At 39.3% G+C, this 113216-nt stretch overlaps 2 protein-coding genes and 1 pseudogene across 18 annotated transcripts; 2 read left to right on the top strand and 1 right to left on the bottom strand.

Annotated features, from left to right (window-relative positions):
- Positions 1-4658: 4658 nt before the first annotated feature.
- NPHS2 (NPHS2 stomatin family member, podocin) lies at positions 4659-23739 on the bottom strand. 2 transcript variants are annotated; one of them, XM_086343586.1, is made up of 8 exons: positions 23411-23739; positions 19460-19563; positions 15457-15529; positions 14498-14580; positions 11450-11653; positions 8408-8463; positions 6928-7006; positions 4659-5598 (listed from the first exon to the last, which is right to left on the bottom strand). In XM_086343586.1, exons 1-8 carry the CDS (start codon positions 23682-23684, stop codon positions 5320-5322), a joined length of 1152 nt encoding a protein of 383 aa, XP_086199712.1. In that variant the 5' UTR covers positions 23685-23739; the 3' UTR covers positions 4659-5319. The 2 variants fall into 2 exon arrangements, with proteins under 2 accessions (XP_086199712.1, XP_086199713.1); XM_086343587.1 differs by lacking the exon at positions 11450-11653.
- A 3389-nt stretch (positions 23740-27128) lies between these two features.
- Positions 27129-112354, top strand: TDRD5 (tudor domain containing 5). Of its 16 annotated transcripts, none has more exons than XM_086343572.1 (18): positions 27129-27448; positions 32687-32923; positions 33539-33946; positions 35839-36032; positions 57921-58004; positions 62082-62138; positions 77827-77980; positions 78992-79200; positions 82451-82671; positions 87246-87458; positions 88164-88230; positions 94581-94781; positions 95276-95434; positions 99583-99747; positions 102572-102754; positions 103571-103714; positions 107304-107484; positions 111754-112354. In XM_086343572.1, the coding sequence occupies exons 2-18, from the start codon at positions 32692-32694 to the stop codon at positions 111999-112001; spliced, it is 3120 nt and encodes a 1039-aa protein (XP_086199698.1). In that variant the 5' UTR covers positions 27129-27448; positions 32687-32691; the 3' UTR covers positions 112002-112354. The 16 variants fall into 16 exon arrangements, with proteins under 16 accessions (XP_086199698.1, XP_086199703.1, XP_086199707.1 ...); XM_086343577.1 differs by having other exon boundaries at positions 27315-27448; positions 33539-33715; XM_086343569.1 differs by lacking the exon at positions 27129-27448 and adding an exon at positions 27664-28069 and having other exon boundaries at positions 33539-33715.
- LOC147356290 (serine-threonine kinase receptor-associated protein pseudogene) lies at positions 75640-76356 on the top strand (annotated as a pseudogene).
- Positions 112355-113216: the final 862 nt, after the last annotated feature.

The following is a 113216-nucleotide window of genomic DNA, read 5'->3' as shown; positions in this document are numbered from 1 at the left end:
AGGAAGTTTGGTGAGCAAGTCCCCAGTCTACCAGGCCTGGCTCTTCACCACACACCCAGACCTACTTCACACACGTGGGTACCGTACAACTCTCTCCCAAGAGTTCTGGTTCTACACTAAGGTTCTACCCACTTGACCGTGTTCAAGTCACTTGTCGGTACTTTCTGGCACATGTTGGCTAGTCTTTCCTCTTGTGTTTGGCCTTTTCCAGCCGGAGATCAATGACTCAGATGTTGCCTGGGTAACCTACATTTTGCATTTCACTTTCAAAGACTGCTGAGAATTCTGCTTGAGGGCCCCAAATCTAGAGCACCTTGTGCCCACTTCTGGAATTCCAAATAAGCCTGCCACCTATGAGCAAGCATTCTCCCACAGGAAGCAGAGGAGCTGCTCTGAAATTAGGAGCATAACTGTTGTAGTCTTGTGGCCTAGAGCCTGCTTACTTCCAAAACTGGGGTGCTTGCTCTCTGAGCCTGAGGCTGTGTCTGGAGTTCATCAAAACTTCTACTCTGGATAACAGACAGTTCATTCCAGCCAAGTCTGCCTATTTCATTCAAGACAGTCTCCTATTCAGGACTGTTGAGCAAGCCCGCTAATCCCCCAGCCTCAAAAATGAGCTCTGCCATGCACAGGTTTTCAAGAAGCAGGACTTCGTGGATGGTGCAACTTGTCTAAGATGGGGTGTCTAAGAGCAAGACCAACGAAGGCAGCCTTCCAGAGGTTCCTAAACAATCCAGTACACAGCGGTGCCATCGGCCTGGGCAGTGTTCCTGTGGTTCTGGAATGGCTGATGAAAGGGTTCCTGCACATCTTTTAGGTTTGCAGTGGCTTTTGTATGGAGAGCATCCTCCTGTACTTGCAGGGGTTGGGTCCCATGAGCCCCTGATCTTAGGCTACCTCTAGGCCAGCTGTGAGAAAACTTCTGAGAGTCTAAAGGTAAGAGGAACAGTTCCCATCATCTTTCACCAAGGCAAAGTACTTTTGGGCAGACTGTATATTTCCATCTCAGATGTCCAGCAGATCCTAGAGTTTATAAGATACAGCTATTAACCCATCTCCCATTTTCCACTCTGGTCACCCAAATAATCAAACCAAGGTAAGAGGAGCATATGTGATTTATGGCTGGAACTATTGCTGATCAAGAGGAGAACCTCCTCTCTTCTGTCTAGCTTTTGTGTTACTTTCATAAAGAAGAGCTCTACACCTTTGAAACAAATGCTTGAAATATTGCAGGGTGGGAGGATTCTAATACAGGAGACCTCATGCGCAGATTCTTAAGCTGGTTCTATCCAAGAACAACCTCTGTGGGGACATAAGTTCCTGGCCATTGGGGGATAACTTTGAAGCACGGGGACAATCTGTATTAGGGGCCAGGCTCCTATTTAGATGGACCCAATTACTGTCATTGAGATCTACTGGGCTAAAATCAGAAAAATAATAATAGTCATGATTTATTGAGTACTTACCTGGTTTATAAGCGCTGGGCTAAGCATTGCATACAAATTACTTTGTTTAGTCACAACAACTTTGTGAGGTGGTTTCTACTGTTATCCCCATTCATGTCAGGATAAGTTGTATGTCCAAGGTTAAACATCTAATAAGTTATAGAGTCGGGATCAAATCTGGTATATCTGACAGCAGAGTCCAAGCTGTTAGTTAACAGTGCTACTTTCCCTCCGAGCTCAGAAAAAAACTAGAAGTGCTGTTGATGAACCCTCTTCAAAAGGATTTGACTTCTACATTCTCTACATACTGTTCAGCTCAAATACTGAGTAAATGCACTGACACACAAATTAAAATTCTAGAGGACATCAGAACCTTCACAGTCCTGATAGACTCTGCCAAAGAGTATTGCAGCAACCAGGAGCAATCTAATGAGGAGGAACATATTTATTCTATCATCCAGAAATGGTCCCCAAGGATATAGAATGCAGAAACATTGGCGAAATGACCTACCATGCTCCCAGATACAGGGGAGTCCAAATTGCAGAGTTCTAGGCTTGCCCTGATAATGGTGATGTGGGGCTTGCCCTTGAAGTTCCAAGGAAGTCCTGCTAAGCCCCATTAGGATGACCTGTGTTTTGGATATTGACTTGTATAAACTGTTATCTCCATCTTGTGCTTCCCAGACTCCAGAACTGTAAGAAATAAACTCCTGTGGTTTATAAGCCACCATCTATGGTATTCTGTTGTAACAGCCTGAACTAAGACACTGCTACTCTGTTAATATTAAAGTAAATTTCCAGAGAAAAACTGTTCCCTAGTATGTATCCTAGTTTTGGATTCTACTGTCCAGCTTGTCCTCTACTCTCATTTCAAGATTAGTAACAGTTGGAACGTAGCACCTGGGCCTCAAGAGAAAAACTTCTCCTGCTGAGACCTTGTGGGCAGCACTATCAGCTCACTAAGCAGTCCCTGAAGAACCTGCCTTTGATTACTCACTATGCCCTCTCACCAAGAACAGTTTCGTAGCAGCTTATCCCCATTATTCCTTCCCATCAAGCCCTCCTACCCTAACTAAAAGTTGGTTAATACCTAAAGGTGCCATAGATCATTCAAGACGACCTGGAAGGTACTCTCTGCAAGGCAGTGAACAATTTAAATGTTGACTCGAGACAGACATCAGAGGAGACCAACCAATGGGTGATACCGTAGGCATCCCCCAGATATATAGACAGATCTGCCATTGACAAAAAGAACCATGCTCTAAGGAATTATTAAGAGTCCTAAAAGTCATCATTGCATTATTACCCTGGCATTCACTTATTGTTCTATTCCTGCCTCTGGTTATGCCTGAACTAGCATGATCTCCCATCCAAGTACTAACAAGGCCCGACCCTGCTTAGCTTCCGATATCAGACAAGATCGGGCACGTTCAGGGTGGTATGGCTGTAGACAAGAACCAGCATGATCTTACCACCTCTGTCATTGCTCATGCCAACATTTGCCACTCTGAAATTAGGAACCATCTGTATGGGGCAAAAAGTGACCAACTATTCTTGATGCCACCTTAACTCCAGTAACCAGTACACTTGGATGGGTATGGGCATTGGTCATGAGAAATACTTCCCGCTTCAAGGAGGCTCTAATTGCCACTGGGCCTTTAAATGCGAGGTGGACCATCTATGACCATGCCCTAGCTGGTCCACAAAAGCAAACTGCAAGCCCTAATATATTAGCTATTCTAGGAAATCACCCAGGAGCTTCCCCCCCGACCCTGCTCCAACTCTCATCCGATCACTGCCTCATCAGTGATTGGTTTCCTCTCTGGCATCATATTCCTGGTTCTGGCAATTTTTGTTAGCTGCCTTTGGCTTACTTGGATTTGACAGCCATTTGGATTCCACATTTTGTATTTTGGCACTTCTGCATGGTTTAGAACTTTTCTTGCTCCTTTGGCTTCAAAATCCTGCATTTCCTCCAGCAGAGGTGACTCAATCCATGACTTTCAGCCCTGCCACTCCTCCATGAACTAGTTTGATCTTTGGGAGGAAGGACTGGAAAGACTTTTAATAAGAAGATATGAAACATTTTTCAGAATTGGATGAAACAGTCTTTTGAAACAAAATTGAAAGTTATAGTCTCGATAATTAGCAAACATAAGCAGATTGTTATATCAATAAGTTAATTTGGCATGGTGTAGGAATACGTGGGTTTTGAAGTCATCTAATACATCCAGTGTAACCTTGGGAAGATGGATTGCTTGGCTGAAATTCTAAGTTAGTAAGATTGGGTAAGAATGTGTAGTTTTCCCATCTGTGAATGGAGATGAGGAGGCAGCTTACAGATGTATGACAGTGATGACCCTAAGGTTGGCATCATTTTGTCCAGCTTTATTATAATGTGCTGTTAGGAAGTTTTTAAAATTGAGGCAGCATTAGTATATAACATTATATAAGTTTTGTGTGTACAACATTAAGTTTGACTTCTGTATATATTATAGCATATTCACCATCAAAAGTTTAGTTTCCATCTGTCACCACATAGCTGATCCCCTTTACTCAATATAAAATAATAACATCAAATAACATGGGGAATAAAGAGGCAGATTGAAGGACAAAGAAATCACCAAATAGTGAGCCACTGAAGAGAGCTACCACCATTTCCCTCTGTACAAACAGCATGGAAATTGCCATTATATGTAGCATTTTACTAACATGATTTGTTATAGTTTGGCAAATTAGTAATGTTCTATGTTATTACTTTTTTTAAGTTTTTAGAGAATTTCCTATAAACCTCACTATGCTTTATTTACTTGGCTAATTTTTTTCTGTAGCTACTGCTGCTGCTGCTAGGGCACTTCAGTCGTGTCCAACTCTGTGAGACCCCCATCAGGCTCCTATACTTCTAATTATATAGAACAAGTTAATGGAAAGTAAGACTTAAATTAGGGCATGTGTAGATCACATAATGTTACTAGTATTTAAAGAATAAATATTGGGTTGGCAAACTAGTTCATTTGGGTTTTTCCATAATATGTTACAGAAAAACCAAAACAAATTTTTTGGCTAAGCCAAAAACTGGTAAATTCTATTCTGAAAGTACATCAGCCCTATATTTATCACAATGCTTCCTTAGATTATAAGCAACATGTACCACATAAGTGTTTTTATCCTTTTATTTCTCTATTTTAAAAAAAAGAGTCTCTATAAAAATAATTCATTTGAAAGTCTTTAATTAGGTATACATTTTATATCCAGTTCAAGTACTGGAATATGTACTCACAAGTATCTCTCTTTCACTCAGAAATACAGAAGCATCACTGTGGTGCAGCTATCAGAGTCAGGTGCAAAAACCTTGGGTGGAGCATACAAGCTAGAGTGTGGAATGACAGGGAATTATTAAGACGTGCTTTTGAGGAGTTCATAGTAGGAGAGAAGCCTGAATCATAAGTATGAAATTACAACACAGTGTGAAAAGCAAAATGGTAGGGGCATGTAGAAAGGGCTATGGGAGCAAAAGAACCCTTCCCAAAGGGGCTAGAGGGCATCTAGGGAAAAGGACATTTGAACTACATGTTCAGAAGTAAAAATTCAGCCATATGTAGACTCAAAATTCTTTCCGAAGTAGAATGATGGCTAAAGCTCTTTCCCATAATTCCTCTGATCGATGATCCACCTAAACATGTTATATGGCTTCTCTGTCACTACATGATTTCACTGTCTTCCTGTGTGTGTCGCTGCATTGGGGCTTCATGCACTCCAAGGGCATTTCACATGGCAACAAAAGAAAGAGCGGCAACTGAGGACCAAGGGCCTTGCTCGGGGATGTAGCTGTTATACGGAGCCCTCTTTGCAGTCACATGATCCTTGTTTCTTCCTATAACATGGGAGAGTCTTTCTTTTTAGGATTCAGCGGCTCAACAGGTTTGGAAGGATTTGGTAAGGGGATGCCTCCTTGAGTTCTATTGCTTGGAGAAGACAGGAAATTAAGCAAGTCAAATGGCAAAGGTAAAACCACTGTGGAAGGTTTCTCTGTGGACAAGGATTGAAGGGTGTGCAGGTACCGAAGCTGAGCAGCGGCTGGAGTGCCTGATAGAATCTCCGCTGCCATCCTCAGGGACTCGGAGGCGGCCTTCTCCCCTTCTGCAGCAATCATCTAGACAAGGGATGCGAGGAAAAACAATGTGTGATTTTTCTTCTTTGCTCCATGAAGGTTTTAATCCTACTTAGGGTGATTCAACAAACAAGCACTAGCATCTACTGTGGGACAGGTGCTGCTAAGCACAGGGGAGCAGACTGCCTTTTTTCTTAAGATCTTGATCTAGGGAGAGAGAGACACTGTTGATTGTAATGGGCTTTCCAGGTGGCACTAGTGGTAAAGGATCCACCTGGAAGTGCAGAAGATGCAAGAGGCTCAGGTTCAAATCCCCTAGACGAGGAATGGTAACCAACTCCAGTATTTTTGCCTGAAAAATTCCATGGGCAGAGGAGCCTGGTGGACTACCATCCATGGGGTCACAAAGAATTCATTGTAACTTGGTGCAGAATTTGTTAAGAGCTATGACAAGTAGAGATGAAGTGTTAGGGGAATTACTATGTCTGGTGGGCCTTGGAAGAGTAGTAGGGTTTTGCCATTTTAGAGGAAAGGTTGGCCAGCATTCCAGGCAAAGACATGCAATCCTGAAAGAATGACTCCCAACTCAGGTTAGCATTTCAGAAGAAAAAGCACGAAAAAGGTCACCACCCAAATGTCCCCTTAAAGTGAGCAAAGGGCACTAGACTCAGAGATCTAGAAGCTGCTCTGCCCAGAGGACTGCCTTCCTCCCCATCTTTGTCCACCAATGCTCCAAAGTTATCCACCCTCTTGGTAGATGGATACCATCCTTACCTGCTTTCTGTTCTTTAAGGGGAAATCTGCCTCCCCTCCAGCCCTCATTTTCCTCTTCCTGACTCCCTTCCCACCCACACCCAATCCTCTGGTAGCCACATCTTCTCACTGGCACGCCTGAGTAGAGGCCATGCATAGCTCAGCCTCCCCTGGGCTCTAGAGATGAGGGAAGTGTGCTCTGACATGGTTGCACAGAGCTAAGGATACAGGCCTGGGTGTCATTAACCTAGAGGGGACCGGTGACGGATGAGAGATGCCATGCTAGAGAAGAGGAATGGAGTTTGGGGAGATACCTTGGAAAGAGAGTGAAGGCAAGACTCAGGGAGGAGGAGGTCACTGTTACCAATAGCATTAGAGAGAGGGTGTAACAGGGAAAGAGATGTTGCACTGGTCAGTTAGAAGGCTGTGAGCATGCCCAAGGAGAACAATTTTAATAGTGTGGTATGTGCACAAGCCAGATTCCCCCCAGTGCCTGGATGGATAGGTGAGGAGTAAAGGGGAAATGTTCTCCATGAGGAGGCTTTATTTTGCATTTTCTGGAGCTCCTCTGATGCTCCTCCACTGTGCGGGAGGATGGCATGCTCAGGGCTGGCTCACCCGCACTTTGGCTTGTCTTTGGGCTTCAGCTTCCACTGCCAATGAGTGTTGCAGCCCGGCCGGCAGGCGCACATCCTTACTGAAAGAGAAAGCGGATGGGTAGGTGAGTGTGCAGGGCAGCTTTAGCAGCCGGAGCTTTCCGACAAACCTACCACCTTCTCTACGCTCGGTTCACGATATACAGTGGATTCTGATTAAGCAGAGTGCGCCGCCCTAGACCTCTGCACAGACAGTGGGCAGAGAAGAGGGGCTTAAGCATCAGTGCCTCCAATGCGGATTTTTATTATCACTGATGCTGTAGTAGAGCTGTGGTTTTCTCTTTACAAGTAAAGCAAATTTTGTGTTGCTGTATTGGGTTGGCCCAGAAGTTCATTCGGGTTTTTCCATAGCATCTTACAGAAAATGTAAATGAACTTTTTGGCCCACACAACACTATGATAATTTTCCCACTTAAAGTTTAATCTGAATTCTAGCTATTAAATCTAAATAATGACAACAGCCTTGAAGAGCCATGCTATTAATAACGAGGGAAGTCATCTAAGTTGACAAAAGAGGACTGAATCAAAAAGGGTAGAACTGACCAAGTACTTAATCTACTGCATAAAACATACAAAATTGGATTTTTTTCCCCTGATGGTAACTATAAAAAGTACATAGAAAACAACTTAGCAGTTCCTCAGAAAGTTAAATATAGAGTTACCAGATGATCCAGTAATTTCACACCTACATATATACCCAAGAAAAGTGAAAACATGTTCACATATCAACTTGCACATGAATGTTCATTGCGGCCTGATTCATAATGCCCCAAAGTGGAAGCAACCCAAATGTCCATCAACTGAGAGTAGATCAACAAAGCGTGGCATAGCCAGTCACACAATGGCATATTATTCAACTGTAAAAAGGAATGAAACACTGATTCATGCTATACCATGGAGGGACACGGAAAACATTATGGTGAGTGAAGGAAGCCAGACACAAAAGGCCACAGATTGTGTGATTATGTTTATATTAAATTTTTAGAATAGCCAAATCTAGAGAGACAGAGAGGAGTCAGTGGTTGTCAGGGGCTGGGGGTTGAGGCAGAAATGAAGAGTTCCTGCTTAATGGACACAGGTTTTCTTTTGGAGATGATAAAAATCTTCTGGAATTATATGGTAGTGGTGGTTTGTGTCTGTGAATATACTAAAAACCACTGAGTTTCAATTTTAAATGGTTAAAAATGATGAGTTTTATGTTATGTGAATTTTACCTTAGAAAATGTTTAAATCCATAGAAAATACGACAGTTATTTACCCAGATGTTCATAGTGGTTGTGTTATAGTTATAATATGCAAATTTTTCTTTCTTCCAAATTTATGCTAATATAGACGTCTACAGTACTCATTCAATGAAAATAATTTTTCAAATAGAAGTTTTTAAATAAAATCAAAATATTTCCCTTCATCGTATTGTTCTTCCTGGTTAATTTCCTACCCACATTTCTGTTCTCTCCACTTTGATTCCCCAAATACAGGTCACTGCATCCAAGGCAACCTGTGGAAGGAAGAGTTGAGACGTCAGTGGGAACCTCTGGTTGCACGGATGGCCACTGCACTGAGAAAGCACATTTCTTCTGAAAGGACATTATGTCCTTCCCTTTTTCATTTTAACATTATGAGGCCTTGCAAAACACTGTTTAGTTTGCACAGTGCCACTCAACAAGTCAGAGAAGGCAATGGCACCCCACTCCAGTACTCTTGCCTGGAAAATCCCATGGAAGGAGGAGCCTGGTAGGCTGCAGTCCATGGGGTCGCTAGGAGTTGGACACGACTGAGCAACTTCACTTTCACTTTTCACTTTCATGCATTGGAGAAGGAAATGGCAACCCACTCCAGTGTTCTTGCCTGGAGAATCCCAGGGACAGGGGAGCCTGGTGGGCTGCTGTCTCTGGGGTCGCACAGAGTTGGACACGACTGAAGTGACTTATCAGCAGCAGCAACTCAACAAGTACTTGTGGAATTAAAGATGGTGTGGTAGGCTGACTAATGGGTCCTAAAGACATCTCTGGAACCTGTGAATGTCACCCTAAAAGAAACTCTGCAGATGCAATATAAGTTCAAGGTTCTTAAAATGAAGGCCTTATCCTGGATCTTCCCAGTGGGCCCAAAAAGCAACTGCAAGGGTCCTCATAAGAGGGAAGCCTGGTTGGGGTGGGGGACATCTGGCTACAGAGGAGGAGAAAGTGATGTGATGGTGCAAACAGAGGCTGGAGTGCTGTGATTTGAAGACAGAGGAAGGGGCCATGATCTAAAGAATGCAGGCGGCCACCCAACGCTGAAAAGGGCAAGGAAATGGATTCTCCTCTCCAAACCTCCAGAAGGAACCAGCCCCTGCTGACACCTTGACTCTGGCCCAGTGAGATGTGTTTTGGACTTCTGGCCTTGAAACCATAAGATAAAACTGGTGGTGATTTATGGTATTTTGTTACAAAAGCTATAAGAAATAATAGAGATGGTATGTTTGTTAAATTTGCTCTAAAATACATTTATTACTGGGGCTTCCCAGGTGGTGCTAGTGGTAAAGAACTCGCCTGTCAATGTGGAGACGTGAGAGATGTAGGTTCGATCCCTGGGTCAGGAAGATCCCCTGGAGAAGGGCATGGCAACCCACTCTAGTATTTTTGCCTGGAGAATCCCATGGACAGAGGAGTCTGGCGGGCTATAGTCTGTAGGGTCGCAAAGAGTTGGACACAACTGAAGCAACTTAGCACACAGCACATTTGTTAAATTTGTTCTAAAATGCAGTTAGAGAACCAATATTTTTAGTCTCTCTCTCATAGGATATTCTCTCCCATATAATATTCATTTATGGGAGCTTTCACTTCCTGTTGGTGGCACCCGTCTCCCCTACCTCCCCATCCCAGGAGTGGGAAGAGAGGGGCAGGCATGGAGGAATAGGTGGGCCATACTCTTTTTCCTTTTTAACTTATTTCTGATGATTTCTTGGGGACTAGATAGTTAGCTTAGTACACTGGGAACCCTGAGAAGACTAATTTGAGGGGTTGATGAGAGGAAGAAATGTTGAAAAAGACTTCACAGAGGAGGTGGCATCTTAAAGAACAATACAATTTTGCCGGTGGGGAAAAGGGAAGTATTTGGTGCAGTGCTGTGCTGTGCTTAGTCGCTCAGCCATGTCCAACTCTGCAGGAACAACCCAAGAGGAGGCATGGAAGCATAGTCACTGAATGCTGGAGAAACACTCGCCTAGAATATCAGACACACCAGAGGAAAGACGGCAAAGCTGAGGCTACAACAGTTGGGTCATTTATTCACTCATCCAAAAACCCAGGATCTGGCTACTGTGTAAGAGCCCAGGACCAAGTACTGAGGGCAAAAAGATGAATAAAATATGACCACTGACAGAATGGAGTTCAAGGTCTAGGGAAACAAATGTGTAAATACATAAATTATAATTCAGCATAACAAGGGCAAGCTGGAATGTCAAGCATCTGGACCTTATCCATTATCCCTTGAGGAGGGATAAACAGAAAGAGAGGGATGAAAGGAGGATAGAGGGAAGCACACAAGAGTGGTTTTTAAATTCCAGAGCAGCAACTTCTGCGTGTCTTCTTGTTCTAACTTTCTCTCTTTGCAGCTTTTCTTATTTCCTGAATTCTTCCATTTTCACTAGGATGCTAATCCCAGTTTTATCAGTGATGAATTGGATAAGCCACAAATATTCGGACACCTCATTGTCTGAGCTGTGTCTGCCTCATCAAGAATAATTATTATCAGTGCCTTCAATCCTTTGCTGCTTCTGTAGGAGGTCTTCCTTTATCTAGACTTGATCGTAACCTCCTAACTCAGTTCAGGGCCTGGGCGCCTCTTGGCCTCAATGACAGCCTCCATCGCTGATGGTAATTACCACTTGACTGGCCGGCTACCTAGAATGCTGCTCTCTTCTCATCTCTCTTCTGAACACCTCTGCCAACTTGTCTTGGTAAGAATCGTAGACACCCACCCTGGTTGTGAGCGAAGTTGCTGAGCTTGCTCTCTGCGGGGCTAGATGCTGCTGCTTGTGAGGCAGTTCTTGTTTTTCTCTCTTTTCGCCCCAACTCAATCAAATCTGGATCATTGATTGGGTAATTAACCACTTAAAGGTCTGTGATATTTTGCCTCTTTTAACCTGATAAAGTTTTTCAGTCTTTATCATTATTTAACTTTGCTTGTTTCCCCAACTAGACTGTAAGGTCCCCAGATTCATTCCTTATCATCTTTTTATCCCACCAACCCCTCCTTCCAGCCACTGAGTGAGAAGGGTGAGAAGAAAAAGTGTGGCAATGACTGACTAATCGCACAGATGGGTGACTAGGACCGGTTCAGGGACTGATTGGCAACCTCTTAACTGTCAGCTCCTTTCGGGACTGTACCTTTAACAGTGAATGCATGGCACGTGGAAGATTCAGTAAATGGTCAACGAAGAAAGGAATAAAAGGCAAAGCAATATTTCAACATACTTGGTGTTAAACTCATCTAAGTACCTTTACATCTTGAGCAATGTTCTTCCTCTCAAGAAGAATTTCTGTGAGGGATCGATGTGCTAGGAGACGCTTCATGGTGGTTTGCACAAGGAATTGGACAGCTTTGGACACATGAGCAAGACTGTTTAGGAGAAGAGAGGCATTTTCCATGCGATAGTAGCAGATGGCATCTATCTCCATCACAAACATGTCTTTGGTTACAATCTAAGCAGAAAAAAAAATTTTGGATTACAGGCCTGATTCTTGGGCTTCTTTCCCACATAAGGATAGAGGGGTTAAATATGTCCAAAGGGTATTTTCTCAGAGAAAGATAATAGTAAGAAAAAAAAAAAAGAGTAGTTGGCTCAGTCTTTAATCAAATAGACATTGAAAAAAAATATGGAGTTTGTATTAAATATACTAAACAACTCAATTTAAAGGAATCCTGTTACAAATCCTTTTGTAGAAAAATCAGGAATAATTCTCTTATATGAAAACATCCAGTTGATTGTATATCAGGTCTTTTAAAACTGATGCCAAAAAAACCTGCTAAAAGAGCAACACATTCTGGGAAACCAGTACTCACGTGTATTGAGTGTATATTTAGAGGGCAGTTTGTGATACGTATCAAAAGCCCTAAGAGATGTATGTGTACAACATTTCCTTTTTTAGACAAAAGGATATATTTTCAGGATTTAACTGTAAAGATGTGATTCACAGTATTGCTTATTGTAAGAAAAAATGAGAAATAGAGAATTCCCTGGCAGTCCAGTGGTTAGGACTTGGCGCTTTCATTGCTGGAGGTCTGGATTCAATTCCTGGTCTGAGAACTGAGATCCCATATCCCATGCAGTGCCTGTGTGCTTAGTCATGTCCGACTCTTTGCGACCCTTTGGACTGTAGCCCTCCAGGCTCCTGTGTCCATGGGGTTTTCCAGGCAAGAATACTGGAGCGGGTTGCCATTTCCTTCTCCAGGGGATCTTTCTGATCCAGGGATTGAACCCACATCTTCTGTGTCTCCTGCATTGCAGGTGGATTCTTTACCCACTGAGCCATCAGGGAAGCCCATGCCATGCACTGCAGCAGCCAAAAAAGTTTAGAAATAATATCAACAATGGGGAATTAGTTGAGTAAATTCCAGTTATTAAACTCAATCAGTTAAGTAAATTAATTGAGTAAAATCCACATAATGAAATGCTGTGTGTCTATTTAAAACAGAGGTAGAAACATAGCTAATATGGTAACAGTATATTTTTGAGTGAAAAAGGATAGGTGACCAAATAGTATGTATGGTATGATTGATATATATGATGTATATATGATATGTATGTATATATATATATATATACACACACACTTGTCTGAAAGTATAACCACATATATAGAAAAGTTTGAAGGATACATTCCAAAATATCAACTCTGTGGGTAACAGGATTAGGTGTATGTTTTATTCCTTTTTTACATTTTGTTATCTAAAATAAGCCTTTTAAACAAATATTATTTTTATTCACATTTCTGTTTGCCAGAAGAAAGAATGAGAAAGAACCTCAAACTGAAAGTAGGAGACCTTTTAGGAAAGGCTTATAAATCAGAATCAGTAACAGGAAAGTCTAGATGTAAACTCAACATTTAACTTTTAATTGTGGTAAAATGAACAGAACATCAAATTCACCATCTTAACCATTTTGACATGCACAATTCAGTAGGATTAAGTACATTCACACTGTTGAGCAACAAGCATCCAGAACCCTTTTCATCCTGCAACACTGAAACCCACTGAACACCTGTCAGTTCTCTCCTCCCCCAGTCCCCACAACCATCCTTCACTTTCTGTTGCTTTTTTTTCACTCCTCGAGGTTCCTCATACAGAAGGAATCACACAGTATTTGTCTTTTTGTGACTGGCTGATTTCACTTAGCATAATTTTCCCAAGGTTCATCCATGTTGTAGTGTGTGCCAGAATTTCATTCCTTTTTAAGGCTGATTATTATTCCATTGCCAGTATATGCCACATTTTGTTTATTCAGCCATTGATGGGCACATGGATTGCTGCCACCTTTGTGGCTATTGTGAAAAACTGATGCTATGCACCCAGGTATATAAGCATCTTTTCAATTAGCCTGCTTTCAATTCTTTGGAGTCTATATACCCAAAAGTAGAATTGGTAGATTATATGGTAATTCTATTTTTAATTTTTGAGTAACTGTTTTCTACAGTAGCTGCACCATTTTACATTCCCACCAACAGTATACAAGCGTTCCAATTTCTCTACATCTTTGCCAACACATTATTTTGTTTTTTTCTTAATAATTGCCATCCTAATAGATGTGAGGTGGTATCTCATTGTGTTTTTTATTTGCATTTCTCTAATGATTTTAGTGATGCAGAGCATCTTTTCACATGTTTATTGGCTATTTAAATATCATCTTTGGAGAAATATGTCCATTCAAGTCAAAGTATATACAATATATCATATATCGAGGGCAATCTTCTTTACTCAGTCATTCAATTTGAATATTAATCTTATCTAGAGAATATCATAACAGCAACATCCAGATGTATTTGACCAAATTATTGGGTACCATGCCTTAGTCAGGTTGACACATAAAATTAACTATCACTAAGGCCTTTGTCCTGGAGAAGGAAATGGCAACCCACTCCAGTGTTCTTGCCTGGAGAATTCCAGGGACAGAGGAGCCTGGTGGGCTGCTGTCTATGGGGTTGCACAGAGTTAGACACGACTGAAGTGACTTAACAACAACAAGGACTTTGTCCATTTTACTTGGATTGTTTGCTTACTTGTTGAGTTAAGGTTTAATATATTTTGGATATTAACCTCTTATAAGAGATATTTGCAATTTTTCCCCATTCTATAAGTTGCCTTTTCATTCTGCTGATTGTGTCCTTTGATGTATCAGAGTTTTAAATTTTGATGTAGTCTCTCTCTCTCTCTCTCTCTCTTTTTCCCTGCTTTTGAGCAAGGATAGTCATTTTCTTCTAGGCCAGAATTGGTAGAGTGCTTAGCCAGGAAAAATGTAGACAGAAAGCAAAATCCCCCACTTGACTTACCTCATGAAAGGGTATCTCCAAGGTTTGGAGACGAAGGTCAACCTTGTGGTAGGTATCCAGGCAGGGCAAAAAGAAGAAAAGGCCTAGAAGGGGGTGGGGAGGGGATAAGGGAAGTGACAGGTGAATAGCTGGCATGGAGGCTGTTTGGGGTTCACTTTTTTGGTGTCAGGTTGATGCTGCATCACTTTTCTTAGCCTCCATGGTCTATGCATGGACCATCGGGCCATCACACCTCCATCCTGTGTTGTGTTTTTTGTTGCTAAGTTTACCAAATAATTTGTTGTTCCATGGGGGACATGTTTAAGGGTAAAAGGAAAGGACTACACCAGGACAACAGGCATAATCAGGGATTATACCCAGTAAAATGGGCTGTATGGTCAGCTTGGTCATGGTGCTGACCTGTGCAGATCTTGGGTTACACATCTGTCTCCTTCACCAGATTTAAACTCTCTAACACGAGTGTCTTATGCATTATTGTTAGCGTTAGTACCGAACTAATGGTGCTCTGTACAAAACTAGTTTTTCAATCCATGTGTGTACCAAGGTGACAAACTTTAGAGCCAGCAACCTCCATGTGGTATTTCTTATACTGGGAGTCCCAGAGGTAATCAGAACAACAGCATAGCGATACCAGCCTCTGGTTGGCTAGTTAGTCCTCACCCACCCAGTATAATGTGTAGGGTGCCTGACCATAGGTCCTAACCTACTTCCTACTCCAGCCAATCTGGCCCTGGCCTATGGCTCTCTGCATCCACTCTCTTTTGGTCGCTAGTGACCTGGTAGTAATGCTCTCTGAAGAATTTCTTAATAACCGGTGTTACAAATAACAGACTGAAAAATGAAGATATCATGAGTCAAGTTACTTCATGTAGTCTGAGGGCCATATTGCAAATAAACATGAATTGATGAAATTGGCAAGTCTCTTGTGGGGGGTGGTGTGTAAAGAAGATTGTTCTTACCAGGGCCTTTGGCTCGTCCAGGAAGCAGATGTCCCAGTCGGAATATAATTACTCTCTCATACTCCTGTACAACCTAAAGGGAAATGTAATACTTTTGAATTACTCTAAGAGAAAAAAATGAAGTCTTCAAAAGACCTTGGCATGACAGTGATTATAAGTATCAGAAATTTCCTTTAAAAAAATTTCCCTTAAAACTTACATTTTCAAAATACATAGGAACCAATGAAAAAGTATAGTGGCCATGTTAATTTTTGAGCTTGTGGACAGAATTTTGATTAAGGACTCATGATTGTCTAAAAAATAATTGCTTCCACCAAATCAAAGGAATCACAGCATATTTAATCTTATATTTTTGCTGTGACTGATGCATTAATAGCTTTTACATGAATCTCTTATTAGCTACATACAAACTTTATGGCAGACATGCAGGTGCTCAGATCACCCTTCAAGAAGAGCCTGCTATATGTTGTCTGTAGGTGACACACTTTCTAGTCAAAAACACAAACAGGTTGAAAGTAAAAGGATAGAAAAAACTACACCACACAGAGTAACCAAAAAATAGCAGGAATGACCACACTGATATCTGACAAAATGGAGTTTAAAACCAACACACCAAAATGTTACTAGTGATAAAGAGGGACATTGTGCAATGGTAAAAGTGTCAATGCATTAGGAAAGTATAACAACAGTAAACATGTATGTACCTAAAAATAGAGCTCCAGAATATATAAGGCAAAAACCAAAAGAAGATAAAAATAGATAATTCAACAGTAATTGTTAGAGACTTTACTATCCCACTTTCAATTGTGGGTAAAAGAACTAGACGCAAGGTCAACAAAGAAAGAAAAGATTTCAACAACACCATAAGTGAACTAGACCTGACAGATATCTATGCATAATTCCACTCAACAATAGACGAGTACATATTCTTTTCGTGAAAACATGGAACATCTCCAGGATAGACCATGTGGTAGGCCATTTAAGAAAACCTCAATAAATTTAGAAGGATTGAAACCATACAAAGTATATTCTCCTCTAACAATGAAATGAAATTAGAAATCAATAACAAAAGGATATTTGGGAAATTAAATCACACACTCTAACCAACAGGTCAAAGAATTTATCACAAAAGGAACTGAAAAACACTTTGAGATGAATGAAAACAAAACCTCAAGATACCAAAATGAATGGGATGAAACTAAAGCAATGCTTAGAGGAAAATTTATAGCTGTAAATATCTATAATAAATGAGAAGAAATATCTCAAAATAATACACTAATTTTTTGATGCTAGAAACAGAAACACAAACTAAACCCAAAGTAAGCAAAAAGAAAAAAGATTATAGTGGAAATAAATGCAATAGAAAATAGAAAAACGTTAGAGAATATTAATTGAAACCATAGTTGGACCCAAAGAACCATAGTTGGTTCTTTGAAAAGTTCAACAAAATTGACAAATATTTAGCTAGAATGACCAAGAAAAAAGAGAAGATTAAAATGTTGAAATCAGGAGCCAAAGAGGAATGACAGAGACATCACTACTATCCTTATAGAAATAAAAAAGATTATAGATGAAAATACTATGAACAACTATACACCAATAAATTAGATAACAAGTAAAATAAACAAATTCCTAAAGAGTCATAAACTACCAAAACTGATTCAAGAAGGAAAAATAAAAGTGAAAAAGACCCAGAATTAAAAGATTGAATTAGTAGTTTAAAAATTTCCAACAAAGAAAAGTCCAGGGCCAGATGACCTCACTGGTAAATTCTGCCCAACATTTAAAGAGGAATTATTAGCAGTTCTTCACAAATTCTCCCACCTCATTCTCTGAGGCCAGGATTACCCTGATACCAAAACAAGACAGAGACATCACAAGAAAGGAAAACTATAGACCAATATCTCTCATGAATATAAATGTAAAACTCCTTAACAAGAATAACAAGCAACCTGACTCCAATAACATATTAAAAGGTTTATACACTCTAACCAAATGGGACTTATCCTAGGAATATATAGTTGATTTAACACCCAAAATTCAATGAATACAATATACCACATTAGGAGAATAAAGAGCAAATATCATGTCATCGTCTCAATGGGTGAAGAAAAGGCATTTGACAAAATCCAACACTCTTATGAAGATGCAGGAGAAGAACAGGGGGAAGGAGAGCTTGCGTGAAATTGGCAACAGCCTCAGCAGCATCTGCAGCCTTCCCGCCAAACACACGCTCTTCTTGGCCACTCTGGCCAGTGACTAAGAATGGCAGGGACACAAGGGCCTGGCCATTTCTGTCCATTGTGAGACTCATCTCCGAGGCAAACTTCGCTCAGGAGTTCCCTTTCAGTAGGTCCAAGACTTTCTTGAAGGTGTCCCCCAGTCTGAGGCTCCTTCTGTCCAATCCTTCCTTCCCCTTCTCAGATCACAAGTGTTAGATCTGCCTCATTCGCGGAAGGCTTTCCCTTCCCTACTTCTCTCTCAATCTTTCTTACAATGTCTCCCCACAAATCCGTTGCACTTCTAATTCCATCTTGGTACGTTCTTCCTGAACTGACACAAGTCTTCATTTACTTCAGGGACAGCTTCAGACACATGTAAAACCACCTGTGTGTGCATGCCAAGTTGCTTCAGTCGTGTCTCGTGATCCTATGGACTGTTGCCTGCCAGGCTCCACTGTCCATGGGATTCTATAGGCAAGAATACTGGAGTGGGTTGCCATGCCCTCCTCCAGGGGACCTTCTGGCCTCAGGGATGGAACCTTCACCTCTTACCTCTCCTGGTGCCTGGTATTGGTAGGCAGGAGGAGAAGGCAATGGCACCCCACTCCAGTACTTTTGCCTGGAAAATCCCATGGACGGAGGAGCCCGGTAGGCTGCAGTCCATGGGGTCGCTAGAGTCGGACAGGACTGAGCGACTTCACTTTCACTTTTCCCTTTCATGCATTGGAGAAGGAAATGGCAGCCCACTCCAGTGTTCTTGCCTGGAGAATCCCAGGGACGGGGAAGCCTGGCGGGCTGCCGTCTCTGGGGTCACACAGAGTCGGACACGACTGAAGCGACTCAGCAGCAGCAGCAGGTTCTTTACCACTAGTGCCACCTATGGGCCCAAGATGTTTGTCATTCGTGATCTCTTGAAGCTGCCTGAGGTTTCCTGGATGTGTTAATAATAGGCATCCTGACCTATTCTGGGCTGGCCTTTGTGTTAGCATAGAGTGTAGATCAACTGGATATAGGTCCTGTCTTGAAGGGGCTCTCAGTCTAATGGCAGAGATTGAAGTGAGTGAAAGTCGCTCAGTCCTGTCCGATTCTTTTCAAAGAAGAAAGAAAGTCAAGTCGCTCAGTCGTGTCCGACTCTTTGCAACCCCATGGACTGTAGCCTACCAGGCTCCTCCGTCCATGGGATTTTCCAGGCAAGAATACAGGAGTGGGTTGCCATTTCCTTCTCCAGGGCATCTTCCCCACCCAGGGACTGAAACCGGGTCTCCCGCATTGTAGGCAAACGCTTTACTGTCTGAGCCACCAGGGAAGTCCAACTCTGCAACCCCATGGCCTATACAGTCCGTGGAATTCTCTAGGCCAGAATACTGGAATGGGTAGCTGTTCCCTTCTCCAAGGGATCTTCCCAACACAGGGATCAAACCCAGGTCTCCCTCATTGCAGGTGGATTCTTAACCAGCTGAGCCACCAGGGAAGCCCAAGAATACTGATGTGGACTGGGTATCCACAAACATTATACTTGTGGTAATTGCTAGAATGGATGAGAAAGGTGGGGGAGATGTGAGCACAAGGAAGGGAATGACAGTCTAGAGGAGTCAGGGAAAGCTTCTCGATTCTCTTTGAGCAGGTATAAACGAGTAACAGCTTTTCTGCAAAGTGAGTGGGAGTGACCGCATTCCTTGCAGAGCAGACAGCAAGTATCAAAACACAGAAATGAGAGTGGACATGGGGTGGCGAGTGAGAGACATCAGGGAATTACTTGTTAGGTCCTCATGGAATCTCACCTTTATGCAGAACCAGATAGAAAAAGGGAAGGTCACGATGATGAAGAGCAGGGATGTGAGGACAAGAAGCCACTCACAGGCCCCTAAACTGGAAGACTTGGTACCTTGAAAAAAGAAAAAGAAAAATTATATTGGAACTTCACCACATTTACTGACTAGCACCTCTAGCTCAGTCCTTGATATTAGGGTCGGATCAGTTTGTAGACTTTGCTGGACAGTTTGTAGAATGAGCTGAACATCAGTGTGGTCATTTCCCAGAGCCTGTCTGTGCGACGGGCTTTGGGGGCCGACGGAAGGTGGAATAGGCTCCTGGGAAGGCAGCGGTGGGCACCCTGCAACAAGCACAGCATCTGGACGTGTGGTCTGGGCTCCAGTTCTGGTGCCACCATTTTCTGTTCAGATGGCCTTAGCAAGGCACACAACCTCTCAGTTTCCTCATCTATTCAAGGAAATACTTTCATCACCTGACTATTTCATAATAACTGTCTCATGGGATATTTCATATCTGGCATAAGGATGAAATGACATATACACACACAAGCACTAAACTGTTTTTTTGTGTGTGTGTATGTGTGTGTGGTGTTGTTATTTGAAGTGATTCAAAACACATGTGTCCAGAGGTTTATCTTCCCTGAAATTACAACCCCATCTATCACTTGCCCCAATAACTGAAATTTCTGCATGAGAGCCCCTTCTTGTTTTCTTTTTAAGTTGCTTTTTGTTTTGTTTTTTTTGGCTGCAACCCACAGCTTGTGGGATCTTAGATCCCCCTGACCAGGGACAGAACCAGGGACCCCACAGGGCAAGTTCCAACTCGTAACCACTAGAGTGCCAGAGAATTCCTGGGAGCCCCTTCTTTGGGTAAAGGTGTGGATCTTTAGACAATCTCTGAAAATCACCTTTGTGGGGTAATATTAGCCCATCTGTGCCTATAAAAAGGTGATAAGGAACTGGAGTACAGACCATCCAGGTTGCTTGAGTGATAAATGAAATGGTATTTATATCAGGGAAAGTTCATCTCAAAAACACAAGCTTCTTAGGGCCTTGTCTTATTTACACTGTGTCCCAGGACTAGAGTAGTGCCTGAAACATACATTCAGCAAATAATTCTTGAATGTAGAAAGGAAGGCGAAATGGATAGTGAAAATGATTTAAATGCAATAGTTACAGAAATCTCAAGAATTTTAATCTTTAGGTACTAGAATATTGGCCAAAGGGACACTATTTGTCAGTTTAAAAAAATCTCATAGAGAACTAGAAGGTGACTAAAGATTACAAATGGTAAGAAGCCTATTTTTAAGAGAAGGGATAGAAACGGATAACTAATTAGTGGGCCTGAAAATTTTATTTCCATGCTGGGAAAGTAACTGGAAAGGTCATCACCAAACTGATGTGCAGATTAATTGAAGAGGGCAGATAAACAAGATGCATCAGCACAAAACTAAGCTCAGTGCTAAATGCCAATCTGTGGTGGTTCCCAAATGGTGTCCCACAGAACACTAATCCCACAGGGTGCCCCACAGATCAAGAGTTCCCAGAATAAATGAGTTTAGAAAATACTGTGTAGTGTTCCCCTCCTGGAGCTCCCAACAGTCATGGGCATGCTGAAGCTAGGAGAATCCCTTCAGCAAAGAAGCCTTCTTAACTTTGTTTAACCTAGTATTTCCCAAAATTTGACCAGGTGATATTTTCTCCAAACGAATTCATGTTCCATAGAATTTATTTCTCATGCAACCTGTTTGGGGAGAGATGACTCTATCAGCATCACATTGGTTTTTACAATATTCTTTCCTGAGAGCAATAGTAGTGTTCTTGCCATGTTTAAAATAATATTTCATTTGCCAGTGATAAGCATGGTAAGTAAAAATAAATAAATGCACATACAGACAAAATTTACATTTTGTAAGTGAAGAAAGCCCTCAAAATTCCTTCATATAATAGGTAGAAAACTAATATCTATACCCAAATATAACTTAGAAGTTTTACTAACAAAGTATTTTTCTCTTAAAATGAGTTCCTTGAACATCCAGTTTGTTAGGTTTAAATGAAACATCACATGTTAAAGTCAAAAGAGCCTTTAGATATGCCTTAGTGCGAGAATCCCCAACATTTCAATGAAGTGAAGCTTCTTTTTGTTTCTCCCAGTCTTAGGTAGCCTGGTAGAAATGTGGTGCTACATGAGGAGGAGAGGGGGTATTGCTGTGTCTGCTCCCCTTTCCTCTGGGAACCACAGAAAGCTCCCAGTCAAGGACTCAGCAAGTGAGTCTCATCCTTAAGGTGACTCATCCCCTACTTGGGGGGCCTCGAGCTCTAGTGACTTTATAGCTGAACAGACGGAATGAGGCCCACAGTGTGAAGCTACTGGCCCAAGGCCACCGCTAGCTGGTGGCAGTGCTGGAACCATGACCAGAAATCAGGCAGAGCACGCTGCAAGGATGGGCTTTTCAATAAGACTTATTCTGAGATTCTGGCTTCTCTAGTTTCCACCTGTAGGTCTTGGGCAATAACAATTTCTCAGCATTTTTTCTTATCTGTGCCATAGGAATGATACTACTCAGTAAAGCACCTAGCTTGTGCCTGGCACAAAGTAAGGGGTCCAAAAAATGGAGCTCCCTTCTTTTCCTACCCCACCCATATGATCTGAAGCACAAGACTTACCAGATCTCTAACCTCAGCATTAATGTAGCAGTGAATCCAATAACCCTTTAATAATCAGAAATTTCTGATCCATGAAAAGGCATCAGGTAGGAAAAACAGCCTTAACATGGTCAACATAAACCACAGCCCAACTGCTGGAATCTTTCTCAAGTCATAGCTTTCAATGCTACAGCATATGGGGCAGTGCCGCTGGCTGGGAAATGTTAAAATTTCGTAGTCAGCAGAATGTAGTATAACACTATTCCTTATTTACCTTCCTTTAGAGTTAAACCTCCTTCATCCTATAATTAAGATAGTGAGTTTTTGCTTCATTCATTATAAGATGGATTGAAGTCAGGGACTTCCCTGGTGGTCCAGTAGTTAAGATTCCACCTTCCACTTCAGGAGGCATGAGGTCAGCTCCTGGTCAGGGAACTAAGGTTCCACACGCCACAGGGTGTGGCCAAAAATTAAATTAAAAAAAAAAAAAAAAAAAAGGATTGGAAGCAGATAAATTTGTTCCTAACAGTTGTTTCACCTGCAGAAGCCAAAGAGACGCTTTTCCCTGTGATTCTCTCCCTTTGGTCTAACTTGCCTCTTTTAGCTTGCAAAGATTCTGCTCTGAGCATTTATATTATATGTATATTCTTTCCAGGCTTTGTGTAAGATACGCACTTTGAGTGTTTATCTTAGCTCATTTTAATGTTTATGTTAGCTCATTTTATCCTCACAATTACCCTCTGTGGTGGGTACTGTTGGTATCCCCATTTGATAGATGGGTAAGGCTCTGCCTATGATCAAATGGTTAGTTGAGATCTGGCTTTTCTGTACTTGGCTGTCTCTACTTTTTAGAAAGACCGATCAGCACAAAGAAAGTGTAAAATGCTTTTAGGTTAAGTCTGATGAAGAGCCGAGAATAAGCTACAAACTACCCTGAATCATCAGCTCCTGCATTTCTTTAACTAGGAGCCCACATACTCTTCCAGACACAGGAGCAGCTGCGAGGTTCCTTTGGCATGTTGGTCCCCAACCTGGACCACACTCCCTCCCACCTCCCAGCCGTGGCTGACCCCTGCCATCAATGGTATTTGGTGGATGTTATTTGTATTTCTTCTGATGCATTTTGGTCTTCACCACTGGTGGGTCAGCGGGTCCTAACTCGCTTTCATTTCCTGGGAATCTGAGCAGGTCCAGCCGGCTGCTCTTACCTCTGTAGCTCTCAGGGAGGTGACTCGTTGCACCCTAACTGACATTTCTTGGGTACCACTTGGAAAGACCGCACCCTCTCCCGGGGCCTCAGCCTGCCCGCTGTACCTTCCTCGGGCCGCTCGCTCTCCAGCAGCGCCACCACTTCGGTGCCCTCTTCGCCAGAGCCCCGGACTTCATCCACGTCCACCACAGTGGCTGCCGGCGCTCGGGGCTCGCCCGGGCTCCCTGCCCGCCCGAGGGCCGGCTGCTCCGGCTCGGCATCCCGGCGCCCGCGGCCTCGGCCGCCCCTGTCTGTCTTCGCCCTTTTGCTCTCCTTGTGCGAGGAGCCGCTGCCTCTCCTGTGGGCGTCTCTGGAGGAGCTGCGAGCCCTCTTCTCCATCCTCAGAGCGACCCGGCCCGGGAGTGCGGTTCCTGCGGCGTCTCTTGGCAGTGATGCAGGCGCATCCCTGGGGGAGAATATAATGACCGTGAGCGGGGGCGGGACACCAGAGGTGTGCGGGCGGGGCCCTGCTCAAGGTGAAACCCGACAGCTGTTTCTCAGAGGAACCGGGGTCCGGGCGCGCCGCCCTTGAGACTCGGTGCCACCTTCAGCATTGAGTTTGTGTGAGAGCCCGTGTGCCAGGTTAAAACGTTTTAAAATGTGTTTCTAGAGACGAACATTTGAACTGAAATATCACGCAGGCCCGCAAACTGCTGAAGGTGTGATGGCACTTTGCTTTACGATTTGTTAATATTGTATGAATTAGAATATGTGGTCCCCGCGTAAGGCTAGAGAGATTAAGGGACAGAAAAGGTTGTCCAATGAGGGTAACTTTAAGGTAAAATTAGAAACTTCTCTGCAAGCACCACCCCTCCCCCCACCTCTCCCTTAAGATCTTCTCAAGGCTATCTTTCCTCTCCTAATTTACTTTATGTCCTGGCCCTACTCTTTCTGCCGAAATTCACAGGTAAAGGTGTTGGCTGACTACTCCTGGGAAGATTCACATTTTAAAAGGGGCGAAGTGGGTGGGAGTGGGTGGGGGTGAGGAAAATTCTCCCAGACCTCTACTTACACTCACACATGCTCTCTTATTTATATTTCTTTTTTACTAATTTATTATTTTACTAATGCTTAAGCCTGCTGATGTTGCTTCTTGAAGAATCAGAGGAGCAGGGATCTGATTTAACTTTTTTAGGGAAAGGGCTACTTTTGTTTTTGGCTAAACCCTGTTCCCATTCTTCCTTCATGAAGGCAAGAGTTTTGCTTTTTTAAGCCTTACTGGCCATCTCCACTCAGCAGTACCCTGGCAGTACCCTGGGGTAGCTGCCCCACCTGCATCTGAGGAATTTGAAACATTGAATGGATCTATTTCTTTTTTATTCTCTATTAATAATTTCTCACTGAATAGGAGGTTGTTCTGGATAACCAAACTCAAGATTTATGATTCTACTCAAATAGTTCATTACAGTACGGTACAGATAATGATCACTTAGTTTTAATTTTCCAATATTTATTGAGTTCACATAGTGATAGCTTTTTTTCTTTCTCAAAAACTTTATTAAAGAATGAGGACTGGGAGACTTTCCTGGTAAGTGGGTAAGACTCCATGTTTCCAAAGCAAGGACTGCAGTTTCTGAAGTAACTTAAATTGACTCTGGAAAAACCATTCCATTATTTTCTTCCATATATTCTGAGTTAGGTCACTGGGAATATAATAATTAAAAGATTTGTAAAAAAGTCAAATAGATTTATTTTTTACTGTCTAAACCTGAATATTGTGTGGACTACATAGGGAGAGTAAATGTTTCTTTTCAAGTGCCTGACTCAGTATTTTTTCCCCATAACAGTATACTGAAAAAATTTTTGAAGTTGCATTTGGCCCAAAGGGGGAAAAATATGATTATTTAGTATTCATTACAAATTAATAGTTGCTATTAAACATAGCTAGTTTATCATCTTTAAAGATTTTCCTATTTGCAAAAGCATGAAACTGTAGCATTTATTAATTTTTTCTCATCTTTTGTTTCTGTTATGTATTAATTTGACCTAGAGTCCTAGCTGTAGACTCTTAAACTAAAATTGTACCTCAATTTTTGAACCAAGAATTGGTGGGATATCTGGCCAAATTACATTCTCAAAGCTGTACCTTCTCCCCCAATAAGATTTCTTGTAGGAGAAAAATTGATGAGAAAAAGCCATATTTGTTGCAGCCCATGTTGGGTACTTGTTCTCAGTCTCCTCTGCTGTTATATAATCACTACTTCATTTTCTGTATCCATTTATAACACTAACACAAGCATCTGCTTATATCACAAGGCTCTTTGGATTATGAATGACAATGACAATATCTGAGAAAGGGGGTAACATTCCATGTTAAAAAAGTCAACAGCTGAGTGCTGAGGTAGCAGCACTAGTCTCTAGCTGGCTGGCCTCATCTCTTCTTAAAATGATGATGCTGTTTTCTTTTAGATTCCTTTTTAATTGAAAGTGTGTCAGTCATCCCTTTGCTGAAAATATATGTGCACAGCTTTATCTCTTAATACATTAGCCCTTGTTTGGGTTTGTTATGAGCCTGACCTCTGTGGGAATGGAGTTATCAGGAGAGGGAGAGGACCAATTAAACTTGCTGGCTTTGAGTTTGTTTCTAAGACAAAGGTCATGAAAGATTTCAAGGCTTTCTAAGTTAATATACTTATTCTCATTTAGCAGCTTGAAATTTTATATCTATAATTAAGAGTGAATATTTATACATCTTATTTAATGGAAAAGTTGGAATTCATTATCACTAGATAAAATTGCAAATACTTTAAAGCTGGAAGAAACTACAGGGACTTAAATTTAACTTTGTCAATTTGTAGGTGGCAGAGAAACCAACCAGGAGGGCACAGTAGTGGTCTAGGAAAGCGATGCTGATGAGAGCTGGCTTTGGCAGTGGGGATGGCTTAGATTTATTTCTGAGGTAGAGAAATAGCAGAATTTAGTGACTGCATGGAGTTATGAAGGGGGTAGTGGGGGTGAGGGGATAGAAGACTCGAGAGATTTTTACCTTTATAGGTTGAGCAGTTGGTAAATAACTGCAGGCATCTCTGTTAGACCCACTTCCTCTCATTACTCTGCTCTCAAGTGTTTCAAGTTCTGGCCGCCTTTGCCTGGAGAGGCAGTTGTCTACTTGTTAGGTGTAGGTAAGACTGCCTGGACTTTTCTCTCATGAATTCACTTCACAGATACATAGTCAACGCTTACCGTATTGCTCACCTCTGAGAATGTAAAGCTAAGCCATGTTCTTGAGAAACAGAGTCTAACAGGGAGAAACATATGTAAACATACAGGTGTGATAAAGTGTGTATGTTACGACAGAAGGATCTACAGCAGGGTTTCTCGGCCTCAGCGCTGTTGACCTTTTGGACCAGATAACTGTTGCAGGGGACTTTCCTATGCAAGATCTTTAGCAGCATCTCTGGCCTCTACCCACCACAAGATGCCAGTAGTACCAATCCTGAGACATTGTCAAGTGTCCCAAAGGGACAAAATTGCTCCCGGTGGGAACCACAGATATCTATATGTTACCATGGGGACCCAAAGGAGGGGACAAGTAATCCTGAGTAAAGTCAGAGAAAACCTAGATTAAGCCATATTAAGAGGCGGGCAGGTGATTCTCAGAGGGCTTCAAGAACTGGGCCTTCCAGCAGATCAAACGACTACATGAAATTCCTAATCAAGGGTTTTTGATAAGCTTTAAATATTTTTTACCATGGATGAGAAATGTGTTCACTCAATTTTTAAAAAAGATTTATTTTATTTATGGCTGTGCTGGATCTTGGTGGCTGCCCACAGGCTTTCTCTAGTTGCAGCGATCCCTGGCTACTTTCCAGTTGCAGTGGGCAGGCTCATTGTAATGGTTTCTCTTCTTTCGGAGTATGGTACAAGTGGATTTCAAATTCAACCAAACTTTTTCCAAACCAGTATTTCAAAATAAAGATAAAACTTCAGGCATGGAATTGGCCGCAAGGGCTGACGCCCGCTGCGCAGGAACCCCCACCTCGCTCCCGGCCCTTCGTGGGCCTAGTTTTAAGCTGCGCAGCCTCCTTGCGAACCGGAAGCGCTTCGTCTGGCGCTCCTGAACTCAGAAAACTGGCGGCACCCAGCTTCTTGCAGCAGATTCAGTGAGTGTCTGGCTCTTACCTTCCTTCCTGGAGGCCTGTGAGCATGCCAGCTGACCCCACTTGGTCGCCTTCTGAAAAGTCTGGGTGGAGTCTTTTGACCGGAGGGGTCCCCAGCATCTCCTTCCCCTCTAACCCTCAAGCTACCCTTACGGGCTGAGAAAATCAATCCGATAGACCGCACACCAGTAATCTATTCAGGACAATGAATCGGGGTGGGGGTAGGGTAGGAACTGCAGTTCTCACTGCGGCCATCAGAATCACTTCGGGGCTTCCCTGGTAGCTCAGCTGGTAAAGAATCTACTTGTAATACAGGAGACCCCTGTCCCATAACCTGGGTCGGGAACATCCCCTGGAGAGAGGATAGGCTACACACTCCAATGTTCTTGGGCTTCCCTGATGACTCAGACGGTAAAAAATCCGCCTGCAATGCGGGAGACCTAGGTTTCTGGGAACCCATTCCTGGGTTGGGAAGATCCCCTGGAGGAGGGCATGGCAACCCACTCCAGTATTCTTGCCTGAAGAATCCCCATGGCAGAAGGAGCCTGGTCGGCTCTAATTCATGGGGTCACAAAAAGTCGGACACAACTGAGCGTCTAAGCGCAGCACAGAATCACCTGGAGGGTAATTAAACTGCGTTGTCGGGCTCTTCCTGCCCCTTCCCCAGGTTCTAGTTGAGCAAGTCGGGGGTTGGGTCTGATGATTTGTAACAAGTTTCTAGATTGTTTTGATGCTCTGGAACTACAAGTCGGGAATCCCTAGCTTAGAGGTTAAACAAAGTGTTTTCTAAATACTCTGTTTAAAGCAGCCCCTTCTCACTCCGGCTTACCCTGGTTTATTTTTCTTAAGTTATCGTTACTTGACGTTTTATATATTTATCTGCTTTTTGTTTGTCCTTAGTTAGGTCCAGGAGAACAGAACTTTGTCTTGCTCTTGTAGTTTCATATTTTAGTAGTGCCTGGCACATGGTAGGAACTAGAAAATCTGTGTTATTTGAATGAACATGCGTTTTGGAAGGCATGAGTCAAAGCTGAACGTGTGAGAGTGAAAAAGGTCACTCAGGAAGAGGGGGAAGACTGAAAAGGAGAAGCCAAGGACAGACCCTGGTAGGTGTGGACATTTAATGGAAAAACAGAAATAGGAAATAAGGGCAGAAACCTAGGTGCCAAGCTCAAAGAAGCAGCATTATAGACACCCAGAGAGGAGAGATTTTCAGAAAGGGAGGGGACACAGAGAGGAAGCAGTCACCTACCATGGAAAGATTGAAAAGTTCTTAGGATTTGTCAGATTTGTCATTGGTGGTTTTGATAAAACTAAGATGTTCAGAGTAGCAGGCTGAGTGCTTTGGATTGAGTAGGGAATGGTGGATGAAAAAGTGGGGAAAAGTGAGCGTGGACTGTTTATTCAAGGATTTGGCCAAGAAGGAATGGCTGGAGGATGTCCGAAAGAAAGTGTTTCTTTCTCTGTCTCTCCCTCTCTCTGTGTGTGTCTTTGGGAGTCAGAGCCAAGTCATTTTCTAGTGGTGAGGCAGGAATATGTAAAAAAGTTTAATAGGGATGGCAAAGGTTTAGCATAATTGCTGTGAGGAATAGAATTGAACAGACATCAAATGGCCCCAAGTTGGGCATAATGTTAAACTTTGGGAGGTTGGAATGCTGCCCAAGTTCTATCATGAGCTTCTAACTCACCTCCTCCTTCACGGACAGTGTTTTCAAAAGATTCTCTCATACTTGTCATGGGGCATATATTAAAGCTTCAGAAGCTTAAAACACACATACACACACCACCACACAAAACTCGTTATTGGCTGTTTTTTAAGGTAGGAATGCTGGTAGGAGCAGCTGCAATGGAAATATACTCCCAGATACAGGCAGGGGATGGGAGGAGACCAGGTGGAGACAGTTAATTAATAGAAGAAAAGTGCGCTCTGGTCATCATAATGGGCAGGATGGAAAACACATTGGTCTGACTCACAGAGTTGTCTGGTTGTGGTAATTAATTGTAGGGTCCCAGGGATGAAATCAACAAACAACTCACTAAGTCTTTTTGATTTGTGTAATTACAAAAGCAAACAAACCAACAAAACACAGTTCTAGGTCTGGGGAACAGAGGACTCTGAATGAGAAACATGACTTGTCAGTTCTGTTCCAAGAACTAAATCAGATTCCAGGAGTGTAGCCTAAATATTCTTAAAGAAGGATGCTGCTGAAACACTGTACCTAAGTACTGCAAACCTTTTCTCTAGCCTTTCCCCAAAGGCCTTGGAACCCCTTATGGATAAATGTTCTGGCAAACAGGAGGAACTCAAACTTCTTAGTACCTGTCACTAATTTCAAAAGAACACAAATATCACTGTGTGCTATCAACATTCTGAGAATATAGGGGTTAGGTGATAAATGAATTAAATTCTGGTCCAAGTTCACCTTTGGGCAGGGCTAGTAGGACTGTGAATTCATCCTGTGGTTAGTACCCTACTCGCCAAGTGAATAGCTGGAGTAGGTAATCTTAGCAACTGACAGAATTCTTACATGGGCACCTTCACTCATTGAGTAAGGGCTATTCTGGTAGAAAATGCCAAGTCAAGTGCCAAAATAGAACATCAAAAGCATTACTACATACCTGCAGAGTGTCTCCATCAAAGGCAAGAAAGATGCTAAGGTGATGGTTCCCACCTCATTCCAGTTTAGCCACTACATAAGTCTGACAGTTTTCAGAGAATGACAGTCCATTATAAACCCAAGCAAGTGATGACTTCAAGTGTAGCTTAACTCTTCCAAATGGGGTCCCCTTATTGAAGCAACTCAGCCCCTGACACTCAGGTTGCAGTTATTGATCTGAGATTTAGCTCCAGAATATCTTGGTAAAAATCTCTTATTTTCACATTATGCACCAATAACTTTCTAGATTCGATCAAGAGTTTTGTTTTTACTGCCTATCACTTTTTTATATCCTCGTTCATTTCTGTCAGTTTCTTCAGTTTAAAGTGGGAATCATAATTGTACTTTTTCAGATTGTTAAAATTTGATAATCTACGTTAAGAGCATGTAGTAAGTGCACCATATGTTACCTATAACAGTGAAAATCAGGGATATGGTTTTTCAATTCATTGTTCATTTTGCTCTCAGGTTGTTTAGTGAGATGGTAAATTTTCAGAATTTTCAGGTGTTCCATTTAAATGCTGATTTGGCTAGGGTAAGGATTTCAGTTTCAGCTTTAAAGACATTGCTCCATTGAGAAATCCAATTGCAATATAATTTCCATCGCTTTCTAGGTAACCTATTTCTATATAAAAGCTCTTCTCTTTCTTCTGGATGTTGTCTAGCATGGGATCTTAAGTTTATTAGTCATCCTAAGGACCCAGTGGAACCATTTAATCTGAAAATTTGTAATTTTCTTCAAATCTGAGACATCCAACCCTCACCACCGTTCTGTTGTTTGTGTAATACCTGTCATTCAGATGTTGGAGTAGTATCCAGCTGGATCCATTCTTTATGTTTCATCACTTTCCTTTTAGTTAATTTGCTATTTAGCCCTGTCCGTTTTGCTATAAACCAGCCCACAAATCTTTTCTGTGTTTCTGAGATTACTCAGTATTCTTGGTTCATTGATGGAACATTTTGTTCCTTAGAGCTTTTGTCTTAATGTCGTGGGATTTTAGGTCAAAGTAGATGTGTGTGCTCTGGTTTCTTTCTTGACTCATCCTCGGTTATCTTTTGGTTTTCTTGTTCCTTTAATTAGATTGTATATTTTAAGGTAAAAGTCTTCATACTCTGCCTTTCTAGTCTATACCTCTTAAACTACCATTATCTGGTTTTCAAGGCCCTTATACAACTGGCTTATTCCACCTATCCAGTAAAATACACCCCAGGTTATTTCCTCAAATACATCTTCTTCTTTAGTTTCCCAGCGCTTTTATCTCCAGTGAAGTTCTCCACTCATTCAGGAATCCCTTGTTGCCCCACCCATTCCGCTCTGCTGGGAGCTGCATCTATCTAGCTCAGGAGCGCTTCTCCACCAAGCATCAGAATTGCCTGAAGTTTCCTCCAATAGACCCAGACCTGCTAGAATCAGAGTATCTGCTGATCAGACCCGAGCATCTTTTTCACTTCTTAAAGAAGGTCCACGGGCGACTGAGAGGCACACCTAGGCTAAGAACCTCACAGCCTCCTTCTCCTCCGGCCTAGAGGTGTTTGGAGGGGTTCTTGTGCGCGCTGCCTCACCTCGTGCCTCCCAAGCACGTCACAAGAAGTAGGCGCCGGCCATCCCAGAAGCTGCCTGGGAGGTGACCTAGGCGGCCCCAGGACTGGGACCGAACCCAGGCCAGATTCCGGAGCCACCAGTCCTACCTAACCGTCCCACCGGCCGTGAGCCCTCGGGGCCGGAACGCGGCGCCCGGAGCGCACCTCGCGGGCCCTCAGGCACTAGTGCGCAGGCGCGCAGGCCGCCTCACAGCTGCGGGTCTGTGGCTGGTAGTTCGTGTGCACCTTTGACGTTGCCAGGCCCGCAACGGCAGCGGCAGCGGCAGCGCCAGGGTGAGGGGCGGCCGGGCAGGGTCGGGCAGCTGAAGGGTGCTCCGCCTGCTTCCCGCCCCACTACCTCTTTTACCCAGGGCCGTGGGCAGTCCCCTTGAGGGACTTTGGGAGGTAGGGTTGGGAGAGGTCAACACCCCGCGCCCAAGCCGAGCACAGTTGGGAGAGGGCGGGCAACGACAAGGTGGTTGACTTGGAAGACAACGCGGGGAGCCTCTCCGTAGGTTTGGGCTCTGGAGAAAGTTTGCCGTCTGAGCGTGATTCCGCGGAGCCCAGTGCTCGCGCTGCGGAGGAAGGCGTGCAGCGTTTGCCTCCTTCCCAGTCCTGGTTCCGGAAGAGTGGGCGAGAGAGTCTCTGATACGAAGTCTACAGTGTAGAGTGAGATCTAGGACAAGCAGAGTTAAGGCTTCACCAAAAAAAACGAGCCAGGAACTTAAACTTTTCACACGTTAGGTCGCGGCAGGGATTTCTTGAGGCACACTTGGGTTAATCATCACAGATTGGGATTTAGACTTTGGATTATATAGGAGCTTTCCCAAACCCAAGTTTCAGAGCACCCTCGTGGTATTGTTTCTGCCTCGTTTACCTTTAAAAGCCGCATCTCGGTTGTTAATATTCCACTTTGGGCCATTTTAAACTTTTTATTATTATTTTTCCTCTTGGGTTTGCCTGCTTTTCTTCATGAGCAACGATTCTGTCTTAAATCTTGTAGGTGCAATGTCTGAACAAGAGCGTATACAGGAATGCCTGAGGAAGGAAATAAGGTCACTTCTCATTTCCACCAAAGATGGTTTGACCCCACAGCAGTTGGAAAAGGAGTACCTTTTGATGGTTGGCAACCATTTACCGCTCCGAATCCTTGGGTATCGGTCCACAATGGAGCTGGTGTTGGATATGCCTGATGTTGTTAGTGTCTGCCCCTGTGGGGATGGTACTGTAATACTGAAAGGTAGGTTTAAGATTTGGAGGTCTATGAACTTTGTAATAATAATCACTTGGTAAAGAATTGCTCTAGCTCTGCAAGTATCCTGCATTCCAGGCAGGGGATTTTACTTTCTTGAGGGAGAAGAGAGATCATAGGCACCTTTGAGGTTGTGGGCAGAGTTAGATCTTTAACACAATCAGGAAGCCCTCCCCAGAATGCTGTGCTTTCACAAAAACTACGTTTTGCGTATGATTTCATGTTTTAACATCTTATGTCAGGAGAAACTTAAACAAGGGGACTTTTAAATTATGGAATCTTGTTTTAAATTTCATGAAGCACAAAAACATCATTGTAGGGAAGTTTATTGTTCATCTCTAGAGTTTCAGATCTTTCAGGAGTTAATTAGTAGCAGTGTTAACCAGTTGGGTTCCACTGTTCTCCGTCCTCCAGTAGAGAAGCTAACAAGCTGTTGTCTAAAATGCAAGAAATGGAGTAACCAGGGATTCATGTTTATCGTGCCACCTAGATACAAAGCTCCTTGGAGAGCAAAAAATTATATAACCACAGGTGCAAAGAATGAAGAAGGGAGTCAGTTTTCACCTAAATATGATTTCTTTTTTTTTCTTCACACCTCCTTAGCCATCCCAGATGAGTCCACCAAAGGAATAGCAAATTTAGTTGCAAAACAGAAGAGCAACCATAAGGTTCGAAACTCTGTGCAGAAGGGAAGGGCCAGTGTTTGCTCTGGTCCCAGCTCTCGCCGGCGAGTACCTTACCGAGGAAGGGTGCCCCCTATTCTTCCAGCTGTTGTGAAGAGTGAGTTGAAAGATCTCTTGGCGTTATCTCCTGTTCTCCTTTCTGATTTTGAAAATGCATTTGCCAATCGATTTGGACGATCATTCCAGTATGTGCAGTATGGCTTCCTCTCTATGTTCGAAGTGCTGAATGCTGCTTCAGATGTTATTTCTGTGGAGCAGACCAGAGCAGGTTCTTTGTTGACGCTGAAGAAGAGTGTATCAGAGGAAAAGCAGAGAGGATGGCCTGCAGGTAAGCACATTAGCACAAGTAACCATACTGCAGATCAGCAAATTTTGGAGCTGTTGTACATATGTGTATATATGTATACATGCAATGGCTAAGCTCCATTAGTTTGTTGAAGTTGAATCATGGCTCTACCACTTGATAGCCGTGTTATCTCAGGCGAGTTACTTAAAATGGCTAAGCCTTTAGTCCCCTCATCTCTATAATAGGAATAATTATACTTGGCTCTTGGAGTCATACTGAGGATTAAATGAGACAAGATCTGTAAACTGCCTGGCTACTATTATGAAAACATAAGATCAGCTCTCTCTGGAGTGCTGTAAATGAACATCAGTTATGTGTGTTCAGGTAAAGAAGATATAGTATAGAAAATTAAAAGTTTAAAAAAATAATACTGATCTGTGGCATTTGCTATCTGATCTTGGCTATCACTGAATCTTTGATACCCTAGCAGGCATTTGTATTAATTTATGTAGTGTAATGATAACCACCGTATTTGTATAGCATTTTACCTTGGATTCTCATACTATAGACAGGTTGGGTGAGTAACTGTCTTACAGATCAGAAAGCTAAAACTCAAGAAAGTTGAATGACTTTTCAAAAATTTCATGGCTAGAAAAGTGGTACAGCTAAAGTTAGGTACTGAACTCTTATTACTGCTCATTCAGTGCTTTGTGTACCCAATTACTGTCTCTCTTAAAGGCTCAGAAGACTAATATGATTATTGATATAATGTCTCTCTAGACCCTTGACAGTATAGAATCCATTCACTCACTGCCTATTCGGGGAACTCTATGCCCATTTCAGTGATTTTTCTTTTTCTCAAAATTTGTGTTTTTAGATTAATATATAAAAATCATGAAACTATCATGAATTTATAAACCAATATTTAAATTGTGATGGGAAGTGTAATTTGACAAGGATATGGTAGGGGGTTTACAGGTTCTAGTCAAGGAAGACTATGGGGGCCACTGAGTGTTTTGTGTCTAAACCTCAACGGCATCAGTATTCTTTTTTTAAAAAATTTTTGGCTGTCCCATGCCATTTGTGGGATCTCTGTTCCATGACCAGGGATGGAACCCAGACCACAGCTGTGAAAAGTGCTGAATCCTAACCACTAGGCCACCTGGGAACTCCCTGTGTCAGTATTCGTGAGGTGCTTAAACTTTGGGAGAGTAACTCATGCTATTCAACTTATATGAATTTGAGTTGTATAAAGCAGTTTGACAATTTAATGAATTGTAGAGGGTGGATATTCCTTCCCAGTGAATGAATTGTTGATTTTCTCCACCCATAGTCCGTTATTCCTCATCAGGATATCTTGGAAGTAATTTTTTTCTCTTGTCAGCTTGATTTTAGGGTAAAGAAAGAGCTAGGCCTTGCTGGGGTTCAGTTATCTTTCATGTTTTTTAACAATATACCTTTCTCCTGTGGTGTTTCCCTACCTACTAATCTTGAAGAAAAGAATCTAAACTCTAGGATAACATCCTTTATTCTGTAGCTTTTCATTCTCCACCTCTCCCCTCATAACCACTAGATGGTTATCCAGTTTGAAAAGCATAATTCAAGCAGATTCTTTATTTGAAGACTTAATGGTCTCCTAAACAAGATACAGCTTTTTTGATTTTTACCTATTGAGTCTTGCCTCTGTAATGATTTTCAGGTGTCCTTAAGTAGAGTTTTAGAAACCCCCAATCTTTCAGTAACACCTTATTATCTCTTGGTTTTGTTCTGTAGATGACTAATCATTTCCATTGTATGTAAAGTTTATTGGCGTACTATGAAAATGCAAGCTGACTTTTTAGTTCTAAGGGCCTAACCTCTACATATAGCCACTAGAAAATAAACTAGAAATTGGTAGTGATAATTTTTCTCTCCTCTTCTTTTATTCACAAAAGGTAAGATTTTCACCCAGCCTTTTAGAATGAAGCAACAAGGGTCATATCCCATAGGCTTCCCAGTAGCAAAGGCATGCTTTTCACAACCCACTTCAAACATGGAACCACCAAAGCAAATACTGGGCATGGAAAGGAATTCTAGATCAAATGTAATGGAGACTTCAAGGCTGAATCACAGTGAAAAATTAAACCAGGTAAGATGTCTGAGTTTGGAGCTGTAAATACACCAAAACTGTCTGTAAATTTAGTGGTTATTACTTAACTCTCATGGAAAAATTGCCCTTTTGAAATTCAAGTCATTCACTTATTTCAGATTTAACTTAAGCATTTTCTGTGGCTTTGTGGTTTAGTAAGAAGTGAGACCTGGCAGTGAGAAAAGAGTACAATTTTATCAACTCCTTGGTTTCTACTATTTTCTGCAGATGATTCCCAAATCTGTATCTCTAGTTCCATCTTCTCATCAAAGTTATAGAAGCATATTTGCAACTTACCTCATGAGTATCTTCACCTGAATGTTGGCCCTGACACTGCAGTCCTGGTAATGTGACTGTAATGCTGAAGGACTTTGAGTAAAAACTATTAGAGTAGAACCAACAAAAACCCAGTTAAGTTTGCAAGATGAACAAGTAGAGCTCAAAATAAGGTCATGGAAATTAAAGACATAAAAGTGCCTTATTTCTACACGTAACTTTTACATGTAAAGTTTTCCTAGCACCATTTATTGAAGAGACTGTCTTTCCAGCATTGTATAGTCTTGCCTCTTTTGTCATAGATTAATTAACCACAGTTGAATGGGCTTATTTCTGGGTTTTCTATCCTGTTCCATTGAGCTATATTTCTATTAATATTCTTGTGCCAGTATCATACTGTTTTGATGACTGTAGCTTTGTAGTATAGCCTGAAGTCAGGGAGCCTGATTCTTCCAGCTACATTTTTCTTTCTCAAGATTGCTTTGGCTATTTGGGGGTCTTTTGTGTCTCCATACACATTTTGAGATTTTTTTGGTTCTTGTTCTGTGGAAAATGCCATTAGTAATTTGATAGGGATTACATTGAATCTGTAGCTTGCCTTGGGCATTACAGTCATTTTGACAATATTGATTCTTGCAATCCATGAATGTGGTGTATCTTTCCACTTGTGTGTATCATCTTTTATTTCTTTCATCAGTATCTTAATAGTTTTTGGAGTACAGATCTTTTGTCTCCTTAGGTAGGTTTATTCCTAGGTATTTTACTCTTTTTTCATGCAGTGGTCAATGGAATTGTTTCTTGAATTTCTCTTTGTGATCTTTTGTTGTTAGTATATAGAAATGCAATAGATTTCTGTGTATTAATTTTGTAACCTGCAACTTTACCAAATTCATTGATGAGTTCTAGTAGTTTTCTGGTAGATCTTTAGTATCTTCTATGTGTAGTATCATGTCATCTGCAAACAGTGACCATTTAACTTCTTCTTCCCCAGTTTGGATTCCCTTTACTTCTTTTTCTTCTCTGATTGCCGTAACTAGGACTTCCAAAACTATGTTGACTAAAAGTGGTAAGAGTTGACATCCTGGTCTTGTTCCTGATCTTAGAGGGAATGCTTTCAGCTTTTCATCATTAACTATAATGCTAACTGTAGGTTTGTCATATATGGCCTGTATTATGTTGAGGTATGTTCCCTCTTTGCCCACTTTCTGAAAAGTTTCTATCTATAAATGGGTGCTGAATTTTTGTCATGTATACAATGGAATGACACTCAGCCATTAGAAAGAATGAAATAATGCCATTTGCAGCAACATGTATGGATATAGAGAGTGTCATATTGAGTAAAGTAAGTCAGAGAAGTATTGTATGACATCCCTTATATGTGGAATCTAAAAAGAAATGATACAAATGAACTTATTACAGAACAGAAACAGACTCACAGACTGAGCTTATGGTTGCCAGGAGGGGAGAATGGGGTAAAGGATACTTAGGGAATTTGGAATGGGCATGTACACACTGCTATATTGAAAATAGATCGCCAAGAAGGTCCACTGCATAGCACATGAAACTATTTTAATGTTATGTGGCAGCCTGGATGGAAGGGGAGTTTGGGGGACAATGGATACATGTAATGTGTATAACTGAGTCCTTCACGGTTCACTGGAAACTATCACAACATTGTTAATTTGCTATACCCCAATAAAAAAAATAATAAATAATAAAAAGTCCTTTTTTCTATAACTTTAAAAAATTAGCTTTAGTAACTTAATTTACATATAGTAAAATCTATCCATTGAAAATGTACAGCTTGAGTTTTAACATATGTATCTAGATGTGTAATTGCCATCAAAGTCAAGAAACAGCATTTCAGTCTTCCCCACAGAATTCCTTCATGCCACTTTGTAGTTGATCTCTTTCCCCAACTACAGCTACAGACAACCAATACTTACTATAATTTTGACTTTCCAAGAGTTTCATATGAATGGAATTAAATAATGCTTAACTTTTTGTGTCTAGTTTCTTTAACAGGATGCTTTTGAGATTCATCCAATATGTATCAGTAGTTTGTTCCTTTTTCTTATTGAGTATTGTTTCTCTGTATTGATAAACCTCAATTTATTTTCCATTCATCATTAGATATTTGGGTTGTTTGCTGTTTGAGGTATTATGAATAAAGCTGCTATGAACATTTACTTATACTTTGTGTGAACATTGACTTCATTTGTCTTGGGTCAGTACCTAAAAGTTAGATTGTTGGGTCAAACAGTAAGTTTAACTTTTAAGAAATTACCAAACTCTTTCCAAAGTGGCTGTACAGTTTTACTTTGTGAGCTATGTATAAGAGTTCCACTTGCATCTCTGTTAACATTTGGTATTATCAATTTAAAAAACAGTAGCCATTTAAGTGGGTGTATGGTAGTATCTCCAGTACCCTTGCCTGGAAAATCCCATGGATGGAGGGGCCTGGTAGGCTGCAGTCCATGGGGTCGCTAAGAGTTGGACATGACTGAGCGACTTCACTTTCACTTTTCACTTTCATGCATTGGAGGAGGAAATGGCAACCCACTCCAGTGTTCTTGCCTGGAGAATCCCAGGGACGGGGGAGCCTGGTGGACTGTCGTCTATGGGGTCGCACAGAGTCGGACACGACTGAAGTGGCTTAGCAGCAGCAGCAGCATGGTAGTATCTCATTATGGCTTTAACTGAAGTTTCTCTAGTGATGAATAATATTGGGTATATTTGCCCAGTGGCTCAGGGGTAAAGAATCCACCTGCAGTGCAGAAGATGCGGAAGACATGGATTCAATTCCAGGGTTGGGAAGATCCCCTGGAGGAGGGCAAGGCAACCCACTTCAGTCTTTTTGCTGGGAAAATCCCATGGATAAAGGAGCCTCACCAACTACAGTCAATGGGGTTGCAGAGAGTTGGACACAATTGAAGTAACTGAGCATACATGAACACACCATTTGTATATCTTCTTGGAAGTGTCTCTTCTATCTTTTGCTCATTCTTAAAAATCAAATTTTCTTTGTATTGAGTTGGAAGACACTGATTTTATAAGAAATATATATTTGGTCTTCATCCTTTTCTGGCACAGATCTCCTAAAACCTTTGGAAATTCCTAAGTAAAGAGAGCAATAAAGGTGGCTTTTGTTATTTTAATGAGGTGGCTTTTGGAAAGCACCTAAGAATTGCTAATTCTTAGTTAGGTTCGACCTGACTCCATTAGCAACCTAATGGAGTCAACTATGTAATTGGAAGGTTAGAACGCTTCAGTCCGGCTCTAAACCTCCTAGGAGCGTAGAAGAGTTGGAAATTAATTTCATTCATAGCCAGTGTTTAATCAGTCATGCTGATGTAACGATAACTCCATGAAAACCCCAGAGGGTTTGTAAAGCTTCTGGGTTGGTGAACATACAGAGATTTGGGGAGAGTGGCATGCTAGGAAAAGGCATGAAAATTCTGCACTCCTTCCCACATACCTTGCTCTCTGTATCTCTTCCATTTGACTTTTTCTTGAGTTATATATTTTTATTTATTTTTCATTCATTAACAAAACATATAATTGATGTATAACATTATATTAGCTTCATACAATAGGATTAAAACAGGATTAGATATATGTATGTATTGTGAAATGATCACAATAAGTGTAGTAAACATCCATTACCACACAGAGTTAAAATTTTTTTTCTTGTGGTGAGGACTTTTTAAGATTTACTCTCAGCAACTTTTAATTATAGAATGCAGTATTATTAATATACAGTTAATACCTATGTGTGTGTATATATATTTATATATAAAAGAAGTACCATGTTGTACATTACATCCCCAAGACTAATTAGTTTATAACTGGAAGTTTGTGTTTTTTGAGCACCTTTACCTCTTTTGCCCACCCCCTGCATGCTGCCTCTGGCAACCACCCATCTATCCTGTTTCTGTGAGTTTGGTTTTCTTTATTGTTTTTGTTGAACAGATATAACATGTAAGTAAGATCGTGCAATATGTGTCTGACTTGTTTTACTTAGCATAATGCCCTCAAGATTCATTCATTGTTATTACAAATTGTGGGATTTCCTCCTTGCTTTATGGCTAATACACATATTCCACAACTTCTTTATGTCTATCAATGAACACTTAAATTGTTTGTGTAAATGCTGCAGATAATATGGGTGTGCAGATATCTTTTTGAGTTGGTATTTTTGTTTCCTTCAGATAAATACCCAGAGGTTGCTGGATGATATGGTGCTTCTTTATACCATTTTGTATGGTATCTGCACCAATTTACATTCCCACCAACAGTGCACAAGGATTACTTTTTCTCTACATCTTCATCAGTACTTGTTATTTCTAGTCTTTTTAATAATAGTCATTCTACCAGGTGTTAGGTGATATTTCATTGTGGTTTGGTTTGCATTCCCTGTGTTAGTCCCTCAGTATCCAGCTCTGCGACCCTGTGGACTGTAGCCTGCTAGGCTCCTCTGTCCATGGAATTCTCCAGTTGAGAATACTGGAGTGGGTAGCCATTCCCTTCTCCAAGGGATCTTCCCAACCCAGGGATCGAACCCAGGTCTCCTGCATTGCAGGCAGATTCTTTACCATCTGAGCCACCAGGGAAGATGATTGTTTGTATCAAGCAGCCCCTTTTCATTTACTTGTTGGTTGTCTGTACATTTGGGGCGGGAGTAGGGGGGAATGTCTATTCAGATCCTCTGCTTATTTTTTCAGTTGAAGTTTTTAGGATTGTTTTTTTCTTTGATGGTGAGTTGTGGAAGTTCTTTTATATATTTTGGGCATTAATACCTTATCAAATATAAGATTTGCAAATATTTTCTCTCATTCATTTTTTGATAGTCTTTTTTGTGCCATAGGTTTTTAGTTTGATTATAGTCCTCCTTGTTTATTTTTGCTTTTGCTGCCTTTCCTTTCAGTGTCAAATCCAAAAAGTCATTTCTAAGACTGAGGACAGGAGCTTATCTAAGTTTTCTTCCAGGATTTTTATGGTTTCTGGTCTTACGTTCAGATTTTTAATTCACCTTGAGTTACTTTTTGTGTGTGGTGTGGAGTTCTGCCCTTTTATTGTTGTCATTGTTTAGTTGCTAACTCGTGTCCAACTTCCCTGTGACGTCCATGGACTGTAGCCCACTTGGCTCCTCTGTCCATGGGATTCTCCAGGCAGGAATACTGGAATGGGTTGTCATTTCTTTCTCTAATATCTTTTTATAATAAACCAGTAATCTAGTAATTGAAATGTTTCTCTGAGTTCTGTGATCCATTATAGCAAATTAAATTGAACCCAAGGAGAGGGTTATGGAAACCTTGTTTATAGCCACTGCTCAGGTGGCAGCCTGGACTTGGAATTGTCATCTAAAGTCAGAGGATGCCATGGGTGTTCAGTCTTGCAGAACTTGGCCATGGAATCTGAATGCTATCTCCAGTGTAAGAATTGAGTTGAATTGTAGGATACACAGCAAATAATAAGTCATTAGCAAAAAAACATAAAGCAATGTATACATTAAGATGATGTATTTAAAAATATATTCCAATATCAAATAGCAAAGTTCAACAATGGAAAACTGCAGTTAATTTTGCACTGACCTAATATATTTGGGTAGAGTGTTCTATAAATGTCAGTAAAGTTGGTTATAGCACCATTGAGGAATTCTTTATTTTTGCTGATGTTTTCCTAGTTTTTCCTTTAATTGCTGCAGGATCAGTGTTGAAATATTTAAATATAGTTGTGGATTTGTTTATTTTACTTTTTAGCCTTAGATATAAATCTGTTAGGTGCATATATATTGAGCTGGCCAAAAAGTTTATTCCATAGCATCTTATGGAACAACTTGAATGAACTATTTTAGTCAGTCCAATATTTAGGATTTATATGTGTCCTGATGAATTGCCCTATTTATCATTATGAAACACCCCTTTTTATTGTTCATAATATTCCTTGTTTTGAAGTTTACTTTGTTTTATATTGCCATGGTGATGCTAGCATTCTTTAGATGTTAACACTGTATATTTTTATATACTTTTATTTTTAACATACTTCTTTTATATTTCAAATGTGTTTCCTTAAGACAGTGTATGGTTATCTTGCTTTATTATTTACTCTGTCAGTCTCTGTAATTTAATGGGCATATTTATACCATGTATATTTAGTGATTTAAATCTGATTTTTGTGTTTTAAATCTGATTTTTGCAGGTTTTTCCCTATTCTTTCTTCTGGATTAATTTTTAAAAGTAAAAATTGTAGAGCAGTTTTAAGTTCTCAGCAAACTTGAGCAGAAAATACATCAGATCAGATCAGTCACTCAGTCGTGTCCAACTCTTTGCGACCCCATGAATCGCAGCACGCCGGGCCTCCCTGTCCATCATCAACTCCTGGAGTTCACTCAGACTCACATCCATCGAGTCAGTGATGCCATCCAGCCATCTCATCCTCTGTCGTCCCCTTCTCCTGCCCCCAATCCCTCCCAGCATCAGAGTCTTTTCCAATGAATGAGTCAACTCTTCGCATGAGGTGGCCAAAGGACTGGAGTTTCAGCTGTAGCATCATTCCTTCCAAAGAAATCCCAGGGCTGATCTCCTTCAGAATGGACTGGTTGGATCTCCTTGAAGTCCAAGGGACTCTCAAGAGTCTTCTCCAACACCACAGTTCAAAAGTATCAATTCTTCGGTGCTCAGCCTTCTTCACAGTCCAACTCTCACATCCATACATGACCACAGGAAAAACCATAGCCTTGACTAGATGAACTTTTGTTGGCAAAGTAATGTCTCTGCATATGGAGTCTCCATATTTTCACTGCCCCTACGTTCAGGCGGCGTCTCTCACTATACCATGAGCATCCTGCAGCAGAGTGATACCTTTGTTACAGTTGAACCTTACTGACACATAATAATCACCCAAAGTCTATAGTTTACATTAGGGTTCACTCCTGATACTGTAAATTCTGTGGATTTTGACATGTGTAATGACATATATCTACCATTGTAATATCACAGTATATAGTTCCACTGCCCCTCACATTCTCTGTGCTCTATCAGCTCTTCTCTTCCTCCTTTCTAGCCCATAGCAACCACCAATCTTTTTACTGTTTCTATAGTCCCGCCTTTTCCAGAATGTAATATAGTTGGAATCATACAGTATGTTGCCTTTTTATATTGCTTTCTTTCGTTTAATGATATGCATTTAAAGTTTCTCTGTGTGTTTTCATGACCTCTTAGCTCATTTCACTTTAGTGCTGAGTAGTAGTCCATTGTGTGCATATATTGCAGTTTATCCGTTTGCCTCCCGAAGGACATCTGGTTTGCTTTCAGGTTTTGGTTACGAATAAAGCTGCTGTAAACAGTCTGTGTGTAGTTTTGTGTGTAGACATAAATTTTCAGCTCCTTTGAGTTAATACCAAAGAGCCTGATGGCTTGATTATATGATGAGAGTTTAGTTTTGCAAGGAACTGCCAAACTGTCTTCCGAAGTGGCTATATCATCTTGCATTCCCACCAGTGTGAGAGTTCCTGTTGCTCCACATCCCCATCAGCATTTGGTGTTGTCAGTGTTTTGGATTTTGATCATTCTACTAGCTGTATTGGAGGAGGAAATGGCGACCCACTCCAGTATTCTTCCCTGGAGAATCCCATGGACAGAGGAGCCTGGTGGCCTGCAGTCCATGGGATTGCAAAGAGTTGGACACGACTGAACAACTGATATACACTAGCTGTGTGGTGATACCTCACTGTTGTTTTAATTTACATTTCTCTAATGACATCATGTTGAACATCTTTTAATATGCTTACTTTGCTATCTGTATATCTTCTGTTGTGAAATGTCTGTTCAGATATTTTGCCCTGTTTTTAATTAGGTTGTTTTCTTATTGTTGAGTTTTAATGGTTCTTTGTATATTTTGTTTGACAAGTCTTTATCAGATATATCTTTCGTAATTTCTTTTTTTTTTTTTTTTTTGCAGTTTGTGACTTTTCTTTTCACTGTCTTTATATTCTGTCTTAGAGCAGAAGCTTTTTATTTTAATGAAGTCCAGCTTGTCAGTTATTTTTTTTAATAGATCATATCTTTGGTGTTGTATCTAAAAAGTCATTGTCATACCCAAGGTCATCTTGATGTTCTCTAATGTTATTGTCTAGGAAAAGCAATGGCACCCCACTCCAGTACTCTTGCCTGGAAAATCCCGTGGACAGAGGAGCCTGGTGGGCTGCAGTCCATGGGGTCGCTAAGAGTTGGACACGACTAAGCAACTTCACTTTGACTTTTCACTTTCATGCTTTGGAGAAGGAAATGGCAACCCACTCCAGTGTTCTTGCCTGGAGAATCCCAGGGACAGGGGAGCCTGGTGGGCTGCCGTCTATGGGGCCGCACAGAGTCGGACATGACTGAAGCAACTTAGCAACTTAGCAGCAGGAATTTTAACAGTCTGTATTTTACACTTAGGTCTCTCTGATCCACATTAGGTTAATTTTTGTGAAAGATGTAAGGTCTCTCTCCAGTCAGTTTTTTTGCATGTGGCTGTCCAGTTGTTCCAGCACCATTGTTGAAGATTCTCTTCACTCCATTGTATTGCTTTTTCTCTTTGTCGAAGATGAGTTGGTTGTATTTTTGTGGATCTATTTCAGCATTCTTTGTTCTGTTCCATTGGTCTGTTGGTCTATTCTTTTGCCATTACCAAGCTATCTTGATTACTATACCTTTATAGTAAGTCTTGAAGTCAGATAATGTCAGTCCTCCAATTTTTAAAAAATATTTATTTTTATTTGGCTGGGTCTTAGCTGCAGCACTCAGGATCTTCATTCCTTCTTGTGGCATGTGGGGTCTTCTGTTTATGGCAGGTGGGATCTTTTTCTTTTTTAAGTTTTGGCATACAGATTCTTTTGATACAAACTCTTTAGTTGTGGCATAAGAACTCTTAGTTTTGGCAGGTAGGGTCTTGTTGTTCCCCAACCAGGCACTGACCCTGGGCCCCCTGCATTGGGAGTGTGGTGTCTTAGCCACTGTACCACCAGGAAACTCCAGTCCTCCAAATTTGTTCTTCTCCTTCAATATTGAGTTACTTATCCTGGGTCTTTTGTCTCTCCATATAAATTCTAGAATCAGTTTGTTGATATCCCTGAAAAAGCTTGCTGGGATTTTGATTTGGGTTGTATTGAATCTGTAGATCAAGTTGGGAAGAACTGACCTCTTGATGACATTAAGTCTTCCTATCCATGAACATGGAATACTCCTCCGTTTGTTTAGTAGTATTAATAGCTCTTTGATATCTTTCATCAGAGTTTTGAATTATTCTTCATACAATTTGTTAGATTTATACCAAAGTATTTCATTTTGGGTGCACTGACTTAAATGGTCATGTGTTTTTACTTTTGAGTTCCACTTCTTCCTTGCTGGTATATAAGAAAGTGATTAGCTTTTGTCTTATTAATGTTGTATTCTGCAACATTGCTATCATTGCATATTCATTCTAGTTTTTTTTGGTTGATTCTTCGGGGTTTCTGTATAGACAAATATGTCATCTTCAAGCAGAGATAGTTATATTTCTTCCTTCTGAATTATTATACAGTTGACCCTTGTTGAATACTGTGGGGATTGTGGGCACCCACCCCTTGCACAGTCAAAAATCTGCATATATCTTTTGACTCCCCCAAAACAACTCCTAATAGCCTACTGTTGACCAGAAGTCTGATAATATAAACAGTTGATTAACATGTTTTGTATATTAAATGTTATTATATACTGTATACTTATGATACAGGGCTTCCCTGGTGGCTCCAACGGCAAAGAATCTGCCTGCAATGCAGGAGACCTGGGTTCGATCCCTGAGTTGGGAAGATCCCTGGAGGAGGGCATGGCCACCCACTCCAGTATTCTTGCCTGAACAATCCCCTGGACAGAGGAACCTGGCAGGATATAGTCCAGGGGGTCTCAAAGAGTCGGATACAACTGAGCAACTAAGCACATACTTATGATACAGGAAGCTAGAGAAAAAAGTTTCAAAGAAAAGCATAAAAAAATATATTTACAGAACTCTACTATATTTATCAATATCATAAGTTTACATTGTTTATAGGATGAATCATCTGTCAGTACTTATATCAATAATGTCTTACATGATACAAAACACTGTATGTATTATATATATTATTAACACTAAATGTCAAAAATGAAAAGATAATGTGAAACAAATTAATGTTAATTATAGGTACAGTGATTCATACATTGATATTGTAGAAGCAGCAATATGATTGTTTTATGATAGCCTAAAGTAATTGATATGACTGCTTCATGGTTGCCTAGCCTATACACAACACTATGACTTGTCATAAAATTTTTATGACATACAGCATTATAGTTACATTCATAATACAGTTTTGGGAACATTGTTACATTTTTTAAAAAACCACTTATCTGTAGCTATAGGCTGATGAGCAGTTTCTCCAATTAGGAAAGGTATATTGCACACTAATATAATTCTTTGAAAGTACAGTTATAAAACAGTAAGAAAATGGACACATTGTTAATTTTATCTTAAATGTCACTCATCTTATGCCTGTGTACGGATAGACCAGTATCTGCATGTATTTTATACGTTCATGACATATGTTTTTAAATTTTTTTGAATATTTCTGGGCTGCACAGTTCACCTACAAGTTTATTCAAATTTTCATACATCTCCATACTTTTATATACTGTTGAAACAAATCTGTAAGTGAATCCGTGCAGTTCAGATTCATGTTGTTCAGGTGTCAGCTGTGCTTTCCATTTCCTCCTAAAACAGTGTTGAGTAGCACCGGTGAGAGAGGACATTCTTACCTTGTTCCCAATTAACTATTTTTTATGATTCTATTTTATTGCTGTTATTTGTTTATTAGTTGTAACTCTTTAAAAAACATTTTTAGTGGATGTGGATGCTTTAGGGCTTTCAACATATATTTTAATTTATCAGAGTTGGTCCTCGTGTAATATTATACTATTTCATGTAGATTAAGAACTTTAGAACAATAGATTTACATTTCACTTTTCCCATCTTTTGTGCTGTTATACATTTTAATTGTATATATGTTATATGCTCCTTAACACATTTTTGTTTTGCTTTAAAGTATTTATTTTGATAACAGTGATCTTCTGTTGCATTTAATCCCATTCAGATTATTTTTCATTTTAGATTTTTCATTTCTGCATATTCCACTTAGATAATTTTTATATCCTTTATCTATTTATTCTGTTCATACTTTACTTATATATGTAACCATTTTTTTTGGATGCACTACAGCATGTGGGATCCTAGTTCCCTGACCAAGGATCGAATGTATGCCCTCTGCAGTGGAAGCGTGGAGCGCTAACTGCTGGACTGCCAGGGAATCCCGTTTTCCTTTTTGATGTGGTCATATTCTCCTACCTCCTTGCATGGCTGGCGACTTTGATTAGCTGCTAGACATTATGAATTTTTCATTGTTGAGCTTCACTCAGTTAATTTACTTGGACTCAATTGATTATTTTGAGTTTTGCTTTTAAGACTTGTTAGGGCAAGTACTGGGGCTTCCTGGGTGGCACAGTTGGTAAAGAATCTGCCTGCCAATGCAAGAGATGCAAGAGACGTGGGTTTGATCCCTAGGTCAGGAAGATCCCCAAGAGTAGGAAGTGGCAACCCACTCCAGTATTCTTGCCTGGAAAATTCCACAGACAGAGGAACCTAGTGTGCTACAGTCTTTGGGGTTGCAAAGAGTCAGATACTACTGAGCCCTTGAGGGTTATGGTTAGGTTAGAGGGTTTACTATCCATTGAATTTTGTTCTCTTAAAATTTATATGTTGAAGCCCTAACCCCTAATGTGTTAGTATTTGGAGATGGAGCCTTTGAGCAGCAATTAGGTTTAGATGAAGTTGTGAGGGTGGAACCCTCATGACAGGGTTAAGTGCCCTTGTAAGAAGAGAAACCAGAGAGCTTGCTGTCCTTCTCCATGTGCATAGAACAAGGAAAGGCTGTGGGAGCATACAGCAAGAAGTCAGCCATCTGCAAGTCAGAAAGAGAATCCTTGCCAGGATCCAACTGTGCTGTGTCAACTGAAAAAATGCACAACCCAAGAGCTGAGAGTTATGTTTTATTCAGCGGACATTCTTAGTATTTCAAGCCCAGGAGACAGCCTTTCAGATAAATGCCGAGGAAACTTCTGAAGAGGAAGGTGCAGGGTGGGGGACTGGAAGGATATATAGGAGTTTTTATAATAATACCAGGTAGTTGGAACAAAAGGCTACTGTTAATAAAAGAAAACTAGATAGCTCAAATTATGGAATTTAGTTAGGATCTTTCTGCATAGGGGAAGATTCAAGAGTCTGGGCTCACTGAAATCATTCCTTTGATACGTACCTCAGCTATCTGGGCCCAGTGTTCTGTGTTTTCTTGGGCTGTACTGTCGAGTGTAGCTGTGTTCTGATGGCTGCTAGATGGTGGGCATTCCTTATTTCTCCCTTAGGATTCATGTTGGGGGTGGCTGCAAATTGCTGATGACTGCAACATACTTTATTTACTGATATGGCAAGCAATATTTTATCCCTTGTGGCTCAGCGGTAAAGAACCTATCTGCCAGTGCAGGAGACAGGATTGATCCCTAGGTCTGGAAGATCCCCTGGAGAAGGAAATGACAATCCACTCTTGTATTCTTGCCTGGAGAATCCCATGGGCAGAGGAGCCTGTAGAGGAATAGGCTAGTCTGTGGGGTTGCAAAGAGTTGGACGTGGCTGAGCAACTAAACAACAGGAACAATTTTATTTTTCAGATAGAAGCCTGATCTTGGGCTTCCAGCCTCAAGAATTGTGAGGAAATGAATTTCTGTTGTTTGCAGCCACCTAATGTCTGTTATTTTGCTATGGAACCCTTAGTAGACTAAGACTTCTAGTCCAAAGAAAACCTTCAGTCTAGGGCTAATTTGGCTCCACCACTGAGGTAGTTCCTTTATGAGGAGTCATCTGGATGTGTTAAGAGGAGGTCCTTCCATTCTGCCTTAGTCAGTTCAGTTCAATTGCTCAGTCATGTCTGACTCTGCAACCCCATGGACTGCAGCATGCCAGACTTCCCTGTCCATCACCAACTCCTGGAGCTTACTCAAACTCATGTCCATCCAGTCAGTGAGGCCATCCAACTGTCTCATCCTCTGTCATCCTCTTCTCCTCCCGCCTTCAGTCTTTCATAGCATCAGGGTCTTTTCCAATGAGTCAGTTCTTTGCCAAAGTATTGGAGCCTGAGCTTCAGCATCAGTCCTTCCAATGAATATTCAGGACTGATTTCCTTTAGGATGCACTGGTTGGATCTCTTTGCAGTCCAGGGGGCTCTCAAGAGTCTTCTCCAACACCACAGTTCAAAAGCATCAATTCTTTGGTGCACAGCTTTCTTTATAGTCCCACTCTCATATCCATACATGACCACTTCCTTAGTGGGAACAGTTAATTTTTCTCAGCTCCATGTGAGCTCTGGGTGTTGTGTGGCCTGTTGCTTCTTGTTTGTTTCACCAGTTTCAGAGAACATCCCCTTCCCCTGCCTTATGTATAGATCACTCGTCATCCAGAAACTTCGGGGTCCCTCTACAGATCTCCAGGGCTATCACTGTCTGTGCCAGTCCCTCTTCTCCATACCTATCCATATATTAGCATGCTTGTCCTTCCCAAACTTGAATTTGTCTCCTCAGTTCATGTTTCTATTACCTCTTTCTGGGCTGCAGACTGAAAATTCTCCAGGCTGCCAGGTGGGGCAGCTTAGGGCTCTCCACTCAGTTGTGCACTGTTATTTAACATCTGTAACTCATCTGTAACTCAGGTTGTTTATGGCAGGAGGGTGGGGGTCATAACTTTAGTTCAAGTGATACTTTTTAATACAGAAAACTCAGCCTAAAAAAGTTATTCATAGTCCTACTGCCAAAAGATAGTTTTCACTCCATTCCTTTCATAGTGACTTCCCCATTTTTTAGATCTCTTTTATTTTTCTTGGCATTTCCTGTGCTGGAGAGACCTCGCACCAGTCTACTCATCTTCCTTTGTAGGTAAACTTGCTATATGCTTGTCAATGCCTGTCTTTATCTTTGAAATTCAGAAGATTATAATGAACTAACTGTTGGACACTTCCTCTTTTATTAAAAAGATTTGCTGTGGTATATGGACTCTTGACTTGGCACACAGGCTCTGTGGGGTCTTCTGTGGTTGCAGCTAGGAATCTAGGTGGCTTCTCTTGTAGAGCACGGGCTCTAGGACATGCCAAGTTTAGGACATTTGCGCCTGGTGTGGCTCCAAGGAGAAGAGTTAGATACAGAGACACTTCTCCTATATTTATTTTCCTTTGAGTTTCATCCTTTGTTTTGCAGCCCTAAGAATTCTTCATAGATGCAACCTGATCACAACATTTCACTTCTCGTTGGAGCTTTTTGCCACCAAAACTATTTAAATCTTTTTCTAAGGAGTAGGGTTTAATTCCTAAATCATATATTTTAATTTCCTGGTGGGATAGACTCTACATAATTATCAGATCCCACATAATTCTATTTATAAAAAGTACAACTTTCTATTCCTTAAAATTGTAGATCTATAAATTCGCCAGGTGTTGCCTCAGAACAAGTATATGTATGTGTTTTTATATTCATAGAAAAATAATAAATACACTTATAACAAATTTGCTAATTTGAGAATTTTTTGATCATCTTTGTTTTATGTTTTTTTTGTAGTGAGCATACATTATTTTTGTTATAAGAAAAAAATGTTATTAAATCAGTTTCTCCTTTGTAAAATGAGGACTGGAGTTTCTTCATTTTTTTCACCTGCAAGAGGAACAGGCCAACTTGTTCATTAGTATCCTATGTTTTCCTATTTTCCTGTTTTATTTCACAAAAGCAAATGGTTAGAATAATTTAAACTATTTTTGTAAGACATGGATAATCTTTTTACCACATTCTATTCAATTTCCTTTATTTTGATCTCTTTAGGGTAAGTTTAGATGGGACATGAAAATGTGAATCGGAAAGTATGGATTAGCCATTATCATTCTAGTGAATGAAGCCTCAGATACTCTAGCCAGTCCAGCTCTTCAGAATTCTCTGCCTGAGTGTGTAAGCCTAGAGCACAGCTAACAGTGATGTTAGTTAATAGGTTATTGACTGAAAGAGTGTTTGGTTCAAGTACAGGGATCCGGTATTTCTTTGTTCTCTAGCTTTACAATCAAGAGTACTGTCAGTGAAAAAAAATGAATCAATAGTTGATCTAAGAATGAAATGGGAAATTTTATTGGAGCCAACCTGAGGATTATAACCCACGAGGAGGTCTTTCAGAAAGTTCTGAAGACTGTTCCACTTGTTAGAGGTCAAGGCACAGTTAAATCAGTTTTTGAGACCAAGAATTATACATCGAAGTTTACATAGTCCAACAAGGTGAATAGTGGGTTGTTGTGACCACCTAGAGGATTGAGAAAGGAATGTTGTCTCCTAGGGAGTTACTTTGCTGGAGCCAGAAGGAAATTTTTTTTTTTTTTTTCCAAAGTGGGCATTCCTGTGTCTTCTAAGGGAATCTAGTTAATGTATAATTCAGGCATACAGTACACACTAAAGCGAGTAATAGCTCAAATGCGCAGAGAGAGATTTTATGTTTAATTTTCCTGTCCTGTCTTAAAATAATTTTACTTCACAGTACCCTGTCCTACCCCACATTTAGAAAAACTTCATTGTAATATTCAACATGGGATTTAAAGTAGGTAAACCTGGAATTATAAACAAAGTTCTGCTCTTGAGTGAATTGAAAATCAGGGCTGGGTGTTAGTTTGCAACTGACTTTTGCACTCAAACAGTTGATAGTTTTTACATGATTTAGATTCTGTGATTGGTGTTGTATATAAGAATAGAAGCTTTTTAAAAATTTATTTAAGAAAAGAAACTTTTTAAAATTTTACTTGGTGACCTGGCTCAACTGTCTCGAAAGAGTAACCTCAACAAGTAACTGGATATGTTACACAGTTATGTAGTTCTCTGAAACGTACATTTTCTGGTCAACATAGAGTAGCTTTTCCCTGCCTATTTTTTCCATGAGTTCAGATGAAATTTTTAGTATGGCAAGTCAGATTCCATACTTACCTAGTTTTTAGTCAGTTGAGATACTTAGCAAATATTTGAGCAGTTGAAAGCATCACTTCTGTGTGTGTGTGTCTGTGCCAGTTTTATGATCTTAATCAGAAATGTATTAATGTTTTACCATATGGCCAAACGGTCTGCAATATATTCTTCTAAAGATGTTACTTCTGTTCTTTCTGCTTTTAGCTTCATGCATCTTCTTTCCAAAATGCTTCCACCCTCAAGTTTCTAAATATCACCCAGGTGTCTTACATTTTACAAAACTTTCTTATTACAAAAGTAATACAAATTGATTGCAAAAGATTTACAATACAGAAAAGCACAGAAGAAAATGAAAATCACCTATTCTTTTACTATCCAGAAACGTTGACTTTTTCTTTTAAAGAAAATAAAATTAGCATTATTCTGGTCCAGGTTTGTGACTTGCTTTTTAAAGTCAGGATTATGAATTATGAATATTCCACATTGTTAAATATTGCAGTACAACATAATTTTTAATGGCAGTATGGATATGCCATAATTTTTTAACTTGGGGATTTAGGATGTTGCTATTTTTGCTATTAAACATAACCTATTGTTGAAAATCTTACTCAAATTTGTACAAGCCCTCAGTTTCTCCATAGGATAAAATTCTAGATAAGTAATCACTGCATCTTGGAGAAGGAAATGGCAACCCACTCCAGTATTCTTGCCCGGAGAATTCCACGGACAGAGGAGTCTGGCAGGCTACAATCCACGGGATTCTAAGAGTCGGACACAACTTAGTGACTAAACCACCACCACTGATCACTATATCTAAAGAAATGTGTACTTTTATGACTCATGATGTGTGTAGTTAATTGTCCTCCATAAAACTTGTTTCAGTTAACATTCACATAAGATGCTTGTGAATGGGCTGCTTTAATTTGTACCTTTGCTAGTACTCAGTATAAATTGATGCTTCATCCGAACACTGTCCCCTGACCTCTCCCTCCTTACCAACCCTTGTCTAAGGTAGATCTCCCATTGCTTTCCTAATACTTTCAAGTATAGTATTCTTTGACACTATATTTGACAAAGTATTTGACACTTTGATGCTATATAGTATTCTATGACAAGTCTGTGGGTTTTTCATAATCTTTATCATAATTGTAATTATGTAGTTATATGACTGGTGGTCTCTCATCACTAGACTGAAAGTTCCATGAGGGCAGTGATCATACCTAGTTTATTTACCCCTGTATATTCAGTGCTGAGTACAATGTGAAGTGCGTAGTATGTGTTCAGTACATATTTGTTGAGTGAATAAATGAGCATTATTGTAAAACTAATATTCCAATTTGATAGGCAAATAACCATATGTGACTATTAATATCTGTTTATTAGAGGTTGAACTTTTATTCTGTTACTGGCTAGCTCATGTTAACTTTTTTAAATCAATTGCCTTTTCATATCTTTGTCCATTTTTCTGAGGAGTGTATCTTTTATTCAGAGCTCTTCTCTGCTTCTTCTTGGGTCCTGTAGGCTCCTATCTGAATATATATATATATATATATATATATATATAAAATGGGTTATTTTCCATCTTTATCCCCTTTTATAATCCTTTGTTCACTTGATTTATTGTCCATTTTTTTCTGTTTGGTGTGTAGGCATCTGAGACTAAAGCATTGTTGAATTCAGGGTCCCCTCTTGACTACTTTCTTCATGTTAATCACTGATTGCCTCTCACTCTTTTTTTAAATTTATTTTTGGCTGCACAGGCTTTTCTCCAGTTGTAGCAAGCAGAGGCTACTCCCTGTTGCAATGCTCAGGTTTCTCATTGTGGTGGCTTCTCTTGTTGCTGAGCATGGGCTCTAGGGCTCGTGGGCTTCAGTAGCTGCCATTCCCAGGCTCTAGAGTACAGGCTCAATAGTTGTGGCCCGCAGGCTTAGTTTCTACGAAGCATGTGGGGTCCTCCCAGATGAGGGATCAAATCTGTGTCTCCTGCACTGGCAGGCTAACTCTTCACCGGTGACCCACCAGGGAAGCCCTACCTCTACTCTTAACTCCCCGCCCTTGCACATTGTAACTATTAACCTCTCCTTACAGATATTTCCAAGATTACTTGGACTTTAATAGATCTACCTCACCCCATTCAGTATAAAGTCAGCAGAATTTAGTCTTCTAGCTTGAGGCAAAAAAACTCTTTTTTCTTATCTTGAGATGCATTCTGTTCTTAGCTAAGAGTCTGTCATTTTGACATCTTAACCCAAGCTTGGCAAATACTTTCTCAAAAGGACCAGGTAGTATTTGAAACTTTTAGGGCCTAATGATCTGCATTATAACTACCAATCACTGCCCTCATAGCAACCTTAGACAGTATATGAATGAGTGATAAAGAAGTTGTGGTACATATACACAATGGAATATTACTCTGCCATAAAAAGGAACCCATTTGACTCAGTTCTAATGAGGTGGATGAACCTAGAGCCTATTATACAGGGATAAGCCAGAAAAAGAAAGACAAATATTGTATATTAATGCATATATGTGAAATCTAGAGAGACAGTACTGACGCACCTATCTGCAGACCAGCAGTGGACATGCAGACGTAGAGAACAGACTTGTGAATACAGAGAGGGCGGAATGAACTGAGAGAGTAGCATTGAAACATACACATTACTGTATGTGAAATTAGATAGCCAGTGGAAATTTGCTGAATGACATGGGACTCAAATCTAGTGTTCTGTGATAACCTAGAAGGGTAGGATGGTATGGGAGGTGGAGGGAAGTTCATGAGGGAAGGGATATATATGTTTACCTATAGTTGATTCATGTTGATATATGGCAGAAACCAACACAATATTATAAAGCAATTATTGCCCAATTAAAAGTAAATAAGTTAAAAAGCTATATGAATGAGTCAATATGGCCATGTTCCAATACAACTTTATTTATGGACACTGACATTTGAATGTCATAAAATTTTCATGTGTCACAAAAATTAAATTTTTTTTTCCTCCCAGCAGTTTGAAAATGCTGAAACAGTTCTTAGCCAGTTTTGACCCACGGGCCATAGTTTGCTGACTGTGTCACAAGCCACGCTCCATAGAGAGAACTCATGCTTATAATCACCGTCCTGCTACTTCTCTCCTAGTTTCCCAAACTCTTGGAATTGGTTAAAAGCCATCAAAAATCTGCCTCTGTGTTTTAAGATCCTTTAGTTTTCTGCATAAAACTTGAGGTCATTGAGGCTGTTTCCCTGGTCTCTTTTTTTTCATCCCTGTAGAATCATCGGTTCCTTCCTATTATATTCTTCCCTAGTTTCTGTGAAATCCTCTTTTGATTATCTCCTCCTTCTCTTCTTACTCCCTTGGCACCCTGGTTAAAACTCTTGCCCTGAGAGTTATGGTGTTTTAACTGGTCATGCACTGCACCAGTCTAATTTTCTGCTGCCAGATTAAAATTCTGAAAATATTTCTCCTTTGCTAAAAATCTCTGATACCAGTTTTTGTCTATGTCACCAAGAAAAACTCCTTAGCTTGGCATTTGAGGAGTTGCCACACTATGGCTTCAGCCTGCTTTCTTCAGTTTTCTACTACTTCTCTGATGCCTTCAGGCAAACTGTAGCATTCTTTTCTCCTTTGTTTATCAAGTTCCTTTACCTTCCTTGACCCACCTTGCCACCTTTTTCTACAATATCCTCCATCCTTCAAGGCCTTCCTAAAAGGAAGCCTTCTGTATGACTTGGTATAATATGTTCTTCTGCATTCTTGTACTTCTTTAATGGCGCTAACAGTCAGCCAGTGCAAGAGACACAGGTTCGGTTCCTGGGTAGGGAAGACCCCCTGGAGGAGGAGATGGCCAATCCACTCCAGTATTTTTGCCTAGGAAATCCATGAACAGAAGAGCCTGGTGGGCTACAGTCCATGGGGTCATAAGAGTCCAGCAGGACTGAGTACATACACACACGCACACACACACACAGAGTCAGCCTTAAGGTTATAGCTGTTTATGCATTTATCTCATTTCTCTACTTAATTGTAAGTGTCTTGAGAGGAATGACGCTGTCAAAGGTGACACTTTTTTGTCACCTGAAATACCTGACTTGGTGATAATAAGTTGTTGTATTGAATCTTCAAATGGTGGGAGTATGTTGAGATGTGAAGAATCAGTTATCTTTAGATTCTTTTATTGTTCACTGGAAGAGCTTTAGAGAATTATCTCATGACAGTTCCGGAAGAAATATAAACCTAAGACCAAAGGCTGAGGCATTTTGTGAAAGCTAGTTATACAGTCTTAGGAATCCCCCCTTCCCAGATCCCACTTTCCTCTCAACCTTAGGAGACAGAGATTATCTTCATTTTTCAGATGAAGAAACCTTATAAGTTCATATACCTTGTAAGTAATGGCAGGCCAAGAGATAATAATAAGAAATATTAAAAAATAAAAGTTTAAAAGGAAAAAACAAATAGTGATTGTGTTTATGTGATAGGATTTTAGGTAGTTTTCTTTATACTTTTGTGTCTTTTCTAACATGTGTGTGTATATATATGTATATGTGTGTTTTTTTTACATTTACTTAGCAGCTTATATATAACTCATGGTCTTTCTTTTTTTTTCTCTTTTCATGATCTTTCATTCTGTTTCAGGTCTCCACTACGTGGCTCTTCACTGGACCTTGGTGTCTGGTTATGCTCTATGATACTGTCTACTCCTAGCCTCCTGTGCTTCCAGCTTATTTTTTCAATTATTCCCATGCAGTGTCTTTTTTTCTTTCTTTTTTTTTTTTTTTTTACCCCATTGGGACCTCTCTATACCATTGACTTTTTTCTACTAAAATCCTCTGACCCCTACTGTCTTAACTCAAGCCTCACCTATCTTTACTCCCTACTTGATGAGTTTAAATAACCATCCATTATTTCCTCAGCTTTATTTTTCTACTTTCTCAACTATCTGAGCTCCCTTCCCTTTTATGCTGTTGAGTGGGCCTTGCTTCTGAACTCAAAAAGGGAATGCTGAAGCTATCAGGTGGTGACTCTCTCCACCTCCTGACCCTACGTTTACAGAGCCTTTCTGAATCCGTACTGGTCCTTTCCTCCTTTATTTTTGTGACAGTGGAAGAGCTCACCTTCCGGCTCTTTAGGGCGAGACATTCCGCCACTACCCTGGCTCCCAGGGACCTTCATTCATCCCATCTCTTCCCTGCATTAATGTGTTTAATAAACACTGAATAATTTTATAAACAAAATTAGTAACAAGAATCTTTTCTGGGTAAGAGTGTGGGATTTTGTATTTGAAGATTCTAAACATATGGAGAATGCTAATTATCCTGGGAAATGTCAATGTTTAGTCTTATAATGAGTCCACCTACTCTGAATATATTTTATAAAGTATGAAATGTTACAGTGTTTCTTAATAACAATAGTCTATTTGGTTGAAACATGTTTTCTTTGATAGATGTTTCCTTTATTTACTGTTCAGATTTATCTTTGACTTAAAAAAATTTTTTTTGACTATAATTTGAACTTTTCCCCCCCTTTTTTCATAGTTGGAGAATACCTTCAAATCAGTTATTGCACAAATTGGACCTGGAGGGACTATTAATCCAGAACTGAAACATAAGATAAAATTTGTAAGTACTTTTTGTATTTGGGAAATGGATAGGAATAATTGATCATACATTTAGGTATCATTTATGGTTAATTTTACTTGCTTACAAGTATTTTAGTTTTATATTTATTCTTGATCTTTTCATATATACTGCAAATGGAGTGGCTAATCTTTTAAGATCATAAAAAAAGAATTAATTAAAAGTTTAAATGTAGTTATTAAGAAACTGTAATTCCTCCATAAATTCTCTTTTCTTCCCCTTAAATCGTTGTTTGCAGTTCAAGGTCTTTCCAATACCAGTTTTATATGTATGTATGTCAAATATTATTCTGAATACTGCATGGTATCCCATTGTGTTGATATACCATATTTCACTTGTATAATGTTATCAGTTAACATTTGGGGTTATTTCTAGTCTTGGCTATTAAAAAATACTGCAGTTAATGTCCTTGAACATTTACCTAGAAGTAGAGTTGCCAAAGGTATTGAATATTTTAGGTTTTGATAAATATTGCTAAATTGCCCTCTAAGAGGTTTGATCAAATTTACATTCCCACTGACAATGAAATGACACTATCTAATCATCTTGTTTCAACTTAATACCTCTTGATTTTTACATTGAGCATCTTTTCGTGTGCTTCATAGCCATTTATGTTTCTTATGTGAATTGCCTGTTCATGCCCTTGGCCTAATTTATTGTTTTTCCTTATTAGTTTGTGAAAGCTCTTTAGCAGTTATGTATTGGGCCAAAGGGTATGTAAACTTAAAATTTTGGTGTGTGCGTCGCTCAGTGGTGCCTGACTCTTGCAACCCCATAGACTGTAGCCTGCCAGGCTCTTCTGTCCATGGGATTCTCCAGGCAAGGATACTGGAGTGGGTTGCCATTTCCTGCTCCAGGGGATCTTCCTGACCCAGGAATCAAGCCTGGGTCTCCTGCATTGCAGGCGGACTCTTTACCAGCTGAGCCATGAGGGAAGCCCAAAATTTTGGTGGGAGCTATTAATTGTGATTTGAATGGTCAGAGTGCCATTACAGCTTTTACTGCCTTATTTTATTCTGTTTCAGCTGTTGTGGTTTTATTAGAAATGCAAAAACCTTGGTGCATTCAGGCCCCTGTTGTTTTGCTTCGACATTAGACTAAGTGTCCAACAATTTAAGAATGTCCAATATGACTTTTTTTATGGTAACAAAAAATTAGACAAAATTTAAGTGTTCATTGAAAAAGGATTGCTTACATTATCCACTCAACTAGGGAGTATCATGCAGCTCATAAAGTTTCTATATTATCTTGATTAACTTACAAGGAAGTATCTTCTTGACATATTGTTGGACATTTAAAACAGGATTTATAGAATAATTTGTTTAGTATTGTCTTTTCATGTAAAATCATGAATAATATGAGTGTGTGTGGGCATAGAAAGGTTTCTGAAAAGATGTGTTCTGAAATGCAACAAATAACTGTCTCTGGGTCACAGGATTTTGAAATAGTTTTTACTTTATATTTTCCTGAAGCTTGAGTTAGAATTTTTAATAAGATATATAGTATCTGGAAAAGTCTTGGAAAACAGAAAGCTTTTTGTACCTTACTGGGATAGAATAAGTCCACTCCTAGGAATTTATCCTAAAAATATTTGTATAAGTATGCAGAATGCAAATATGAAGATAATTATGTGGTATTTGTGATGATGAGAGATAGGAAATAACCATAAATAATTGATTAAATAAATTTAATTATACTGAATATTTGAAAAACTATAGCTAGTGTTGCCAAAAGCTCAGCCTCTCTACACCTGTGCCAAATCAAAGTTTTGGGTGAAGTAGAAAAGAACAGCTTTATGGCTTTTCCAGGCAAAGGGAGACAGTGTGGGCTTTTGCCTTGGAAACCGTGTCCCAACCCAGGGAGTTTGGTGAGGAGTTTTAAGGCAGTGCTTCAAGGGTGGGGTTGCTGATAAGATAGGGGTGTGTGAGGTTAATCTTAATGAGCTTCTCTAGTTGTTTTAGTTTGGCTTAGGTGGTCTTTCCTGGTATGAAGAATGCTGACACCTTCTATATATTGAATTTTAATTCTCAGTTCAGTTCACTCGCTCAGTCGTGGCTGACTCTCTGCAACCCCATGGACTGCAGCACACCAGGCCTCCCTCTCCATCACCAACTCCCAGAGTTTACCCAAACTCATGTCCATTGAGTTGGTGATGCCTTCCAACCTCTGTCATCCCCTTCTCCCGCCTTCAATCTTTCCCAGCATCAGGGTCTTTTCAAATGAGTCGTCAGTTCTTTGCATCAGATGGCCAAAGTATTGGAGTTTCAGCTTCAGCATCAGTCCTTTCAGTGAATATTCAGGACTGCTTTCCTTTAGGATGGACTGGTTGGATCTCCTTGCAGTCCAAGGGACTCTTAAGAGTCTTCTCCAACACCACAGTTCAAAAGCAGCAATTCTTTGGTGCTCAGCCTTCTTCATAGTCCAACTCTCACATATATACATGACTACTGGAAAAACCATAGCTTTGACTAGACAGACTTTTGTTGGCAAAGTAATGACTCTGCTTTTTAATATGCTGTCTAGGTTGGTCATAACTTTTCTTCCAAGGAGTAAGCGTCTTTTAATTTCATGGCTGCAGTCCCCATCTGCAGTGATTTTGGAGCCCCCCAAAATAAAGTCTGTCACTGTTTCCCCATATATGTGCCATGAATTGATGGGCCCAGATGCTATAATCTTAGTTTTCTGAATGTTGAGTTTTAAGCCAACTTTTTCACTTTCATCAAGAGGCTCTTTAGCACTTTCTGCCATAAGGGTGGTGTCATCTGCATATCTGAAGTTATTGATATTTCTCCCGGCAGTCTTGATTCCAGCTTGTGCTTCATCCAGCCCGGCATTTCTCATGATATACTCTGCATATAAGTTAAATAAGCTGGGTGACAGTATACAGCCTTGACATATACAGCTAAAATGTCAACATCATGCAAAAATGAGTGTGGCAGAACAGGCAACTTTTCTTCAAAAGAGTATGAATAAATGTTTTAACATTTTGTACAATGTTTGGAACTTTGTGGGTATTTAATAAAGAGACAGCTTTTAATTGGAACATAAAAAAAAGAAAAAAACTCCTTTCCCTGTTTGGAACCAGTCTGTTGTTCCATGTCCAGTTCTAACTGTTGCTTCCTGACCTGCATACAGGTTTCTCAAGAGGCAGGTCAGGTGGTCTGGTATTCCCATCTCTTGATTTTCCACAGTTGTGATCCACACAGTCAAAAGCTTTGGCATAGTCAACAAAACTGAAATAGAGTTTTAATTCTATAAAGAGCTTAAAGACATTGTTATGTATGTCCCTTGAGAAGAAAGCAGGACCCTGTTTCAAGGCTGCACTATTGTTTCTTGACTGTTCCTCCCTTGACTCTGCATCTACCCTGTCCCTTCCTGGATTGACAACTGTTCAGATTTGTTCTTTGGAACTCAGGGAAGGTCATGGAGGCCAGAGTCTGTTCCCTACAAGAAATGGGGGACGTGGAAAGACTTCTGTGCCCAAGAGCCCCACAGTCGCCAGTTGAGTTTCACTAGTAAACATGTTGATCCATATTTACTGGTATGGAAAGAAGTCTACGAGATGATATGAAAAATCTAGAGAAGCAATGACCTGATTTTCATATTAAAGATATTTTTGTGTGCATGTGGACAACAATGGCCAGTATCTTTGCTTAACTGTGTTTTCCAGTGTTTCTGTAGTGTCCATGGTATTTCTTTTCTGCTCTTTAAAATGCTTGAAATTATGCCATAGAATATTTATTTTACATGAGCTAAAGCTAAATATGTTAGCTGAGCTAAGAACTCTAGGAATTCCTGAGGAGTCGTGGCACTGCTGTTCTATGCAGGAATGATTTCTCAGCTCTGGAAATGTTGGAATTCACTGCCTTTTTTGAGTTGTTATTTTTAAAACTAGAAGCTGATTTTTAAAAATTACTGTGCCTTTTAATTCATTCACTTAATAATAATGTTATTTTTGCCTTTGTTGCTATGTAAATTTATACTTTCTTATTTTGATATTTTGTCACCGAGCATTCCCATTGTGTCTATTTATATTGTATTTCACTTTTTATTTATTAGGTTGTATCCAGGTTTCCAGAGGGTTTGCTTATTTCTAAATTGCTTAGAGAGTTTGAGGTGAGTGAGCTCTTTTTCACTAATCATGGTTTTTTATGGCTTGCATATATTTCTCATGCTTGATGGAAATTTTGTTGCTACTCCTTGGATCCTCCAAGTCTGTGCTTTAGAACTTAAACATTTTGTTTTGCCTTTTGGTAGCTGCTTTTTTACTCAAAGAGTTAAGAATAAGATTTTTAATAAATACTTATTTACACATAGAAAGAATATCTTTGCCACTATTTTTATATAATTAGTATAAGAGTTAATTTGTTTCTCATGTTTGATAATACCAAGTGTCAGTGGGGATATGGAGAAATAGGATACCTCATGCGCTGCTTGTGGGACAGAACCTCTTTGGCAATATGACTTTACTTGACAGAATGCACCCCTGATAATTCTGGAGTTCCACTACTATAGATGCACTTTAGAGAAACTCTTAAAGGTGCACATGAAGACATACATATGACACATACATTGCAGCGTGGTTTAAAACTGGGAGTAAATTAAATGTCTATCAATAGGAGAATGGATAAATAAATTGAGATAATGGAGTAATATGTAGTAGAAAAAATAAGCAGTCAAGATTTAGCTCACCCATGCAACATGGATCATTTTTGGAACCCATCATGTTAGGTGAAAAAAAATCACATTGCAGAATGACAATTAAGATACTGCCATATGCCTAATTTTAAAAAAGGGGTAGGTGTGGTGGGCTCTATTCAGAATGCCTTTCTTATAGTAGTCCATTTGTTTTCACATCAGACTGAGGCATGGAAAAGTAACTTGCCTACCAAATAGGTAGCCAGTAATGAGTGGAGCCAGGGTTTGAAATCCTAGGAGCCTAGCTTCAGACTTCAGTATACTAACTCTTAACTGCTATACCATGAACATTATCATATATTTGTACATATGAACAAGTTTGTTTGAGATACTATAGAGCGTAATGATTGATTGATCAACTCTATGTGCTATTTTACAGATGATGTGTATAATGTTATCTACTTGATACAGTTTTGTAAAGAAGTTTAAATGGCTTAAAATAATTAGAACGGTGCCTGCTGCATAGTAATTGTTTGGTAAATGTTAAAAGTCATAGTAAAAGAAAAAGAAGAAAGCTTTTTTTAGAAAAGATACACATCACCCCTCAAGTTCAGTTCAGTCGCTCAGTCGTGTCTGACTCTTTGCGACCCCATGAATTGCAGCACGCCAGGCCTCCCTGTCCATCACCAACTCCCGGAGTTCACTCAAACTCACATCCATCAAGTCGGTGATGCCATCCAGCCATCTCATCCTCTGTCGTCCCCTTCTCCTCCTGCCCTCAATCTTTCCCAGCATCAGAGGCTTTTCAGATGAGTATGCTCTTCGCATCAGGTGGCCAAAGTATTGGAGTTTCAGCTTCAACATCAGTCCTTCCAATGAACACTCAAGACTGATGTCCTTTAAGATGGACTGATTGGATCTCCCTGCAGTCCAAGGAACCCTCAAGAGTCTTCTCCAACACCACAGTTCAAAAGCATCAATTCTTCGGCACGCAGCTTTCCTTAATGCAGAAAATTTAATTTCACATTATGAATGAAAGCAATGACTCCTTTAAAGCCTCAAAGTTTATTTCAAATAGGCCCATGAGAGAAAGCTTAAACAGTCTTGATATCTTTTGGATTAAGAAGTCAAGTCATTTATCTAATAATGAAATTACAGAATAAAGTGTAAAATAGAGTAATAAAGTAATAGTATATGACTTAATTATTACAAAATTTATGGGTAAAAATAAACTTCCTATGCCAGGTTCACAACTCAAAGTGAATAGTTTCCTACCATGAATGTTTTAGCAAAAGTAGCTTCCTGTATTAAAGATTCATGGAGTTAAGGTTACAAGTCAACAATTTTGGAGAAATTAAAGCAAACCATTTTTAAACAGGATTTTTTGTTTTTTTATTTTATATTGGAGTATAGTTGATTAACAATATTGTTTTGATTTCAGGTGTACAGCAAAGTGATTCAGTTATATATATATATATATATATATATATGTATCTGTTCTTTTTCGAATTCTTTTCCCATCTAGGTTATAAAAGAATATTGAGCAGAGTTTCCTGTGCTGTACAGTAGGTCCTTGTTGGTTACTTATTTTAAATACAGCAGTGTGTATATGTCAATCTCAAACTCCCTATCTCTCCCCCCACCCCAGTCATACCTTTTGCCCCTGGTAATCATAAGTTTGTTCTCTGTGAGTCTGTAAAACAAACCTTTTAATGTTACAGGAAAGCTCTTTGCCTTTCTTAGTAAACAAACTTCTGCAGAAATTCAACATTATTATTAAAAATATATAATAAGTATAGATTTAATTTAATCTTTATTTTAACTTGTAGAAATACTAAGCCTTTATTTATCCAACATGATATAAAAGCTACCTTGTGATTTGTCCTCTTGAAATACTTGGACAACAGTCTGCCATTCTTTCAGGATCTTTTGTTAAATTGCTACTTGAAGGAAGATAGTGCAGAGGCAGCGTAGGTTTTGGATCTTCCTGAAGTGCCACCTATAGAGAGTGAGTGAGTGAAGTTGCTCAGTCGTGTCTGACTCTTTGTGATTCCATGGACTGTAGCCTACCAGACTCCTCCCTCCATGGAATTTTCCAGGCAAGAATGCTGGAGTGAGTTGCATTTCCTTCTCCAGGGGATCTTCCCCACCCAGGGATCGAACCCAGGTCTCCCACATTGCAGGCAGACGCTTTACCATCTGAACCACCAGGGAAGCCCATAGAGAGCTAGAAGCCACATAGAGAACTAGATGGCCAAACAGAAAATCCAAAGACAGTATTTATAACAAAACTAGGTAATATATCTCTGCAAATAATTGCTGGAGAGTAATCAGCAGCCGCCACAAAAGCCTCATGATATCAGTGTCTGTGCCAGGAGAAAACAGGAGCCCTAATGGATCTATGAGATAGAAGAACTACAAAATAGCCATCAGGTATTCACTTCTGGCCCGGAGAACTCCATAGATTGTATAATCCAACGGATCACAAAGAGTCGGGCACGACTAAACGACTTTCACTTCATTTTACTTCATTCACTAGAATGTACAGCAAGCCATTTTGAAAACTATAACTGAAACTGTGTGTTATTTTGACCTAATAGCAGAAAGTGCTTCATAGTAAGAGTTGAATGGGGCTGGAGCACCATAGCTCCTGTGAATTCTTGAAACTGACCAGCCAGAGCTCCCTTACAGACACTATTGAAAAATTGAGCAGGATACAAACAGAAGAAAAAGAGGAGTCTTAGGTGTAAGTAGTATTAAGGGAAAAGAGCCAAGAAATTTCTAAATTAACCTACTGTATTTTTAAACAATTTACAAAAACAATGGAAGGAGGAGCTCTGTGAAGCAGAAAGTAATCCAGAATGATGTCCTACAAGTCAGGAAAATGAATTTCACGTAAAATATGCAGCAGAAGAGGTTCTGGGTCAAATTGCATTGTTGTTTGAATTAAAAAAGAGATTAAATAATAGAACAGCATATCTACTGATAATAGGAGCATGTCAGAAATACATGTCCCTAATACAGATAAAAACTGAAACCTTTTTCAAAAATATAAAGTGATACAAAACATGAAAGAACAGCATAAATCTGAATTATACAAATTTGGGAATACAGTGAAGGGTATTCAGGAAAGTACTCAGGAAAGAATTATAAATAAAACAAAAAAAATTTCAGAAATGAAGGCTAAACTTCAAAGATTACAAGAACAAAAAATGGAACAGCTGATGCCCTAAGAAAACCAGTAGATAAAAATGAGGTACATTGTGAAAGTCAAAAGGAAATGAGGGAGGCACTGGGTATCCAGGTATGAAAGGCTCTGTCACTAAGATTTTTGAAATCTAGTGAGAAACTTAGGCATGCAAATAAATTAAGGTAATATGTCTGAGTAGCCTACATTGGAACAGTCCTGATGATAATTATTATAAATTCTGGACAAAATATACAAAATTACTCTGAAGTTCTAGAAATTGTTCAAAAGCAGGCAGAAATTGGAAAGGAGTCAGCACCTAGAGAGGAGAGAATAGCACCTTTTTTATTTGCTTGGAGTTGGGCCCAATGTTGGGCTCCATACATAGTTTGGAATTGATAACTGGATAGAAATCAAAAGTTTTACCTGCCTCTGAGTTGGAGCTACATAAGCAGTTGAAAAATGACGAAAGAAATCATTGCGACCCCATGAACTGAAACCCTCCAGACTCCTTTGTCCATGGTATTTCCCAGGCAAGAATCCTAGAGTTGGTTGCCATTCCCTCCTCCAGGGGATCTTCCCCACCCAGAGATCAGACTCTGGTCTCCTGTATTGGAGCCAGATTCTTTACCATCTGAGCAACCAGGGAAGCCAAGCAGTTGGAAGATGAGGGAAGAAGTCATGGGATAGAGAGGGAGCATCAAATACTGCACGTAAATTCTGCTCAAATCTCTGACTGATTCTTGAGTTACACATGCCTGGGGCAGACCAGCAGAAGCCTAGTAAGGCTGAAAGAACTGAATCTCTTTCAGCTGTGGCCCAACACAGGGGGTCAGAGTTTTGAGTTTAAGGTTAGGTTAACTCCCTATTAAATTTAAGCGAAAAGCAGTACTCTCAGAAGAAGCATAAAAGATTCCACAGTCTACAGCTTACCTATTATGATGTCCCAGATACAAGCGAAAATTACTGAATAAATAAGAAAATGTGACTCTTGGTGAAGAGAAAAAGTAATCGATGGAAACTGATACTGAGATGATGCAGATGTTGAAGTTAGCAAAAAGGTTTTAAAGGAATTCTTAAAACCACATTAAAAAGAATATAATGCAATATGTATTCATATTGAACAAATGGATAAGAAACCTCAGTGGAGAAAAAGAAACTGTAAAGCCAAATGATTTTCTAGAGCTGAAAATAAAATATCTGAAGTAATTTCACTACAGTATCTTAAGAACAAATTGGAAATGGCAGAAGAAAGCATCAGTGAACCCCAACAGATTGGTAGAAATGATCCAATCTGAAGAACAGAGAGAGAAAATAAATGAAAAAAATTTTTTAAAAAGCAGAACCTGGGGACTTTTGTGGTGGTTCAGCCATTAAGAATCAACCTGCCAGTACCAGGGACACATGTTTGATCCCTGCTTCAGGAAGATTCCACTTCTTGTGGGGCAACTAAGCTTAACTATGGAAGCCCCAGAGCCCATGCTTTGCAACAAGAGAAGTCACCTCAAGGAGAAGCCTGTGCACCACAACTAGAGAGTAGCCCGCTTATTACAACCCAAGAGAGCCTATGCACAGCAGCGAAGACCCAGTGCAGCCAAAAAAAAAAAAAATAGCAGAATCTGGGAGTTCCCTGCTGGCATAGTGTCTAGAATTTGGCACTTTCTCTGCTGTGACTTGGGTTTGATCCCTGGCTGGAGAACTGAGATACCACAAACTGTGCAGCATGGCCGGAAAGAAAAACAAACGGAGAATTGGAGAGACCTGTAGGACAGTACCAAGTGGTCTAACTAGTGGTCTAGCTTTCTTTGTAGTCCAACTCTCACATCCATACGTGACTACTGGAAAAACCATAGCTTTGAATAGACAAAGGGGCAGTAAGTGCATGGAAGTATAGTTTGCAAGGTTCTTGTGTTTTTTTGTGAAGTAGTACAGTAATACTGAAAAGTTAAGGGTGTAGAGAACAATAAGTAATGCAGAGTTATAGGTATAAAGCCACTAGATACATTAAAATGGAATTGTATAAAAATACCTAATAAACTCAAAGAAAGAATGGGTTTACTGTTCAGCTTTTTTGCTTGAAAGACAACAGAGGAACAAATTTTGAGAGAAATAAAATACAGATGGAATCAGAAATTAAATAGCAAAAATGGTAGCTGTATAGGATTAAATATTTGCAAACAGTATGAACAGCAAGGGCTGAATTTCTAAAATATACAAACAACTCATGCAGCTCAATATGAAAAACAACCCAATCAAAAAATGGGCAGGAGACCTAAACAGATACTTCTTCAGAAACATACAGAGGGCCAACAGGCACTTGAAAGATGCTCAACAGCACTGGTTAATAGAGAAATGCAAATGCAATGAGGTATGACCTCACACCAGTCAGAATGGCCATCATCAAAAAATCTATAAATAAATGCTGGAGAGGGTGTGGAGGAAAGGGAACCTTTCTGTGCTGTTGGTGGAAATGTAAATTGGTGCAACCACTATGGAGAAACAGTATGGATGTTCCTTAGAAAACTAAAAATAGAGCTGCCATATGATCCAGCAATCCCACTGCTAGACATATATCCAGAGAAAATGATAATTCAAAAAGATACATGCACCCCAGTGTTCTTTGCAACACTATTTATAATAGCCAAGACATGGAAGCAGGCTAAGTGTCCATCAACAAATGAATAGATAAAGAAGATGTGTATATATATACATACACACACAATGGAATTACTTGGCCATAAAATGAATAAAATAATGCCATTTGCTGCAACGTGGATAGTCCTAGGGATTATCATACCAAGTGATGTCAGTCAGAGACAAATATCATATAACACTTCTATGTGAAATCTTAAGACATGAGTGAACTTCTTTACAAAACAGAAACAGACTCACAGACATAGAAAATCTATGGTTACCAAAGGGGAAAGGGAAAGAGGGATATATCTGGGATTAACAGATGCATACTAATATATATGAAAAAAGTAGACAACAAGGATCTACTGTATAGCACAGGGAACTGTATTCAATATCTTGTAATTACCTAAAAAGGAAAAGAATCTGAAAAAAATATATATGTATATGTGAAATGAACCATTTTGCTATACACCTGAAACCAACACAACATTGTAAAGCAACTATATTCAATTTAAAGAATGGTATCTGTAAATCCACTTATATTAATAATTTCATAAATATAATGGAGTATATATTAAAATTAATGAAGTTATGAGATATGAAAAAGCAGAATGCAACTAAATGCTATGCATAAGAAATATACTATTAGTAGAAAAGACATAAATTGGTTGAAAGTAAAAGGTGAAAAAGATATATATATAATAAGCATAAAAGAACTAAAAAATTGACTTAAAAAAATCAGGTAAAGGAGACTTCAAGGAAAAGTGTATTATCAGAGACAGAGAGACATTTTGTAATTATAAAGGGTTAATCAGGAAGACAGAGTGGTCAAATGTGTATTCACCTAATAATGCTTTAAGATAAATGATCTAAAAATTAACAGAATTAATTATGGATTAACTTCCACAATTATAGGGATTTTCTCTTTCTGGCAGTTGATAAAATAGTCAAAAAAATGAATAAGGACATGGAAAATCTGAGCCATACTTTCTATCATCTTGATCTGTTTTTGACTTTTATAGAACACTGTACCCAACAACTGCAGAATACACATTGTATTCAAGTATACTTGGAAGATACATTTGCCAAGACAGACCATGTAGTTGGTTATAGAATAAGTCTAAACAAAATACTGAAATCTTAGAGTATGTTCTTTAAGATACTCCAATTAAAGTATATTCCAATACTTTAATTGGAATTAAATTACAAATCAATATAGTGAGTTCCCTAAGTATTAACCCTCCAGAAAGTTTGGGAATTAAACAGTTCTCTTCCAGATAACTTACTGCTTTAAATTGAAGTATAGTTGATTTGCAAAGTTGTGTTAGTTTCTGGTGTATAGCAAAGTTATTCAAAAATATATATATATGTATATATTCTTTTTCATTTTCTTTTCTATTGTTGGTAAAATATTAAATATAACTAAACAGTTTATTAAAGATAGAATAAGGGAAATTTGAAAGTATTTTCCATTGAATGCTATTGAAATATATCAAAAATTGTGAGATGCAGCTGAAGCAGTGCTAAAAGGGAAATTTATAGCTTTAAGATGCCTAAATTAAAATAAAATGCCTAAATTAGAAGAAAAGAAAGGTATAAAATTATCATTGACCTAAAGGTCTACCTGAATAAGCCAGAAAAAGGAGGAGGAATGTCTGCGTAGAAAACCCTAAAGACACCACCAGAAAATTACTAGAGCTAATCAATGAATATACTAAAGTTGCAGGATATAAAATTAATACACAGAAATCCCTTGCATTCCTATATACTAACAATGAGAAAGGAAACAATCCCATTCACCATTGTGACAAAAATAATAAAACACTTAGGAATAAATTTACCTAAATAAACAAAAGACCTGTATATAGAAAACTATAAAACACTGATGAAAGAAATAAAAGATGACACAAATAGATGGAGAAATATACCATGTTTATGGGTTGGAAGAATCAATATAGTGAAAATGAATATGCTACCCAGAGCAATCTATAGATTCAATGTAATCTGTATCAGGCTACCAACTATTTTTCACAGAACTAGAACAAATAATTCCACAATTTGTATGGAGACACATAAAACCTCAAATAGTCAAAGCAATCTTGAGAAAGAAGAATGGAACTGGAAGAATCAACCTGCCTGACTTCAGACTATACTACAAAGTTACAGTCATCAAGACAGTATGGTACTGGCACAAAGACAGAAATGTAGATCAATGGAACAAAATAGAAAGCCCAGGGATAAATCCATGTACCTATGGACACCTTATCTTTGACAAAGGAAGCAAAAACATACAATGGAGAAAAGACCATCTCTTTAACAAGTGGTGCTGGGAAAACTGGTCAGCCACCTATAAAAGGATGAAACTAGAACACTTTCTATCACCATACACAAAAATAAACTCAAAATGGATTAAAGATCTAAATGTAATACCAGAAACTATAAAACTCCTAAAGGAAAACATAGGCAGAACACTGTCTGACATAAATCACAGCAGGATCCTCTATGACCCACCTCCCAGAGTAATGGAAATAAAAGCAAAAATAAACAAATAGGACCTAATTAAATTTAAAAGCTTTTACACAACAAAGGAAACTATAAACAAGGTGAAAAGACAGCCTTCAGAATGGGAGAAAATTATAGCAAACGAAGCAACTGACAAAGAATTAATCTTAAAAGTATACAAGCAGCTCATGCAGCTCAATATCAGAAAAGTAAACAACCCAGTCAAAAAATGGGCCAAAGAACTAAACAGACATTTCTCCAAAGAAGACATACAGATGGCTAACAAACACATGAAAAGATGCTCAACATCACTCATTATCAGAGAAATGCAAATCAAAACCACAGTGAGGTACCATCTCACGTTGGTCAGAATGGCTATCAAAAAGTCTACAAACAATAAATGTTGGAGAGGGTGTGGAGAAAAGAGAACCCTCTTACACTGTTGGTGGGAATGCAAACTAGTATGGCCATTATGAAGAACAGTGTGGAGGTTCATTAAAAACCTGGAAATAGAACTGCCAGACCACCCAGCAATCCCGCTGCTGAGCATACACACCAAGGAAACCAGAATTGAAGGAGACACGTGTATCCCAATGTTCACTGCAGCACTATTTACAATAGCGAGGACATGGAAGCAACCTAGATGTCCATTGGCAGATGAATGGATAAGAAAGTTGTGGTACATATACACAATGGAATATTACTCAGCTATTAAAAAGAAGGCATTTGAGTCAGTTCTAATGAGGTAGATGAAACTAGAGCCTATTATACACAGTGAAGTAAGTCAGAAAAATACCAATACAGTATATTAACGCATATATATAGAATTTAGAAAGATGGCAACAATGATACTATATGTAAGACAGCAAAAGGGACAGCAAAAGAGATATAAAGAACAGATTTTTGGACTCTGTGGGAGAAGGCAAGGGTGGGATGATTTGAGAGAATAGTGTTGAAACATGTATATTACCATATGTGAGATAGATGACCAGTCCAAGTTTGGTGCATGAAACAAGGGCACTCAAAGCTGGTGCACTGGGACAACCCAGAGGGATGGAATGGTGAAGGAGGTGGGAGGCGAGTTCGGGACGGGGCGACACATGTACACCCGTGGCTAATTCATGTCAATGTATGGCAGAACCCACCACAATATTGTAATTAGCCTCCAATTATAATAAATAAATTCATTTTTTAAAAAAGAAAAAGGAATTACAAAATAGTAGGAGAAAATAGTAAAGTCAAAATAGTAGGAGAAAAGAAATGATAAAATTAAGAATAGACATTAATACAATAGCAGCAATTAAGAAAGCCAATATTGATTCATTGCAAGATCCCAAAATTGATGAACCATTAGCTAGTTAAATTAGGAAAAAAGAGGATACAAATACCAATGTCAGGAAAGAGATTATATCATTATCATCTTAACAGATGTTAAAAGGACAATAAAATTTTATGAACAACTGTGCCTATCATTTGACAACTTAATGGAATGGAAAAATTCCTCAAAAGACACGAATTACCCAGCTGAGACAAGATGAAATAGAAAATCTGAATATCCCTGTATCAAAGAAATGAATTTTTGTTATTTAAAAACAATAAAAAACAAAAAGACCTCTCCACAGAGGAAGGGAGAAGAAGAAAAAAATTCCAGGCCCATATGGTTCATTGGTAAATTCCATCTAACTTTTAAGGAGGAGATTTTATTAATCATACATACTTTCTCTCATAAAATAGAATGAGTTGGGAGTATTTTCCATAAATACATTATCCTGCTACCAAAACTTGACATAGACATTACCAAAAAACCCCCAATTAGATCATGTTTATGATTACATAGAATAAAAAATACTACAGAACATTAGTAAATTTAATCCAGCAGTATGTAAACAAGAGGATATCTTCCCCCCAGCAATACAAAGTTGGAGTAACATCTCAAAAGGAACTGATGTAATTACCATGGTAACAGAATAAGGAAGAAAGTCTTAGGATCATTTTAGTAGATGCAGAAAAAGAATTACCAAAACTTAATATCCATTTGCAATAAAACTCTACAAAAATAGGAATAGAACTTCTTCAGTCTGATGAAAGATAGCTGTGAAAAACCTGTACTTGTCATATTTAATGGTGAAATAGGGGAGATTTTCCCTCTAAAATCAGCAAGGCTACTATGTCCATTTGCACTGCTTTAATTCGGTGTTGTACTGGAGGTCCTAGACAGTGTAATAAAATAAGAAAAAAGGTACAAAAACTTGAAGAAGTGAAACTCTCATTATTTGTAGAAAGCATGATTGTCTACATAGAATATACTAAGGAATCCATGAAAACCTATTAGAACTAATGAGTGAATTTATTAAGGTCAAAGATAAAATATTAAAAATACATATTGTATTAATTATATAGATTAACAGTAAAAATAATATGTGAAAAAAAGTGAAAGAGGAGAGTGAAAAAGTTGGCTTAAAGCTCAACATTCGGAAAACGAAGATCATGGCATCTGGTCCCATCACTTCATGGGAAATAGTGGAAACAGTGTCAAACTTTATTTTTTTGGGCTCCAAAATCACTGCAGATGGTGATTGCAGCCATGAAATTAAAAGACACTTACTCCTTGGAAGGAAAGTTATGACCAACCTAGATAGCATATTCAAAAGCAGAGACATTACTTTGCCAACAAAGGTCCGTCTAGTCAAGGCTATGGTTTTTCCAGTGGTCATGTATGGATGTGAGAGTTGGACTGTGAAGAGAGCTGAGCACCAAAGAATTGATGCTTTTGAGCTGTGGTGTTGGAGAAGACTCTTGAGAGTCCCTTGGATTGCAAGGAGATCCAACCAGTCCATCCTAAAGGAAAGCAGTCCTGGGTGTTCATTGGAAGGACTGATGCTGAGGCTGAAACTCCAGTTGTACTTTGGCCACCTCATGAGAAGAGTTGACTCATTGGAAAAGACCCTGATGCTGGGAGGGATTGGGGGCAGGAGGAGAAGGGGACGACAGAGGATGAGATGGCTGGATGGCATCACTGACTCGATGCACATGAGTTTGGGTAAACTCTGGGAGTTGGTGATGGACAAGGTGGCCTGGTGTGCTGCGATTCATGGGGTCACAAAGAGTCGGACATGACTGAGTGACTGAACTGAACAGAACTGAACTTAAGCCCATCCAATATGTTTAATTTTGTGAGTTCATATGATGTTAAAAACTAATTGGTTATCATGGAAGATGATGGAGAACTAATTCATTTTCTTAAAAAATGGTAAATAAAGAGAAAGAGCCAGTTACTTATCCTGTCTTTCCTGAATGAACTGGTAGGACTGGGTAACCAAATAACAGATGAGGGGACCATATCTCTATAAAATATTCCAACTAAATAATAAAAAAGAATTGATAGAGTTAGAATATCACTGTATTAAAACTCTGAATGAATAGTAAATCAGGCATTGACCAGTAATGGCTACGATAACAGCACCAACATAGAGACAGCCAGACATTATGTGTTCTTTTTAGAATACGACATCACCAATAGTTTTGTTAAAGGGATGGAGCATGAGTCTGATCAAGCCTCTGGGTCCAGCTACCAATTTGCGAAAAATAGAGTTTGTACTATGAAAGTGTCATCTGCAAAATCTACTCTGAGAAAATTAAATCATGTAATATATTTGAAAACATAAACTCTTAGAAAAACATAAGATAACTAAAATGGATTGGAGATGGAAGAGAGTGGAAGTAGAAATAAACGTCAATTGCTTCCTTATGGTAGGAGTATATAGAGAAGATAGCATAACACAGGTATTAGGGCAATGTGTCTGATATATAAGTTGATGGACTAAACTAATGTACTAAAAGATTCTGAGGATCACAAAGCAAAACTCAACTATGTTTCGTACTGATTTGGAAATATCTCTGTATTAACTCATTAAAAAATACAACAGGTGTAATCTATTATGCTGAAGGATGATGTATATTCAAGTGTTGACAGTTTCTGGCAAGTTTCACCCAAGAATCTGCTGGTGATGGTTTCCACACGAAACTATTAGTAGTGCTTGCCTCCAAGGAGGTGCTCTCCTGGTCAGCTGAGAAATGAGAGTGGACTGGAGACTTACTTTTTGCTATATACCTTTAAAAAACTTGCAAATATCACTTATTCAAAAAAATTGATAACTTATATTTTAAAAATCCTTCCCAGCCTAGTCTTATGTTCAGCTGAATTGCACATTCATAGTACTAGGCACTTACAGAGAAGGTAAAGAAACCCTTAAAGAGACTAATGAACATAAAAAGGAAAGAAGCCATAGTATGTAATGTACAAAGAAGTAAGTAGAGGTACCAAATCTAATTCATTACCACCCTTCCTCTGTCCTCTACCAGTTCTTTCTCTCTCAGGATATTCATGATTGGCTATATAATGACTGTTTTAAACTATGACTTGACTGATACAGGGCACCACATTTGCAAGTGTCCTGGGAGAAGTCATAAAGAGTTGACTTGGACCTGAGAGCATTACACCAACAAGAAGTAGGCACTGCAGAAATCCCACCCTTTGGGCTTGGAGGCAGTGACTGAGAAGGTGGAGATGGAACTGGCAGGGCCAGTGAGCACCAAGCCCCTTGAGCCCCTGAGGGTAACTGAGTTGGCTGGTATGCTGGCAGACATGTGATGCAGCAGGCCGGTGTTCCGCATTCAGGATGCCTGCGGAGTGCTGTTCGTGTCCATGTTCTTCAGGTCCAAGGACGATGACAAGATGGTCTTCCAGACAGAACCTAAGGAAATCAATGGTCATACCTCTGGTATTAAAAAGGCTCTGTGGTGATAAACAGATCCTTTCAGCGGGCGATAAAACCGTTCTACTTCGGGATCACACTACTATGACAGAGGTGAACTCTCTAAGTTTTGATGTCTTCAGTAGTATGGGATGTAGTCCCAGGGAGTGCCTGGTAATGATGTATGGACCATCTGTTGCTTTTCATGGTGCGGTGAGTTTGGACTCAAATCGTATGAAGCTCCTGCAGCCATCAATTCTGCATCTCTTTGCCCTGAGAATTTCTTGTAGCAGCATGTGAAGGTTTTAAACCTTATAAATATGATTATGATAGTGAAGATGAATTAGAATCCTACAAAGGACACTTTGGTCCCATTCACTGTGAGGTTTAGGTCTGATGGAGAACTCTATGCCAGTGGTTCTGAAGATGGAACATAGAGACTGTGGCAGATTATGGTAGGAAAACCTATAGTCTTTGAAAAGGTGTGCTTCCTGAAGATAGTCGTGAGCTGGCAAAGCTGAGGATCAGTTTTTCAGAGACAACAGAAGAAGAGATAGAAGAAATTGCTTCAGAGAATTCAGATTCCATCTAGAGTTCAACTCCTGAAGTTATGGCCTGAGCGTCAGACAGATGCCACAGATAGTACACAACTTACAGACTAAAACAAGCAGAGAGAAGCATCAGCCTCCGAGTTACTCTCTGCTTAAGGCAAACATGAGCAGTAAATAATGAGGAATATGAATAAGCTCCAGTGCTAGAACTTACCAACTCGGTGATACCCATGAGTGAAAACATAAGAGTATTAGATTAAGACAGATGGAGTTATACTCGTGTAGTCTGATGGTCTGTTGTCTTTTTAATGAATATATGTAAGCCAACATTCAATTTCTCTTATTACAGTTAGATTTCTGGTAGCTGTTTCTGTTATTATGAAGAGGGGAAATGTATTGGTTTATTTTTCTGACTCTTCTCTTAAAGCAGAAAGTTGGGTTTGTTTGTTTGCTTTAATTGTAAAGAAGAGGGAATACATGATAAAGCAACGGGTTTGACATCTCTTTCATTGTACACTACTTCTAATTGTTGTGCCTTGTCTCAATAAAATGCCTCTAAAACTAAGACATCCCACCCTTTGTCAAGGGGCGGTCCTTTAAAAGTGTTTGCACTGTGTTCCTGTTGATCTTCTCCAAGGTGAGTGAGTCAGTCAGGGCAAGGATTTATTTCCTACCAACATCTAATTAGGCCCAGGTGGTGCAGTGGTAAAGAATCCTCCTGCCAGTGCAGGAGAAGCAAGGGACGTGGGCTCAATCTCTGGGTCAGGAAGATCCCCTGGAGGAGGAAATGGCAACCCAATCCAGTATTCTTGCCTGAGAAACCCCATGAACAGAGGAACCTGGTGGACTCTACAGTCTGTGGAGTCAGAGAGTCGGCCACACGACTGAGCAACTGAACACACACACACTTTATTAGCCAGGACAAACTTAACTAATTCACTGTGCAGTTTAAACCAGACATACTTGTTATTTCTTTTACATATATTCTCTTCTGTCTCTATTTGGTATAATTCTTCATTTTTCCAGGGTAAGAAAATCAGTGTGCTGTAGAAAATACACTTACACTTGCCTATTTATCCCAACTTCAAGGGTGAAATAATAAGCATAGTTTTAAGGAAACATTTAAAAATAGTATTATTTTATTGCATGTGAAAAGTCGTCGTGAATATTCTTTCTGTGAACATAGAGAAATATCAACAGTTTTATTATGATTTCTGTATTTTGTGTGTTCCCCTCTTTTTTAAGACTTTTGCTTTATAATCATACATTGTGAAACATGAGAGGTAAAAATGTCCTCTAATTTTCTTTTTAATTACCATGTGCTCTAAAAGGAACTTGAAGCTGGCCTAGAAGTTTATGGTGAGGGATTATAGGTTGCTTGGTTTGTGTTACACTCACATGGAAGCAAATGTTTATTGAATGCCTGAATTTACTCCTACAAATGTAGTTTGGAGTCCAAGTCCAAATTAAAGCATTGTCCATGAAGCATCTGTATATGTTATATTCCTGTTTTGTTTTCTTGTTTGTTTTTGTGACAGTTAATTTTTAAAGAGCAACTTTCACCCAAAAAACTGGGCTTCTTAAATGTAATAGAGCTTGTTGGAGCTCTTAGTGACATTCTCCATGTTGAGTTCAGGGAAGGAGAACAAGACTTGCTGGTGTTTGATGCTGATATGAAGCCTCTAGCCTCTGGTGAGTTGTATTACAGTATGATGCAAACCTGGTGTTTAATTATCTCTGTAAGGACAAGGAAAAGGAAAGCATCATTTAGGTAACAACCTTAATTGTAACCACATCAACCAAACAGATCACCTGTTAGCCTTGAAAATGTTTTGTATATAATGACCTCCTTCCTGATGATGTATGTTGTAATAATGCTGCTGTATTAAAATCTGAGTTTTTAAAGTTTGCTTTCTTCATTGTTTAGAGTTTTTAATAATTCTAAAGAAATACATTTTCTGAAATGATGCTCTCACGGGGAAACACTAGGTAGTTCAGTGGCTCTTAACCCGGTTGTTGAGCACTGAGCAGTCCATGTAATTCTTTTATGTAAGTACAGTATAGTCCATTTAACCAGTCTCCTATCAATGGACATGTAGAGAGTATCCCTTTTTTTGTATTATAAACTATACAGTGTTCAGTATCCTTGTGCCTACATCTTTGTATAGTTACTAGTGTATTTCTGTAGGAGCTGCTATGGTTTTATATATCTGGAATCCATTTTAGTGTGTCAACCTCTTATAATTGTCATAAACATATAAATTTGAACAAAATATGTGATTGGTTTGGGAATTCCCTAAAAAGTAAGAGATTGTATTATGGAATATTAAGTGGTTACATACATTGAGGTTCCATTGTACGTTAGTAGTACAAGTAGTTATATTGTACATTAAGCAACAGTGACTGTTCATAGCTAGAGTTGAACAAGAAATAAATTGAAATCAGGATGTTGAAAAATAAAACCTTTCACCAAAGTTTAAAAAACCTTACCAGACTCCTCTTCCAACCTCCGCCCTCAACATGAATAATGTAAGATCTGTTCCCATCTGGAACTTCCCTTGTGTCTCTCCATACTGAAAGGTCTGCAAAGACAGGTTCATATCTATCATTATCTGCCCAGTGCCTGACACATAGAATGTACTCAGTAATAGTTGACAGATTATTTTAATAGATACACATGGGCTTCTCTATTGGTCATTTCAGATGGAGCTGTGTCATCAGTCAGAAATTCATTTTTAGTTCAACCAGATAAGAAAACAGAAGCCAAAGCTTGTGTGTCCAGTCCCCCTAGAAATTCACTGTCTACTGCTGTTATCAAGGAGACTCCTTGGGATTGCCCTTCAAAAAACCATAAGGAACCAGAACAGAAGATTTTCAAGAAGCCTAATCTGGTGGTAAAACCTTTGCAGCTGGTGAGTATGGTTTGATGTCTGTCTTCATGTACTGGAGATTCAGCATTATGAAAAGTAACTGAATGAGTGTTTCTTTAGACAAAATTTCTGTTTGAGAAAAAGTCTTATTTCTGGAAATATGATTTCTTAGACAAGACCAGAACTTTGGTCTGAAGTCATCTTATATAGCATTTATTCTGGTTTTCAGCCTTTTATATAACTAGCTTTCCTTGAGTCTCATTTCAGAGTTTTCAGTTGGCTTTGAAGAGTTGACTATTGTGTGAGGATGACATTGCTTGACAGACATTGCTTCTCTGTCCATGTGTTTCTGTAGGCTTGAAAACCCCTCAGGGCTTCAGAGGGAAGACCTGAGAAGCTTGGCTGTAGCTGTATTCTCAGTACTGCTGCACGTTGCCCCTGCACCTAGCCTCGGTTGTAGGCTGCTTTTCTCTTTTATTTGATCTCCACACACACAGTTCTCCGCTTTTGTGTTCTCATCTCCTGTTAGGTATTTTGTCATTATTAAGAAATGAGTTGCTTCCTCTTATTCCCTTTTGCCCTTTACACCTGGCTTCTTTCATGGAAGGAAAACATTTTATTTGGAGAGCCTGCTGTATTTTCTAGAGGATGATAGAAAAGCCTAAAGGAAAATAGTATATTTTAGAATGAAAGTGTTTGAGAAGCCCCATTTTCGGTTGGAAAAGTAGTCTGAAATTTAATCCATTCTTTAAAGTTGCCTTTGTTGGTAGGATTGGTTAGGATGAGGCTGTATCTTATTTAGGCTGTAACTTAGTTCACCCTAAGTATTTGAAGCACCATGTTTTCAGTTTTGTGCAGAGCAGTTGTGTGCAACACACTTTTTTTTTTTTTTTTTTTTTGCAGTAGAGAAAAGTATTTATATGAAACGTAATGGCTCAGCTGCAAATAACATTTACATGATGATAATACAGTATTATAATCAATATGTATTATTGTAATATGTAATCAATATTACATGTTGATGTATTACATAGTTAAAAAAAGACAAACAGCTCTTTAGGATTCTGCTATGGCCAGCCTCATTCCAGGATTAGCATCCTAAAACAGTCTTCCATTTCAACTGCCACATTTGATATAAAATAAAGATCAACATCATTTTTTTTTTTTTAACCTTAAAAACATTTATTTCTCACATAACTGTCAAACACAGATTTACAATAAGCCAAGTGCTCAGGGTTTAAGGCTCGTCTCCTGAGCGGCCAGTCACACAGCACTTTCTTTTCTTTTTTTTTTTTTTTAGCTTTTCTCTCTAATTTTATTTTATTTTTAAACTTTACATAATTGTATTAGTTTTGCCAAATATCAAAATGAATCCGCCACAGGTATACATGTGTTCCCCATCCCGAACCCTCCTCCCTCCTCCCTCCCCATACCATCCCTCTGGGCCGTCCCAGTGCACCAGCCCCAAGCATCCAGCATCATGCATCGAACCTGGACTGGCAACTCGTTTCCTACATGATATTTTACACGTTTCATTGCCATTCTCCCAAATCTTCCCACCCTCTCCCTCTCCCACAGAGTCCATAAGACTGTTCTATACATCAGTGTCTCTTTTGCTGTCTCGTACACCGGGTTATTGTTACCATCTTTCTAAATTCCATATATATGCGTTAGTATACTGTATTTATGTTTTTCCTTCTGGCTTACTTCACTCTGTATAATAGGCCCCAGTTTCATCCACCTCATTAGAACTGATTCAAATGTATTCTTTTTAATGGCTGAGTAATACTCCATTGTGTATATGTACCACAGCTTTCTTATCCATTCATCTGCTGATGGACATCTAGGTTGCTTCCATGTCTTGGCTATTATAAACAGTGCTGCGATGAACATTGGGGTACACGTGTCTCTTTCCCTTCTGGTTTCCTCAGTGTGTATGCCCAGCAGTGGGGTTGCTGGATCATAAGGCAGTTCTATTTCCAGTTTTTTAAGGAATCTCCACACTGTTCTCCATAGTGGCTGTACTAGTTTGCATTCCCACCAACAGTGTAAAAGGGTTCCCTTTTCTCCACACCCTCTCCAGCATTTATTATTTGTAGACTTTTGGATCGCAGCCATTCTGACTGGTGTGAAATGGTACCTCATAGTGGTTTTGATTTGCATTTCTCTGATAATGAGTGATGTTGAGCATCTTTTCATGTGTTTGTTAGCCATCTGTATGTCTTTTTTGGAGAAATGTCTGTTTAGTTCTTTGGCCCATTTTTTGATTGGGTCGTTTATTTTTCTGGAGTTGAGCTGTAGGAGTTGCTTGTATATTTTTGAGATTAGTTGTTTGTCGGTTGCTTCATTTGCTATTATTTTCTCCCATTCTGAAGGCTGTCTTTTCACCTTGCTAATAGTTTCCTTTGATGTGCAGAAGCTTTTAAGGTTAATTAGGTCCCATTTGTTTATTTTTGCTTTTATTTCCAATATTCTGGGAGGTGGGTCATAGAGGATCCTGCTGTGATGTATGTCGGGGAGTGTTTTGCCTATGTTCTCCTCTAGGAGTTTTATAGTTTCTGGTCTTACGTTTAGATCTTTAATCCATTTTGAGTTTATTTTTGTGTATGGTGTTAGAAAGTGGTCCAGTTTCATTCTTTTACAAGTGGTTGACCAGATTTCCCAGCACCACTTGTTAAAGAGATTGTCTTTAATCCATTGTATATTCTTGCCTCCTTTGTCGAAGATAAGGTGTCCATATGTGCGTGGATTTATCTCTGGGCTTTCTATTTTATTCCATTGATCAATATTTCTGTCTTTGTGCCAGTACCATACTGTCTTGATAACTGTGGCTTTGTAGTAGAGCCTGAAGTCAGGTAGGTTGATTCCTCCAGTTCCATTCTTCTTTCTCAAGATCGCTTTGGCTATTCGATTTTTGTATTTCCATACAAATTGTGAAATTATTTGTTCTAGCTCTGTGAAGAATACTGTTGGTAGCTTGATAGGGATTGCGTTGAATCTATAAATTGCTTTTTAACTCTCTTTATGTAATATAAGACAGTACTTTTTGTACTTTAAGATAGGTAAGGATCATCTTGGAAATTGTTTTAAAGGCATAACTGTGGGTCTCACTTCCAGATATTCTGAATCACTGAATCTGGGCTACAGCCTAAGAATTTTCATTTTTATAATTTGCCAGATGTTTCTAGTAAAGGTAACTCATGAAATATACTTTAAGAAACATTGTCAAAGTTTGACATGTTACTCAAAGATTTACAGTGGTTTCTTTGTTGTTGTTGTTTTTAATTTGTAGCAAGTAGAAATTAACAAATCCCAGCTCAACTTGGCAGTGGCAAATCATGACATCCCACCAGATGCTGTGCGGGACAAGAAATTATGCAGACTGCCCCCATTAGATACCAGTACCCTCGTGGGTGTCTTTGTGGAGTATATCCTCTCTCCTAGTCAATTCTACATCCGAATCTACAGCAGGGATTCATCAGAGTTACTTGAGGACATGATGATTGAAATGCGGTAGGAATCTGTTATTTTCAATGTATTTTTCACGTACCTTGTTAAATCAGTTCTCAAACATTTTGGTCTCAGGGGTTTTAAAAATTAAGGACTCAGAAGAGCCTTTGCTTATCAGTATTTATTGTACCAAAAATGAAACTGCGAAAATGTAAAATATTGTTTAAAAATCATGATAAGTTCATTTTTCTGAATATAATATTTTTATGGCAAATAGCTGTAGTTGGCTTACTAGAAGAAAGTTGTATTTCAGTATCTGTTTCTGTTTTTAATTTCTTGAGATACATTCTTTTGGTGAAAGTTTATGAAAACATCTGGCCTCAAATAGGTACATAGTTGGGAAAAGAGTATTTTAACAGCCTTTTCAGAAAATTGTGAATACTCTTTTGAAAGTTTATGAAACGTTGACAAGTAGTGGTTTCTTAAGGTTAGATGTAATGTGGAATTTGAACTTTTCAAACCCTACTATGTTAAAATCCATTTTTTAACTTTGCACTTTGAATGGATCCAGTATTAGCTATATAATTGCAGGCTCCAGTGCAAACTTGAAATGCAAGACTTCTTGTTTTAAAATGAAGAATTTCAAAACAGCAGTAGCAGAGCATTATTAGAGTGAGCATTCAGTTCATTTCAGTCTCTCAGTCATGTCTGACTCTTTGTGACCCCATGGACTGCAGCATGCCAGGCTTCTCTGTCCATTGCCAACTGCCAGAGCTTGCTCAAACTCAAATCCATTGACTTGGTGATGCCATCCAACCATCTCATCCTCTGTCACCCCCTTCTCCTCCTGCCCTCAGTCTTTCCTAGGATCAGGGCCTTTCCAGTGAATCAGTTCTTTGCATCAGGTGGCCAAAGTATTGGAGCTTAAGCTTCAGCATCAGTCCTTCCAATGAATATTCAGGACTGATTTCCTTTAGGATGGACTGGTTGGATCTCCTTGCTGTCCAAGGGACTCTCAAGAGTCTTCTCCAACACCACAGTTCAAAAGCATCAATTCTTTGGCACTCAGCTTTCTTTATGATCCAACTCTAACATCCATACATGACTACTAGAAAAACCACAGCTTTGACTAAATGGACCTTTGTCGGCAAGTGAAGTTGCTCAGTTGTCTCCAACTCTTGGCCACCCTGTGGACTGTAACCTACCAGGATCCTCTGTCCATGGGATTTTCCAGGCAAGAGTACTGGAGTGGGTTGCCATTTCTTTCTCCAGGGTATCTTCCCAACTCAGGGATCAAACCAGGGTCTCTCGCATTGCAGGCAGACACTTTACCGTCTGAGCCACCAGGGAAACCTTGCCGAAGGTTTGTCAGCAAACCTTTGTAATATTCTGCCTAGGTTGGTCATAGCTTTTCTTGCAAGGAGCAAGTGTCTTTTAATTTCATGGCTGCAGTCACCATCTGCAGTGGTTTTGAAGCCCAAGAAAATAAAGTCTGACACTATTCCCACTGTTTCCCCATCTATTTGCCATGAAGTGATGGGACCAGATGCCATGATCTTAGTTTCCTGAATATTGAGCTTTAAGCCAACTTTTTCACTCTTCTCTTTCACTTTCATCAAGAGGCTCTTTAGTTCCTCTTCGCTTTCAGCCATAAGGGTGGTGTCATCTGCATATCTGAGGTTATTGATGTTTCTTCCGGCAATCCTGATTCCACCTTGTGCCTCATCTAGCCCTGCATTTCACATGATGTACTCTGCATGTAAGTTAAACAACCTGGGTGACAATATACAGCCTTGATGTACTCCTTTTCCAATTTGGAACCAGTCTGTTGTTCCATGTCCAGTTCTAATTGTTGCTTCTTGACCTGAATACAGATTTCTCCAGAGGCAGTTAAGGTGGCCTGGTATTCCCATCTCTTGAAGAATTTTCCACAGTTTGTTGTGATCCACACAGTCGAAGGCTTTGGAGTAGTCAGTAAAGTAGAAGTAGATGTTTTTCTGGAACTTCCTTGCTTTTTCTGTGATCCAATGGATGTTGGCAATTTGATCTCTGGTTCCTCTGCCTTTTCTAAATCCAACTGGAACATCTGGAAGTTCTTGGTTCATGTATTGTTGAAACCTAGCTTGGAGAATTTTGAGCATTGCTTTGCTAGCATGTGAGATGAGTGCAATTGTGCAGTAGTTTGAACATGCTTTGGCATTGCCTTTCTTTGGGATTGGGATGAAAACTGACTTTTTCCAGTCCCATGGCCACTGCTGCGTTTTCCTAATTTGCTGGCATACTGAATGCAGCACTTGCACAGCATCATCTTTTGGGACTTGAAATAGCTCAACTGGAATTCCATCACCTCCACTAGTTTTGTTGGTAGTGATGCTTCCTAAGGCCCACCTGACTTCGGACTCCAGGATGTCTGGCTCTAGGTGAGTGAACACACCATCATGATTATCTGGGTCATGAAGATCTTTTTTGTATAATACTTCTGTTTATTCTTGCCACCTCTTCTTAATATCTTCTGCTTCTGTTAGGTCCATACAGTTTCTGTCTTTTATTGTGTCCATCTTTGCATGAAATGTTCCCTTGGTATCTCTGATTTTCTTGAAGAGATCTCTGGTCTTTCCCATTCTATTGTTTTCCCCTATTTCTTTGCATGGATCACTCACTTTCTCAAGGCTTTCTTATCTCTCCTTGCTATTCTTTGGAACTCTGCATTCAAATGGACATATCTTCCCTTTTCTCCTTTGCCTTTAGCGTGTCTTCTCTTAGCTATTTGTAAGGCCTCCTCAGGCAACATTTTTGCCTTTCTTTTTCTTGGGATCCTGTACAGTGTCACAAACCTCCATCCGTAATTCTTCAGGCACTCTTAACCATGAGATCTAATCCCTTGAGTGTGTTTGTCACTTTCCACTATATATGTAAGCATAGAGACCTTCTAAGTGTAGACTCAATGGAACATCATGCATTGGTCTTTTGGAAAATACTGGTGCAGTGAGTTATATACATCTTCCAAATGTGGATGTTTCATCACACATATATTTTTTAAAAATCACACTCATTAGTATTTCTGATATCATCAGGAGAGTATTATGTATTAGAAAGCTGTCAAGCTCATAGTGCTAGATGTAACATTTCGAAAATCCTAATTTTAATTGGAAAGGTTTGAATTTTATCATTGACAATAAATACTGTAAATATTTTCCTGGAAGTGACAAGCCCACTTCATTCTTGAGAAAGTGTGTGTCAAATACCCAAATCTGAATAAACATAGTTTCTTAGTGGACCTTTCAAGCAAAAATGGTGTTTAATAGTGTCTTATTCATCTTCCAACTAAAAACAATACTCCACACGCACATACATACAGAACAGCTAGTTCAGTTCACAACTGAAATCCATAAGTGCTTTTCCTTAAGGCAATTTAGGAAGTATTTTACTTGTACTTCCCTTTTTGTTACAGAGAATATTGAAAAGATAGTCACTCTGTGTTTGAGATTTAATACACTTAATAATTTTTATTGCTTTATCATGGACATTCTTAAGTGAAATTAGCCTTTTTTTTCCCTTTAAAAAAATTTTAATTGGGAATGCATGGCAGTGAAAAATGAATGACTGCTAGTACAGTTGAATTGGAGAAGGCGATGGCACCCCACTCCAGTACTCTTGCCTGGAAAATCACATGGACGGAGGAGCCTGAAAGGCTGCAGTCCATGGGGTTGCTTGAGGGTCGGACACGACAGAGCGACTTCACTTTCACTTTTCCCTTTCATGCATTGGAGAATCAAATGGCAACCCACTCCAGTGTTCTTGCCTGGAGAATCCCAGGGACGGGGGAGCCTGGTGGGCTGTCGTCTGTCCGATCACAGAGTCGGACACGACTGAAGCTGACTTAGCAGCAGCAGCAGTACAGTTGAATGCCACTGGTTTGATTCAGCAAAGGCACCTGGAGTTTTACCCTTTTGTAAAACTTTGTAAAAGCAAAGGCACAGTTGCTTTTATACCATCAATGCAAATGTTAACCCAGTGAAAAGGGCAGATAATTATTTTCATAATAATACAATATATTAAAATAGCTTTGATCTTATGAACTATTGAAAGTGTGTCAGGGTCCCAGGAATTTGTAAACTGCACTTAGAGAATTACCACTCTAAATTATCTTTTCTCTATTGAATAATGTCTTTTGTTAGTAAACACTGTATAAAATGTTTATGTTTTCATTCACTAGATTTATTCATGAGCAGCAATCTGATTTTTACATTGGTGTCACATATAAGAGTAATTTATTTTGTATCTCTCCAAAAGCATACTTTGTTTTTTCTAAGTTGACTGTATCACTATATTATATATATTATATATATCACTATATTATATACTGTATCACTATATATATGTATGCTAAGAATACTTGGTATAATGTTACATAATGATCACTTAGTAAATTTCTATTTGAAAAAGTTTATTGGTAAAAAGAGAGGATTTGGACATGAAAAAGAAAATTAATTGGTATCATAATAAGCATTACCAAATCAGAAAAAGTGAGAATTTTTCTTTGCCTTTTGCCAAGACTTTCCTGCTCTTGATACATCAGTAAAAATGATCTTTAATTTTTTTCTTTTTCTATGGATTTCTTTTATGGAATTCTGCAGGCGCTGTTATTCTAATCAGTTGGTTTCTGATCGATATGCCATGCCAGAGTGTTTTATCCAGCCAGGACATCTCTGTTGTGTAAGGATTTCTGAGGATAAGTGGTGGTATCGGGTCATTATCCATCGAATTCTCGGGAAACAGGAAGTTGAAGTGTTCTATCCAGATTTTGGAAACATTGGAACTGTTCAGAAGTCTTCCCTGAGGTTCCTCAAGTGAGTTAATAAATTCATTAAGAACAATTTAGGTTTGAACCACAATGCTGGAGCTGTGGGGGAGTTAGGACCTCTCTTCCTTTTCTCCTGCCTCTCTCCTTTCTACCCCTTTCTTCGTAGTGCAGATTTGGCAAATGGTCATTTAGTTTCACAGTTAGATTACAATCTCGTGTGTTTTCTCTCACATGACTGTGAATCTGAATGGACCATGAGACTAAATTTCATTCTCTTATTAAGAAAATGATGCTTTGGGTCATGCTAAGTGTTGCATATATATATCATGAAGTTTGGATTGTTTCCACCTATATTTTAATTTGATGGTTTCAAAGACTGTTATGTTTTACAAATTTCTTTCTTAGACATTACTGTGAAGTGTTAAGACATTTCATTTAAAAATGCATGCATTAAATACTCTGAAATGGTGTGAAAAACTGAAATCAAGAAGTGGATAAGACTTGCACCACAGCTACTGAAGCCCATATGCCTGGAGCTCGTGCTTTACAAAAAGAGAAGCCACCTCAGTGAGAAGCCCGCGCGCTGCAGTGAAGAGTAGCCGCCACCTGCTGCAACTAGAGAAAGCCCACATGCAGCAAGAAGATCTAGCGCAGCCAAAAATGCATAATTTTTTTTAAAGAAAGGGATAAGAGATTCCATAAACTGCAGTTTTAAAATATGATTAAATATTCATGTATCTGTCTGTTGCAGGTGCTGCTACACAAAGCTTCCTGCTCAGGCTATCCCTTGTTCTTTGGCATGGGTGAGACCAGTAGAGGTATGTTTGTTTGCTTCCCATTTAATAAGCAAACATTTGATGCCAAGATCTTCTAAGTTCTCTGGATAAAAAAATAAAACATGAAAAAGAAAGTCATTGTAGACAGTATGGGAGAAAGGCATGTAGACAAAAATAATTGTACTGTGTCAGATTTCCTAGGGAATTTTATAGTGTATGATAGAAATACAGAAGGAACAGCCCTCGTTTCTGTTCAACGTAATCAGAGACAGTGTCTTAAAAGAGGTGACATTTGCATGAAATTTTGAAGGAAGATTAGCATCATAACTGAACAAACAAGAAAGGCATTCCAGGCAAAGGAAGAGTAGCATGAAATATCTCAAATTTGAGGAGTTTTAAGTGGTTCTGTTTGGCTATGTAATAGAGGATGAGCTGCAGTTGCTGCCACTGCTGCTAAGCCGCTTCAGTCGTGTCTGACTCTGTGCGGCCCCATAGACGGCAGCCTACCAGGCTCCCCCGTCCCTGGGATTCTCCAGGCAAGAACACTGGAGTGGGTTGCCATTTCCTTCTCCAATGCAGGAAAGTGAAAGTGCAGTCGCTCAGTCATGTCCGACTCTTAGCGACCCCAGGGACTGCAGCCCACCAGGCTCCTCCGTCCATGGGATTTTCCAGGCAAGAGTACTGGAGTGGGGTGCTGCAGTTGGTGCATGGCAAATGATGTCAGAGAAATAGGAGGCTAAGGTGGAGACCTGCAGCCATGTGCAGGAGTCTGGACATTGTCCTTTATTTTTAAAAAACGTTTTATTTTGTATTGGCATATAGCTAGTTAACAAACAATGTTGTGATAGATCAGATGGACAGCAAAGGGATTCAGCCATACATATACATGTATCCATTCTCTCCCAAACTCCCGTCCCATCCAGGCTACCACATAACATTGAACAGAGTTCAGTTATCTTAGGTTAGGTTGGATATCTGTTTTAAATATAGCAGTGTGTACATGCTGGATGCTGTCCTTTAGTTTCTGGGGAGCAACTAAAGAGAACTGCCACAAGCAGAAATAAATTTTTTAAAGAATTCTCTAGTGACATTGTTGTAGATGTTTGGCATGGGATGGAACAGGAGCCATTTTCATCCATATAGATACATATAGTTGTGTAGTTGTAATTATGCACCTAATTTTGTTTTTTTTCCCCCTCAGAACTCTTAATTATACATACTGTACACATTTATTATCCCATGTTGGTCTGTTTAAATAACTTAGCAGTAGCTTCCATTTGTGGTGGTGTTCAGTTGCTAAGTTGTGCCTCACTCTCCTAAGCAGGGCCTCACTGCTCCTCACTGCAGCACACCAGGCTTCCCTGTCTTTCTCTGTCTCCCAGAGTGTGCTCAGATTCATGTCCATTGAGTCGGTGATGCTATTTAACCATTTCATCCTCTGCCACCCTCTTCTCCTTTTGCCTTCAATATAGTATTAGAACCATCTGCTAATGAAATTGAAGTTTACAAATTTACTCTTTAGGAAACAAAACTATATTATTGAGGTAACATTGAGTTATAACATTATGTTTCATATGTACAACATTGTATTTCCACTTCTGTGTACATATATCCTACCACATACTCACTACCAAAAGTTTGTTTTCCATCAGATGACCCCACCGCCTTTACCATTTTTGCCCACCCCCCTTCCTTCCCCTCTGATAACCATTACTCTGTTCTCCGTATGTACATATTTGTGTGTTTGGTTTGTTCATTATTTTTTGTTTGTTTGTCTAATAGTTTTTAAATACAAGAGTGAAATCATGTGATATATGTCTTTCTCCATCTGACTTATTTTACTTAGCATAAAATGGTCAAGTTCAATCCATGTTGTTGCAAATGGTAAGGTAACATCTTTTTTTTTTTTTAATAGCTGAGCAGTATTCCATTATATTTGTATACCACATCTTCTTTATTCTTCTGTTGATGGGCACTTCACTTGATTTATATCTTGGCTATTTAAATAATGCCAAAGAACGTGAAGGTGCAGATATATTTTCAGATTAGTGTTTTCATATTCTTTGGATAAATACCCAGAAGTGAGATAGCTGGATCATATAGTAGTTCTGTTCTTAAGTTTTTGAGGAATCTGCATACTGTCTTTGTCTATCCACCAATTTACATTCTCACCAGTACTGTATATGAGAGTTCCCTTTTCTCCACACCATTGCCAACACTTCTATTTCTTACCTTTTTGATAATCGCCATTCTTACAGGTGTAAGGTGCTGTCAAATTGTGGGTTTGATTTGCATTTCCATGATAATTAGTGCTGTTAAGCATCTTTCCATGTACCTGTTGGCCATTTGTATATTGTCTTTGGAAAATGTCACTTCAATTTCTTTACCCATTTTCAAACCAGACTATTTTTGTTATTGTTGAGTTGTATGAGTTCTTTATATGTTTTGGATAAACCTCTTATCAGATATATCATTAGCAAAAATCTTTCTTCTCCTATTTGGTAGACAGTCTTGTTATATTGCTAGTTTCCTTTGCTGTGCAAAAGCTTTTTAGCTTGGTATAGTCCCTTTTATTTATTTTTGCTTTTGTTTTCCTTGCCTGTGGAGACATATCTAAGGAGATATTACTAAGACCAATGTCAAAGAGCATACTGCCTGTGTTTTCTTCTAGGAGCTTTATTTAGTCTCAGGTCTCACATTTAGTCTTGGGCTTCCCTGATAGCTCAGTTGATAAAGAATCTGCCTGCAATGCGGGAGACCTGGGTGTGATCCCTGGGTTGGGAAGATCCCCTGGAGAAGGGAAAGACTACCCACTCCAGTACTCTGGCCTGGAGAATTCCAGAACTATATAGTCCATAGGGTCACAAAGAGTCGGACACTACTGAGTGACTTTCACTTACGTTTACATCTTTAGCCATTTTGAGTTAATTTGTGTGTATGGTGTGAGATGGTGGTCTGTGCTCTAGTTGCAATATGTGGGCTTCTCGTTGCTTGGCTTCTCTTGTTGAGGAGCCTGGGCTCTAGGGTGCACAGGCTGCAGTGGCTGCAGCATGAAGGCTCAGTAGTTGTGACCCACAGACTTAGTTGCGCTTGCAGCATGTGGGATTTTCCAGGACAAGGGATCAAATCCACGTCCCCTGCATTGGCAGGTGGATTCTTAACCAGTGGACTACCAACAAAGTCCTGTTTGTTTCTTTCTTTTTTTCTTTTTTAGCGTTTCAATCTCTTTGGTGAAATATTCCTTCTGTTCATTAATTTTATTCATGAGCTCATTAACCTACCTTTCTCACTGCTCATTGAATTTCTTCACAACAGCTATTTTGAATTCTTTAACAGTTAAATTGAAGTATTCCATGACTTTGGTTTCTGGAGAATTGTCATTGTCTTTTTGTGATACAGTGTCGCTGTGAGTCTTGGTGGTGTTTGATGAAGTGTTCCTGAGCTGGTTTTGAATGACAGAGTAGGATTTCGGTTTCCTCCAGTAGGTGGCGCAATCATTTAAGTTTTTGGTTTCTTTACCTGAGCTGCCTCTGGTTGTCAGACACGACTGAGCAACTTTACTTTTACTTTTCACTTTCATGCATTGGAGAAGGAAATGGCAACCCACTGCAGTGCTCTTGCCTGGAGACTCCCAGGGACCGGGGAGCCTGGTGGGCTGCCGTCTATGGGGTTGCACAGAGTCAGACACGACTGAAGCGACTTAGCAGCAGCAGCAGCAGCCTCTGGTTGTATTTGAGAGTTGGCACTTTCCAGCCTCCACCTTCCCTGTAAGAGGTGTGGCTCCATGCATTGTTTGTCACTGCTTTTTGTGCCAGGGTCTTTGCTGACTTGCTTCTGCCATAGCTGCTGTTGTCATCTGGATTGTGGGCTCTTCCCTTGTGTCAGGGCTCCTCTTGAGACACAGGACCTGCTGTGGGGAGAGGTGATGAAGGGGGTGCAGGTGGGGTAGTGGGCTTCTCAGATGCTGGAGGGACAGGGTCCCAGGCCCCGCTGCCGCTCCCGCCTGCGGCCGTGGGTGCCAGGAACGGTCAGGTGGCCACAGTTGCGTGCACCGCCTTCCTTGTGGCTCCCAGGTTCTCTGCAGCTGTGTGTTCACTACCTCACCCAGAGGGCCAGGACTGCCAGCATGGACTCTGCAGTTCCCCCGCTTCTCTGTGCATTTCAGTCCATCTCCCTTTGGGTGTGCAGATGTGTGGAATTCTGCAGTGCCCTGTTGTGCTGGGCAGAAGTACGTTTTTTGAGTTGTGGCTGTTTCACTGGATATAGATTGAAGGAGCGAGGCAAAGGTAGTCTTTACTACTCTACCATGTTTCTGAAGTCTGAAAACCGTGTTCTTCAGTTTTAATATGTTTATGTGTCGATTTATTCTTATTTATCCTACTTTGTGGTTGATTGGAATTTTTATCTGTGCATTGTTACTTTTCGTTAAATCTGTCTAATTCTTAGCCATTGTCTCCTCAGTTACTGTCTTTTCCCTATATTCATATTTATAGCCCCCCTTCTGTTTCTCTCTTTTTGTAGAACCATAATTAAAAATATGTTAAACCTTCTCACTTTACCTGCCATATCTTTTAACCTCTGTTCTGTAATCTATATACATTTCTGTCTTTGGTGTTGCATTCTGGGTAATTTTTCTAATTTTTTAGAAATTTACTTTTTTAGAAATTTATTTTTTAATTGAAGGATAATTGCTTTACAGAATTTTGTTGTTTTCTGTCATACATCAAAATGAATCAGCCATAGTTGTTTATTTTTTATTTCTACCTAATCTGTTATTGAATACACCTATTAGGGTTTTGGGAGAAGGTAATGGCACCCCACTCCAGTACTCTTGCCTGGAAAATCCCATGGACAGAAGAGCCTGGTAGGCTGTAGTTCCATGGGGTCACTAAAAGTCAGACACGACTGAGCGACTTCACTTTCACTTTTCACTTTCCTGCATTGGAGAAGGAAATGGCAACCCACTCCAGTGTTCTGGCCTGGAGAGTCCCAGGGACGGGGGAGCCTGGTGGGCTGCTGTCTATGGGGCCGCACAGAGTTGGACATGACTGAAGCAACTTAGCAGCAGCAGCGTTAGGGTTTTGAGACTTCCCTGGTGGCTCAGACGGTAAAGCATCTCTTTACAATGTGGGAGACCAGGGTTCAATCCCTGGATTGGGAAGATCTCCTAGAGAAGGAAATGGCAACCCACTCCAGTATTCTTGCCTGGAAAATCCCATAGACGGAGGAGCCTGGTAGGCCACAGTCCATGGGGTCGCAAAGAGTCGGACATGACTGAGCGACTTCATTTTCACTTTCATTAGGGTTTTACTTTTGGTTATTATTACTCTATTTTTACTTTCTAATTTCTAATTCTAATATTATTATTATTATATTTTTACTTTCTAAAAGTTCTCTTGATTCTTTAATTCTGCTAGATCGATTTTTAATAGATTGCAGATCTCTGCAGAAGCTTTCAAGTTAATTTCATGTTTTGTTTGTTTTTACGTGTAGTAAGTTCAGTTGTTTTGTAATTCATCTGGAAATTCAGATATCTAAAGTTTCTGAGGTTTTGTATTAGTTATATTGTATTTGTGATTTGTTGTCTCTTTATATACTTTTATCTTTGCCTATGTCCTGCTCATTGACTTTTAAAACATTTTTTGTAAAATTGGTTGGAATATAGATTGAGTTTGCCTGCCTCCAGAAAGATTTGCATTCTCTTCTGCCACGCACCTAGCAGTCTAGAACCATGTTAATCCAGATGAACAACGTGAAGATTTGTGTACCACCCAATTGGTGTGAAAATTGAGCTGCAAATCCATGTGAAGGCTAATTTATTTCTTTTTTTGCCTTATTCTGAGCATGTATCCCTAGGGACTCAACTTAATAAACTCCTCTCCACTCCCTATCATGGGTGGATACTGGCTTGAATTTCTGTCCTCTGACCTGTAACATCATTGAAACCGAAGTTCAGATTAGTCTGGATTAGCAGATAACCTTAAGACGAAAATAGTTCCCACTTTCCCTTTAATTTTGACCTGGTAATTTGTTACTCTTTTGTTCGTTCTCTGATGCTTTTTTGGACATGTTTTTAAAATATTTTATCTAAAATTTTTAGTTTCTGTGAGAGGGTTGGTCCAATAATCTAACTCAATCATTTCCAAACATGGAATTTTTTCATCACATTAAGATAAGTTTTCCCCATAATCCCATTTTCATCATTTTTCCTTTATTCTACCTTTTCTCATCCCCAAATCATAAATATCCTCAAATGTGTTATTCTGTTTTCATGGTTTGATTTTTCCACTAAAATCTTTAGTTCATTAGGAATTCACTTGTATTTGTGGTTTGGTTTTTATAATTGATGTTTGAATCTGTCATCTGAATCTCACATCTTGATTGTATTTCAGGAACATTGGACATCCAGAGCTGTTTTGCAGTTCCAGAAGTTGTGTGGCTTGAAGCCATTAGTAGGGGTAGTGGATGAATATGTAGATGGGATCCTGAACATTTTCCTGTGTGACACGTCCTCAAATGAAGATGTCTATTTCCACCATGTTTTGAGGACAGAGGGTCATGCTATTGTATGCCGAGAAAATGTCCCTTCTAAGGTGGAACAGTCTGAATGTATTTTGTAATGTATTTTGTTTAATCTCAACCCTTCAAGATATAAGAGAATTTAATACAGAAGGTTATTTGATTGATTCTTTAAGAGACATCTGTGAGGTGCCTGGCTTACTGAGTGCACAGCACTTTCTTAATTTTCACATGACCACAGAAAATTACATTTGGCTTATTGTCCTTTAGAATGTGAGTGCTTTTATTTTAAATAATGGAGGATTCTGTCTTACTCCCAAGTATTTAATTCTCTGAAGTTTTCTTAGAGAAGAGCAACACTCTCTTATTTTCAAATTGATAACAGTGTCTACATCAACATTAATATTGGTGTTGATCATTTTTGTGGCTAGAAAGCACTATCAGTATGCGGAAAATTCTATTAAATTTTAGAAGATAATACATTTCCACAACATTTGAGGATTATGAAGTGCTGTTTCCATTTTTTTCTGAGAAACTAAACTCTTCCTCCTCCTTTTTCTTATCCTAGGGTTTCAGAGACCTCAACCCTTTAGCTTTATACACTAAATCCAGTGTGACGCCTGAGGACATTGTCCTGAAAGAGCTGGGCTATCATTCCCAGCAGCACTATTTTAATGAAGACCGAGAGATCAGTCCACAATCAAAAGAGAGTGACTTATATACCCTGGTAAGAGGTTTTTGCAAATACTGTCATATTCTTTTTATTATTGTTAATATTTAATGAGTACTTACTGTATGCCAGACACTATAAAAGGCACTTTTAATATATTATTTAATACTCATAAAATGCTTGTGAGGTAGTGCTTAGTTGCTCAGTCTTGTCCGACTCTTTGCAACCCCATGGACTGTATCCCACCAGGCTCCTCTGTCCATGCAGGTTCTCCAGGTGGGAATACTGAAGTGGGTTGCCATGGCCTCTTCCAGGGGATCTTTCCAACCCACGGATCAAACCCAGGTCTCCCGCATTGCAGGTGGATTCTTTACCATCTAAGCCACCACAAAAGCCCAAGAATACTGGAGTGGGTAGCCTATCTCTTCTCCAGAGGATCTTCCCGACCCAGGAATTGAACCAGGGTCACCTGCATTGCAGGCAGATTCTTTACCAGCTGAGCTACCAGGAAGTTGTAGTGACTATAATTAACCTTATTTTAGCAATGAGGAAACTGAGGCATTTGCAAACCTGGGGAAGTTTGGAAACTACACAGTAATCTCAACAGTTACCTTGTCTCTCATCATTTGCTGGTTTAAACCTTCATTTCAGCCATGCTTTTTCCTGCATAATTTCTCTCATATGCTGAATTCTGCTGCCACCTTGGTGCAGTTGTGACCTTACCTGCATGGATCCAAATCCTATTTTTTCTTCCCTCTACGCACTTCAGATGTTTCTTAAAGTGTTCTCATTTCTAACTTTTTCTGTAAACCTTGTGGCAACTCCTACCCACAGTAATAACAATAATATTGTTATGTATTATTCCATACCACAGTTCAGTTGCTCAGTTGTGTCCAACTCTTTGCAACCCCATGGACTGCAGCACGCCAGGCTTTCCTGTCCATCACCAACTCCCAGAGTTTGCGGAAACTCATGTCCATTGAGTCAGTGATGCCACCCAACCATCTCATCCTCTGTCGTCCACTTCTCCTCCTGCCTTTGATCTTTCCCAGCATCAGGGTCTTTTCAGTTCTTCGCATCAGGTGGCCAAAGTATTGGAGTTTCAGCTTCAGCATCAGTCCTTTCAATGAATATTCAGGACTGATCTCCTTTAGGATGGACTGGTTGGATCTCCTTGCAGTTCAAGGGACTCTCAAGAGTCTTCTTCAACACCACAGTTCAAAAGCATAGTTCTTGGGCACTCATCTTTCTTTATGATCCAACTCTCACATCCATACATGACTACTGGAAAAACCATACCTTTGACTAGACGGACCTTTGTTGGCAAAGTCTCTGCTTTTTAATATGCTGTCTAGATTGGTCATAGCTTTTCTTCCAAGGAGCAAGTGTCTTTTAATTTCATGGCTGCAGTCCCCATCTGCAGTGATTTTGGAGCCCCCCAGAATAAAGTCTCTCACTGTTTCCACTGTTTCCCCATCTATTTGCCATGAAGTGATGGGACCAGATGCCAGGATCTTAGTTTTCTGAATGTGGAGTTTTAAGCCAAACTTTTCACTCTCCTTTCACTTTTATCAAGGGGCTCTTTAGTTCTTCTTCACTTTCTGTCATAAATGTAGTGTCATCTGCATATCTGAGGTTATTGATAGTTCTCCTGGAAATCTTTATTCCAGCTTGTGCTTCATCCAGTCCAGCATTTCTCATCATGTACTCTGCATATAAGTTAAATAAGCAGGGTGACAGTATACAGCCTGGACGAACTCCTTTCCTGATTTGAAACCAGTCTGTGTTCCATGTCCAGTTCTAACTGTTGCTTGTTGACCTGCATACACATATCTCAGGAGGCAGGTCAGGTGGTCTGGTATTCCCATCTCTTTTCAGAATTTTCCACAGTTTGTTGTGATCCACACAGTCAGAGGCTTTGGCATAGTCAATAAAGCAGAAGTAGATGTTTTTCTGGAACTCTCTTGCTTTTTCGATGATCCAATGGATGTTAGCAATTTGATCTCTGGTTCTTCTGCCTTTTCTAAAACCAGCTTGAACATCTGGAAGTTCACGGTTCACATACTGTTGAAGCCTAGCTTGGAGAATTTTGAGCATTACTTTGCTAGCATGTGAGATGAGTGCAATTGTGCGGTAGTTTGAGCATTCTTTGGCATTGGGATGAAAACTGACCTTTTCCAGTCCTGTGGCCACTGCTGAGTTTTCCAAATTTGCTGGCATATTGAATGCAGCACTTTCACAGCATCATCTTTCAGGATTTGAAATAGCTCAACTGGAATTCCATCACCTCCACTAGCTTTGTTGGTAGTGATGCTTCCTAAGGCCCACCTGACTTCAGACTCTAGGATGTCTGACTCTAGGTGAGTGATCACACCATCGTGATAAAAAGGTAACAGGGACACGTACTGTACTTGTGCTGTGTGGCAGGCGCTGTTTCAGTCCTTGCACGTACTAGTTAATTAATCTTCACAACCACTTTACCAGGTTATTTCTTTAAGATCCCCATTTTAGATATATGTAAAGTGATGCACATTAGTAAGTAATAAGTTAAATGACTTTTCAACAAATGAGCAAATAAATAGACATGTCTTCAAAGTCTCTCATAGTCCTCATGGCAATAAGTACTGAGCTAAAAATACAGGTTAGGCTCAGTTTGAGAGTCCCCAAATTTATTTTTTCTGGACATAACAAAGCTTTATTCTTTGAATAAAATATGAAAATATTTTTTTGTAAGTATGTTTTATATATATGACTTTTTAAATTATAGGGATAATGATGTTTTGTTAGTGGACTTGCATTATTAGAAAAGATAAAAAGGAAAGGCTATTTTGCTGTACACCTGAAACTAACACAACATTGTAAATCAATTATATTTCAGTAAAATTGTTTTTCCAAAAGACCATTTGACTATTGGGAGATTAACCTACTCTGAAAAATGTGTATGAATGTTTATTGCTGCATGTTTAAAGCACTATCAACATTTTAGATTTCATTTTAGTTTAAAGCTAGTTAAAATTAATTGGGCTTGTTTAACCTGTAAAACTTTCTGAAATCTGAATTTTTGTTAATTCTTATTACTTGATTAGAACAGTTATGTTTTCTGACTCTTAACTACTGAATTGAATTTTCAGCCTTAAAAGTTTTTAGAATATCTTACCATCACTGTGTTGATGTCTTTAAATAATCATAGTTCAGTCCTAAAAATGAAATAAGGACATCTTTTCTGCAGAGAGATAAGGCCTAAAGCTTCTCTCTTGTACCCCAGCCTGTATTTTAACATGCTATATACACGCATAAACCTACCTCTATACACCTTGTTGTTGTTCAGTCACGAAGTCGTATCCAATTCTTTTGTGACCCCTTGGACTATAGCCCACCAGGCTCCTCTGTCCATGGGATTCTCCATGCAAGAATTCTGGAGTGGGTTGCCATTTCTTTCTCCAGGGGATCTTCCCAACCCAGGGATCAAACCCACGTCTCCTGCATTGGCAGACAGATTCTTTACCGCTGAGCCAGCAGGGAAGCCCCTCTATACACCCGATTCCCTCTAATCCTTGCTTTTCTTTTAGGCATCCTAACAGTTTGATTTATCTCCTTTATTACATGTTCTCAGACATCTTCCTTCTCCAGTATTATTTTGGTCAATGTGACATCTCTGTGTTGGCTCTACACTGAGGGTTGTGCTGTGATTATCTGATTGTGTATCTTCATGCTATATTTGAGTTCTTTTAGAGCTGGGCCCCTGTTGCATTCATCTTTATACCCACAGAGCTACCCTGTACACATTACATAATATGTACTCAATATTGTTAACCTCTGCGTGCGTCCTCAGTCGTGTCTAACTCTTTGCGACCCAATGAACTGTAGCCACAGGCTTCTCTGTCCATGGGATTCTCCAGGAAAAAATACTGGAGTGGCTTACCATTTCCTCCTCCAGGGGATCTTCCTGACCCTGGATTGAACCCATGTCTCTTATGTCTCCTGCATTGGCAGGCAGATTCTTTACCACTGCGCCACCTGGGAAGCCCTTGGCCTGAACTAATTTAATGGGATGGGAATACCTAGGGTCAGTGCATAAAGTTAGAAAATAATGTTGCATATACATGAACCGTAGTGAAAAATTGCCCCCAGAATTTATAGGTGTGTAAATTTTGGAAACAGCGTTACTATAGAAAATAAAATAATTTCTCTTTCTTATCTACTAGCAAGATATTAATGATGAAAAGACTTTCAGTCACCTTGGATCAGTCACCTCAGAGGAGCCATTAAAGGATTCTAAATTAAATTCTTTGAAAATACAAGATAAGAGCTATGAAGAAGATCCAAAGTGGTCCATCCCAGAGCTAAAGGATCTGAAAGAAGAAAATGAGGTAGGAGAAGGGGATATAGCTTTTTAAAAATGTAATTAATAAATTAATAAGTGAAGGAGACTGAAGTAAAATAGCTCTTTATGCCCTATTCATTGTGGTGCCATCAGAGCATCTCCCACAGATGAATTGAAAATTCTTCAGTGATGACCAAGACCAAAGTTTCAGCAATGTAGCCTCAATCACAAAAAAGAAAAGCCAATATCTGACTTCTGGGCAATTTTGAAGAATTATACAGTGATGTAGAAAGTAGTATTGAGAAATAGTATTAGGAAGACCCATCAAGAAAAATGTTTGACAGCTCTCTTCAGAGGACATGTTTTTAATCAAATGTCCATGGGCTCACAGCTTTTTTCTTTTAAAAAACAAACAAACAAACAAACAAAAACAGCCAAATGTTTATGTACACACAGCTTAGAGTTCCCCATAACCCCTTCCCCTTCATTTCCTATTTCACAGAGCAACGATTTTCATTTCTTTTAACGTCTTCCTTTGGAATATGTCTCTATTTCTTTCATTAAATTGCATCCTTATATTGTTATTGCCTTATTTTTCAGCATGTATGGCCTTCCCAGCATGAGAGATGAAGGTTTAGTTCTGTTTCATCTCTTGTCCCCCACCCCAGACAAAAATACCCTGTCTGTTCTCTCATCATCTTACTAATATATCGAACTTTCCATTAGATCACCATTCATTCAATATTTTGTTATTGTGACTCTGTAAATGCTATATACAGTCAAGTAATATGTGATGTCAAGTTTTCCTTTCCTGCATAACTTTTATTTTCTCTGGTGTTAATACTTCTTTCCAAGTGAATATACAGTAAACAATTGACTTTGTACTCAGAGTACTGTCCTATCAATTTTAATACATGTATAGATTTATGTAACCACCACCATAGTCAGGATGCAGAATGGTTCCATCATCTGAAAAAACTCCCTAATGCTACTCCTTTATAATCAAATCTCCCCAAATCCCTAATCCCCTAGCAAGCATTTATGTTTCCCGTCACCATAATTTTACCTTTTCAGGACTGTCAATTAAGTGGAATCATGTGATATGTAACTTCCCAATAGAAGCGTCTTTGATTCAGCATAGTACCTTCATTTAAATCATTGCATGTACCAGGAGTTCATTTCTGTTGATGATGAGTAGTATGGTATGGATGTACCACAGTTTGTATATCCATGCATCCATTGAAGACATTATGGTTATTTAATGTATGAATTGATCTTCTATATTTTGGTATGAATAGATCTTTTATAAATATTCATGTATAGGCATTTTAATAAACATAATCAAGAGTCGGATTGCTGGCTCATGTGGTAAATGTATGCCAGATTTTTCCAGACTGGCTGTACCGTTTTGTATTCCTGCCAGCAGTATATGAGTTCCAGTTGCTCCATATCTTATGAGCACTTGATATTGTCAGGAATTTTTAACCATTTTCATAGGTGTGCAGTAGTAGTATCACAGTGTGGTTCTAATCTGCATTTCCCTAATGACTGTGATATTGACCATCTTTTCAGTGCTCATTTGCCATCCACGTGTATTTCTTGGTGAAATGCCTGTTAAAGTCTTTTGCCCATTTTTTGAATGATTGAATGAGTTGTTTGTTTTCTTACTTTTGGGTTTTGAGTATTCTTTATATGTTCTGGATAGCCCTTTGTCAGATTTGTGATTTTCAAATATTTTCTCCCACTTGTAGCTTCATTCTCTTAATGGTATCTTTCATATAGGAAAGGTTTTTAATCTTGAAAAAGTACATCAGTTTTTTTTTTTTCTTTTATGTACTGTGTTTCAAAACATCTTGATTTAATTTTAGTATAAGGGGTGAGATTTAGGTTAAGGTTATGGATTTTCAGTGGTTTTAGTGCTATTTGTTGGAAAGACTATGCTTTCTCTATTGAATTTTAAAATATTTTTTGATGTCATATCTTACATCTTTTTGTTTTAGGTATCTCTTAACTACTTATTGTAGATACAGACAATTTTACTTTCAACTTTCCTACTAGCTTTATAAGTAGTTGATCTGTTACCTTTACCATATGTTTGCTTTTACACATTGAGATTTTTCCTATAATTTTTATATGTCTAGTTGTGATCTTTTCTGCTTTAAGAAGTCACTTTAACATTTCTTGTAAAACTGATGCTGAACCCTTGTAGACTTTTTGATAATGGCCATTCTGACGAGTGTGATGCCTCACTGTAGTTTTGATTTGCGTTTCTCTAATAATGAGCAACGTTGAACATCTTTTCATATGTTCATTAGCCATATGTCTTGTCTTTTTTGGAGAAATGTCTGTTTAGGTCTTCTGCCCACTTTTTGATGGGGTTGTTTGTTTTTCTGGTATTGAGCCTCATGAGCTGACATTAAATGAGTGGCTCTTGTTTTCATTCTCACTTTATACCCTCAATTCTAAAAAAAACTTCATAGGAGTAGTTCCTGAATTTTTGCAGTATTTATGGTATAAGTTTGGGTTGCTTCTCAGATTTTCCTCCTAAAAGCTCAGGATTCCACTTTCTCAGGACTACTTAATAAGTTGTCCCTTGTCTGATTTCCTGTATCCAGAACATAGGTGATGTTTTCCCCTCTTATTTCTCTTTGACTGTAAGTTTATACCTTGAATCTATTTTATTTTGGTGCTGTGTCAGAAGGGGAGAACGTAATGAATTGTATATTGAAACTGCCATCTTTACCCAGAGTCAGGAAAAATTGTAAACCTAAATTTCAAAATGTATTCATATAGGAACAATAAATTAAAGTTTTTCTAATTAATTAATTAATTTAGTTTTTCTAAATTAAATTTTTTTTCTCATCACTTAGGATGAGATCCCCACTGGAATGCCATACCTGGAGTCAGTAACCATAGGTGATGATATTTGGGATGAGAACTGGTTACCTTTGCAGGCTAAAATGGGAAAAGAAAGTGATGCTGCCTCCCACTTATTTACCTCAAGCCTTGGTGGAAAGAAACCATATCCATCATGTAAAGAAATACCACAGAAGGTTAGATCCTTGGGAAAACATAAAGAAAAATTACTGAAAAAGGAACTGTCAATGTAATTGTCCAAGCCTCAGAAAAGCTGTACATACTGCATTTCATGCGGATTTCTCAGACAGTGATTCAGAAGAATGCATTTCCTGGCCCCTCCCTCCCTGCAAAGAAGACAGTGTTAGGGATGGAGACAGGATGAAATGGCAGAATAAACTGGACATATTGTGTCTATCTACCCTATCAGTTATTATGATTTTTGTTTTATCGTTGGCACCTAGTCAAGGTCTTAGAAACTAGAAATAGAGTGTTTTCCCTAATTTAATTTTTGTTGTGCTAACCTTATAATGTCTGAATCTGAGTGTATGTACTAATATTGGACCCTACAATTTGGCAAAACTAATACAATTATGTAAAGTTTAAAAATAAAATTAAATTTTAAAAAAATAATAAATAAATTTTAATTAATTTCCCATTGGCTACCAGGAAGAAGATACATCAACACTTAAGTTTCTGCTTGTTATTTGTGCCATTTTAATACTGAATGATTATAAAAATCATCTAGCCATGAAAAATGTATTCAAGATGATACTGCAAACAGCACCATACTTATTTTTATGAGATCTGTGTATTCAGAGGAATTCAGTGTGTTGGGTATGGACCAGTAAAGCAAGAGGGAAAACTCACATTGATATTAGAAAGTTAATATCTTTTCTTGTTCAGTTAGTATACACTACCTCCTTGCCTTTACCTTGCCCAGGTTATCCTCCATAGGAATCACGTGGCACTGTATCTCCGTTTAGTGTTGCAGTATTTTTTTTTCTCTGTAGGATTGGTGTTTTTCTACACCCAAAGATATATGGGATGATTCATGGCAGCCTTCAGGCCTTGTGAATGGAATGAAAGTAGAAGTTCAAATACCAGAAGGACTGGGTGCTCAGGAAAAACATATTGACACCACCAGGATTCAAAAGGTAAGTGTCTAATGAGTATTACTGTGACAAGTTTTTTATGAGGAAGTGCTTTCAGTTTTAGAAGGTGAGATTCTGGTGAATGATCCCTCTCTCAGCATTTGGTAGACTACATATATGTAAAAATGTATGTTTATTTAAAAATTAATTTCAGTTATCTTACTGTAGTTATTCATCTCTCCAGAAGAAAATTCTGAGCCTAGAATTAGAAGATTGATTAAACATTAGGGATAGAGAAAAACAAGTATTTTCACTTAGCCATACATTTTAAGTTCTGTATCTGCCCAATCATCTAGGCTGGTTTTTTCTTTTTTGTTGCCTTAGTGGAAAGCACTAACCCTGGAATAAAATCCATTTGTTTTGTGTTTCTCAAATATTTTATGAGCATCCTGAAAATAGAAGGACAACTTGTGTGAATCATGAAATTTGGCTAATGGTCTCTGTACTTTTGTGCAGTACACTGAAAATGAAGGACTTCATGTCTAGACTTGTTAAAAAAGCAGAGTGGTGGACGATGAACCTTCTAAGTGATATATTTTCTGCAGAATGTGATTACTTTGCATGAGATTATTGATAAAGTATGCTGTATTACATAAAACAGTCTGTTCTGTAAATGTAGGTTTCTTAAAGCACAGATTTAGTTTTAAGATAAAGTTTTTTGTTTTGTTTATCCATGCATCAGCTGATGAACATTTGAGTTATTTCTGCTTTTCTGCTATTATGAATAATGCTGCTGTGACGTGTGTATGTGTTTCTACGTGGATGTATGTTTTCAGTTTTCTTAGGTATATACCCGAGAGTTGAATTACTAGGTTCTGTGGTAATAAATCTAGGCTCACTCCCCCCACCCCCAGTGGCTCAGCAGTAAAGAATACACCTGCAGTGTAGGAGACACAGGAGATGTGGGTTTGATCCTGGGTTGGGAGGATCTCCTGGAGAGAGGAATGGCTACCTCCTCCAATATTCTTGCCTGGGAAATCCCATGGACAGAGGAGCCTGGTGGGCTACAGTCCATGGGGTCATGAAGAGTAGGTCATGACTGAAGCAACTAAGCGTGCACACGCGTGCGTGCGCGCGCGCACACACACACACACACACACACGTGGTAACTCTATGTTTAGTATTTGGAGGAACTGCCAGACTGTTCCAAACAGTTGCACCATTTTATATTCCCACCAGCAATCTAAGAGTGTTCAAATTTGGTCCACATCTTTGCCAACACTTGTTGTTATCTAATTTTTTAAATTATAGCCATCCTAGTGGGCATGAAGTTTTATGTTATTGTGGTTTGGGGCTGTGCTTTTGATTACATATGTTAATGTTTTATAAATCATGAACATATTTCTTGGAAGTTGCCACTAACCTCTGGTTCCATAAGGGTATATTTTCAGACAACGGTGAAGGAGTTTTTCATTGATAACTATAGAGCGAGAATCTGGCAGAGCAATGCATCTTGAACTACAGTGTTCATAGTGATCACCTGAGAACCTTGTGAGACTGTAGATTCTGATTGAGCAGATCTGGGCTGGGGACTAAAGTTCTCCATGTTTAAAAGCTTACAGGTGATGCTGATGCTGCTTGGTGGTGAATCACACTTTGAACAGCAGCGCTCTAAACTGCTCTTAACTTTTTACTTAGGTGCTTAAACTGACCACAGGTACTTGCTTTCATAGTGGCATACAAATTTAGTAGGCATTCACCTATGTTCTTTTCTTTTTTTCAGAGTGAAAAAGTGTCAGAATGCATCTTAAATGTGTTTTAGCAATTTGTCTTTCTTCAAAATCATATTTATCAGGAAAGGAAACAGATACAGCTTTTAGAAAACTATTTCTGATTTTGACTGAAGGGAATGGTAACCCACTCCAGTATTCTTGCCTGGAGAACTCCATGGATAGAGGAGCCTGGTGGGCTACAGTCCATGGGGTTGCAAAGAGTCGGACACAACTGAGCAATTAACACATACTTTCACACATTGCTAAAAATAGTCAGCAGGGCTTAGTGTAAAAACACTTGCCTGGGAATTCTATAATTTAGAGCTTAATCTTTACCACAAGTTTGAGGAAGTTCCCTTTTGGGGCCTTAGTGTATCCATCTGCAAAAACTGATTTTGACTAATGATCTTTCCAGCCATAAAAGCTTATCATATTAATGTTTAATTATCATCGAAGCTTCATTTTAAGAGAGAATAAACTTAAAGGGTAACTAAAGCACACGTGTGAAATTGCATAAATTAAGCAAAAATTTGAATCCAGGTCTTTGCTTTCCTGAAGTAGCATATTATATGGTAAGGTAACTATGTGGGCTTTAGGAGATTTCATTTTTGCTGCCCACAAAAAGAAGCACAGCCATTTGTATATAATGTAATTATATAAGCCATATCCTTGCCTGCCATGTTTAAAAATGAACAGGGTTTTTTGTCATGGAAGAGAAAAGGAAAGCCAGCTGATATTGAATGTCTTAACACACCAGTCTAAAGAACATATAAAGCTACATTTTCTATTCGTATAATTTTTGTTTCAGTTTACTCTAGGCAGATCCCCAGACCCTAAGCCACTTATGTGGGTTTATTATGGCAGCTCCTAATGAGGCCCGAGAGTTGGTGATGGCCAGGGAGGCCTGGCGTGCTGTGATTCATGGGGTCGCAAAGAGTCAGACACGACTGAGCGACTGGACTGAACTGAAGGAGGCCCACCTAGTTGTGTTAATGCCCGTTGCCGTCACTTTATCTTCTAATGCCAGTTAGAAGATAAATGCTCTGAGTCACCCTGGACTGTAACTATTTCAGCAATGCTCTGTAGGAAGATATAGGATCCATCGATTAAAACTTGGCACTTCATTCACTTTAGCCCAAATTGAGGCTTTGTTTGGGGATTCCATCTTTTCCTCTCAAACCTTGGTTCTTAGTATTCCGTTTTGTCATTTCTCCTGAGGAGCCTTCCTTTAAAGCCGTTGTGTTCTCCTAGCGTGTTGTTGATGCTGCAGACGCAATTAATGCCTCCTCCACAGGCACCCAGAGGCCAGGTTCTGTTTCCCTAGCTGAGAACCATGAGTTCTTCAGGGACAGGGATCGTATCTACTGGAGGTGGTGTGATGGAGCAGAGAGTGCATAGGCAAGCCTGAGTTTGCATCTCTGCCTGTCCCTTACTGGTTGACACTGGATAACTTGCTCCTCCTCTTGCAAAAAGCATTCTGCTAAGTGAGAAAAGCCATAATACAGAAGACACAATGACACCTAAACTAGAAGAATGTTTTGATGTTTCAGTGAAGAAACATGTGCCAACTGCCCGGCACTGTGCCTGACACTGAGTGCTCAGTGCATGCTATTTCTCTCCGTTTCCTGCCATTTTCCCCTGGCTGTGCATAGCAGTCCTGAGTACCAGGTTTGCTCATAATACGTGTTCAGTAAACACTTCTTAAATTCATGGTCCCTCAGTTAGAGAAGAACTTGTTTTCCAGAGAGTATCTAGACTCTTAAAAGTAAGGAGTTTTATTTATGATATGAAAATATTCTTTTGTATATAAATGAGGAAACAAAACAGTTCTTACTGTTAAATTAACAGTGACTTTTAATGCTTTTTCCCCAATTCTGTAGCAATCAAATGTCAAGAGTGCCTCAGATTCTCCTGCGTTGCCCGAACTGGAGGAGTTCTACATCTCTCTTATCCAGTCACAGCAGTCAGCAGAAGGCAGCCAGTTTGAGCCTAGCAACATTCAGACTCCACCAAAGCAAATTCAGCTGTCCTCAACTCCCACATTGGTCAATTCTGGGTCAGGTAGGTTCACAGGCAGTTGACAGATGCAGTGGTTTGCCGTGTTGCTGAAAATCTTGATTTATATTTTTCAGAACATAACTTGAAAAATTATAAACGTTAGCATTTGTCTCAAATCCTTGTGTTATTTTTTTGGACTTAGTTCTTCCTTTTTACTTTGCCACTTTTCTTTTTTTCTGCAGTTTGGGGAGATGGTCAGGTTTACGCACCTTAAAGTTTGCCAGCTTTTAAGTATGAAATTCTGTGAGTTCTGACAGATGTGTACAGTCCTGTAGGCAGCATTGCAATTATGATAACATGTTTGTCAGTCTGAAAAGCTTCATGTGTCTTTGCAGTGATTCCCTCTTACTCCTCATCTCATTGGCTTTCCAGAATTTCATATAAAGGAAATCATAGTATGTAGTTTTTATGGCTGCCTTCTTTCATTTAGCACAGTGTTTTAGAGATTCATCTATGTTGTCGCCAGTGTCTAATGTTTTTTCTTATTTACTGCTGAGTAGTACACAGTAGTATGGACATACAACAGTTTATCTGTTCACCAGATGATGGATTATTTCCAGACTTGGGTCATGAATAAAACTGCTGTGAATGTTCAGCTCTTTGTGCAGACATGTATTTTTTATTTCTATTCATTAAGTACCTAGGAGTGGAATTGCTGGGTCATATGCTGACTGCATGTTTAGCTTTTTAAGAACTGTCAAAATGTTTTCCAAAGTGACCGTGCCATTTGGTAATCCACATCAGCAATGTACTTGATTGTTGATGGCTTTGTAATAATGCCAACATGCCATATCTCCAATCTTTTCAATTTTCCCAGTGTAGTGGATGTGTAGTGGTATCTTACTGTGGTTTTAATTTACACTTCCCTATTTACCAGGGACGTTGACCGTGTTTTCCTGTGTTTATGTGCCATTTGAATTACCTGTTCAAGTATTTGTGCATTTCTATTGGATTATGTTTTTATTGGCTTGTAAAAATTCTTCATTATAGACACAAAACCTTTGTCAGATGCTTATATTGCAAATCTTTCCAGGTATATGGCCTGAGTTTTCATTTCCTTAACAGTGTTCTTGGAAGAGCAAGTTTTCCTTTTGATAAAATCAGATTTGTTAATTATTTTTTCTTTATGGTTTGAACTTTTTGTGTCCCATTTAGAAATCTTTCCTAACTCAAATAATTAAGACTTTCTCTTACAAAAGTTCTGTAGTTTTAGGTCTTACGTTAGGTCTGTGATCCAGTTGTTAATTTTTGTACGTGGTGTGGTATAAGGATCAATGTTTATTTTGATTGCATTTAAATATTCAATTGTTCCAGTATGGTTTATTGAAAAGGCAGTTCTTGCTCCATTTAACTGCCTTGATGTCTTTGTCAAAAGCCAATAAGTTGTGTATGTGAGAGACTTTCTTGACTTTAATTGTGTTCTCCTGAGGTTATGTCTGCCTTTATACCCCTGTCTTGATTTCTGTGGCTTTATAATAAGTCTTGAAATGATACAGATTTGTTCGTTTTTTTTAATTGCTTTGGCTATTCCAGGTCATTTTCTATATGAATTTTAGGATTAACTTAATTTCTACAGAAAGCCTGCTAAAATGTTTATTGAGATTAAAAAAAAAATCTCTAGATTAATTTGGGGAGAAGTGACGTGTTAACAGTATTGAGTTTTCTTATCTATGAGCATAATATAACATTTTCTTGTTCTGTGCTTAATATGTTCTTTTCCTGTCCGGTGTATTTTTTATCTCAGAAGTTCAATTTATAATCTCTAGGGTTTTTTTTTGTTTTTTTGTTTTTGTATCTTCCCTCTTTCTCCTCTGCATACTCATCATTCACTTCTTGAATACATTGAGTGTTCTTGTGACAGCTGTTTTAACAGCCTTATCTTGTGATTCAAGCATATGTATCATTTCTGCATTCTGTTGTCTGTCATTTCTGAACTGGCTTCTACTGAATGGTTTTTATCTTGATCACAAGTCCTATTTTTCTGCTTTTTTGCACATCTGGTAGTTTTTATTAGATGGCAGGTACCGAATTACACGTTGTTGACTGGATGACTGAATCTCTTTTTCTTCTCTCTTTCCTTCCTTTCTTCCCTCCCTCCCTGCTGTCTATATAGTATCTGTCTATCGTTTGGGGGTAATTAAATTATCTGAAATGGATTTGATTACTTCTGCATTTATTTTAGATTTCACTAGGCTGATTAGAAAAGCCTTTAGTCTGTCGGTCCTGCTAGGCAGTACCTTTCTGAGGGTATTGATGGGACTTGATGTCCTACAGGTGTCTTTACACTGTAGCTGGTGGGAACACAAAACGTTTTGCCCCAACATAAACTGTAGTGATTGTTATGCCTCCTCCTTTCAGATAGGTTTTCTCCCTGGCCTTGGTGGCTTTCTCACAGGCATGAGCCAGATCACTTACCAGCCTAAGACTGCACGCGGCCTCTCTGCAGGTCTCCTGCTGCTGCTTCCCCATAGCTAGCTGCCTTTGCACTTGTACTTCCCCACACGGATTCCAGCCACCTTTGTTGTTGTTTAGTCACTAAGTCGTGTCTGACTCTTTGCAACCCCGTGGACTGTAGTTCTTCAGGCTCCTCTGTCCTTGGTGAACTCCAAGCTCTGTCTTCTCAGTGCAGTGAGACCTCCAGGCTCAGTGTGGACTCTCCCTCCCTGTACTTCAGCCTGGACTTTATCTTGACAGTGAACTCAGGCGCTCCTAAAGCTTACTCCATTGGTTTCCCATTTCTCAGGGATTGCTGTCACGTAAGCTTGTTGGTCAGCGTCTGAGAGCCGTTGTTTTATTTATTTTATCCAGTTTTCTACTTGTTTAAAGCAAGAGATATTGCTTTTCAATCCCTGTTAAATTAGCATCATGTCTGGAAGCTGAAGTTTTGTTGCACTCTTAAATTCTTTCATGTGTTCCTGCCTTCATATTTTTATACCTTTTAAAATCTGAACTCATCAACGGCTTCATGTAAAACCCATTATTTCACTAGGATTCATCATCTCTTTTTCACTTCAGTGGGCATTAATGATAGTCTTGTGTTCAGAGTTTTACTTTTTAGAATACCCTGTCAAATTCTCCTTAATTTATCACAAATGTATGGCACATATATCACACGCCTAGTGTTAAAGATAGAAAGATGGATAGGATATTAGATTGTGCCTGCTTTTTCTGAGTTTTTTTTTTGAAGTCTGTAATTTTAGAGTCTAGAGCAGTGCTTTTCGGAATGTAGTCAGCATACCAGCATTTGTCTGTGAAGCATTTGTGATGATGGACAACACAGTAGCACTTCACTTAGCTCACCTAGGTTTTCTTTCCTAAAGCAGGACTTTCTTGAAGGAAGCAGTGTGTTGGCTTAGGTGCAGGCACCAGCTCCTCCCATCGTAGGCAGGTAACAAACAATTCATAGACCAGCTCCTTCAGTAGCCCTGGTCCAGAGTACACACGTGAGGTGCCTCGTAACCTCCTCTTTGCTCTTAGGACCTCTTGGCATTGGCGTTCCCAGCAATTTGTCTCATGGAAAAGACCCTTCTTAGTTAAACTAATTCCCAAGGAATTCTTTTTATGGCTGATAATTGGTTTTTGGAATTTCTTAGCAAACACAGTCTTGTTCAGTTTTGTTTTTACCCCAGCAGATGTGGAATTGGAATGACTTTGGCAATAAAGAAGGCCTTCTTTTGCTCACTGCTGGAAGGAAATAGGACAGCTTAAGGGTTCCTTCCTGGAATTGGAATTATATCCAGTTTATTTTTATAATGTCCTAGAAAGAGATCTCCCCTTCCTTGTTTACAAGTATGTTTTTCCTTTCATCTTTGACCTCACTCTGACCTTCCTCCTCCTTTGATCTCACACTGACAAGAATTTATCTCGATGCATGATCCCCCATCCTCGTTTCCTTTCCATTGTTGACTGGTTTCTGAGCTTCATTCTCTCTTGATTTGCCATTGGTAACTTCGCCACCTAACCTTAAGATGGGATTTCCTTGGTGGCTGAGTGGTAAAGAGTCTGCCTGCCAATGCAGGAGACGTGGGTTCAATTCCTGGGTCAGAAAGATCCCCTGGAGAAGGAAGTAGCTACCCTCTCCTGGAAAATCACTTGGACAAAGGAGCCTGGTGGGTTACAGTCCATGGGATTGCAAAAGAGTCAGATGACTTGGCAATTCAACAATGACAACAACAACAGATCATAAGATCATTATAACAGGTGTTAGTAAAGATGTAGAATGGGAGAGTGTGAGGACCTCCTGAAAAGACCTTTGTTTTCTTTCTTTTTCAGTGGAAGGCTCCCCAGAGAGCCTAGAGAATGAAGATTTTTCTAGTAGCTCTGCTATTACAGTGTTCAAAGATACAAGTCAGGGAGCCGTGGACCAGCTCTCTTTGATTTTGTCTCCCGAGCACCAGATTTCTCAGAAGTTCTACATTCCTCGAAGCACAGCCACTGCTGCCTTAGGAGCTGCCGCAAGGCTCGCCACATCCAACAGCCTCCTGCACTGGTACCCCAGTGTGAAAAAGATGGAAACATGAGGGCGGTGGGGAGGAAAGTCAACCAGAGGCTTAGGGCGTGATGCCTTCCCAAGTCAAACCAAGAGGAAGTATTGAGACAAAAACAGTATTTTGTTGACTAAGTTTCAAGACCAAGTTGGTGCCTTTGTCTTTCTGTGCAACCCTTTGTTAGCTTTGTTATGCTCACACTCCCCTTTGTTGTGTAGGTATTGATTTCTAACATTCATTATCATTTTCATTGATGATGTTTATTTTTCTTAGAGTTTTTTCTCCTTTGTTCAATGTAGAAGTTTAAAGGACTTTTTAGTTTCTGTGTTTCTATAAATGTTTTTCTTGTATATCTCAAGACTGATAAATGTAAGCTGAAAAACTAATGTTTTGTGATCCATACTTAGCAAAAAATTGTCACAGCTCTGTCTCCAGAAAGAGGATGACTGACTTCTAAGGCTGCTTTTCCTCATTTGAAAACTTCTATACCATAGAGAGAATCTACGGCTCCAATCTTCGCCGTCATTAATTCTTTGAAATACTAGGATCACTAAGAAAATCCACACCATGAATCTTTGGTCATGTGAAACCTTTTACATTAAAAAAAAAAAAAAAAAAGATGAAGCTGTCTTTCAGTGTAGGCAGTTTCTTGAAGACTTAACAAGAAAATTAGAGACCAGTTGTTGAAACTGAGCTGAGCCATCTCAGTCATCATAGTTCTCTGGCGCCTTAATGTAACAGTAGCTAAACAGTGGTATTGTTTAAGCATTTATAGGGCATGCATTTATAGAGCACTTGTGAAACACTCAGTCATGTCTAACTCTTTGTGACCCCATGGACTGTATAGCCTGCCAGGCTCCTCTGGAGTGGAGAGCCATTCGTCCAGGGATCTTCCCAACCCAGGGATCAAACCCAGGTCCCCCTCATTGCAGGCGGATTCTCTACCATCAGAGCCACCAGGGAAGCCTGCATTACAGAGCATGATGTTCTCTGAAGTCCAGTTTATTATAGGAAATTCTGTTCAGCTGATAGTGTAAACCATCAGGAGAAAAGACTGAAAGGTGAAATTAAAGAATGTGAATGATACCAAATTCTTTATGGTAAAATACAAGACTTATCCCCAGATTAAGAAAAAAATCCAATACAGAAGCATTTCTTAGTGGTAAAATCAGAGAAGGAGGTGTGAACTACTGGCCTGCTGCATATGACTAGATCCTCATGCTCCTAGCCCCTCTTCTAAAGCCTCTG

Source organism: Bos grunniens, chromosome 16 (assembly GCF_055505025.1).
Source record: "Bos grunniens cultivar Pamir isolate PY7600 chromosome 16, Bosgru_T2T1.0, whole genome shotgun sequence".
NCBI lineage: Eukaryota > Metazoa > Chordata > Mammalia > Artiodactyla > Bovidae > Bos > Bos grunniens.
The sequence above is the reverse complement of the archived record's forward strand: the minus strand, read 5'-3'. Positions and strand labels throughout refer to the sequence as shown.

Bases quoted from the DNA above. Each gene is read 5' to 3' on its own strand.
- NPHS2 (XM_086343586.1), bottom strand. From the start codon at position 23,684: ATGGAGAAGAGGGCTCGCAGCTCCTCCAGAGACGCCCACAGGAGAGGC. The intron at 8,464-11,449 runs GTACTTAGATGA...TTCCTTCCACAG, and splicing joins ACATTGCTCAAGATGTAAAG to GTTGCCTTGGATGCAGTGAC. The intron at 7,007-8,407 runs GTGGGTAGGAAA...TTTCTCTTTCAG, and splicing joins AAAGTGGAGAGAACAGAAAT to TAAGGATGTGCGCCTGCCGG.
- TDRD5 (XM_086343566.1), top strand. From the start codon at position 27,826: ATGTTCTTGGGCTTCCCTGATGACTCAGACGGTAAAAAATCCGCCTGC. The intron at 33,947-35,838 runs GTAAGCACATTA...TATTCACAAAAG, and splicing joins GCAGAGAGGATGGCCTGCAG to GTAAGATTTTCACCCAGCCT. The intron at 94,782-95,275 runs GTGGAACAGTCT...TTCTTATCCTAG, and splicing joins GAGAAAATGTCCCTTCTAAG to GGTTTCAGAGACCTCAACCC.